The following is a 144179-nucleotide window of genomic DNA, read 5'->3' on the forward strand; positions in this document are numbered from 1 at the left end:
GCGGGAGAAATGCAAGGCATGCCGTGGCGAGTTCAGAACCACGGCAGTGGAGACTGGAGAGCGTCACTAACAACAAAAATGAAAACCACAAGATGATTTTTGCCTACTGTAAACATTGGCATTTCAAATCACGATATGAATCTGTGATTTTCAACCATCTGACCTACTACTGTCTGATTTAAATAGCCGGATATTTTATGTTTGTTCTTTATTATATCAACTGATTGCTTCTGTATGGGGTGCTTTGGCTGAAAGACCAAGATGTTTGATCTGGAGGTAAATAGACTATTAAACTTACAATAATATTTACTAAAGACAGTTCATTTGCATCTACTCCATAAGATAATCAGCTATGTGCATTGTGTTATAGAAATAGGCATAGACTAAAGGTAAAACATGTGAGAGAGTGAAATTAAATCTATATATTTAATAACAGTCCAATTAATCAATGCAAATATAAAAGACAAACACTCAACTTCTGATTACTTTAATACACATAAGTGAATTTATCACAATACTTTATGTCCCCTAAAATGGGGGGGGGGCGCTATGTACAAAACGTGGTGTAATTTCTAAACGGTTCACCAGATATGGATGAAAATACCCTGAAATTAAAGCTGACAGTCTGCACTTTAACCTCAGTCATTGTATTATTTCAAATACAAAGTTCTGTAGTACAGATCCAAAACAACAAAAAATGTGTCACTGTTGCAATACTTATGTAGCTCACTTTATAGGAAGAATATCTAAATGCACATTCTCATGAAACTGATTGAGATCAAATGGTTGGCATGCTGATGCTCCATGAATGTTTCAATGGTGAATTTGGCCAACCATTTATGATTGACAGGGATACATGTGAAGGGAGAGTGAGGAATACATTTGTGCATAAAGTAGGTTAAACTGGAGAAACCCGGTCCTCGGCCTTGATCCAGTCATCATCCCATTTCTTGCCACTAAAACAAGAAAGAAAACACAAAGAGGAAGGTCATGTTTTTAAGCAGAAATAGAAAACAAATCATTCAATACATAAATCGTGAGCAAGGGTTGCACCTATTCCTTTCAAAGGGTTTTATGATTTTTGGTTAAACCTAATCTCACGTTGGTCAAGCGCCTTCTTCTCCTCAAATATAATATTTAAACTACATAAAGTACCTTGCAAAGGTATTCATACTCCTTGGATTTCTTCACATTTTGTGTTGCAACGTTGGATTGAAATTGATTTAATTTAGATTTTTTTGTCAACAAGCAACTGAAAATGGTGTACTCTAATGTCAAAATGGAAGAACATTTTGATATTTTTTTATAAAGGCATGCCTAAATTAGTTCACGAGTTACAATTGGCTTAACAAATCACATAATATGTTATATGGACTCAATAGGGGTCGACATTATTTTTGAATAACCACCCATACCTCATACCGGTACATAGAATATCTGTAAGGTCCCTCAGTCAGGTATTGAAGTTCAAGCACAGATTCAACTACAAAGACCAGGGAGCTTTTCGAAAGCCTCATAACGAAGGGCAGTGATTGGTAGATGGGTAACAATAACAAATCAGGCATTGCATATCTCTTTTAGCATGATCAAGTTAATAATTATGGTGTGGATTATGTATTAAACCACCCAGACACATCAAAGATACAGTCATCCTTCTGAACTGAGCTGCAGGACATGAATGTAACTGCTCAGCGGTGTTACCATGAGGCCATTGGTGATTTTACAGTTACAGGCTGTCATGGTAGAAAAACTGAGGATGGATCATCATTGTAGTAACGCCACAATAATGACTTAAATTACAGTGAAAAGAAGAATACAAATATACAGAATAAAAAAAAAATCTCATGCATCTTGTATGCAACAAGGCACTGAAGTTATACTGAAAAAAACTGCAAAGGTAATATACTTTCTGGCCTAAATGCAAAGCCTGCTTTCCAAAAGACACTAGGAGAGGAATTCACCTTTCAGCAGGACATTTACCTACAACACAATGACAAATCTACACTGGAGTTGCTTACCAAGAAGACAGTGAATGTTCCTGAGTTGCCAAGTTCGAGCTTAAATCTGATTGGAAATCTATTGAAAGACTTTTAAATTGTTGTCTAGACATGATCCCCAACATATTGACAGAGCTTGAAGAATTATAAAAAGAATGGGCTAATTTTGCACAATCCTGGTGTGTTAAGCTCTAAAAGACTTACCCAAGAAGACTCACAGCTGTAATCACTGTCAAAGGCGTTTTCTAGGGGTATGACTACTTTTGCAATTTGTTAACCTGTAACGTCCAATACCAAGGTACAGCCAAAACCATTGTATTTGGAGAGTGAAGCTAAAATGTGAAATTTGGATCCATACTCCAGAATTTAGTATTTTAAATAAAAGGTTTCATGTACTTTAACTTTAATACACTTTAAGTGAATTTGTCCAAATACTTATGGCTTTTTCAATTTGGGGGGTACTATATACATAAAGTGATTTAATTTCTAAATTGTAAAAAGGTGACCTGTACTATCACCTTATATGAAACATTTGATCTCAAATCCAAAATGCTGGAGTTTAGAGTAAAATTGTACATTTTTAGCTTCACTGTCAAAATACATACAGTGTTGAGTATACAGTATATCCTCAATTCATTCTAGGAGATTAGTTGAATTAACATACCATCCAGAGCATGGCTTCCACCTCACTTTCTGCTCCTGACCCATTATTATGCAACAAATACAAATGTATGTTTTTTAAAGCCGCACTATGCTGAAATCGCTCCACAATGTCATGGTGGCTAATATCAGCTGTTTGTAGCTGTTGTACAAAACCAAAGTAAGAGACTAAATAGCAAAACTTAAGAACGGGAAGCATATAAATAATGCACACAGTAGAACAGATCTACCACTTCTTAGACTTGCTTTCAAGTAGAATGATGATCTGTAACTAACAATTCTATATGAATTTGGTCGGGCCACCCAAAAAGTTACATATTGCAACTTTAACTGCAAGGTCTATGCACTGCAAGTTAACTACAATTGGTGTTGCACTAGGATTAGCCTCCTTTGAAGTTCTATTGGCAAGAATCTTGAGAATAGGGAAAATCGTTTGCCCCGGATGCACTGGACACTCTGAAACAATAAATGCATGTATTTATTTAATCACCACCCAGCAGAACATTAATAAAGTTAGCGGGATATTCATTTGCATTATTCATTTTACATCTATGCCTAGCCTTAGACTACACTTTTAGAAATGGTTATTTGGCTGTCACCATAGGAGAACCCTTTTGGTTCCATGTAGAACCCTTAAGACAAAAGGTTCAACATGGAACCCAATATAGTTCTACCTGGAACCAAAAAGGGTTCTAACCTAGAATCAAAAAAAGGTTATTCTTTGGGGACAGCTGAAGAACCCTTTTGGAACCCTTTTCCTAAGAGCATACAGTATGCCTGCCTCCTGAAAAGTAGGGGACCATCAATCACTGGAATTGTTTTATAAATATAAGTTAGATACTGATTTACCTTTTTGCATGTAGTCATATTTCCTCTTCCTTGGTCGGGGTTGGATGGGGTTGACTGTGTCATGCTCAGCGGGTTGGAGGGTTCTTTGAGGGTGATAGGACTTTCTCCCCGTCTTCTTTGGTTTGGTTTGGGTGTAGCTGGTCTCCTGGGCGGTGGGGGTTATTGGGGGTTCAACCTGGCTGAGGATGGGGGTGTAGCTGGTCTCCTGGGCGGTGGGGGATATCGGGCTTTCAACCTGGGTGATGTTGAGGGTGTAGCTGGTCTCCTGAGGGGCAACTGTAACAGACAGTTCTTGGGCAGCAACAGGAGGAGGGTTAGGGGGTTGTAGTGTAGGGGTATGGGTGTTGATTGCCACTGTGAAATAGAACATGGAAAGGAAATGGGACAGACAAGTGGACAACAGTTTCCAATTAGCAGAGGTGAGCATGTATATTTAAGCAATAAGACCCGAGGAGGTGTGGCTGTTCTTATGCATGGCGGAGTGCCTGGACACAGCCCTTAGCCGTGGTATATTGGCCACATACCACAAACCCCCGAGGTGCCTTATTGCTATTATAAACTGGTTACTAACGTAATTAGAGTAGTAAAAATAATTTTTGGGTCATACGGTCTGATATACCAAGGCTTTCAGACAATCAGCATTCAGGGCTGGAACCACCCAGTTTATAAATAAACTTCTACACAGGATATGTGAAAGAATGTGTTGAAATGTTGCTTGCCTGAACTAACTCCTCTACTTTAATAATAACAATAATTAAACATGAAACAGGCATAGCTTTACAATTGTAGAAACAAACAATCAATAATCTAACTAAACAACAGCAGACTAAACAAAAGGAAGAAAAACAGTAAACAAAATACTTTGGCGCAACATACATCCTTTACCCTGATCTTGTCCACATTCTGATTGTGCCCACATTTTTTTAAATGCGTCTACACATGGTCTTATCCGTCCACTGTGTCCGCATTGTGAACAGATTTACTGGTCCCGCCTTGTATGCTAATTCTTTGACAGTTATTCTTTCAAGACACATATATATTCCATAAGTCAATGGTGCCACCTGTCAATGACTTTAGAAGGCAGGATGATTTAAAGGGTTTCACTGTCAACTCCAGACGTGGTCAGGAAGATCTGATCACAATGCTTCTTTTAATCGTCTACACCTTTGTGAAAATGTGGGCACAATCAGACTGTGGACAAGATCAGGAAATATAATGCATGTTAGAACCAGGTATAACGGGGCTAATTAGAGGTAAGAAGGGCTCAAGGAAAGGGTGTGATATGTGAGTGAGATAGCAGGTGAGTGAGAGAGCATATGTTGCGCATGTGCGAGTGTGTGAAAAGAAGGGGTGTGTGTGTTAATGCTGGAGGGGGAGGTAAGGGTAGGCCATGGTGAAGAGGTGGGTTTTTAGGTGGGACTGAAAGATGATGGACTCATAGTCACGGATGGCTGGGGGGAGTTCCAGAGCCTAGGAGCAACCCTGTCACTGAAACTCTGGAGCTTGGACCTGGGGATGACAAGGTGGCCAACTGTGGTTGAGCAGAGAGAGCATGAAGGCTGGTAGGAGAGAAGAAGGTCAGAGAGGTAAGGGGTAGCAAGGTGGGGGAGAGCTTTTTAGGTCAGGAGGATCTTGTAATTAATGCGGTGGGAGACAGGGAGCCAGCGGAGTTCACAGAGGATGGGGTGATATGCTGCCAGGATGATTTAGTGGGTTAGAAGATGGGCTGCTGAGTTTTGAACCATTTGGAGCTTATCGAGGGAGTTTGTGTTAGTTCCGGGGAGTAGTGAGTTGCAATAGTCTATTCGGGAGAATAAGAAAGCATGGATGAGTTTCGGCCGGCAGGACAGGAGAGGGAGGTGCTGTCTTTGGCGAATTTGCCGAAGTGGAATAATTTTTTTTTTACTGTCTGACGGATGTGGTGGTTGAGGGATACCTTTCACAATTGCCGCATACAACCTTTGGATTGCTGCCATTGAGGTCTGATTCCTCATACCACTGAGGACACAGTGCAGTTGATGACAAAATGTTATCTTTCTTCCTCTTGCTGAGGAGTAGCAGGGGGATACACTCCTACCTTGTGGAACCTATGTACCTGGAATTATTAATGACTAAATAACTTCCAGAAACACAACAAATATCAGTCAAATAATGACATTTAGATTTAGTCTTAAATGACACAATGAGACAACAACAAATAATAATATCCCTAACCTAGAAATGCAGAAATATTTTAGAGGAACACATAATAATGCTTACCAGCTTGTTTGCTGCATTGACCAAGGTTGCATATCTTCCATTTCTCATTGTCTTATTTGCCCATTCATCTGTTGCCTTCATTTTTTGGGCCTCTAACTTGACCTTTAGCTGGATTATTGCACCACAGAACTTGCACTTATTTGATGCTACTCCTATTGATGTGTTACAACTAGGACACAGCTTACGGGTGGAGCCAGGAGCCATTCTGCATGAAAGGTGGATACGAAAGTTTCAGAAAGAATAGCCCTATACACATAACTTTGACTGATGGAATGTACCAGGGAGGTCCACTCTGGCACGGGGCTTGAATTGACAAGGAGAACTAGAGATTATGAGATAAAAGCTATACTAACAATAGCAATTAATAATATACAGTTTGGCCAACTAAGGAGCTGACGTTGAGTTCACATTAAACATCAAGCCCTGACCCTTCTCAAACCCATTAAAGAAGTGCTGTGTGTGTGTGTGTTTGAAGGTGACATGGGTTTCAATGACTTAATCATATGGGTCAGATCTGATAATGGACCTCGCCTGGTACTAAAACTAAGCCTGAGGCTTTAACATGTCACACTGTAACGTAATGTGTCATACTAACTGTTGACTACTATTGTAACCTAGATGTAGGCTACCTGCCATAGCCTCAGGTGCATAGTGCAATGAGTGTCGTTAGTTGACAGATGAAACAATACCTGGGCCGGTGGGATTTGGTTACTTATTTTAAGATACAATTTTTGAATAATCTTCTCCAGTTGGTTTGCATTTTTAAACTACAACCTGATTTGTTTTTGAAAACACAAGAAATGGGAAGAAAGCTGAATTAAAAGAGAAAAAGTTTCCACTTACTTAAACTGCAGCCAGAGGATGTATCAAGAGGATGGAGAGACTAAAGGTGTCAGCCGTAGGTCTGAATAGAAGGGTGGTAGGTGTGAAGGGTCTTTATGTGGAGCTGCACAGTAAAGAGAATAGAACAAGTTGAACTAGCTCTATCAGGCAGGAGTGTCAAACTCATTCCACAGAAGGCCGAGTGTCTACAGGTTTTGGTTTTTCATTTCAGTGAACACCTGGAAAACCTAACCAGGTGAGGGGAGTTCCTTAGTCATTTGTGACCTTCATTTATCAATCAAGGGTGGAGCAAAAACCTGCAGACACTCGGACCTCCCATGGTTGGAGTTTGACACGTGGATTAAAGTAATTAACCGCTCAAACTAGTTTAATCAGGTGTGTAGATGTTGCCCAGAACAAAACCCTGCGCCCACCATGAAACTCAATAGACTGTAGCCTAGCTCGCTAGCTAGCTGAAACTGTTGAGTAGGCCTATAGTTAAGATTATGATTGAAAACCTTGACAGATCAGTGAAAATGCATGGTGGTTTGAGAAATGTCGTAAAAAGCAATAAATCAATCTCCATAACATTACATACTAGCGATTACAACCACATTGTTTAATTGCATACTTCACTTACCGGGAAAGAGAGTGGGAGCATGGGAGGAACGAGTACGTTCCAAGTTGCCTTTGTTGAAGTCATGATGCGCATTTGTGTTGTAGGTCAAACGACACAGATTCTGCACAGAATAAGAATATACATCCAAACTGCCTGGAAAAGCCTTTCTTAGATTCATTTAATTTGATATTCTTATATAAACTGAACAACGCAGAACGTAACCTCCTTACAGCCGATTGTGTTGAAGAGCTGGAACGCGCTCCGCATTACATTGGGTTGAAGTTGCCTATGTACAGTACTGATCTTGAGCAACATCACCCGCAACGGTTTTGATCGGCCAACATATGTTTTCTGATTGCAATGAGCTCAACACACCAAAATATTATGTGAAATCAAGCATAGAAAACAGTATTTGCCATTGATAATGTATTTAAATGTTCCCTGGCAAAGAACCCAAAGAGTGCCATTACTTGGAGTAATCTCTGAACGGTTTCAAAATGCCTACCTGTTGAATATCATCTTGTCCGAAGCAAATAAATGTATCGGAAGAGTGGAGTGGAAGAATAAATACATTTCTTTCAATGATTTATCCATCCGTAAAATAAATCTGAAAACAGATGTAGGCTATGTATGTAGGCTAAATATTGGATGTAGGCTAAACATTGGAACCGCTCCAATATTATTGTGGAGACATGGCTTATTAGTCTTAAAGCAACCAAACATTTATTAAGGCAATAAATGCAAAAAATAAAATATAACATTATTACTTTAGTTTCTTAATTCTATAGTTATATTGTTTGTTGTATAGCCTGTATCTCAGACGACCAGAACCTTAATAATAATCCCCATACATACGTCACAAACAATAATTATACTAGTTGACTGCACGGACACATAGTAGGATACTGACACTCACTCCGCGGTGGTCGTGAATGGGTATGAGGGCTGGACACGTCGCGACCCAGACCCTACTGTTGTCTATTACAGATACTAATGCCTCGTTCAGGTGCTATCGGAGTTCTCGGAAATTCAGAGTTCTGACTGGGAAGTTTCACTTGAATGACCCTCCCAATAGCAATTACAAGTGGGAAATCTTATTGGTTTAAGAATTGTTCGGACTTCAAAGCACTTGAAAACAATCATGTCGGAGTTACAACTTCCCATTTCCCACGAGAATGTGAAGCCAGCATAATACTGTATTCCAGTGTACTAGAAAACTAACATTTCTGACTTGCTAACTTGTTGAACGCGTTACAGTAGTCTAAGTATATAACATGATTGACATGCCCGTAATAATCATAATGGAAAGGCCTTGGAAGTGTCATAAGTGTAAGCCAACATAATTCATTATTTTATATTAACCTGTTTAACATGTAATAAATGCATTATGAAGAAAATTGTGTAATTTAGGCTCCACAAAATATGAAATGGGTTATGAATAAAATCGTGTACTGTTGCCTACATGACAAAAAGGCCTGATTACAACTGCACCAGTATTGGCATTAATAAAACAATTTTTCCCACGAATTAATTCGCATGTAAATGTGCGTCGTTTCTCATTCTGTTCAGCAAGTCTAAAACAGTACATACGACACATTTTAAAACATGGTTAAACAAAGACAACATTTCTGTATATTCATAACGTTCAATTAGCCATTAAGAAGAACAAAAACTGTAATATTTTTTTTTTATTAAATATAAATTTATATTTTTTTAATAAAATTGTTGCAAAGGCTTGTGTGTAGCCTACTGGTTGAATTTGTGTCTTTTCGCACAAATTAGGAAGCACATAAATTCATGTCATTTCTCACGAATTAAGCCACACAAAAACGCACGAAATTTGCTGAAATGCATTATGTACATATATGCACGAATTGAATGTGACACTGTGTTGCCTGGTTACACTAGTGACCATATTGTGGTCAGTAGTGTAGTGTGGTCACTTGTGGTTATTGTGGTCCCGTGTGGCTCAGTTGGTAGAGCATGGCGCTTGCAACGCCAGGGTTGTGGGTTCAATTCCCACGGGGGGACCAGAATGAATATGTATGAACTTTCCAATTTGTAAGTCGCTCTGGATAAGAGCGTCTGCTAAATGACTTAAATGTATATTCCCTGCACATCCCATGGAGGTGTTACTCACATCTACAATAGCAAATTTTATATATATATTTTTTAACTACATTTTAGTTTTTTTAGCTTCTAGTCATAATCTTTGCAGCCTACTCAATCAGTTTTTATAGCTACTGTTTACAGACCTCCTGGGCCGTATACAGCGTTCCTCAACGAGTACCCTGAATTCCTATCGGACCTTGTAGTCATGGTAGATAATATTCAAATTTTTGGTGACTAATATTCACATGGAAAAGTCCACAGACCCACTCCAAAAGGCTTTCGGAGACATCATCGACTCAGTGGGTTTTGTACAACATGTCTCCAGAACTACTCACTGCCACAGTCACACTCTGGAGCTAGTTTGCCCTGTGGAATAAATATTGTGGATCGTAATGGTTTTTCCTCATAATCCTGGACAATCGGCAGAGGCAGCCCCAGAATTTTTTTTTTGGGGGGGGGCACACGGGTAGATTGGCGGACTCAGGTAGGAGACCTGAGTCAACTCCCCGTGCTTACCGTGGCGAGAGAGTGACTGGGCAGGCACCGTGTTATGCGGAGAAGCGCAAGGTGTCCCCAGTATGCACGCATAGCCCGGTGCGCTGTATCACAGCTCCTCAAATCGGCCAGCCTAGAGTGGGCATCGAGCCAGGAGGGATGATGCCGGCTCAGCGCATCTGGTCTCCAGTGCGTCTCCTCGGCCCGAGGTATACTGCACCAGCCCTACGCACGGTGTCTCCAGTTCGACAGCACAGCCCAGTGCGGCCTATTCCAATTCCCCGCACTTGCCGGGCTACAGGGGGGATCCAGCCAGGATGAGTGGTGCTAGCCCTGCGCTCGAGACCGCCAGTGCGCCTCCACGGTCCAGTGCATCCGGTGCCTCGGCCAAGGACAAGGCCTCCTGCATGTCTCCCCAGCCTGGTGAGTTCTGTGTCTGTGCTAAGCACTAACCCTCCTGCATGCCTCCCCAGCCTGGTGAGTCCTGTGCCTTCTCCCAGAGCCAGGCCTCCTGTGTGTCTCTCCACTCCAGTGGTGATCCATGGCAAAAAGCCTCCTGTGATAATCCATGGCACGAAGCCTCCAGTGATAATCCATGGCACGAAGCCTCCAGTGATAATCCATGGCAAGAAGCCTCCAGTGATAATCCATGGAGAAGAAGCCTCCAGTGATAATCCATGGCAAGAAGCCTCCAGTGATAATCCATGGCAAGAAGCCTCCAGTGATAATCCATGGCAAGAAGCCTCCAGTGATAATCCATGGCACGAGCCTCCAGTGATAATCCATGGCACGAAGCCTCCAGTGATAATCCATGGCACGAAGCCTCCAGTGATGATCAATGGCACGAAGCCTCCAGTAATGATCAATGGCACAAAGCCTCCAGTGATGATCCATGGCACGAAGCCTCCAGTGATAATCCATGGCACGAGATCTCCAGTGATAATCCATGGCATGAAGCCTCCAGTGATGATCCATGGCACGAAGCCTCCAGTGAGGATCCAGGGCACGAAGCCTCCAACGAAGGAAACTAGTCCGGAGCCTCCAGCGACGCCCTCTAGTCCGGAGCCTCCAGCGACGCCCTCAAGTCCGGAGCCGTCTATTCGGGGCCCGCTGCAAGGGTCCCCAGTTCGGGGTCGGTGGTAAGGGTCCCCGCTTCAGAGGCGCCACCTAAGTGGGCCAAGACTGTGGTGGAGCGGGGTCCACGTCCCGCACCAGAGCCGCCACCGCGGTGAAATGCCCACCCAGACCCTCCCCTATAGGTTCAGGTTTTGCGGCCAGAGTCCGCACCTTTGGGGGGCGGGGGGTACTGTCACGTCTTGACCTTGGAGATCCTTTTTATGTCTCTGTTTTGGTTGGTCACGGCGCGAGTTTGGGTGGGCATTCTATATCTGGTGTTCTATGTTGTCCTTGTGTTGTATTTCTATGTCTGGCCTGATATGGTTCTCAATCAGAGGCAGCTGTCATTCGTTGTCTCTGATTGAGAATCATATTTAGGTAGCCTGTTCCCACCTGTGTTTGTGGGTGGTTGTTTCCTGTTTCAGTGTTTGCACCATACGGGACTGTTTCGGTTGTTTGTTCGTGTTTTGTCATTTTTGTTCTGTGTTCATTTTGATTTATTAAAAATTGCTTGCTATTCCTCAGACGGAGAGGACGAGAACCGTTACAAATTGACTGATATGAACCATAACTCAATCTTTAACATTGTTGCGTTTATTTTTGTTCTGTGATACAGTAATAAAGTGTTATATCTTCCTAAGTCGGAGGGTGGTTTTAACCATCCAGACTTATGTCACGTGCTGACCGTAGATTGCTTTGTATGTTTCTATTTTTAGTTTGGTCAGGGTGTGATGTGGGTGGGTATTCTATGTTGTAGGTCTAGGTTTTCCTTTTCTATGTGTTTGGCCTGGTATGGCAATCAGAGGCAGCTGTCTATCGTTGTCTCTGATTGAGAGCCATACTTAGGTAGCCTGTTTTCCCATTTTGAGTTGTGGGTGATTATTTTCTGTTTAGTGTTTTCGTCACCTTACAGGACTGTTTGTTTGTCGTTTTTGTTGTTTTGTTCAGTGTTCTGTTGTTTTATTAAAATAATTAACACTTACCATGCTGCACCTTGGTCCTCCTCTCCTTCTCCCGACGACAATCGTGACAACTTAATTGTATTAACTCGCTAACCAAGGCTTTTACTTGTGACATATGGTTAAATGCACTAAAGAGGAACAATGGGTACACATTGAAGATGCGCATGCTCATCCCCAGAATCTTTTCACTTGTCTATTTTCAAAGGATAAAGCTAAGAATATTAACAACGTCATAGTTAAGGACACTATAACAATATGGACGAAAGTGAAACCTATTCTAACAAGAACCAATATCACCAAAAACACAACCCTATGGAACAATCCTTGGATAGCTTTTCAGAATTCACAAATAAATTGGTCTACATAGAAAACTAAAGGCATAGAAGCATTAGAAAAAATATAAAAATGCTTTAATTATCTTAATGTTGAAAGTGTGTGGGTGACGTAGAGAAAAATGGTTTGAGGCCATGTGGCCATGTCTTGGCTGATTTTCCCATGATGTTAAGCAAAGAGGCACTGAGTTTGAAGGTAGGCCTTGAAATACAACCACAGGTACCCCCCATTTGACTCAAATTATGTCAATTAGCCTATCAGAAGCCTCTAAAGCCATGACATTTTATGGCATTTTCCAAGCTGTTTTAAACTTCTGACCCACTGGAATTGTGATACAGTGACGTATAAGTGAAATAATCTGGTCTGTAAACAATTGCTTCAGGCCAGATCCAGTTGATTTGATACAATGTTGCACTTCACTAGCGATAGCTCAAGTCAAGACAGATAGAAAAGGGAGGATGACAGGCTTAGATGTGATTGATAAAAACAGTATTTTCATTAGTATTATCTACCGTTTTTGTCAGCTTTATGTAGGCTATTTTTACTTAGTTGACAATGGAGTTATAGACCAAGTGCTCATTTAGGCAATTTAGCCGCCAATGATCCCGGTGTATCAATGTGTCTATACGGCAGAGGCTGGTGCTCTGCATTAGTTGAATTAACGTTTATCATTATGATTAACCACATGACAGTGATTGAGAAAATAAAATGCTATTATTTAAATGAAACTGTTCTACGAAAATGCACATATGAAAATCCTAACTGACATGCAGATCAGTAGAAATGGATCATAGAAGTAGATCTTTTGTATGCTTCCCCAAACTTGAAACTCGCGCACTGCCTATGAAGTCTATAAAATAATTGCCTCCACCTTTCTATGGTCAAATTTTCAAGTAAAGTAAGACATGCTTCACAATATGAAGTAAACCATTAAGTATGTTTCCAACATGCATACTGACTACAGATGAGAAAAAAGTCTGGTTGTATTCGATAAAAGATATTAAAACATATGTACACGACAAACGTAGGTAGAGGTAAGCTTTTTCAGAATTGACATTTTTACAAGTATTGACTGACAGTGACTCAATGTTGTTGCTCAAAAATCACGCGACCAGTTATCAAAACTCAACTCCACCTTGATATAAGCCACAGGTGTCAAACTCATTCCACGGAGGGCCGAGTGTCTGCGGGTTTTCGCTCCTCCCTTGTACTTGATTGATGAATTAACATCACTAATTAGTTAGGAACTCCCCACACCTGGTTGTCTAGGGCTTTATTGAAAGGAAAAACCAAAAACCTGCAGACACTAGGCCCTCCGTGGAATGAGTTTGACACCCCTGATATAAGCGAACAGAGTTGAGCGTTCCTCAGCAACAACTGTTTTAAAACTGGTTAAAACATTGTATTTTGCATTTGTGAAATAATTTTGATGTGATATGAAAGTAGAGGGCTTTGTTTCTAGAACCATACCGTAATTGAGAATCAATTCCCATTTAGATGGAATATTTGGCCATTTTGGCTACCAGTCACTTCGCCTCGAAACAGAACATGTAAGGTCCTTGGACAATAAGGAGTAAAGTAAGGCTCCTTTAGTCCATTATCTGTCGTTCTGCCCCCGAACAAGGCAGTTCTTAGGCCGTTCCTAGGCCGTCATTGAAAATAAGAATTTGTTCTTTAACTGACTTGGCTAGTTAAATAAAGGTCAAATAAATTTTCAAAATTGCGGAGTGAGTAGCTCTCTTTTTGTGACACTACAGTGACATTGAACTTGTGCTGAGGACAGACAGCCACTCAGACTAAAACATTATTTTCATTGGTGCTTCAAGGATTTTGAGTCAGACAGACCAAGGAGACTCGGGTGACAGGACAGAGTCTCTGACCCCTAACCTCTTAACCTAAACTACTGATTGCAGGGAACTTCAGAGCACGCATAGCTACATAAAGACATATGGGCTGCACTAGCTGGGTAAGTGGTGCCTTTTCTGTCCCTAGGTGTTAATCATCAACTTCCACAAGAAATAGAAGCCATAAAAGTAATAAAATATTCAAAGCATTTTGTAGTCCTAGTTAAATTCCCTCTCATCAATAAAATGTTTTCACAATTTTTGTATTGATTATTTATTTAAGATTTTCTGTGTGTCCGTGATAGCACTTTCCACCTTGCTAGTTTGTTGTAATTCTCCATTTAAAAAAACAACCCACTTCCTACAATGACACCACATTCAGGAAGTGACAATTTCTTTGGTGGAAAAAACTATGGTGCAAAGCTAAATAAATTGAAACACTCAAAGCTGTATGAATGTTTAATGTTATTAGTCTGTATGTCCCCCTCAAATGTCCACCCTATTGGCCTAAATTACAGAGATACAATTTTCCAAATGAAGGCTGCAGGAAATTGCCAAGAAACTGAAGATCTCGTACAAAGCTGTGTACTACTCCCTTCACAGAACAACGCAAACTGGCTCTAACCAGAATAGAAAGAGGAATGGGAGCCCCCAGTGCACAACTAAGCAAGAGGACAAGTACATCGGAGTGTCTAGTTTGAGAAACAGACGCCTCACAAGTCCTCAACTGGCAGCTTCATTAAAAGTATCCGCAAAACACCAGTCTCAATGTCAACAGTGAAGAGGCGACTCCGGGATGCTGGCCTTCTTGTGTGTCATTTAACAAAACCTATGGGAAAATTTAGTTTTTTTTTGGATAAATGCAGAAAATAAGGTCTGTGGTAAACACAGGCTTAAGAGATTTTAGCGTTACGTTTTGTTCTAACATCACTTTTTGTGAATATTTAAGTATTTATGTAATAAAAAAAACAAAGGCTTAATAATTCATAATGATTTCCGTGTGTAGCAGTGTGCACACATTTCCGAACTGAATTAGCCAGCTGGCAAGTTATATAATACTGTAACGAAATCGATTCTGCCGAACGAGCATAATTTTGCGGCACAGTCGATAGCGCGCCGGACCTTGGGCTCGAACGTCGAGGGTTCGAGACCTGCTCCCTGCTGTTTCATTACACTGGTGTCAGAAGTGATCGGACCTTGCATCCACAACAGTGGGTGTGCTTGGCCGGTGAGCGCGTTCCTGCAAGCTAGCGCGAGGACGCGCTCTTTGAAAGGAAGGGAGTAGTGTAACGACCCTGGGTTTATAACCGCGGAAATCGACCATATCGCATGTGCATGCTTTTGCGGCACAGTCGATAGCGCGCCGGACCTCGGGCTAGAACGTCGAGGGTTCGAGACCTGCTCCCTGCCTGTTTCATTACAATACATTCAGAGTTCACCGACTAGCCCCGCGCTTTGAGGTTTTGGCAAACAGACGTATACAGTAGCTGCAAGCTAGCTAAAACTCTTGAAGCCAGACTAGTGTGTACAGTCATTAGCCATGCCAAGCAGAGCTCCATTCAACTAGCTACTATAGCTATTAGCTACCTGGGTTCTCTCTGGAGTTTTCCTCTTTGAAACTTCCTCTGAAGTCTTTATTTTCTGATGTGTTATCCTTTTTCTCCTCGAACGGTCGGAGTTTCTTTGCACTAGTTTCGCCTGATGCCATGAATGATTACGCCGAGACCTCCTGAGTAAAGATGAGAATATCAAAAGGAATCTAAACAGGGGAAACGGCTTTAAAATAATCACTGACAATACAACGGCTACCACATCGACAGTAAAATTTTATGACACGTGTTTTTATTTTTGGACTTAATTTAAGGTTAGGTTTACAATCACACTTTGAAAAGATACGTTTTAGAAATGGGCGGGGTTTGTGACTTTGTGGCTATTGGAACTAGGGACGACCCCCAATACAACAGCTGGAGATTTATGGCGCGTTCAAGCCAACTTGGAATTCCGAATCATGACCCACCCGTTTAACCCAGCCGCACCAATGTGTCGGAGGAAACTTTACATAAAACCGCTAAAGCGTTTTAGCTTGTAGCATCCTACCCAAGAAGAAAAAAAACGCTAAAGCGTGATGAGCCAACCCGGATAACGCTGTGCCAATTATGGGACTTCCGATCACGGCCGGTTGTGACATTACACAACCCTGGTCTGTTGTGACGCCTCTAGCACTGCAGTGCCTTAGACTGCTGCGTAGTCGGAGATTTAAGAGTTCCCAGTTGTTTTGAACGCGGCATTAAGCTGCCTGCAGACGATTGTGCCTGACTAGAAATACAGGAACTTTGGTCAGAAGTTGATGTTGTGCTTTTCGGTCAGTGCATGTTACACACAGATATTCACAAATGTCAAGGCTGAATGTTTAAAGGTTTTATGTAAAGTTATATTGTGCTGATAAGAGTATAAATGTGCATATTAAATCAGGCTTCTGTGTATAGTGGTCAGACTACTCTCTGACAGTGCAACACAGTTTTATTCCTGCCACTAGCACTGGAACAAAGCAGGTAATTATACTTTTTGATACACTTTAACTAACTTAACCGCTATTTCAACCGATTTAACAAGACTCGACTTGCTGAATGTCACAAGCTAGAATAAGATTGCTGGCTACAATGTTGCAGACAGTTCGATCACTGTGTTCGAGGCTGTAAGGCTAGGCTAACTTTGTTGAGTCAATATCGGTGCAGACAGAGTTTATAACCAGATTGTACTGTTTAGCCAGTGGACTACTAGGCTTTGATTTTAACATCTGACAGTGGATGAGATTTATCATCATGGATAAACTTTATGTTGTACAGCTCTTCTAACATCTGGAGTTTGTCTGCATCTTGGATGCAACGTGGCACATACCAAACTAAAGTGAAAGACAGGGATGCCATTGTGCATTGTACACAACCCTGGTCTGTAGTACTGTCCTGAGCTGTCTATCCCACTGATCTGATCCATGGGGTAGATAATATATCTCTAGCCCTGTAATGTAGGACACATGTGTTACACCTTTGGCTTAGGGCTGGGGACCCGTGACGCACACAAACAAACCTTTATATTTATTTATTTTTACCCCTTTTTTTCTCCCCAATTGGTAGTTATTCTTGTCTCATTGCTGCAACTCCCGTATGGACTCGGGAGACGCGAAGGTCGAGAGCTGTGCGTACTCCAAAACACAATCAAACCAAGCCGCACTGCTTCTTGACACAATGCCCACTTCACACGGAAGCCAGCCGCACCAATGTGTAGGAGGAAACGAGTACACTGCTCCAGTGTCAGCGTGCACTGCACCGGCCCGCCACAGGAGTCGCTATTGCGCGATTGGACAAGGACATCCCTGCCGGCCAAACCCTCCCCTACCCCGGACAACGCTGGGCCAATTGTGTGCCACCCCATGGGTCTCCCGGTCCCGACAGAGCCTGGACTCGAATCCAAAATCTCTTTAGACCACTGCGCCACTCGGTAGGCCACACACAAACAAACCTACCTGTGTAACACCTGTCCCTCTCTACCAGCAGAGATGATCAACAGCCTGTTCTTGATCAACGCTTTGGGGGACATCTTCCTGGAGAAGCACTGGAAAAGTGTGGTCAGTCGGTCGGTGTGTGACTACTTCCTGGAAGCCAAAGAGAAGGCTCTGGAACCTGAGGACGTTCCACCTGTCATACACACCCCTCATCACTACCTCATCAGCATCTACAGGTCATGCATGTAACGTATTAGGAAAGTATTCAGACCCCTTGACTTTTCCCACATTTTGTTACGTTACAGGCTTATATATAAAAAAAAAGATTACATTTTTTTTCCCCCTTAATCAATCTACACACAATACCCCATAATGAACTAGTGAAAACTGTTTTTTAGATATGTTTGCAAATGTATAAAATAAAACAGAAATCACATTTACATAAGTATTCAGACCCTTTACTCAGTACTTTGTTGGTGCACCTTTGGCAGCAATTACAGCCTCAAGTCTTTTTGGGTAGGATGCTACAAGCTTGAAACACCTGTCTTTGGGGAGTTTCTCCCATTCTTCTCTACAGATCTTCTCAAGCTCTGTCAGGTTGATGGGGAGCGTCGCTACACAGCTATTTTCAGGTCTCTCCAGAAATGTTCAATCAGTTTCAAGTCCGGGTTCTGACTGGGCCACTCAAGGACATTCAGAGATGTGTCCCAAAGCCACTCCTGCGTTGCCTTCGCTGTGTGCTTAGGGTCCTGTTGGAAGGTGAATCTTCTCTCCAGTCTGATGTCCTGATCGCTCTGGAGCAGGTTTTCATCAAGGATCTCGCTGAAGATCTTTCCCTCGATCCTGACTAGTCTCCCAGTCCCTGCCGCTGAAAAACATCCCCACAGTATGCTTCACTGTAGGGATGGTGCCAGGGTTCCTCCAGACGTGACGCTTGGCAATTCAGGCCAAAGAGTTTAATCTTGGTTTCATCAGACCCGATAATCTTGTTTCTCATGGTCTGAGAGTCCTTTAGGTGCCTTTTTGCAAACTCTAAGCGGGCTGTTATGTGCCTTTTTCTGAGGAGTGGCTTCTGTCTGGCCACCCTACCATTTAAAGGCCTGATTGGTGGAGTGCTGCAGAGATGGTTGTCCTTCTGGAAGGTTCTCCCATCTCCACAGAAGAACTCTGGAGTTTTGTCAGTGACAATCATGTTCTTGGTCACCTCCCTGACCAAGGCCCTTCTCCCCCGAATACTCAGTTTGTACAGGCAACCAACTCTAGGAAGATATTTGGTCGTTCCAAACTTCTTCCATTTAAGAATGGCGAGGCCACTGTGTTCTTGCCAACCTTCAATGCTGCATGAATGTTTTCTACCCTTCCCCAGATCTATGCCTTGACACAATCCTGTCTCGGAGCTCTACGGACAATTCCTTCGACCTCATGGCTTGGTTTTTGCTCTGACATGTCAACTGTGGGATATAGACAGGTGTGTGGGATATAGACATGTGTGTGCCTTTCCAAATCATGTACAATCAATTGAATTTACCACAGGTGGACTCCAAGTTGTAGAAACATCTCAAGGATGATCAATGGAAACAGGATGCACCAGAGCTCAATTTTGAGTCTCATAGCTAAGGGTCTGAATACTTCCGTATATAAGGTATTTTTAATACAATTTCTAAAAACCTGTATTCGCTTTGTCATTGTGGGGTATTGTGTGTAGATTTGAGGGGAAACAAATCATTTAATCAATTTTAGAATAAGGCTAATAAAATGTGGGAAAAGTCAAGGGGTCTGAATACTTTCTGAATGCACTGTATGAATGCATAGAAAGACACACACACACACACTTCAACAGCTACAGGACGCACACTTACACCTCATCAGCATCTGCAAGTTATTTTATTGGATTTTATATCACTATTTAAGAAACCGCCATATATCCAAAACCAATGTAAAAACCTGCTCACTCATGACAGACAGTTTTATGGTCTGTCTTTTTTAGTGTGTTTTAAAAAAAACATTTGTTTTGTATACAATGTGTGAATGTTGCTTTACAAATATTGATTATTATTACTGTATTTATTATTACAGGGACAAGCTGTTCTTCCTCTCTGTCATCCAGACTGAGGTTCCTCCGCTATTTGTCATTGAGTTCCTGCACCGCGTCGCAGAGATGATCCAGGTCTGACTCAACTCTAAGCCTGACAAATTGCCAGGATTAGTTCAACCTGACTAGTTACCTGGATTAGTTAACTATTTTATAACCAGTAATGTTTAAGTGTGTGTGTGTACGTCTTTTTCTGCAGGACTACTTTGGGGAGTGTTCGGAGACAGTAGTCAAGGACAACATGGTGATGGTGTATGAGCTGTTGGAGGAGATGCTTGACAACGGGTTTCCCCTGGCAACCGAATCTAACGTCCTCAAAGAGATGATCAGACCACCCACCATCCTCCGATCTGTTGTCAACACACTGACAGGTACCCTACCCCTACATTCTAATCTCTACCCTACAGCCTCCTTGACCCCTACACCCTAACCCATAATGCCTACTTCCCTAAAAGTGTGTGTGTGTGTGTCAAAATCAAATAACATTTTATTCGTCACATGCTTCATAAGGTTCTCTCAGTGCTAGAGGTATCAAAACAGACCCTGGTTCGATTCCAGGCTTTATCACAACCGGCCGTGATTGGGAGTCCCATAGGGCGGCGCACAATTGGCCCAGCATCGTCCGGGTTAGGGAAGGGTTTGGCCGGGGTAGGCCGTCATAGTAAATAGGAATTTGTTGTTTAAAAAATAAAAGATTTATCAGACCGGGTGCATTTCCTTCACGGGGCGGGCCGTTTGGGAACTTTTTGGCAAAATTTGCTTATACCCACTTCTCCAGGCACCACTACACCACTGCATAGGGCCGATGGAAAGACAGCAGTTACACACTGCATTATGTTAAAGGATAAGCAGTCCATAAACTGGGACATAATAAGCCAGTAGGTCCCAATCATAACAATACAAAAATACAACCATTAAGCATTTCCCAATATAAATCTATTACTTCCCATTGCAAAAAACATTTCACATTTAGCACACAAAGTAACAGGGACCTAGAGTTTAAAGTGGAACTGACAGTGGAACTGACAGTACTATCTGTAATGATATACGTAAAAATATCAAATCCCCAGTTAATGCTACAAAACAAACTTTATAAGAGGTTTTAAAAATAGGTTCTATTTGACTCAACGTTCCATGATGTACACTATTTTTAAAAGATTTTTATTGAACCTTTATTTAACTACCGGTAGGCAAGTCAGCTAAGAACACGTTCTTATTTACAATGACGGCCGACTAGGGAAAAGGTTGCCTTGTTCAGGGGCAGAACGACAGATTTTTACCTTGTCAGCTCGGGGATGCGATCCAGCAACCTTTTGGTTACTGGCCCAACGCTCTAACCACTAGGCTACCTGCCACTACGAAGGCATTGTTAATTGCAGTTCAATGCAAGATTAATATAATTCACCAATACATTTCTTGGTAGTCCAAACAATATTGCTATCAGGTTGTAAATCACAGCTGGCCTGGTACATTGTTTGCTGCCTCAATTCAGAATGCACTGTTTCTGTTTCAATGACTCAATATTCTGGACAGAAACAGACGAATGTAACTAAGGCTGGGAATGTCAATACAATCAAACTAGCAAGGGCAATGATCACAAGTCAGTCATAACGTGGCTAATAGGCCAGTGTATCGGTCTTAGGCACTGCATCTCAGTGCTAGAGGCGTCACTACAGACCCTGGTTCGTCCCCAGGCTGTGATCAGGAGTCCCATAGGGCGGCGCACAATTGGTCCAGCGTCGTCCGGATTAGGGAAGGGTTTGGCCAGGCTAGGCCATCATTGTAAATAAGAATTTGTTCTTAACTGACTTGTCTAGTTAAATGTTAAATCAAATAAAAATACAATTATTTTGCAAGCTAAAAACCCGGAGTCTATTGTTAGCCAGCTAGGATAATTTCATGTCATGCCATTGGAGGAGTGGGTGAGTGACTGACTGACTTTTCTCCTCATATTGTCTTTTGGTGGCTATATACAGATGCAGGTTTCATTTCTTCCAGTTCTTGCAGGCTAACCAACTGTTATCCAGTTAGCGTGTCTCTTGCGTTTTCAAATTCACTCTGGTTATCTACTCAGATTTCAGAGCATTCACATCTGAATGTGGCAGAGCGCAGAACAACTGATACATTTACGAATGCTCAACAACCGCTGAATATGACCGGTGTCAGTAAACGTGGGCAAAAAAAGTAATAGTTAGTCAAGAACGCTTTAGATAACAACATGTAAACAGCCTAACCTCTGCTTCTGCGAGTAAAACGGTCAGAGTGAGGTGTTTTCTCATTTCTGTTTGGAAGTAGCAATCTAGCCAACTTTAGTCAGTTTGATTGGGTGCTTGGTAGTGACAAGCATGCATTGGCAGGCAAGTTGCAGAAGGGCGAGGAGACTACAATTCCCCGTCGCTTATCAGTGCAATTTTTACGGACAACCAGCTGAAAAAGTTAGTTGGCCGTAAAAATTGCACTGATAACCCTCAATCAATCTAATTTATTTATAAAGCCTTTCTTACATCAGCTGATGTCTCAAAGTGCTGTACAGAAACCCAGCCTAAAACCCCAAACAGCAAGCAATGCAGGTGTAGAAGCATGGTGGCTAGGAAAAACTCACTAGAAAGGCCAGAACCTAGGACGAAACCTAGAGAGGAACCAGGCAATGAGGGGTAGCCAGTCCTCTTCTGGCTATGCCGGGTGGAGATTATAACAGAACATGGCCAAGATGTTCAAATGTTCATAGATGACCAGCAGGGTCAAATAATAATAATCACAATGGTTGTCGAGGGTGCAACAGGTTATCACTGAGGCTGAGACAGGAGGGGTCGGGAGACACCGTGGCCCCATCCGACAATACACCCGGACAGGGCCAACCAGGCAGGATATAACCCCACCCACTTTGCCAAAGCACAGCCCCCACACCACTAGAGGGATAACTTCAACCACCAACTTACCATCCTGAGAAAAGGCCGAGTATAGCCCACAAAGATCTGCCCCACGGCACAACCCAAGGAGGGGCGCCAACCCGGACAGGAAGATCACGTCAGTGACTCAACCCACTCAAGTGACGCACCCCTCCTAGGGACGGCATGAAAGAGCACCAGTAAGCCAGTGACTCAGCCCCTGTAATAGGGTTAGAGGCAGAGAATCCCAGTGGAGAGAGGGGAACCGGCCAGGCAGAGACAGCAAGGGCGGTTCGTTGCTCCAGTGCCTTTTCGTTCACCTTCACACTCCTGGGCCAGACTACACTCAGTCATAGGACCTACTGAAGAGATGAGTCTTCAATAAAGACTTAACTTCTCTGGTTGTCTCACCTCACCAACAGCAAGTGAAATTGCAGGGCACCAAATGAAAGGGAATGCAGCTCGCTCTCACGGCCGCACGCGTGATTTAGCTCATGGCATTCTGCCAGACCCCTTAGTCAAACAGCCCCCTTCACAGTAGAAGCCTTAAACTTCAGTGTTTTCTTTCAAAATCTACTAATTATATGCATATTCTAGCTTTTGGGCCTGAGTAGCAGGCAGATTACTCTGGGCACCTTATTCATCCAAGCTACTCAATAATGCCCCCCAGTCCATGGATTCACTCTGTGTGCAATAATAGTGTTTAACATGATTTATTCACGACTACCACATCTCTGTACCCCACACATACAATTATCTGAATGGTCCCTCAGTTGAACAGTTCATTTTAAGCACATATTAAACTACAAAGACCAGGGAGATATTCCAATGGTTCACAAAGAAGGGCACCTACCTATTGGGTTAAAACAAAAAGCAGACATTGAGTATCCCCTTGAGCATGGTGCTGTTATTAATTATACTTTGGATGGTGTATCAATACACCCAGTCACACAAAGATACAGGCACCCTTCCTAACTCAGTTGCCGGAGAGGAAGGAAATCACTCAGGGATTTTACCATAAGGTCAATGGTGATTTTAAAAGAGTTTAATGGCTGGGATGGGATATAACTGTTACTCTACAATATTAACATAAATGACAGAGTGAAAAGAAGGAAGCCTGTACAGAATACAAATATTCCAAAACATGCATCCTGTTCGCAACAGGGCACTTATTAAGTACATATTGCAAAAAAAGAGACAAAGAAATGCACTTTTTGTCCTGAATACAAAGTGTTATGTTTGGGGCAAATCCAACACTTCACTGAGTACCACTCTTCATATTTTCAAGCATGGTGGTGGCTGCGTCATGTTATGGGTATGCTTGTCATCGGCAAGGACTAAGGAGTTTTTTAGGATAAAAAGAAACGGAAAAGAACAGGCAAAATTATAGAGGAAACTTGGTTTAGTCTGCTTTCCAACAGACACTGGGAGACACATTCACCTTTCAGCAGGACAATTACTGGAGTTGATTATCAAGGCAACATTGAATGTTCCTGAGTTACCGTTTTGAGTTACTGTTTTGACTTAAATCGGCTTCAAAATCTATGGCAAGACTTGAAAATGGCTGTTTTGCAATGATCAACATCCAACTTGACAGTGCTTGAATGTTTTTTTAAATATTGGGCAAATATCATACAATCCAGCTGTGCAAAAGCTCTTGGAGACTTACCCAGAAAGACTTACAGCTATAATCGCTGCTAAAGGTGACTCTAACATGTATTGACTCAGGGGGCTGAATACTTACCTAATCAAGAAATATTAGTGTTTTATTTTCCATTAATTGTTTTAAATTTTCTTCCACTTTGACATTAGAGTATTTTGTGTAGGTCGTTGACAAAAAATGACATTCATTTTAATCCCACTTTGTAACACAACAAAATGTGGAAAAAGTCAAGGGGTGTGAACTTTCTAAAGGCACTGTAGGTAGAGATAAAGTGACTAGGCAACAGGATCGATAATAAACTGTAGCAGCAGCGATGTTATGAGTTAGTGCAAAAAGTGTGTGTGTGTTCCAGGGACCAGTAACGTTGGAGACACGTTGCCAACTGGTCAGCTGTCGACCATCCCATGGAGGCGGGCCGGAGTGAAGTACACCAATAACGAAGCTTACTTTGACGTGGTGGAGGAGATTGACGCTATCCTGGACCAATCAGGTAGGAGCAGTACTGACTCGTCCACCGGCACCACGGTGCAGAGATCCAGGAAGTCAGATCCAGAGGTTAAAGGTCAGGCATCAGGAGTTTGTTTGTGTGTATGTGTAGTCTGTAAGCTGTGTTGTGATTGGTTAACAGGTACGACAGTGTTTGCAGAGATCCAGGGCGTGGTCGAGGCGTGTGTCAAGCTGTCTGGTATGCCCGACCTCACACTCTCCTTCATGGTGGGCCCCCACACACACACGATATCAGGGTTGGGTCCATTCGAATTGAAGGTAGTCAATTCAGGAAATGATTTGACTTTTTAATAAAAAAATGGAAATAATAAATAACTTTTGAAAGTTACTTCTTGAATTGATTTTCTTCCATTCAAATTGACCCCTAACCTACACACATGCACATACATGCGCGCACACACACACACGGTTGGCAGGTAGCCTAGCGGTTAAGAGCGCTAGGCCAGTAACCGAAAGGTTGCTGGTTCGAATCACCGAGCCAGGAAAGTGGAAAAATATTGCCGTTCTGCCCATGAGCAAGGCAGTAAACCCCCAACAACAACTGCTCCCCGGGTGTCGCGGACATCGATTAAGGCAGCCTGACACATTTCGGCTGAATGCATTCAGTTGTGCAACTAACTAGGCATTTCCCTTCCCACACACAGAGAGAGAGCCCCAGTGTATTGTTCTATTCATACTGCATTTTGTCGTTGCAGAATCCTCGTCTCCTTGACGATGTGAGTTTCCACCCATGTGTTCGCTATAAACGCTGGGAGTCTGAGCGCGTCCTCTCCTTCATTCCTCCCGATGGGAACTTCACCCTGATGACCTATCACGTCAATGCACAGAAGTAAGGCTTTAAACTCTGACCCCTAATCATAACACTACCATGTCTATTATTTTCAGTCTGGTAGCCATCCCAGTTTAATAATAATATTGGTAATATTCTATTTATTCTGTTATATTCTATGCAGTCTTGTAGCCATCCCAGTGTATGTGAAGCAGAGCATCAGTTTCTTTGAGAGTGGTTCTGGTGGCCGTCTGGACGTGACCGTTGGACCGAAGCAGACCATGGGGAAGACGGTCGAAGGGGTAGTGGTCACGGTCCACTTGCCCAAAACTATCCTCAGCATCAATCTGACTGCCACACAGGGCAGTTACACATATGACAATGGTACAAAGGTAACTACACGCCTACTACCTTGTAACCTCTAACCCCTGAGCCTAACCACTACACAGAGTAGCTATACCTACGACCCTATTTCCAAGTTAGACAAGGTAAACAGCCAATCAACAGACATTATTATTAACAAACTTCTCCATCTCACAAGGACCCCTGAACCTAACCCCCCCCGCCCCTTCTTTCTTTTTCTTTCTCTCTCTCTCTCCCTCGCTCTCTTCTCTCTAGTTGTTGGTGTGGGACATTGGAAAGTTGAACCCACAGAAGCTTCCTAACTTGCGAGGTAGTCTGAGTTTGCAGGCTGGAGCCCCCAAACCAGAGGAGAACCCCAGTCTGAACATCGACCTGAAGATACAGCAACTTGCCATATCAGGTACCCCTGACCTGTAACTTTTGTCCCTTTCACCCTCTCCCTTTCAATTGTTGAATTCCAAATCGGTTCCTACTACCTAGCCCCCTTGTAGATCTGAAGGAATTGGATAAGTAGAAGCCTTATGGTAAAAGTTTAGTCTTGCCTCCTTATTGACTGTTGAAATGTGACCATATTGCTTCCACCGATCCAATTTTCATAGATCTATGAGTGGCTCGGTAATAGGCGCTAGGGGTAAATTTGGAATTAAGCTAATCTTTCTCTGTGTCTTGGCAGTAAAGTTTATGGTGTTGGTGGTAGTAACCTGCTCTGTAAAAGGTTGTATTGCCATAGTAATACGGCATGCTAAATATCAATGTATACTCAGTTTATTAGGTACACCACCCCGTTCACGAAAATGGTCCACTCCTACAGACAGTGAGTTGTGGCTGTGGCTTGCTATATAAAGCAGGCAGACCGGCATCAAGGCATTCAGTTACTGTTCGATTGGACATTTAGAATGGGCAAAACCAGTGACCTAAGCAACTTTGAGCGTGGTATGATCGTCGGTGCCAGGCACGCCAGTTCCAGTATCTCAGAAACGGCCGACCTCTTGGACTTTTCATGCACGACAGTGTCTAGGGTTTACCGAGAATGGTAAGACAAAATAAAAACGTTAACAGCTCGTTGATGAGAGGTCAAAGGATAAATGCAAGCTAACATGCAAGTCACAAATAAGCAAATAACGGTGCAGTACAACAGTGGTGTGCAGAACGGCATCTCAGAATGCACAACTCGTCAGTCCTTGTCACAGATGGGCTATTGCAGCAGACAACCACACCGGGTTCCACTCCTACCAGCAAAAAACAAGAAGAAGCGGCTGCAGTGGGCACGCGATCACCAACACTGGACAATTGAAGAGTGGAAAAACATTGCCTCTTCCGACGAATCCCAGCTCCTGTTGAGTCATGCTGATGGCAGTCCGGATTTGGCGTAAGTAGCATGAGTCCATGGTCACATCCCGCCTTGTCAACGTTACAGGCTGGCCGTGTAATGGTGTGGGGAATATTTTCCTGGCACATGTTAGGTCCTCTTGATACCAATTGCGCAACAATTCCGCTCCCCGAAAAATTCAGGTTGTTCTGGAGACATAGGGGCGTCCTACGCTGCACCACACTGAACAAAAATATAAATGCAACATGCAACAATTTTAAAGATTTTATTGAGTTACAATGGTTCCTCCTTTAAATGTTGCTGCGCAGCTTGCATGGTGCCGCAGAATTCTATGGCACGTTATTTAAGTGTGAACCACTGGTACCATTAATGCTAGTTAGTGCTAATTTTTCCCCGTCGGCGAATTGAACCCCTGTCTCCTGCGTGCCCGCACTCTCTAGTACAGGCATTATTGAAGGCTACCAAATGATTCTCAAAGATGCCCTCTTGTGGTCAAACTAGCACTAACTAGCGTTGTAAATAAGAATTTGTTCTTAACTGATTTCATATGTGTTATTTCATAGTTGTGATGTCTTCACTTCTACATTGTAGAATAATAGTAAAAATAAAGAAAAACCCTGGAATGAGTAGGTTTGTCCAAACTTTTGACTGGTACTTGCTTAATTAATTAGATTAATATTATGCTGGTTCTAATCCAAGGAAAACGAAAAACCCTCGGGGATTCCGTTAAGATGGAACGGGAAATATGACGCTGTACAACGTGATGGTCGGGAGTACAGTACTGGTCTATTTAGCTAAAGAATGCAGTGTCCTGCGGGTGCGCAGGATTCCGGGGTTCAATTCTCCGACGAGGCGGAAGAAGTAGGCTGCTCTTGTAAATAAGAATTTGTTCTTAACTGACTTGCCTAGTTAAATAAATGCTATTGCCTCTAACTTCAATATGCTCTTTAAGTAAGACTTAACCCACTTTTAACAGTACATTACTCAATACTAGTGAGACTAATGTCGCCTACGTTAGGCCTACAGTATATCTAAAAATATGACGTGACTCTCCGCCAATAATTACATATAGAGAGAATTGGAGGATATTTCTGTTATCCAGTGATATTTATTCCCATAGTAATTCGTTATGGATCCATAACTAAATAAACATCAATATTTTGAAAGAGTATTTTTATTATTTTATGAATGAAAGCATGAAGATGCCATTTATTAGTTACATTGTTTTAGTTTGAACCTGCAGACTGGCACTAAGAACAGAACAGCGGGAACGTTTCCCTAGTAAGCGCCCTTATTAGTGCAATGCCCCTTAAAGTGTTGCCAGTGTGGCGGGGTGGGGGTCCACCCCCTTCCTCCTCCCTTCCCCATGGGCTAGGTCGGTCTTCTGTGCGCGGCTCTGCGGCCCATCCCGTGCCCCCTGCCCTTGTGCCTTGAACCTTGCGCGCTTTCAGTGGATACAGCTGGAAAACTGCAATGCAGTCCCATTGTGCGCCACTCGGGAGCTGTGACCAATATATATAGTCCTGCTAATAACGGGGTTAATAATATATATGTGAGAATATCCAACGGGCTTTTATATAATTCTAAAATAATAATAATAGTCGCTTTGTTTAAAAAATAACAATATTTTGGAGATTTTGTTTTTCAAATAACGTAAAATTAGCGAGGAAAAAGGACATTCTTGAACATGGGGTGAGACATTGTTACTAATTTGTAAATCAAGCCAGTTTGTTTTTTAGGATGATTTATTTCTGTTTTTAGAGGGAGAAAAACCAAAAACCTACAGTCATCTCATGGGTCTCCCAGTTGAGCCCACCACAGGTATTGAACCAGCATCTGTAACACAGCTATGCAGTGTCTTAGAGCGTTGCACCACTCAAGAACTGTACAACGTGATCGGTCGGGAGTGGCATGCAGTACTTCAGAAAGAGCAAAATAATCCTAAACAATAAAATAATAGAAACCTTAGTGTAACAACAGTTTTAGGAAGTAATACTGAAGTCGTGCACAATTATCAGTTTCTATTTAGGTTTGTCGCCCATTCATTGTCAGTTAGAGACACAGTAGGGCCCAAAGAGAACTGATTATGCTTAACTCCCCATTGCGCTGGTCTGGAGCAATGAAGTGGTGAAGCAGGGTACCGTACTAAACCACAAATTACCTCTAAGTCCCGCTGCGTCACAACTTTTAAAGGAGGAACCACTGTACAGTTCATATAAGTAAAGTAGGCCCCAATCTATGGATTGCACATGACTGGGAATACAGATATGCATCTGTTGGTTACAGATACCTTTTTAAAAAAGGGGTGTGGATCAGAAAACCAGTCAGTATCAAGTGTGACCACCATTTTCCTCATGCAACGGGACACATCTCATTTGCATAGAGTTGATCAGGCTGTTGATTGTTGCCTGTGGAATGTTCACTTCTCTTCAATGGCTGTGCTAAGTTTCTGGATATTGGCGGGAACTGGAACACGCTGTCGTACACATCGATCCAGAGCATCCCAAACATGCTCAATGGGTGACATGTCTGGTGAGTATGCAGGGCATGGAAGAACTGGGACATTTTCAGCTTCCAAGAATTGTGTACAGATCCTTGCTACATGGGGCCGTGCATTATCATGCTGAATCAAGGTGATGGCAGCGGATGTTTGGCACGACAATGAGCCTCAGGATCTCGCAATGGGATCTCTGTGCATTCCAATTGCCATCGAGAAAATGCAATTGTGTTTGTTGTCAGTAGCTTATGCCTGCCCATACCATAACACCACCGCCATCATGGGGCACTCTGTTCACATCTCCACGGTACAGTTGAAACCGGGATTAATTTGTGAAGAGCACACTTTTCCAGCTTCTTGATATGCTACAGCTGTCAGGTGGATGGATAATCTTGGCAAAGGAGAAATGCTCACTAACAGGGATTTTAACAAATTTGTGCACAAAATTTGAGAGAAGCTTTTTGTGCATTTGAGGAATTTCTATGATCTGTTATTTCAGCTCATGAAACATGGGACCAACACTTTACATATATTTTTGTTCAGTATAGATGTGTGTACCTAATAAACCTCAGACTCAATGGAGAATGTGTGTTGATAAATGGTACAGTATAGGCGTTTTGATAAATGTGTAAATATATGGTAACTGTACAGTTTATGGTAAATCCATGATATAGTTAACCCCAAAACAATCTTTTAGTATTTTGTTTGTTTGCCCACTGTTAATACATTCCCCAAAAATAGTGCATGTTTTCGGTCAAAATGTCAAGATAAAGAAAATTCAGTACAGAGCAAAACAAATGGTGATGCGTTTATGCTAACTGTGTTTTAGGACTGAAGGTGAACAGGCTGGATATGTTTGGGGAGAAGTACAAGCCTTTTAAAGGGGTTAAATACATCACCAAGGCCGGGAAGTTCCAGGTGCGGACATGAAGATTGAAACCTAAAGGTCATAGGTCAACTAGCCAACGTGCCTAATGCTCTGGGTCAAAGGTCAACTCTTAGACACGCCAGCTGTCAACTATTATGCTCTCTATTTGTAGTTCAGAGCCGTGATCGGTCCATTATGACAAATGTCTGAAACTTGTAAAAAGGTTCACATCACTGCAGACTGTTGTGGCTCTGCAACAGCAAACTATGAATTGAGCTTTCTACATGCCAAGTGTCAACTCTTCTACCTTATGCCTTTTATACCCCTATACTCCCTCTGTATTAGGGACAGAGCCTGTATTAATAACTTGGTTGTTTATTTAAATGTTTATTATTTGGATGGAATGGAGTTGTTGGTCTGCGAAGGGAATTGTTTTGGACAATCAACCTATTATTTCTCCTGTATCTGGAATTAAATAACTGTGTTCCAGCACAGCCCACCTCTCGCTCTCTGTCTGTCTGTCTCGCTCACTCATCTCCCCTCTTTTTAAAATTCTATTTCTCTGCTTTAGCAGGTAAAGATTTAATATCTAGTTTTATATAAAGCATATTTTTTGACCATTTTATGACTAATAACCCTCTAATTTTTTATTTATTTTTTTAATTTTTTATTTCACCTTTATTTACCCAGGTAGGCTAGTTGAGAACAAGTTCTCATTTGCAACTGCGACCTGGCCAAGATAAAGCATAGCAGTGTGAACAGACAACAACACAGAGTTACACATGGAGTAAACAATAAACAAGTCAATAACATGGTAGAAAAAAGAGAATCTATATACAATGTGTGCAAAAGGCATGAGGTAGGCAATAAATCAAATAATTACAATTTAGCAGATTAACACTGGAGTGGTAAATCATCAGATGATCATGTGCAAGAAGAGATACTGGTGTGCAAAAGAGCAGAAAAGTAAATAAATAAAAGCAGTATGGGGGTGAGGTAGGTAAATTGGGTGGGTAGTTTACAGATGGACTATGTACAGCTGCAGCGATCGGTTAGCTGCTCGGATAGCAGATTTTTAAAGTTGTTGAGGGAGATAAAAGTCTCCAACTTCAGAGATTTTTGCAATTCGTTCCAGTCGCAGGCAGCAGAGAACTGGAAGGAAAGGCGTCCAAATGAGGTATTGGCTTTAGGGATGATCAGTGAGATACACCTGCTGGAGCGCGTGCTACGGGTGGGTGTAGCCATCGTGACCAGTGAACTGAGATAAGGCGGCACTTTACCTAGCATAGCCTTGTAGATGACCTGGAGCCAGTGGGTCTGACGACGAACATGTAGCGAGGGCCAGCCGACTAGGGCATACAGGTCGCAGTGGTGGGTCGTATAAGGTGCTTTAGTAACAAAACGGATGGCACTGTGATAAACTGCATCCAGTTTGCTGAGTAGAGTATTGGAAGCTATTTTGTAGATGACATCGCCGAAGTCGAGGATCGGTAGGATAGTCAGTTTTACTAGGGTAAGTTTGGCGGCGTGAGTGAAGGAGGCTTTGTTCCGGAATAGAAAGCCGACTCTAGATTTGATTTTGGATTGGAGATGTTTGATATGAGTCTGGAAGGAGAGTTTGCAGTCTAGCCAGACACCTAGGTACTTATAGATGTCCACATATTCTAGGTCGGAACCGTCCAGGGTGGTGATGCTAGTCGGGCGTGCGGGTGCAGGCAGCGAACGGTTGAAAAGCATGCATTTGGTTTTACTAGCGTTTAAGAGCAGTTGGAGGCCACGGAAGGAGTGTTGTATGGCATTGAAGCTCGTTTGGAGGTTAGATAGCACAGTGTCCAGGGAAGGGCCGGAAGTATACAGAATGGTGTCGTCTGCGTAGAGGTGGATCAGGGAATCGCCCGCAGCAAGAGCAACATCATTGATGTATACAGAGAAAAGAGTCGGCCCGAGAATTGAACCCTGTGGTACCCCCATAGAGACTGCCAGAGGACCGGACAACATGCCCTCCGATTTGACACACTGAACTCTGTCTGCAAAGTAGTTGGTGAACCAGGCAAGGCAGTCATTAGAAAAACCGAGGCTATTGAGTCTGCCGATAAGAATATGGTGATTGACAGAGTCGAAAGCCTTGGCCAGGTCGATGAAGACGGCTGCACAGTAATGTCTTTTATCGATGGCGGTTATGATATCGTTTAGTACCTTGAGCGTGGCTGAGGTGCACCCGTGACCGGCTCGGAAACCGGATTGCACAGCGGAGAAGGTACGGTGGGATTCGAGATGGTCAGTGATCTGTTTGTTGACTTGGCTTTCGAAGACCTTAGCTAGGCAGGGCAGGATGGATATAGGTCTGTAACAGTTTCGGTCCAGGGTGTCTCCCCCTTTGAAGAGGGGAATGACAGCGGCAGCTTTCCAATCCTTGGGGATCTCAGATGATACGAAGGAGAGGTTGAACAGGCTGGTAATAGGGGGTGCGACAATGGCGGCGGACAGTTTCAGAAATAGGGGGTCCAGATTGTCAAGCCCAGCTGATTTGTATGGGTCCAGGTTTTCCAGCTCTTTCAGAACATCTGCTATCTGGATATGGGTAAAGGAGAAGCTGGGGAGGCTTGGGCGAGTAGCAGCGGGGGGGGGCGGGGCTGTTGGCCAAGGTTGGAGTCGCCAGGTGGAAGGCATGGCCAGCCATTGAGAAATGTTTGTTGAAGTTTTCGATTATCACGGACTTAACACGGTCACCACTGATATCTAGCCTCAGTGCAGTGGGCAGCTGGGAGGAGGTGCTCTTGTTTTCCATGGACTTTACAGTATCCCAGAACTTTTTGGAGTTAGAGCTACAGGATGCAAATTTCTGCTTGAAAAAGCTGGCCTTTGCTTTCCTGACTGACTGCGTGTATTGGTTCCTGACTTCCCTGAACAGTTGCATATCACAGGGGCTCTTCGATGCTATTGCAGTTCGCCACAGGATGTTTTTGTGCTGGTCGAGGGCAGTCAGGTCTGGAGTGAACCAAGGGCTATATCTGTTCTTGGTTCTGCATTTTTTGAACGGAGCATGCTTGTCTAATATGGTGAGGAAGTAACTTTTAAAGAATGACCAGGCATCCTCAACTGACGGGATGAGGTCAATATCCTTCCAGGGTACCCGGGCCAGGTCGATTAGAAAGGCCTGCTCGCAGAAGTGTTTCAGGGAGCGTTTGACAGTGATGAGTGGTGGTCGTTTGACCGTGGACCCGTGGCGGATACAGGCAATGAGGCAGTGATCGCTGAGATCTTGATTGAAGACAGCAGAGGTGTATTTGGAGGGCAAGTTGGTCAGGATAATGTCTATTAGGGTGCCCTTGTTTACGGATTTAGGGTTGTACATGGTGGGTTCCTTGATGATTTGTGTGAGATTGAGGGCATCAAGCTTAGATTTGTAGGACTGCCGGGGTGTTAAGCATATCCCAGTTTAGGTCACCTAACAGAACAAACTCTGAAGCTAGATGGGGAGCGATCAATTCACAGATGGTGTCCAGGGCACAGCTGGGAGCTGAGGGGGGTCGGTAGCAGGCGGCAACAGTGAGAGACTTATTTCTGGAGAGATTAATTTTTAAAATTAGAAGTTCGAACTGTTTGGGCATAGACTTGGAAAGTATGACAGAACTTTGCAGGCTATCTCTGCAGTAGATTGCAACTCCTCCCCCTTTGGCAGTTCTATCTTGACGGAAAGTGTTATAGTTGGCTATGGAAATCTCAGAGTTTTTGGTGGCCTTCCTAAGCCAGGATTCAGACACGGCAAGGACATCAGGGTTGGCAGAGTGTGCTAAAGCGGTGAGTAAGGCAAACTTAGGGAGGAGGCTTCTGATGTTGACATGCATGAGGCCAAGGCTTTTTCGATCACAGAAGTCAACAAATGAGGGTGACTGGGGACATGCAGGGCCTGGGTTTACCTCCACATCACCCGAGGAACAGAGGAGTAGTAGGATGAGGGTGCGGCTAAAGGCTATCAAAACTGGTCGCCTAGAGCGTTGGGGACAAGGAATAAAAGGAGCAGATTTATGGGCGTGGTAGAATAGATTCTGGGCATAATGTGCAGACCAGGGTATGGTGGGGCACGGGTACAGCGGAGGCAAGCCCAGGCACTGGGTGATGATAAGAGAGGTTGTATCTCTGGACATGCTGGTCTCAATGGGTGAGGTCACCGCATGTGTGGGGGGTGGGACAAAGGAGGTATCAGAGGAACGGAGAGTGGAACTACGGGGTCCATTGCAAACCAAAACAATGATAACTAGCCTGAACAACAGTATGCAAGGCATATTGATATTTGAGAGAGACATACAATAAGGCATAAAGTGATTGCAGGTCATGATTGGGAGAGCTAGCTAAAACAACAGGTGAGATAACAGCAGCTAGTCAGCTAACACAGCAACAGAAGGTAAAAATGGCGACGACTAGGCAGAGAGGGTCGGATTAACTACACACAGATCCTGAGTTAAGGCACAGAGCCGACAGATAAAACACAAATAAACAGAATGGAGTACCATGAATTAATGGACAGTCAAGCAGGCGTCAGCTATGTAGCCAAGTGATCATAGTGTCCAGGGGGCAGCCGTAGATGGAGCAGTGAGGCCTCCACTAAGCTAGCACGCGTTTAAAGTTAGTAGCCCGGCGGGTGGTCTGCTCAGACGGAGGGGGTCTGCTCAGACGGAGGCCGGTTGAGGGCACGTCTGCAGACCAGACGTGGTCGTGTCGACAGAGAATCCAAGCCGGATAGCGATGGCGAAAGAGAGGTTGTGAATTGTAGAATTGTGTTTGCTAACTGGTGCTAGCTTCCTGGCTGCGCTAGCTGCAAGATAAGCTAGCAGTTAGCAGACCGGGGCAGGCAAGTTAGCCTTTGGGGGACGTTGCGATGGGGGGGGAAGTCTGTTTTTGCCTCTTCGTGCGGTGACGTCGATAGACCAGTCGTGGAATTAGCAGGGTTCCAGGTAGCTCTAGGTAGCTAACAGGCCTAGTAGGTTAGCAGGATGGGCCTTCAGCGGGCGACACGCCTGAGGGGCCTGTTGGAGTCCTCGGGCAGATTATGTCGGTATTCCAGTCGTAGAGGATCGGCGGGGTTCCGTGCTCCGTACCGGCAGTAAAGGGGTCCGGATATTGTAGCCCAGGAGTGGGCTTCAGTGGTAGCACAGGAGCCCTAGCTGGGCTAGCTTCAGGCTAATTGGTGCTTGCTCCGGGATGTAAACGCTAGCCAGGAGTGGTCACCCGGGATTGTGGTTAGCTAGTTGCGAAGATCCAGATGAAAATGTTCAGTTTGCGGTAGGAATCCGGGGATATGGAGAGAAATAGGTCCGTTATGCTCTGGTTTTAGTCACGTTGTTCGAACTAGCGAGAGCTTTCCGAGCTAAAGGTTAGCTGATGACCGCTAGCAATGGTTTGCTAACTAATAGCTGGTAGGCAGTTAGCTGGCTATCTTCAGTAGATGGATTCCAGATCAGAAGTAAATAGAAATACTTTAGAAAAAAGCAGATCCACGCCACATTGGGTGAGGCGGGTTGCAGGAGAGTATTTAGAAGTTGAGGTTTAAGAAAGTATTTTTAAAAGATATGCGAAGAAAAAGATGTAAAAAGATATATACAAGGGACACGGGACACGACAGGACAAAGACGTCTACACTGCTACGCCAGCTTGGATGCTGAGTAACTGCAACCAAGAGTGGAATCTCATTTGGTCATACATGGTGTTAATTAATATACAGGCTAACAATTACTGCAAGTATTAATAAAAATACATAAAGTCACTACTGCATGTTATTTGCCACTCTCACCAGGGCCTTTTGGGTAGCCATTGAAACTGTTGTCATCCCAGCTAGCACATATAGAGCTTGGTGAGAGCGTGGTTGTCCTATGGTTATTTTGCATACAACCTTCCCACAACCTTCTGAGAATGGTGCAGGATAGTTGTTTGGCTTTGGAACATTTGTCAGCACAGTTAAAGAACTTGACAAACATTATTTTCTTTGTATTTCATGATTTTAACACACCATTTCCTAAAAGTTCAAACATGGTTACATTTCATTTAAATTCTGGTAATGGTCTAGGAACGTTCTCCAACTTGTTTGACATGTTCTCAAAGTTCAGAGAACATTAAGAAATTTCAGTACTTCAGCATAATGTTTTCTGCAGGTTTCCTCGTGGTTCTATTTAAAGTCATGTTCTCAGAACATTAAGAAAACTTTCCATAAAAACCAAAAGCAAATATTTTGTAACGTTCTAAGAATGTTATTTAAAAACATATCCATTCTCAGCGTCAACAAAACTCTCTATCCTCTATCTTAAGTGTGTTCAGGTGTGTTGGCCTGAGCTTGTTTTCTTTGAAATGGGGTCTGTTTGAATAGACTAAAAGGAACAGCTTTGTATGAGTTAGCTCCTTCCTGGTGGTACAGTGGACTAAATGCATGGATGGAATCAAGAAGATCATAGGTTAGAATGTCACTGACGGGACGGCATGTCACAGTAAAAAATGTCACGAACGTTGTAAGAATCGGACCAAAATGCAGAGTGGTTTGGGTTCATCTTTATTTAACCTGCAAAAAAACAATAAAGAAGAAAGAAATGAACGTGAAGCTATGCAGTGCTCAAGGCAACTATACACAAACAAGATCCCACAAAAATCCAGTGGGAAAAGGCTGCCTAAATATGATCCCCAATCAGAGACAACGCTAAACAGCTGCCCCTTATTGGGAACCATACCAGGCCAACATAGAAATAAAAAAAACTAGAGTACCCACCCTAGTCACACCCCGACCTAACCAAATTAGAGAATAAAAGGCTCTCTAAGGTCAGGGTGTGACACTAAATTAATTTCCATGAGCCGTGTGCTTGGAGGTCAGAACAGTTATCACCAACTTTAAGCTAGCAGTGTAATTAAAAGTCTTTGTGAAAGTTAAGTTTGGGGTTACAACATTTAGAATGTTCTCAAACTTATTTTATTACCAAATTATTTTATTATTCAAATAATGTTTATAAAACATCCCAGGAGAACTTTCAGATTCTCAAAACCTCCCTGCAACCTAAAATGTACATTCACAGAACAGGCTAAATGTTCAATTCTGAACCAATGGGAAACCAAATGCTTACGTTCCCACGTAAGTTCCAAGGAACGAAATGTGCCATCTGGAATTTGTCATGCCTGATACACAATAGACAACATTTTCCCCATAGAGGGTTAGAGTAGAGGTTGGGGTTAATGTGGATGCTATCATGATTATGCATAATCATGAGTTAATCGTGAATACTGATGAGTGAGAAAGTTAGAGGCACAATGATCATCATGGCATTTTTCAGAATTAATTTAGAAGTGTTCAGAAACATCTTATCTACACTGAACAAAAATATAAATATAAGCACAACATCTCCTTCGCATAGAGTTGATCAGGCTGTTGACTGTGGAATGTTGTCCCACTCCTCTTCAATGGCTGTGCGAAGTTGCTGGATATTGGCGGGAACTGGAACACGCTGTTGTACACATCGATCCAGAGCATCCCAAACATCCTCAATGGGTGATATGTCTGGTGAGTATGCAAGCCATGAAAGAACTGGGACATTTTCAGCTTCCAGGAATTGTGTACCAATCCTTGCTACATGGGGCCGTGCATTATCATGCTGAATCAAGGTGATGGCAGCGAATGTTTGGCACGACAATGAGCCTCAGGATCGCATCACGGTATTTGTATTTATTTATTATGGATCCCCATTAGCTGCTGAATCTCTTCCTGGGGTCCAGCAAAATGTAATGCAGTTTATACCATTTTTTAAAACATTACAATACATTCACAGATTTCACAACACACTGTGCCTTCAGGCCCCTACTCCACCACTACCACATATCTACAATACTAAATCCATGTGTATGTATAGTGCGTATGTTATCGTGTGTCTGTGCCAATGTCTGTGCCAATCAAATTGCTATCGATAAAATGCAAGCTTATGCCTGCCCATACCATAACCTCACCGCCACCATGGGACACTCTGTTCACAACGTTGACATCAGCAAACCGCTGACCCACATGTGGCTATCTGGCCGGTACAGTTGAAACCGGGATTAATCAGTGAAGAGCACACTTTTACAGCAATCAATCAGGTCAAGACCCTGGTGAGGACAACGAGCACACAGATTAGTTTAGCTGAGACAGTTTGTAGAAATTATTCGGTTGTGCAAACCCACAGTTTCATCAGGTGTCTGGCTGGCTGGTCTCAGACAATTCCGCAAGTGAAGAAGCTGGATGTGGAGGTCGTGGACTGGCGTGGTTACACGTGGTCTGCAGCTGTGAGGCCGGTTGGACGTACTGCCAAATTCTCTAAAACAATGTTGGAGGTGGCTTATGGTAGAGAACTGTATATTAAATTATCTGGCAACAGCTCTGTTGGACATTCCTGCACTCAGAATGTATATTGCGCTCTCCCCTTGAGACATCTTTGACATTGTATTGTGACAAAACTGCCCATTTTAGAGTGGCCTTTTATTGTCCCCAGCACAAGGTCCACCTGTGTAATGATCATGTTTAATCACGAACAGGGATGTAAACAAATTTGTGCACAACATTTAAGAGAAATATGCACTTTATGCGTATCAAACATTTCTGGGATCTTTTGTTTCAGCTCATGAAATATGGGACCAACACTTTACATGTTGCGTTTTATATTTTTGTTCAGTGTACTCACTTAGAAAGAAAATTACTCCAGTCAGTTCATATTGGGCAAAACACAACCTGAAGCAAATGCATCCAAATAAAATTGTATTGGTCACATACACGTGTTTAGCAGATGTTATATTGGGTGTAGCGAAATGCTTCTTTCTAGCTCCGACAGTGCAGTAATAGCTAAAAATGTCACAACATATACCCAATACACACAAATCTAAGTAAAGGAATGGAATTAAAAATATATGGACAAGCAATGTCAGAGCGGCATCGACTAAGATACAGTAGAATAGAATACAGTATATACATATGAGATGAGTAATGGAAAATATGTAAACATTATTAAAGTGACTAGTGTTCCATTTATTAAAGTGTCCAGTGATTTCAAGTCTATGTACACTACTGTTCAAAAGCTTGGGGTCACTTAGAAATGTCCTTGTTTTTGAAGATCCACAGATGATGGAATCTCTATTGCACTCCACATTCTCCTTTCCCACCTGGAGAAAAGGAACACCTATGTGAGAATGCTATTCATTGACTACAGCTCAGTGTTCACCATAGTGCCCTCAAAGCTCATCACTAAGCTAAGGACCCTGAGACTAAGCACCTCCCTCTGCAACTGGATCCTGGACTTCCTGACAGGCCGCCCCCAGGTGGTAAGGGCAACAACACATCCGCCACACTGATCCTCAACACGGGGGCCCCTTAGGAGGGACTTGAGCACGCACCCCTGTACTACCTGTTCCCTCATGACTGCATAGCCAGGCACGACTCAAACACCATCATTAAGTTTGCCGACAACTGTCATCAGTAGGCCTGATCACCGACGAGACAGCCTTTAGGGAGGAGGTCAGAGCCCTGGCCATGATCAAGACAAAGGAAATTATTGTGGACTACAGGAAAAGAAGGACCTGAGCATGCCCCCATTCTCATTGACCAGGCTGTAGTGGAGCAGGTTGAGAGCTTCAAATTCCTTGGTGTCCACATCACCAACAAACTCATGGTGCAAACACACCAGACAGTCAAGAAGAGGGCATGACAAAGCCTATTCCCCCTCAGGAGACCCAAAAGATTTGGCATGGGTCCTCAGATCCTCAAAGTTCTACAGCTGCACCATCGAGAGCATCTTGACTGGTTGTATCACTGCCTGGTATGGCAACTGCTTGGCGTCCGACCGCAAGGCACTATAGAGGGTAGTTCGTACGGCCCAGTACATCACTGGGGCCAAGCTTCCTGCCAACCAGGACCTCTATACCAGGCGGTTTCAGAGAAAGGCCATAAAAATTGTCAAAGACTTCAGCCACCCTAGTCATAGACTGTTCTCTCTGCTACCGCACGGCAAGCGGTATCGGAGCTAGTCTAGGTCCAAAAGGCTTCTTAACAGCTTCTACCCCCAAACTATAAGACTCCTGAACAGCTAATCAAATGTCCCCCCGTACGTTGCTGCTACTCTGTTTATTATCTATGCATAGTCACTTTTTTCTACCTACATGTACAAGCATTTCACTAAGGTGTTGTTGTATTCGGCACATGTGACAAATACAATGTGATTTGATTTATAAGGAAGTCAGTCAATTGAAATAAATTCATTAGGCCATAATCTATGGATTTCACGACTGGGAATACAGATACAGTGAGGGGGGAAAGTATTTGATCCTCTGCTGAATTTGTACGTTTGCTCACTGACAAAGAAATGATCAGTCTATAATTTTAATGGTAGGTTTATTTCAACAGTGAGAGACAGAATAACAACAAAAAAATCCAGAAAAACACATGTCAAAAATGTTATAAATTGATTTGCATTTTAATGAGGGAAATAAGTATTTGACCCCCTCTCAATCAGAATGATTTCTGGCTCCCAGGTGTCTTTTTATACAGGTAACGAGCTGAGATTAGGAGCACACTCTTAAAGGGAGTGCTCCTAATCTAATTTTGTTACCTGTATAAAAGACACCTGTCCACAGAAGCAATCAATCAATCAAAGATTCCAAACTCTCCACCATGGCCAAGACCAAAGAGCTCTCCAAGGATGTCAGGGACAAGATTGCAGACCTACACAAGGCTGGAATGGGCTACAAGACCATCGCCAAGCAGCTTGGTGAGAAGGTGACAACAGTTGGTGCGATTATTCGCAAATGGAAGAAACACAAAAGAACTGTCAATCTCCCTCGGCCTGGGGCTCCATGCAAGATCTCACCTCGTGGAGTTGCAATGATCATGAGAACAGTGAGGAATCAGCCCAGAACTACACGGGAGGATCTTGTCAATGATCTCAAGGCAGCTGGGACCATAGTCACCAAGAAAACAATTGGTAACACACTACGCCGTGAAGGACTGAAATCCTGCAGCGCCCGCAAGGTCCCCCTGCTCAAGAAAGCACATATACATACCTGTCTGAAGTTTGCCAATGAACATCTGAATGATTCAGAGGACAACTGGGTGAAAGTGTTGTGGTCAGATGAGACTAAAAAGGAGCTCTTTGGCATCAACTCAACTCGCCCTGTTTGGAGGAGGAGGAATGCTGCCTATGACCCCAAGAACACCATCCCCGCCGTCAAACATGGAGGTGGAAACATTATGCTTTGGGTGTGTTTTTCTGCTAAGGGGACAGGACAACTTCACCGCATCAAAGGGACGATGGACGGGGCCATATACCGTCAAATCTTGGGTGAGAACCTCCTTCCCTCAGCCAGGGCATTGAAAATGGGTTGAGGATGGGTATTCTAGCATGACAATGACCCAAAACACACGGCCAAGGCAACAAAGGAGTGGCTCAAGAAGAAGCACATTAAGGTCCTGGAGTAGCCTAGCCAGTCTCCAGACCTTAATCCCATAGAAAATCTGTGGAGGGAGATTTGAGTTGCCAAACATCAGCCTCGAAACCTTAATGACTTGGAGAAGATCTGCAAAGAGGAGTGGGACAAAATCCCTCCTGAGATGTGTGCAAACCTGGTGGCCAACTACAAGAAACGTCTGACCTCTGATTGCCAACAAGGGTTTTGCCACCAAGTACCAAGTCATGTTTTGCAGAGGGGTCAAATACTTATTTCCCTCATTAAAATGCAAATCAATTTATAACATTTTTGACATGCGTTTTTCTGGATTCTTTTGTTGTTATTCTGTCTCTCAAAGTTCAAATAAACCTACCATTAAAATTATAGACTGATAATTTCTTTGTCAGTGGGCAAACGTACAAAATCAGCAGGGGATCAAATACTTTTTCCCCCTCACTCTTGGTCACAGAAACCTTAAAAAAATAGTTGGATCAGAAAACCAGTCAGTATCTGTTGTGATCCCCATTTGTCTCATGCAGCGTGACAAATCTCCTTCGCATAGAGTTGATCAGACTGTTAATTGTGGCCTGTGGAATGTTTTTCCACTCCTCTTCAATGGCTGTGCGAAGTTGCTGGATATTGGCGGGACTGGCACACACGTCAATCCAGAGCATCTCAAACATGCTCAATGGGTGACATGTCTAGTGAGTGTGCAGGCCATGGAAGAACTGGGACTTGGATTTTCAGCTTCCAGGAATTGTGTACAGATCCTTGCTACATGGGGCTGTGCATTATCATGCTGAAACGAGGTGATTGCGGTGGCTGAATGGCACATTTTAGTGTCCCCCAGCACAAGGTGCACCTGTGTAATGATCATGCCGTTTAATCAGTTTCTTGATATGCCACACCTCTCAGGTGCATGGATTATCCTGGTTTAGGTGAAATGCTCACTAACAGGGAAATAAACTAATTTGTGCACACAATGAGAGAAATAAGTTTTTTGTGTGTATGGAAAATTTCACTACATGTTGCATTTATATTTTGTTCAATATACTTAGCTTTTTACTACTTTAATACATAATTGAATTTGTTCCAATACTTTTGGTCCCCTAAAATTAGGGGACAATGTACAGAAGTGCTGTATTTTGTAAGCGGTTCACCTGATATGGATGAAAATACCCTCAAATTAAAGGGTCTGCACCTTAACCTCCTTAGTCATTGTATCATTTCAAATCCAAAGTACTGGAGTACAGCGCCAAAAAAATAAATAAAATTGTCACTGTATCAATACTTTGATCTCACTAATTCCATTTTGACATTATGCGATATTGTGTCTAGGCCAGTATGTATTTTAGCAATTTTAAATTCAGGCTGTAACGACAAAATGTGGAAAAAGTCAAGGGATGTGAATACTTTCAGAAGGCACTGTAGATGTAATATATAAATGAAAGACGAAATATATTTTAATGTTTTCTTTATTATTCCAAGGCACAATGTATTTGTTGGCAGGCTGTCTGACAGTGTTTTATACGTACATTCACAGAATACACACCCTAACCCTGTGCACACACCTTAACACTGCACCTAAACATGGACAGGGGGCTCAGTGACTACATGCTCAATATGTAACCATAATAACATAAATAAAGTTTGTTAACAAGTGGGGTATTCCAGAAAGCGGGACTATCAAGTTAGCCACCAAACTTTAATAAACAGTCACCAAACTTTAATAAACAGTCACATTTCTCAAAAACATGAAGTTATTTCAAGCAATTTTGGAAAGTTAGCTGGCTAAAAATAAAATTCGAGATTTTTAGAACTGCCACCTGGACTGTATCAGCATAAACCACAGTATTGACAGCCTTAAACCCAACTAGTAGGCTGCTTTACCCTAAGCAGTACTGTGGTGCTTTACCGGCCTTAACCATTACAGCTTAATACCAATACTCGCATGCGCACACACACACACACATAAACATATATCACAGACAAACACACTCACACTGATAGAGCAGGTGGACGGGATGTGTAACTGTAAAGATTGGCTTTAAAAAAAAGTACCAAACTAACAGTTCAACTGTTACATGGAACACAAAGAAAATAATAATCTAATCAGCGTCACAATCACACTGCAAAACAATCTTATTTCATTGTCTTTTTGAACTCCAGAAAACAAGGTTCTAATAAACTTGAGTACATTCAGTGTTTTCTAACCTGATCTTTACATCTGCATTAATTGTGCTTTTAAGGTTGTCAGAAAGTCCTATCATACACTACATGACCAAAAGTATATGGACACCTGCTCATCAAACATCTCATTCCAAAATCATGGGCATTAATATGGAGTTGGTCCCCCTTTGCTGCTAAAACAGCCACCACTCTTCTGGGAAGGCTTTCCTCTAGATGTTGGAACATTGCTGCGGAGATTTGCTTCCATTCAGCCGCAAGAGCATGAGTGAGGTCGGGCACTGATGTTGGGTGATTAGGCCTGGCTCGCAGTTGGCGTTCCAATTCAACCCAAAGGTGTCCGATGGGGTCAAGTTCTTCCACACCGATCTCGACAAACCATTTCTGTATTTCTCGCTTTGTCCATGGGAGCATTGTCATGCTGAAACAGGAAAGGGCCTTCAAACTGTTGCCACAAAGTTGAAAGCACAGAATCGTCTAGAATGTCATTGAATACTGTAGCGTTAAGACTTCCCTTCACTGGAATTAAGGGGCCTAGCCTGAACCTTGAAAAACTTCCCCAGACCATTATTCCTCCTCCACCAATCTTTACAGTTGATACTATACATTGGGGCATGTAGCTTTTTCTTGGGAAACACCAAACCCAGATTTGGCCATCAGACTGCCAGATAGTGAAGCGTGATTCATCACTCCAGAGAACGCGTTTCCACTGCTCCAGAGTCCAATGGCGGAACGCTTTACACCAGTCCAGCCGACACTTGGCATTGCACATGGTGATCTTAGGCTTGTGTGCGGCTGCTCGGCCATGGAGACCCATTTCATGAAACTCCCGACGAACAGTTCTTGTGCTGACGATGCTTCCAGAGGAAGTTTAGAACTCGGTAGGAAGTGTTGCAACCGAGGACAGACAATCTTTACGCGCTTCTGCACTCTGTGTTAACGTTCTGTGAGTTTGTACCACTTCACCATTGAGCCTTTGTTGCTCGTAGACGTTTCCACTTCACAATAGCAGCACTTACTGTTGACCGTGGCAGCTCTAGCAGGGCAGAAGTTTGATTAACTGACTTGTTGGAAAGGTGGCATCCTATGACGGTGCCACGTTTAAAATCACCAATCTCTTCAGTAAGGCCATTCTACTGCCATTGTTTGTCACCAGAGATTGCATGATTGTGTGCTCGATTTTATACACCTGCCAGCAATGGATGTGGCTGAAATAACCGAACCCACTAATTGGAAAGGGTGTCCACATACTTTTATATATACACTATTGTTCAAAAGTTTGGAGTCACTTAGAAATGGCCTCGTTTTTTAAAGAAAAGCAAAAATTGGCCATTATTGTTATTTTTAACATCAAATGGATCAGAAATAGTGTAGACACTTAATGTTGTAAATGACTATTGTAGCTGGAAACGGCAGATTTTTTTATGGAATATCTACATAGGCGTACAGAGACCCATTATAAGCAACCATCACTCCCGTGTTCCAATGGCACGTTGTGTTAGCTAATCCAAGTTTATAATTTGAAAAAGGCTAATTGATTATTAGAAAACCCTTTTGCAATTATGTTAGCACAGCTGAAAACTTGTGCTGATTAAGGAAGCACTAAAACTGTCCTTAAGTCTGGCCTTAAGCAATAAGACTGACGAGTTTCAGAAGAAAGTTTTGTTTTTAGCCATTTTGATCCTGTAATCAAACCCACACATGCTGATGCTCCAGATACTCAACTAGTCTAATGAAGTCCAGTTTTTATTGCTTCTTTAAATCAGCACAAAAGTTCAGCTGTGCTTACATAATTGCAAAGGGGTTTTCTAATGATCAATTAGCCTTTTTAAAATGATAAACTTGGATTAGCTAACAACGTGCCATTGGAACACAGGAGTGATGGTTTCTGATAATGGGCCTATGTAGATATTCCATTAAAAAATCTGCTGTTTTTTTAACTACAATAGTCATTTAAAACATTAACAATGTTTACACTGTATTTCTGATCAATTTCATGTTATTTTAATGGACAAAAATGAGCTTTTCTTTCAAAATAAGGACATTTCTAAGTGACCCCAAACTTTCCAACGGTAGTGTATAGTGTATGTTCATATACAGTGGTGTAAAACAAAGTCTTTGGTGGTGTTTGTGACATGTCAAATAAAATTCTGTAAAAACACAGGAAGCATCCCTTGAGCACCAACCAACACGCCAGCCTGGCAGCTTCCAGAAGTCAATAAATAGCATATCGCTCACTTCATATCAGATTAACATCATACATCATACAAACAAAGCTGTCACTGTACGTCACATGCTAATCCCTATGTAGTGCTCTACTTTTGATCAGGGCCCATAGGGCTGTAGTCAAAAGTAGTGCGCTATATAGGGAATAGGATGCCATTTAGGACCCACTCATTGTGTACCAGTGGTTGAAGTGGGCCGGTGACATTCATTTAGAATGGGACAGGTAAAAAAAGAAGTCACCACGGTTAGAAAATATAAAAACTCTTCATGCTAAAAAACTCTTGAAACCCAACATACTAAAAATATATATTAAAGCTGTTGTCCTACATAATAACATGGTAACGGATAAATTGAACTTTGGAGCTAACAACTCAAACTTATTTCAACAGGGATGTCGTTAGGTGTACTCTACTAACTACACATACAGAGTATGCCGTAAAACTACACCTGTTTGTTTGTGTGTGTGTGTGTGTGTTGGCACCCGTGTCTGTTACTGGTACCAGGGGGTCTTGCGGACCCAGCGCAGGGTGAAGCCTGCATCGGTGCGGATCTTGATTGAAGCAGCCTCGGCCTCTCTCACGGTCTCCTTAACTGACTGCATCAGGTTCTGGGCATTATGGACCAGCATCTCTGTAGCCTGGATGTTGGAGGGAGAGATAGGTTAACCTCTTAACGCTAGGGGTCAGATTATTATAATTTTTTTTAAATAACGTTCCCAAGGTAAACGGACTATTTCTCAGGTCTAGATCGTAGAATATGCATATAATTTACAGATTAGGATAGAAAACACTCTAAAGTTTCCAAAACTGTCAAAATATTGTCTGTGAGGATAACAAAACTGATTCTGCAGGCGAAAACCTGCGGAAATCTAACCAGGAAGTGATTTTATTTTAATCTGTGTTTCATCAATTTAAAGGGGTATCAACCAGATTCATTTTCCAATGGCTTCCTCAGGCTGTGACCAGGCTTTAGACATAGTTTCAGGCTTTTATTTTGAAAAATGAGCGAGATATTTCAAAAGTAGTCAGGTGTCCTCTGATTAGTTCCTGCACGCGAGAGGGGTTGCTCTCCATTTTCTTTCTTTCTTTTATTGAATAGGTTACGGTCCGGTTGAAATATTATCGATTATGTTTGTTAAAAACAGCTGCTAGCTGTTGTAGCATTGATTGATACACTCACAAAAGCTTTGATTGCTTTCGCTGCAAAAGCATATTTTCCAAATCTGACACGATAGGTGGATTAACAACAAGCTAAGCTGTGTTTTGGTATATTTCACTTGGGATTGCATGATTATAAATATTTTTAGTAATATTTTGCGCCCTGTAATTCAGCGGTTGTTCAGGAAAATGATCCCGTAAAAGGGATCCGTAGCGCAGAGAAGTTAAACTGTAGCCTTTGGGGGAGCAAAGGAGTTGAAACAGGTTTGAAAATATATACAGTGCCTTCGGAAAGTATTCAGACCCCTTGACTTTTTCCACATTTTGTTAGGTTACAGCCTTATTCTAATATTGATTAAATTGTTTTTATCCTCTACACACAATACCATAATTACATAGCAAAAATAGTTTTTTTAGAAATGTTTGCTCATTTATATATATATATATATTTTTAATATCACATTTATTTAAGTATTCACACCCTTTACTCAATACTTTGTTGAAGCAGCAATTACAGCCTCGAGTCTTGGGTATGTATTTGGGGAGTTAGTACTTTGCTCTGTTCATATTTCCTTCGATCCTGACTAGTCTCCCAGTCCCTGCCGTTGAAAAACATCCCCACAGCATGATGCTGCCACCACCATGCTTTACCGTAGGGATGGTGCCAGGTTTCTTCCAGACATAATGCTTGGCATTCAGGCCAATGATTGAATCTTGGTTACATCAGACCAGATAATCTTGTTTCTCATGGTCTGAGAGTCTTTAGGTTCCATTTGTCAAACTCCAAGCGGGCTGTTATTTGCCTTTTACTGAGTGGCTTCCGGCCTGATTGGTGGAGTGCTGCAGAGATAGTTGTCCTTCTGGAAGGTTCTCCCATCTCCACAGAGGAACTGTAGAGCTCTGTCAGAGTGACCATCGGGTTCTTGGTCATCTCCCTGGTCACCTCCCTCCCTTGGTCACCTCCCTGACCAAGGTCCTTCTCTCATTTTTTTGCTACTCTTCCCCAGATCTGTGCCTCGATACAATCCTGTCTTGGAGCTCTACGGACAATTCCTTCATGGCTTGGTTTTTGCTCTGACATGCACTGTCAACTGTGGAACCTTGCATAGACAGTGTGTGTGCCTTTCCAAATCATATCCAATCAATTGAATATTCCACAGGTGGACTCCAATCAAGTTGTAGAAACATCAAAGGATGATCAATGGAAACAGGATGCACCTGAGCTCAATTTCAAGTTTCATAGCAAACGGTCTGAAAACTTATGTAAATAAGGTATTTCTGTTTTTTACTTTTAATACATTTGAAAAACCTGTTTTCGTTTTGTCAGTATGAGGTATTGTGTGTAGATTGCTGAGGATTTTTTTTCTTAATTTTCTCTCTCACCTGTTCAGACTCCTCCTCGCTGATGTTGGTTCGTCCCAGCATGGTGGCTTTGACTGTTGACAGGATCTTCAGCTGAGTACTGATGGTGGGGATACGCTCACACACCTGGACACATAAACAGAATGTTACAGTACACCCCCTGAGTGAGTGTGCGTGCAGGTGTGTGTTTGTATGTGCGTGCTTGTGTATGTGTACCTGCAGCAGGTTGGTTCTGATGCGTCGGTCAGTACACTGCTTGGCCACCTCTTTGGCCAGCCTGGTGACCTCATCCGAGGCTTTGGCAATATCTTTAGCACACTGGATCATAGCCCGCTTATTACCGCTGCCGCCGCGTACCAACCGGGACATCTCAGCCATCAGCAATGCCATCCTCTTGGCTGCCGCAATGATGTCATTTCCCTGTGGAGGAAGGGGGAAGGGGAGAGGGGTTAGTGTGATGGGGGGAAATTGGGGGGAGGGACAATGGGAAAGATGGAGTTAGTATTGTGGATGGGTGGGGTCCTCCTGAATGCATCTGACGTGTTTCACGTTCCACTTCTCCATGCCTCTGTGTTAATAGTCTTTCATACATTTATGTTCTCAGACATTGATCTTCAATGGTTGACGATCATGTGTAATGGAAATGTGTAGTCCAAAAGTTAGTTTTCTTGAGCTTGATTTAGAATGTTTTACAACACTCGGGCACGCACGCACGCACACACACACTCACATACAGCGCCGATAGGTTATACCATGTGATGATGGTCAGGTGGAGGTTAATATTTATCATCAGGCAAAGCAGGAAGTGTCATCCTACCAGCAGCAGGCAGCTAGGAACACTACATCACCCAGAAAGTAGTGAGAAGCTGTCATCCTTGGCTTCACAGGTTGGACAAAGGCAGAGTCCGAGCAACTGGCTCCTCCTCTAAACCACTTAGTTACCCAAGGGAGGGACTTGAGAAGCCAGTATCAGTTTATCCAGCAGGTGCAACAAAGGTGCCATTCCAACAACAATCCTCACAGGCAACCTTAACATAACCCCAACAACACAATGTAAACACAACTGTGTGTCAACTAAGTGTCCAGGAGTAATGCAGCAGCCATAGCTGATTGGATGTCCCCATGGTTACAGCAGGATGCAGAGCCGAGAGTTTCCATAGTAGCGGTGCAGATGGGATGCAGTCAGGATGTAGTCTACACCTTTCTGAAAACGTAATCCTAGTAAATTACAAGTTCCCATAGTACCAGTAAATGACTTGTTCCCATAGTAACAGTAAGTTACTTTTTCAACAGCAGGATGCAGAGGGGATGCAGTGGCCAGTACCTTGCTGGACCACTTGCGCGCCTCCTGATGAAGCGATTGTGCGGCGGCTAGGATGGGTTGATTTACGGCATTGCCGTTAGACGGCATCATCAACAGCTCTGGCTCATAGTCATCCTCACCATCAGTAAACTCGTCTTCATCATCTACCTCTACACCCTCCTCTTCCTCAGGCTGGGGGTGGGTGAGGAGAGGAGGGGAGTGATGTAGGAGTGATAGGGGTGAGGAGAGAGGCAGAGGGACGAGGAGATAGATAAGAGGGGAGGCAGAATGTAGAAAGTAGAGCGTTAGTATGACAGGCACTGAATGGACAGAAGGACAAGAGGAAGTCTACAGTCGGGAGGAGGAGGAATGAGAGGATGGAGGGAAAAAAGCGATACTACCACTGGGGGAGAACGGAAAGAAGAGAGGAGAAGAGGCAGACAGTTCTATCAGGGAGGAGAGAGGAGGGGAAGGAAGAGTTGGGCTAGGCAGGTAGCAATGAGGAGAGCTGTGGTAGGGGGAGAGGAAGTCAGCCTGGGCTACAGTGTTAATTTAGATACAGGTACAGACAGGTACAAAAGTATTCTATAATTGTTTCAATGTTGTGTAGTAGACAGAAACCAAACCAATATTGACTCTGACTGAGAGAGAATTGTGTTTTTGTCCAGACTCTGTAAGACTGTTCTGTTCTAGTCCTTCTGTTTAGGGTTAAACAATTCCCGTAACTTTCCCAAAATTCCCAGGTTTTCCAGAAATCCTGGTTGGAAGATTCCCGGAATCAGAAAGGAATAAGCAAGAATTCCGGAATCCTACAATTTCTGGAAAATCTGAGAATTTGTGGTAAAGTTAAGGGAATTTTGCAACCCTACTCATGTTTGAAGGTTAGATTAGAGACACAGCATGCAGACACCTTTCTCAGATGACAGTTTCCAGTTTTCGTCTGAAATTGGAATCAGCTCCCAGATCTTCATATTTCAGCAACACAGTCGTGTTGGAGAAATCCCTTTATTGTACAACTCAGAGTAGAGACACACAGGACATCAGAGAACCGCGTCTGTCATACCCAACCACTCCACATATCTCCTCTATCATAACCATAACCCCTCCATAACTCTCCTATTTGTCATAACCAATCCTTCCTCTGTAGATATTAATACAGTAGCCGCAGTAAAACTCTGTACTAAACCCTGTACAATCACATTACCACTGGTAATAAGATTACATTACCACTGGAACTAAGACTGCATTACCACAGTAATACCACTGGTAGGGCCTACTAGCACAGCTAAACCGTATACAGTAGGTCTACTCCTGTCTGGGAAATGCATGAACACCTGCACTAACACACATACACACTAGCACATACTTACAGCTGCACTAAAGCTAATGGCTAGCACCCTAACACCAGAGCAGCGTATGTACGTGTATATGTACGTGTGTGTGTGTGTGCTAACCTTGCTGGACCACTTGCGTGCCTCGTCGTGTAGTTGCCTAGCAGCCACCATCATGGGCTCACTGAGCAGCTCTCCTGCCTTCTGCTCTGGAAAGTCTTCATCTTTGTCTCTCTCTTTCTCCTCTGGAGGTGGGGGGCGAGGAGGGGGCACCTCTCCCTCTGGTAGGGGGGGCTTAGGGGGGGGCTGCTCCTGATCACTCACCTGGAGGGGACAGACAGACAGACAGAAAGACGGTCAGACGGACGGAGAGATGTAGGCCCCACCTAAGCCCCAGATTGAAAGAATTGTTTTTCTTGTTTTATTTAACAATGCCTGACGCTGAAACAGTTCAAGAGTTTGTGTAACACTGTGTGTGTGTGTTTGTACTCACGTGTAGCTTGTCTAGGTCTGGGGGTGGAGGGGGGAAGTCTGGTTCCGGGAGGCTGAAGGCTTCTCTGACCTTCCCAACAGCAGCCAGAATTCTGAGGCAAGAATCTAAAAATGCCTTCTGAAGGGCTGAGTGGGAGAGGTATGGGCATGAATTACAGTCAAATTCTGGTGGCAGAAGCAAGGCATATATGTGTGCGTGCGTGTAAGTACCTGGGTACTGTATATTTCCGGCCACAGCCTTAGCGTCTATAACCATAGGTGATATAGTGTGGCTGAGTATATCTGATGCACGTTTCACTGCTTCTCTGAACCATGGGTCCTCTGAGTTCTCCACCTCTCTCTTCGCTACCAGTAGTACGCGATTTGCTCGCCGAGCTATGCTGGTCGCCCCGGCAACTAGCATCTGCGGCTGTACATTTGCTATGGCGACACGACACTTATCGATGTCCTTCTTTATCGCCTCCTCAGACGCATCCAGCAGAGACTTGGTGTCTATGGCTTCATCCACCAGACCTGCACACACACGCATGCAAGCACACAGACAGACACGTACACAGACACACACACACACACACACACACAAAGAGACATGAGGAAGAGTGAAACATACAGTACACAGATTTCAGAAATCTTTTGGTGTGTGTCCACGTGTGTGTGTGTGTGTGTGTGTGTGTTTGCATATGCATGCATGCGAGTGTGTGTGTGTGTGTGTTACCAGTGAGTTTCTCTACATTGTCGATCCACTGGTTCTTCATGGTGTCAAAGTGTTCGTAGGCCGCCTGGTTACCTGGATTCTTCAACAGGATACGAGCTGCGGAGGTCACCTGAACACACACTCATAATCAACATCATTGTTGTGTCTATCTAAAGACTAAGTCTGTGGACACACATACACACACACACACACACACACACACACACACACACGTACCTGTGGAGTGAGTTCTCTGGTGTGTTTAACGGTAGCCTGTATTCCCTCAACTGTGTTCTTATTGGCTGATCCCACGGCCGCCGCCTTCTCCGCTGTTGCGCCCAGGCGACCCGCATGGGCCTCAAAGTTACCAGCACGCTCATCAAACACCTGCAACATACACACACACACACAAATTAGCCTCTAATTTCTACACAACGTTATAGAAAGGAAATATACAAATATAGACATACACACAGACAAGGAGACAGACAGTATATATAACAGAAAGACAGACAGTACCTCCTCTCTGTGTGGGGCCTCTGGGGGGGCAGTCGCAGACACGGCCAGTAGTTTAATGGGGGTGGTGGTGTCACTGAACACATCGGATACTTCCTGGGTCATGACTTCCTGCATACGACCCTTCAAGTCCTGACAGACATACAGCATGGATATTTATATCAGTACATGTTTTATATGTCTAATGTACAGTCGTGGCCAAAAGTTTTGAGAATGACACAATTATACATTTTCACAAAGTTTGCTGCTTCAGTGTCTTTAGATATTTTTGTCAGATGTTACTATGGAATACTGAAGTATAATTACAAGCATTTCATAAGTGTCAAAGGCTTAAATTGACAATTACATGAAGAGTCATTACAAAGAATTACAAAGAGTCAATATTTACAGTGTTGACCCTTCTTTTTCAAGACCTCTGCAATCTGCCCTGGCATGCTGTCAATTAACTTTTGGGCCACATCCTGACTCATGGCAGCCCATTATTGCATAATCAATGCTCGGAGTTCGGCAGAATTAGTGGATTTTTGTTTGTCCACCCGCCTCTTGAGGATTGACCACAAGTTCTCAATGGGATTATGGTCTGGGGAGTTTCCTGGCCATGGACCCAAAATATCGATGTTTTGTTCCCCGAGCCACTTGGTTATCACTTTTGCCTTATGGCAAGGTGCTCCACCATGCTGGAAAAGGCATTGTTCATCAGCAAACTGTTCCTGGATGGTTGGGAGAAGTTGCTCTCAGAGGATGTGTTGGTACCATTCTTTATTCATGGCTGTGTTCTTAGGCAAAATTGTGAGTGAGCCCTCTCCCTTGGCTGAGAAGCAACCCCACACATGAATGTCTCAGGATGCTTTACTGTTGGCATGACACAGGACTGATGGTAGCGCTCACCTTGTCTTCTCCGGACAAGCTTTTTTCCGGATAAACTAAACAATCGGAAAGGGGATTCATCAGAGAAAACGACTTTACCCCAGTCCTCAGCAGTCCAATCCCTGTACCTTTTGCAGAATATCAGTCTGTCCCTGATGTTTTTCCTGGAGAGAAGTGGCTTCTTTGCTGCCCTTCTTGACACCAGGCCATCCTCCAAAAGTCATCGCCTCACTGTGCATGCAGATGCACTCACACCTGCCTGCTTCCATTCCTGAGCAAGCTCTGTACTGGTGGTGCCCCGATCCCGCATCTGAATCAACTTTAGGAGACGGTCCTGGCGCTTGCTGGACTTTTTTGGGCGCCCTGAAGCCTTCTTCACAATAATTGAACCGCTCTCCTTGAAGTTCTTGGGGATCCGATAAATGGTTGATTTAGGTTCAATCTTACTGGCAGCAATATCCTTGCCTGTGAAGCCCTTTTTGTGCAAAGCAATAATGACGGCACGGGTTTCCTTGCAGGTAACCATGGCTGACAGAGGAAGAACAATGATTCCAAACACCACCCTCCTTTTGAAGCTTCCAGTCTGTTCTTCCAACTCAATCAGCATGACAGAGTGATCTCCAGCCTTGTCCTCGTCAACACTCACACCTGTGTTAACGAGAGAATCACTGACATGATGTCAGCTGGTCCTTTTGTGGCAGGGCTGAAACGCAGTGGAAATGTTTTTGGGGATTCAGTTAATTTGCATGGCAAAGAGGGACTTTGCAATTAATTGCAATTCATCTGATCACTCTTCATAACATTCTGGAGTATATGCAAATTGCCATCATACAAACTGAGGCAGCAGACTGTGAAAAATAATATTTGTGTCATTCTCAAAACTTTTGGCCAAGACTAGAAATAGAGAATGATGACAGAAAAATAAATGTCATTTTTGATGAGCGATATGTCTGTGTGTGTAATTTCAGAGATGGACAGTATTTTTGTTACATGTATTTAAAAAACATATTTCAATTACTATTTTGTCATTTGTATTTGAATGGCCTGAAAAAAAAAATCACCATGTCATTTGTAAATGACATGGTGATTTTTTTTTGTTACAACAAGAGACTTCAGAGAATGGTAGCCTATTTTAATATTTTCAAAATGCTCAAAATACTTAAAAAATAATATCAAAAGCGGTTCAAAATTTTGTGGCCCCCTATCACCCCAAATTTGCTGAATTGGTATCAAAAGTCTTATGGCGTTATTGTGTGAGGCCATGAGAGGGGTCAGTGGAGGAGTGGAGGAGCTTGAAAGAAAGTTGAAGCACAAGGATGCACTTCCTGAGCGAGAATAATGCAGTGACGTTGGTCCAAAAGGGGAAAGTGAATTCGACGTTGAAAGCAAAAACACTATGTTATTGCCTATGCCATCAGTTACACTCCCTCTCATTCGGGGAGTGAGTTCCATTCCTTGACTTTCTTCCAAACCCATTTTCTCCTCCTCCTCCACTTGCACCTCTGACTGCGAGCTCATGTTGAGGCACAGTATCTAATTTCTGACACCAATGATGCAAATTTGGAGTAATAGGGGGCCACAAATCTCTGAAGACTAAAAACTCTATGAACTGTGCCAATTGTCTGGGCTATTGGTACTGTTCAGCGTATTAGCCTAGGGTCATAATTAATGTAAATGTTTTATAATTCATTTAAGGAGGCTACCCGCAAATGTATATTCTATATTTTGAAAATACAAAATACACATTTTAATTAAATAAATATTTTGGCACCAGTGTTGTTGTAACGGCAGTCTACGTCGTCCTCCTCCTCAGACGAGTAGAGGCGAGAAGGATCAGAGGACCAATGTACAGCGTGGTAATTAGACATAATGAATTTAATCAAACAAAAAACAAGACACTATACAAACTGACAAAACACACTAACCGTCACCGTCCCGTGTAGCACCAACACTGACACAGGAACAATCACCCACAAACAAACAGTGAGAACAGCCTACCTTAATATGGTTCTCAATCAGAGGAAATGTCAAACACTTGCCTCTAATTGAGAACCATATCAGGCAACACATTTAACCCAACATAGAAACAGACAAACTAGACACACAACATAGAATTCCCACCCAGCTCACGTCCTGACCAACACTAAACAAGCAAAACACATACGAACTCTGGTCAGGACGTTACAGTTGTAGTTTATTTTGATACATCAGGGTATTTTGTAACAAGATGCATGTTGATGTACAGGTAACTGCCAAAATATAGGAAACACCAACATTAAGTGTCTTACGTGCTGACCACACCGCTCACGCGCATGTTGATTTTGCCCACCCACACCAGATGCGATCAGGACACGCAGGTTGAAATATCATAACAAACTCTTAATCAACTATAATAATTTGGGGACAGGTCGAAAGGCATTAAACATTTATGGCAATTTACCTAGCTGGCTTGCTGTTGTTAGCTAATTTGTCCTGGGATAGAAAATGTTGGTTTTTATTTTACCTGAAATGCACAAGGTCTTCTACTCCGACAATTAATCCACAGATAAAAGGGTGAACCGAGTTCGTAATCTCTCCATCAAGCTTCTTCTTCTTTGGACTTTATATGGCGGTGCATTTAAGGTGCATTACCACCAACAACTGGACTGGAGTGTGGACCTCAATTCATCGTTCAATCCCCCACGTGGGTATATGCAGGAGATTGGAGAGGTGGGACTTGCAGCGTGTCAAGCGTCACAAATAGAACCAAGTTCTGTTTTAGTTGATGCGGGCGAGCAGTGTGGGTGCAATGATGGAATAACATGTATGTGTACATTTATTTTGCAACGCTTGCGCACATGATGCGGGTGGTGTGGTTAGCACATTTATAGGGCTTTGGGCTGCAACAGCTTCAATGTGCCTTGGAATAGATTCTGCAAGTGTTTGGACCTCTATTGGAGGAATGCAACACCATTCTTTCACAAGAAACTCCATGATTTGGTGTTTTGTTGATTGTGGTGGAAAAAGCGGTCTCAAGTGTCGCTCCAGAATCTCCCAGAAGTGTTCAATTGGGTTGGGATCTGGTGACTGAGACACACACCCACACTTTAATTAAACACCCTATGCTCCTTTGAGACACCTCTTTCAAAGTCACTGAAATCTCTTATTCTAGGCATGGTAGCCAAAATAATGGGCAACTGAGCATTTTATACATGACCCTAAGCATGATGGGATGTTAATTGCGAAGAAGAATTATCTATCCAAAATGGAGATGTATGGGTAAACCACTTCTCCAATCTTTTTGGCTCTATAACAAAGAATAAAGAGCAAAAACATATACATGACCAAATACAAATCCTAGAATCAACTATTAAAGACTGCCAGAACCCACTTGATTCTCCAATTACGTTGAATGAGTTACAGGACAAAATAAAAACCCTCCAACCCAAAAAGGCCTGTGGTGTTGATGGTATCCTTAATGAAATGATCAAATATACAGACAACAAATTCCAATTGGCTATACTAAAACTCTTTAATTAACTCAGGAACCACACCTGTGTGGAAGCACCTGCTTTCAATATACTTTGTATCCCTCATTTACTCAAGTGTTTCCTTTATTTTGGAAGTTACCTGTATCTTTGCCCATCACTGCGTGTGTGTTACCTTCAGACTTTCCTGTAGTTGTGAAGCAGTAGCTTTAGCCTGCGGGGCTTCGGCCTCTCCCCTCCCCGCTATGTCTGCCAGTGATGTCATCAGCGCCTCATTGCGATCGCAGCGGACAATCATGTCCTGCCGGTACGGCCCCCCCAGCCCTCCAGCCAACCGGCGGCCCTCCGATACCAAGCCCCGGATTGCTGCCTGACCTTGAGGGTAGAGTAATGCATGTGTAACACACTGGATTTGAAAGACTTTGTTGCAAAACATTTCCCATTGCAAAATGTTTCATCCACTCAATATGGATGAAATTACCTTCAAATTAAAGCTGACAGTCTGCATGTTAACCTCATAGTCATTGTATCATTTCAAATCCAAAGTGCTGGAGTACAGAGCCAAAACACAAAAAAATGTGTCACTGTCCCAAAACTTTTGGAGCTCACTGTACAGCATAACAGCTTTATGGTTCAGTTCTCTGTAAAAGTAGTTACCTGAGTTGTGCTGTGGCCGCTCACACACTGCACTCAGACGGCAGCATGGCAGAAACAGAGTACAACATAAACACACATGCACATAGGGGTGTGCAAAATAAAGATGGACACTGTACTGTATTATCCTCTCCTTTCCTCTCCCCTGCCTTCTCCACTCTCCACTCCCCACATCCCCTTCTCCCTCCCTCACTCACCCACACCCCTGTCATCCTGTCCAGGGTTGTTGACCCAGCGTAGGGCCTGCTCCATCTTGCCTTGCAGAGTGATGGCTGGTTTGGCAGGTCTCATGTTGGCCACCGCTCTGTTGGTCTTAGCCTGCAGGGTCAGGAGAGCTGCTCCAATGAGTTTACATAGCGCACGCGCCTCTGGACTGTCCCCTTTACCCCTGAGATACAGGGAGAGATAGAAGGGAAGGAGAGAGAGGAGAGAAACCGAGACAAAGTGAAAGAGTGAGGGGGGAGAAGAGAGAGGATGAGGGCAAGAAAGAGATATCAACCAATCATATTTATTTATTAAGCCTTTGTCACAAAGTGCTTTACAGTAGTCTGTCCAAGACCACAAAGAGCTAGCAGAAGCAGAAGCACAGTGGCAAGGAAAAACTACATAGAGGGAAAAAAACATATAGCTGTACCAGGCTCATCGGCCCCCTGGGAAGAATTTTGTCAGGACTTCAAGCGGAGGGATGAAGATGGTGCCGACAGAGATGGCAGCTTCGCGACTAGCTCTTAGGAAACTCTGCAGTATTTTGTTTGTTTATCTGCTCTTATTTACGTTATTAGCTCAGGAATTGTTTTGTGTCATTACATACAGCCGGGAAGAACTATTGGATATTAGAGCGGCGGTAACAAAACTTCCAGCATTACAACCAGGATTACGACTTCGCTGGAGCAGATCCTTTGTTTGCTCTCCCCAGAGCAATTTAACTTATTCCAGAGGCTGACCCAAAACAAAGCTGGCGGAGGAGAGATACCCGTCTTCTGGTCCGACTTAGGAAGCGTGCACACCATCCACCGCTCCCGAGTATTTTACTCGCTAATGTCCAATCTCTGGATAATAAAGTTGATGAGCTCAAGGCGAGAGTTGCTTTTCAGAGAGACACCAGGGATTGTAACTTACTCTGCTTCACGGAAACATGGCTCTCTCAAGATCTACTGTCTGACTCTGTAAACCAGGTTCTCAGTACATCGCGCCGACAGGAACAAACATCTCTCCGGGAAGCAGAAGGGTGGAGGTATATGTTTTATGATTAACGACTTATGGTGTAACTGTGATAATATACAGGAACTCAAGTCCTTCTGTTCACCCAACCTAGAATATCTCACAATCAAATGCCGACCGTACTATCTCCCGAGATCATTTTCGTCAATAATAGCCACAGCGGTCTATATCCCCCCAAAAACCTATGCCACAACGGCCCTCAAAGAACTTCACTGGACTTTATGCAAACGGGAAACCACATATCCTGAGGCTGCATTTATGGTAGCTGGGGATTTTAATGAAGCAAATTTGAGGAAAAGGCTCATGAAATTCTATCAATATATTGATTGTTGTACTGGCGCTGCTAAAACTCTTGAGCATTGTTATACTACCTTCCAGAATGCATACAAGGCCCTCCCCCGTCCTCCATTCGGCAAATCGGCCCACGATTCCATCTTGCTGCTTCCCTCCTATAGGCAGAAGCTCAACCAGGAAGCACCCGTGGTAAGGACTATTCAATGCTGGTCTGACCAATCGGAATCCACGCTTCAAGATTGTTTTGATCATATGGACTGCCGCATTTAACCAGGGAAAGACTGGGAATATAAAAGAATACAAACAGTGTAGTTATTCCCTCCGCAAAGCAATCAAGCAGGCTAAATGTCGGTATAGGGACAAAGTTAAGTCCCAGTTCAACGGCTCAGACACGAGGCGCATGTGGCAGGGTCTACAGACAATCACGGATTATAAAAGGAAAACCAGCCACATCGCAGACACCGACGTCTTGCTTCCGGACAGGCTGAACAACTTCGCTCGCTTTGAGGATAATACACTGCCACCGACGCTGCCCACTATCAGGGACTGTGGGCTCTCCTTCTCCGTGGCCAACGTGAGAAAGACATTTAAGCACATCAACCCTCGCAAGGCTGCCGGCCCAGATGGTATCCCTAGCTGTGTCCTCAGAGCATGTGCAGACCAGCTGGCTGGTGTGTTTACAGATATATTCAATCTCTCCCTATCCCAGTCTGTTGTCCCCACATGCTTCAAGAAGGCCACCATTGTCCCCGTACCTAAGAAAGCAAAGGTAATTGAACTAAATTACTATCACCCCGTAGCACTCACTTCTGTCATCATGAAGTGCTTTGAGAGACTAGTCAAGGATCATATCACCTCTACCTTTCCTGTCACCCTAGACCCACTTCAAATTCTTTAACCTGTTTGGGCTGCAGGGGCAGTATTGAGTAGCCAGATAAAAGGTGCCCATTTCAAACGGCCTCGTACTCAATTCTTGCTCGTACAATATGCATATTATTATTACTATTGGATAGAAAACACTCTCTAGTTTCTAAAACCGTTTGAATTATATCTGTGAGAAAAACAGAACTCATTTGGCACAAACTTCCTGACCAGGAAGTGGAAAATCTGAAATCGATGCTCTCTTCTAGGTCCTGCCGATTGTTCTTGACAAAGGACATCTTGTACAATATTCTGATGGAAGATCAGCAAAAGTAGGACCCATTTTATGATGCTATTTCATATATCTGTCGAACTGTGTACTATTAGTTTTGCGCCCAGGTTTTGGGCACTTGCTCGCCATAACGTAAGCCTTATGTCGTAATGAAGTTATTTTTAGAATTCTAACACGGCGATTGCATTAAGAACTAGTGTATCTATCATTTCCTATACAACATGTATTTTTTAGTTATGTTTATGAATAGCTATTTGGTCAGAATATGTGTCAGAAAAAGTGTCAGAAAAATATCCGGACGTTGTGGGAAAAAGTAGCTACGTTAGCACAATGTATAACCACTGATTTCAGCTCTAAATATGCACATTTTCGAACAAAACATAAGTGTATGTATAACCTGATGTTATAGGACTGTCATCTGATGAAGTATATCAAAGTTAGTCAAAAATTATATATCTTTTGCTTGTTTGTTACGATCGCTAACTTTTGCTGCTGGGAAATGGCTTGTGTTTCTGGCTATTGTGGTAAGCTAATATAACGCTATGTTGTGTTTTCGCTGTAGAACACTTAATAAATCGGAAATATTGGCTGGAATCACAAGATGCCTGTCTTTCATTTGCTGTACACTATGTATTTTTCAGAAATGTTTTATGATGAGTAATTAGGTATTTGACGTTGGTGTCTGTAATTATTATGGCTGCTTTCGGTGCAATTTCTGATTGTAGCTGCAATGTAAACTATGATTTATACCTGAAATATGCACATTTTTCGAACAAAACATAGATTTATTGTATAACATGTTATAAGACTGTCATCTGATGAAGTTGTTTGTTGGTTAGTTTGGTTGGTTCTTGGTTAGTTAGGTTGGCTTTGTGCATGCTACCTGTGCTGTGAAAAATGTCTGTCCTTTTTTGTATTTGGTGGTGAGCTAACATAAATATACGTGCTGTTTTCGCTGTAAAACATTTTAAAAATCGGACATGTTGGCTGGATTCACAAGATGTGTACCTTTCATTTGCTGTATTGGACTTGTTAATGTGTGAAAGTTAAATATTTCTAAAAAATATATTTAGAATTTCGCGCCCTGCACTTGAAGTGGCTGTTGTCATATTGTGCCCGGCTTCGGGCTTGCAGCCCAAAGAAGTTAACAGTGGGCGCTTAATATAATAGTGTTGTTTGACATGACAACGAATGAAAATGTCAGGGAGGAGATAGTGTGACAGGGTAGGAACCAAAGTGTGGACAAGCTGGCTAAAAGACTACTCTAGCTCTGATGGAGTCACTTTTATTGATAACTTTGACACCTTCTGGAAACAGAAGATACTCTATAGGAATGACAAAGTCCATCTAGACAATCTGGACCCTCTCTTTCTAAAATTATCCACCGCAATTGTTGCAACCCCTATTACTAGCCTGTTAAAACTCTCTTTCGTATCGTCTGAGATCCCTAAAGATTGGAAAGCTGCCGTGGTCATCCCCCTCTTCAAAGGGGGTGACACTCTAGACCCAAGCTATGACAGACCTATATCTGTCCTAGCCTGCCTTTCTAAAGTCTTCGAAAGCCAAGTTAACAAACAGATCACCGACCATTTCAAATTCCATCGTACCTTCTCCGCTATGCAATCTGGTTTCCGAGCTGGTCATGTGTGCACCTCAGCCACGCTCAAGGTCCTAAACGATATCATAGCTACCATCGATAAAAGACAATACTGTGCAGCCATATTCATCGACATGGCCAAGGCTTTCGACTCTGTCAATCACCGCATTCTTATCGGAAGACTCAACAGCCTTGGTTTCTGAAATGACTGCCTCGCCTGGTTCACCAACTACTTCTCAGATAGAGTTCAGTGTGTTAAATCGGAGGGCCTGTTGTCCGGGCCTCTGGCAGTCTATGGGGGTGTCACAGGGTTACATTTACGGGCCGACTCTTTTCTCTGTATACATCAATGATGTCACTCTTGCTGCTGGTGATTCTCTGATCCACCTCTACGCAGACGACACCATTCTGTATACTTCTGGCCCTTCTTTGGACACTGTGTTAACAAACCTCCAGACGAGCTTCAATGCCATACAACACTCCTTCCGTGGCCTCCAACTACTCTTAAATGCAAGCAAAACTAAATGCATACTCTTCAACCGATCGCTGCCCGCACCCGCCCGCCCATCTAGCATCACTACTCTGGACGGATCTGACTTAGAATATGTGGACAACTACAAATACCTAGGTGTCTGGTTAGACTGTAAACTCTCCTTCCAGACTCACATTAAGCATCTCCAATCCCAAATTAAATCTAGAATCGGCTTCCGATTTCGCAACAAAGCATTCTTCACTCATGCTGCCAAACACACCCTCGTAAAACTGACTATCCTACCGATCCTTGACTTCGGCGATGTCATTTACAAAATAGCCTCAAACACTTTACACTTTACCAAATTGGATGTAGTCTAAAACAGTTCCATCTGTTTTGTCACCAAAGCCCCATATACTACCCACCACTGCGACCTGTATGCTCTCGTTGGCTGGCCCTCGCTTCATATTTGTTGCCAAACCCACTGGCTCCAAGTCATCTATACATCTTTGCGAGGTAAAGCCCTGCCTTATCTCAGCTCACTGGTCACCATAGCAGCAAACACCCGTAGCACGCGCTCCAGCAGGTATATTTCACTGGTCACCCCCAAAGCCAACTCCTCTTTGGCCGCCTTTCCATCCAGTTCTCTGCTGCCAATGACTGGAACGAATTGTAAAAATCACTGAAGCTGGAGACTTAAAGTGGGGAGAACAAGTATTTGAGACACTGCCGATTTTGCAGGTTTTACTACTTACAAAGCATGTAGAGGTCTGTAATTTTTTATCATAGGTACACTTCAACTGTGGGAGACGGACGGCAGGGTAGCCTAGTGATTAGAGCGTTGGACTAGTAACCGAAAGGTTGCAAGTTCAAATCCCCGAGCTGACAAGGTACAAATCTGTCGTTCTGCCCCTGGACAGGCAGTTAACCCACTGTTCCTAGGCCGTCATTGAAAATAAGAATTTGTTCTTAACTGACTTGCCTAGTTAAATAAAGGTAAAAAAAAATAAAAAAAATATCTTAAACAAAAATCCAGAAAACCACATTGTATGATTTTTAAGTAATTAATTAGCATTTTATTATATGACATAAGTATTTGAACACCTACCAACCAGTAAGAATTCCGGCTCTCACAGACCTGTTAGTTTTTCTTCAAGAAGCCCTCCTGTTCTCCACTCATTACCTGTATTAACTGCACCTGTTTGAACTCGTTACCTGTATAAAAGACACCTGTCCACACACTCAATCAAGCAGACCCCAACCTCTCCACAATGGCCAAGACCAGAGAGCTGTGTAAGGACATCAGGGTTAAAATTGTAGACCTGCACAAGGCTGGGATGGGCTACAGGACAATAGGCAAGCAGCTTGGTGAGAAGGCAACAACTGTTGGCGCAATTATTAGAAAATGGAAGAAGTTCAAGATGACGGTCAATCACCCTCGGTCTGGGGCTCCATGCAAGATCTCACCTCGTGGGATCCAGACCTGAACCCAATAGAAAATGTTTGGAGGGAGCTGAAAATCTGTATTGCCCAGCGACAGCCCCGAAACCTGAAGGATCTGGAGAAGGTCTGTATGGAGCAGTGGGCCAAAATCCCTGCTGCAGTGTGTGCAAACTTGGTCAAGAACTACAGGAAACGTATGATCTCTGTAATTGCAAACAAAGGTTTCTGTACCAAATATTAAGTTCTGCTTTTCTGATGTATCAAATACTTATGTCATGCAATAAAATGCAAATGAATTACTTAAAAATCATACAATGTGATTTTCTGGATTTTTGTTTTAGATTCCGTTTCTCACAGTTAAAGTGTACCTATGATCAAAATTTACAGACCTCTACATGCTTTGTAAGTAGGAAAACCTGCAAAATTGGCAGTGTATCAAATACTTGTTCTCCCCACTGTATATCTCCCTCACTAACTTTAAGCATCAGCTGTCATAGCAGCTTACCGATCATTGCACCTGTACATAGCCCATCTGTAAATAGCCCACCCAACTACCACATCTCCATATTGTTATTTATTTTTTGCTCCTTTGCAGCCCAGTATCTCTACTTGCACAACCATCTTCTGCATATCTATCACTCCAGTGTTTAATTGCTAAATTGTAATTATTTAGCCACTATGGCCTATTTATTGCCTTACCTCCCTAATCTTACTATATTTGCACACACTGTATATAGATTTTTCTATTGTGTTATTGACTGTATGTTTGTTTATCCCATGTGTAACTCTGTGTTGTTGTTTTTGCCGCACTGCTTTGCTTTATCTTGGCCATATCACAGTTGTAAATGAGAACTTGTTCTCAACTGGCCTACCTGGTTAAATAAAGGTTAAATAAAAAAATACAAATCATCTTGGCTCCTGGACTCTGTCAAGGCTGCGTTGAAACAATGACTGGTAAATGATCCAAGACCAGCTCAGTTAACCACTACCATTGTGACAGTGAGTCGTCATAATGCTGCATCAAATGTACATGATCTTAGGGGCATTGGCAAACACAATGTAAATAATTAAATTTATGTACCCCTAATTGCACCGAATACATCTGTTTATCCTACAGCTATCGTAAGCCGTAATCATGAGCCTATGAACCAGAGTTACACTGTTAGCACTGAGGCGGTGTGCAATAGTAGGAAGACCACTTTATGCAGCGCACCCTGCACTATCAGCTCCAATGTAAATAACATGAGTAAGTATACCTCTGATAAGCTTCCCAGTAAAGCATTAAAAACAATCAAGCAACCCAGAAAAGTGCGAAAAATAGCCCATATTAACATATGTAGCCTAATAAACAAGATCCATGAAGTCAATAACTTGATTGTAACAGAAGATATTCATATTCTGACTATCTCTGAAACTCACTTAGATAATACCTTTGATGATACAGTGGTAGCAATACATGGTTATAACATCTACCAAAAAGACAGAAATGCCAACTGAGGTCGTGTTGCGGTCTATACTCAGAACCACATTCCTGTAAAGCTTAGAGACGATCTAATGTTAAATACTGTTTAAGTAATATGGCTACATGTTCATCTGCCTCACCTAAAGCACATTATTGTGGGAAACTGCTAAAGACCACCAAGTGCTAACAGTCAGTATCTGGATAATATGTGTGAAATGCTTGATAATGTTTGTGATATCAACAGAGAAGTATATTTTCTGGGTGATTTAAATATTGTCTAGCTATCACCAAGCTGCCCACTCAGAATTTTTTTTTAAACTGTAACCAGTGCCTGCAACCTGGATCAGGTTGTCAGTCAACCTACCAGGCTAGTTACAAACAGCACATTAATTAAATCATCACATCTTTACTAACGCTGCATATATTTGCTTTAAAGCAGTATCCAAATCCATAGGATGTAGTGAGCATTTCACTGTAAGGTCTACCTGTTGTATTCGGCGCACATGACAAATACACTTTTATTTGATCACAATATAATAGCCATATCTAGGAAAACCAAGGTTCCAAAGGCTGGGCCTAATATAGTGTATAAGAGGTCATACAATATGTTTTGTTGTGATTCATATGTTGATGATGTAAAGAATATTTGCTGGTCTGTGGTGTGTAATGAGGAGCAAGCAGATGCTGCACTTGATGCATTTATGAAACTACTTATTCCAGTTACTAATAAGCATGCACCCATTAAGAAAATGACTGTAAAAACTGTTTAAATCCCCTTGGATTGATGAGGAATTTAAAAATGGTATGGTTGAGAGGGCCCAGTGATATTGCAAACTACTTTAATTGCTTTTTCATTGGCAAGATAAGCAAACTTAGGGATGACATGCCAGCAACAAACGCTGACACTACACATCCAAGTATATCGGACCAAATTATGAAAGACAAGAATTGTACTTTTGAATTCTGTAAAGTCAGTGTGGAAGAGGTGAAAAAATTATTGTTGTCTATCAACAATAACAAGCCACCGGGGTCTGCAATCTGGATGGAAAATTACTGAGGATATAGCAGACGATTTTGCCACTCCTATTTGCCACATCTTCAATTTAAGCCTACTAGAGAGTGTGTGCCCTCAGGCCTGGAGGGAAGCTAAAGTCATTCCGCTACCCAAGAATAGTAAAGCCCCCTTTACTGGCTCAAATAGCCGACCAATCAGCCTGTTACCAACCCTTAGTAAACTTCTGGAAAAAAATGGTAGATACAATGCTATTTCACAGTAAACAAACTGATAACAGAAATTCAGCATGCTTATAGGGAAGGACACTCAAAAAGCACAGCACTTACACAAATGACTGATGATTGGCTGAGAAAAAAATTATGATAAAATGATTGTGGGGGCTGTCTTGTTCGACTATAGTGCAGCTTTTGACATTATCGAGCATAGTCTGCTGCTGGAAAAACATATGTGTTATGGCTTTACACCCCTGCTATAATTTGGATAGAGAGTTACTTGTCTAACAGAACACAGAGAGTGTTCTTTAATGGAAGCCTCTCAAATATAATCCAGTTAGAATCAGGAAATCCCCAGGGTAGCTGTTTAGGCCTCTTGCTTTTTAACATTTTTACTAACGACATGCCACTGACTTTGAGTAAAGCCAGAGTATATCTGTATGCGGATGACTCAACACTATACACGTCAGCTACTACAGCGACGACTGAAATGACTGCAACACTCAACAAAGAGCTGCAGTTAGTTTCAGAGTGGGTGCTAATGAATAAGTTAGCCCTAAATATTTCTAAAACTAAAAGCATTGTGTTTGGAACAAAACATTTACTAAACCTCAACTAAATATTGTAGTAAATAATGTGGAAATTGAGCAAGTTGAGATGACTAAACTGCTTGGAGTAACCCTAGATTGTAAACTGTCATGGTCAAAACATATTGATGCAATTGTATCTAAGATGGGGAGAAGTCTGTCTATAATAAAGCGATGTTCTGCCTTCTTAACAACACTATCAACAAGGCAAGCCCTTCAGGCCCTAGTTTTGTCACACCTTGACTACTGTTCAGACGTTTGTGTGCCACAAAATAGGATTTAGGACATTTGCAATTGGCTCAGAACAGGGCAGCACAGCTGGCTAATATGCATGTCAATCTCTCCTGACTTCATCACTACTTTTATTTATGAGAGGTATTGACATGTTGAATGCACCGAGCTGTCTGGCTAAACTACTGGCACACAGCTCGGACACCCATGCATACCCCACAAGACATGCCACAAGAGGACTCTTCACAGTCCTCAAGTCCAGAACAGACTATGAGAGGCACACAGTACTACATAGAGCCATGGCTACATGGAACTCTATTCCACATCAAGTAACTGACGCAAGCAGTAAAATTTGATTTAAAAAAAACACCTTATGGAACAGCGGGGACTGTGAAGCAACACAAACATTGGCACAGACACATGCATACACACACACACACGATAACATACGCACTATACATAAACATGGATTTAGTACTGTAGATATGTGGTAGTGGTGGAGTAGGGGCCTGAGGGCACACAGTGTGTTGTGAAATCTGTGAACGTATTGAAATGTTAAAAAATAATTATTATTAACTGCCTTCATTTTGCTGGACCCCAGGAAGAGTAGCTGCTAATGTGGATCTATAATAAACACATAAAATACAAATACAAAGTGTTTCCTAGGGGACCCTATAATCTTTGTCTACATTGAATGTTTTTTTTTGTTACTTCTAATTCACACTAATTCACTTTTGATACTGAAGTATATTTAAAACCAAATACTTTTAGACTTTTACTCAATTACGATTTTACTGGGTGACTTTCACTTTTACTTGAGTCCTTTTCTATTAAGGTGTCTTTACTTTTACTCAAGTATGACATTTGGGTACTTTTTCTACCACTGACATTTATTAGGTAGCTAGCGTGTTTACTTGCGATTAGCATTAGTGGCTAATAAAGTTTAGGCCCAACTTGTTAAGAAAAGACAAACTAGCTGTTTGCAGATGTAAGAAACACAAAGTTATAGCGTAATTATAGAATGCAAGTGGATTTATATTATGAAGCAAAGTGAAAACAGCATCATTGTCTTCAACATTGTTACATGTCCTGCATTGACCATGCAGACTGAACGCAACTGTTTCGTGGTCGAGGAACAATAAATGCGCTCCTTGTGTGACATAAGGCGGGTCTAGGTCTATGTGGAAAGCAGCATGGAGAAAGAGAGTGCAGACTCAAGTAGAGAAGTAAACTATAAAAATGGACGTTACACACGACGTATACCATTTAACAAATCAAACATTCAAATAGGGTTATAGAAGGTAAAGAAAGAAATAAAACTGGTCAGTGCTTCAATACCGGTATATCGTAAAATACGGTATACCGACCAGCCCTATTAAAATGTACATATTATTGGTAACAGAAAACATAGTGAAGAATAACTGTAGATTAAATAATGTTGTAATTGAAAATTGCACACCCCATGTAGGCTACTGCCCCTTTAAGAGCTAGAATTGATTTTTCTGTTGGGATTCTCACCAAATATGTTGGTGTCTTCTCACACTATTCAAACCCCACAAATAAACAGCTTATGAAGCTCTCTTTGCCTAAAGATCACATATTGAAAACAAATGAATTGAACTAAAAACTCCACACATATTTTGGAATTTCTGTGCCTCGCTAATCAATAGGCCTATCCAAAAACAGCACATGTTTTTTCAGTGAACCTGCATATCATCATCTTCACTCTTTTGTGACACCAATGTGAAGGGTTTATGGCAGGGAAATGGTATTTCAGTAGTCTAGTGTGTGGTATGGGAATAATTACAAGCGAACCTGGGGAGCTTTGTGTTCACATTGCCCCAAAAAAATGGAACCGGACTGTAGAATTCAAGCGAACCGAACTCAGACCACCTCAGACCTCTGAGATAGTCTCAGTTTGATTCCTTTCGGGGGCTCTTTTGAGGGGTCTGAGTTCCTTTGGAGTGTTCACACATCACAAAAAAAGCGAACTGCACTGAGTTCACAAAAATTTGTGTGAAAACACCCCGAGATGTCAATAGCCGTCAGCAGGCGCTTTAAAACTAGGCAATTCAGATCAATCAAATTGTTCTTAAACTCTGTTGTCTTATCTACTGTTGACTTTGTCATCTGGACTGTCTCCAAACCATCCCAAAGAAAAGATGGTTTGTGTGTGCACGTGTCCACTCCACATGTGTTGAACCTGCTAGTGGGCAGACAGACCCAGCCAGACAGGGCTCACTAGGTAGGCAGAACATGCTGGTGGCATGAGGTTGCAGCATGTGCCTAAAACTGACAAACTGACAATCACACAGATGACAAACAGACAACAGTAGTTACCCATAGTATGGCCTGCAAACAGACAAAAGATACACACAATACAAAATAGACAACAACAGTTACACGCTTGAAAAAACAGGCAACAACAAAGACACAAAAAAATTTACCGCTTGCGTAGCTCCACTAGTCGTGCGGTGAGCCCCGCAATCTCATTGATGGATCTCTGGATGTCGTCTCTCTCGAAGAGGTCTTCGCACAGGTCAGCAATTTTTTGGGCATTGGCCAGCAAGGCTCTGATGTTTTCTGCACCCTCTGGACCCCCATTAGGATCTGCCAGCCATGCCTATGAGGCACACACACATACTTGACATTTTAGGTTTTGTCCTTTTAATATTTAATCTGATATTTCGAACAACCCAGAAAGAAAACATCAAATATTGGTATGTGTGTGCTGACCTGGGAAGCATCCAGTCTCCTAGCGAATGCCAGTTTAGCTTTAGTTAAAGCCTCGAGCCTGCGGGTGGCGCTGTCCACTTTCCCAAGTAGCAGGTCCAGACCCTGAGAACACTGACCGGCCCGCTGAACACATGGTGGAGACGGACCATGTCCTCTACAGAAGGAGATTATACACACACACACACACACACACACACACACACACACACACACACACACACACACACACACACACACACACACACACACACACACACACACACACACACACACACACACACACACACACACACACACACTTTAACACTTAGCAGGTTTAATGTATTGTAAGATTGTCATGACCATATACGACACCCTTAGAATGTGTGACAATCAACTCAACATGATCCCGACTAAATACCAGCAATTAGACAGTTGAAATGTTGATACATATAGACATAACATTAGGGAAGCATGATATATCGGTAAGTATATCGGAATCGGCCGATATTAGCTAAAAATGCCAACATCGGCCTCAGGCCGATGTCTAGTTTAATGCCAATGTGCAAAACCGATGTCAAAGCTGATGTGCATACCTATATAACGTAGGTAGATTACGTAATGATGCCAAGAAAAATACAGCCTTCCTAACCTAGCCCACAATGTCTGCTATGTGGATCTATTTTGAAGTTTCAAAGGAAGATAACAAAAAGGCCATATGCAACGTTTGTGCTACTATTATTTCCCAAGAAGGGGAGAAAGTGAAATCTTTCAATACCACAAACTTAATTACTCATTACTCATTAGTTTTTCCCTCAACTTTTTTTTTTCATTCAACTTTTTCTCTCCGGACGCTTTATCTGGACATGGTTCGTCAGCACCTTCAACAGCCGAAGCTAAGTAGTAACATTAACATGATGCCTTCTAATTGCAGTCGCTGTACTCATAATATACAGGAGAACGATCGCCTTACGGCGATGATAGCTGTGCTGCAAGCCCAGCTTCAGACGCAATCGTTAGGCAAGGGTCATTTCAGTGTAGGAAAGGATGAAACAGCGTCTGTGCCACCAGTAAGTACAGATAGTAGTATAAATCCCCTCGCACAGTCCCCGCAGCCGGACAACTTTCTCATTGTTTCTGGAGGGAAATGATGTATGAATGCTCAACCGGTGTCGCTCATTCAGCCGACAGAAACTTTCAACCGGTTTTCCCCATTAAGTAGCGAGTCGGAGTCTGAGGCCGAGTCTTCTCTTGTCTCTACTCCTCCTGTTACGGGGTCTGAGACGCCGAAGGCTCCCAGCATTAGCTCTGACAAATTGAAAACCCTAGTCATTGGCGACTCCATTACCCGCAGTATTAGACTTAAAATGAATCACCCAGCAATCATACACTGTTTACCAGGGGGCAGGCTAATCTGAAGATGGTGCTGGCTAAAGCTAAAACTGGCGAGTGTAGAGAGTATGGAGATATTGTTATCCACGTCGGCACCAACGATGTTAGGATGAAATAGTCAGAGGTCACCAAGCGCAACATAGCTTCAGAGTGTAAATCAGCTAGAAAGATGTGTTCGGCATCGAGTAATTGTCTCTGGCCCCCTCCCAGTTAGGGGGAGTGATGAGCTCTACAGCAGAGTCTCACAACTCAATCGCTGGTTGAAAACTGTTTTCTGCCCCTCCCAAAAGATAGAATTTGTAGATAATTGGCCCTCTTTCTGGGACTCACCCACAAACAGGACCAAGCCTGGCCTGCGGAGGAGTGACGGACTCCATCCTAGCTGGAGGGGTGCTCTCATCTTATCTACCAACATAGAAAGGGCTCTAACTCCTCTAGCTCCACAATGAAATAGGGTGCAGGCCAGGCAGCAGGCTGTTAGCCAGCCTGCCAGTTTAGTGGAGTCTGCCACTAGCATAGTCAGTGTAGTCAGCTCAGCTATCCCCATTGAGACTGTGTCTGTGCCTCGACCTAGGTTGGGCAAAACTAAACATGGTGGTGTTTGCCTTAGCAATCTCACTAGGATAAAGACCTCCTCCATTCCTGCCATTATTGAAAGAGATCGTGATACCTCACATCTCAAAATAGGGCTACTTAATGTTAGATCCCTCACTTCAAAGGCAGTTATAGTCAATGAACTAATCACTGATCATAAACTTGATGTGATTGACCTGACTGAAACATGGCTTAAGCCTGATGAATTTACTGTGTTAAATGAGGCCTCACCTCCTGGTTATACTAGTGACCATATCCCCCGTGCATCCCGCAAAGGCGGAGGTGTTGCTAACATTTACGATAGCAAATTTCAATTTACAAAAAAAAAAGGCGTTTTCGTCTTTTGAGCTTCTAGTCAGGAAATCTATGCAGCCTACTCAATCACTTTTTATAGCTACTGTTTACAGGCCTCCTGGGCCATACACAGCGTTCCTCACTGAGTTCCCTGAATTCTTATCGGACCTTGTAGTCATAGTAGATAATATTCTAATTTTTGGTGATTTTAATATTCACATGGAAAAGTCCACAGACCCACTCCAAAAGGCTTTCAGAGCCATCATCGACTCAGTGGGTTTTGTCCAACATGTCTCTGGACCTACTCACTACCACAGTTATACTCTGGACCTAGTTTTGTCCCATGGAATAAATGTTGTTGATCTTAATGTTTTTCCTCATAATCCTGGACTATCGGACCACCATTTTATTACGTTTGCAATCGCAACAAATAATCTGCTCAGACCCCAACCAAGGAGCATCAAAAGTCGTGCTATAAATTCTCAGACAACACAAAGATTCCTTGATGCCCTTCCAGACTCCTTCTGCCTACCCAAGGACGTCAGAGGACAAAAATCAGTTAACTTCTTCTCAATAGGTGGTGCTATTTGCACTTTGTAATAATTTCGTTCCCAAATTAAACTGCCTCGTACTCAATTCTTGCTCGTACAATATGCATATTATTATTACTATTGGATAGAAAACACTCTCTAGTTTCTAAAACCGTTTGAATTATATCTGTGAGTTAAACAGAACTCATTTGGCACAAACTTCCTGACCAGGAAGTGGAAAATCTGAAATCGATGCTCTCTTCTGGGTCCTGCCTATAAATGGGCATGATACCTATTAGTATACATGCACGCCATACACCTTCCCCTGGATGTCAAGATGCAGTGAGAGAAGAAATGGAGTGTTTATCTTGGTCTGAGATGGAATACGTCCTCTTGGAATGACGTGTCACCCATTTCATGTTTTCAGAAAGGCGTGAAGTTGGACCTGGATTTGCCTTCTGAGGAGCTGTCGTTATACGCGACTACTATCTCCGGCTTTGATTTTATTTGATACGTGACAATATCATCGTAAAGTATGTTTTTTCAATATAGTTTTATTCGATTTTTGAAATTTATTCGGGACGTGTTGCATGTTGCGTGCCTTTGTTCAGGAAGGAGAGCTTCACGCCACTTGGCTAGTGCGCTTGCTAATTCAAGAGGGAAAATGGACATTCTAAATCCAAACAACAATTGTTCTTGACAAAGGACACCTTGTACAACACTCTGATGGAAGATCAGCAAAAGTATGACCCATTTTATGATGTTATTTCATATATCTGTCAAACTGTGTACTATTAGTTTTGCGCCCAGGTTTTGGGCACTCGGTCGACATAACGTAAGCCTTATGTGGTAATGAAGTTATTTTTAGAATTCTAACACGGCGATTGCATTAAGAACTAGTGTATCTATCATTTCCTATACAACATGTATTTTTTAGTTATGTTTATGAATAGCTATTTGGTCAGAATAAGTGTGTCAGAAAAAGTGTCAGAAAAAAATCTGGACGTTGTGGGACAAAATAGCTGCGCTAGCACAATGTATAACCACTGATTTCAGCTCTAAATATGCACATTTTCGAACAAAACATAAGTGTATGTATAACCTGATGTTATAGGGCTGTCATCTGATGAACCTTATCAAGGTTAGTCAAAAATTATATATCTTTTGCTGGTGTGTCACGATCGCTAACTTTTACTGCTGGGAAATGGCTTGTGTTTCTGGCTATTGTGGTAAGCTAATATAACGCTATATTGTGTTTTCGCTGTAAAACACTTAAGAAATCAGAAATATTTGCTGGATTCACAAGATGCTTGTCTTTCATTTGCTGTACACTATGTATTTTTCAGAAATGTTTTATGATGAGTATTTAGGTATTTGACGTTGGTGTCTGTAATTATTCTGGCTGCTTTCGGTGCAATTTCTGATTGTAGCCGCAATGTAAACTATGATTTATACCTGAAATATGCACATTTTTCGAACAAAACATAGATTTATTGAATAACATGTTATAAGACTGTCATCTGATGAAGTTGTTTGTTGGTTAGTTTGGTTGGTTCTTGGTTAGTTAGGTTGGCTTTGTGCATGCTACCTGTGCTGTGAAAAATGTCTGTCCTTCTTTGTATTTGGTGGTGAGCTAACATAAATATTTCGCTGTAAAACTGAAGTTGTTTTCGCTGTAAAACACTTTAAAAATCAAACATGTTGGCTGGATTCACAAGATGTGTACCTTTCATTTGCTGTATTGGACTTGTTAATGTGTGAAAGTTGAATATTTCCAAAAAATATATTTTTAATTTCGAGCTCTGCCTTTTCAGTGGAATGTGGGAGGAGTTCAACTGGCGGAACGCCGGAGCAGTAAAGGTTAAGTGTTTTAGTACTATATCTCTTGACACAATGATGAAAATAATCATGGCCTCTAAACCTTCAAGCTGCATACTGGACCCTATTCCAACTAAACTACTGAAAGAGCTGCTCCCTGTGCTCGGCCCTCCTATGTTGAACATAATAAACGGCTCTCTATCCACCGGATGTGTACCAAACTCACTAAAAGTGGCAGTAATAAAGCCTCTCTTGAAAAAGCCAAACCTTGACCTAGAAAATATAAAAAACTATCGGCCTATATCGAATCTTCCATTCCTATCAAAATTTTTAGAAAAAGCTGTTGCCTTCCTGAAGACAAACAATCTATACGAAATGCTTCAGTCTGGTTTTAGACCCGATCATAGCACTGAGACTGCACTTGTGAAGGTAGTAAATGACCTTTTAATGGCGTCAGACCGAGGCTCTGCATCTGTCCTCGTGCTACTAGACCTTAGTGCTGCCTTTGATACCATCGATCACCACATTCTTTTGGAGAGATTGGAAACCCAAATTGGTCTATACGGACAAGCTCTGGCCTGGTTTAGATCTTATCTGTTGGAAAGATATCAGTTTGTCTCTGTGAATGGTTTATCCTCTGACAAATCAACTGTACATTTCGGTGTTCCTCAAGGTTCCGTTTTAGGACCACTATTGTTTTCACTATATATTTTACCTCTTGGGGATGTTATTCGAGAACATAATGTTAACTTTCACTGCTATGCTAAGCTGTACATTTCAATGAAACATGGTGAAGCCCCAAAATTGCCCTCGCTAGAAGGCTGTATTTCAGACATAAGGAAGTGGATGGCTGAAAACTTTCTACTTTTAAACTCGGACAAAACAGAGATGCTTGTTCTAGGTCCCAAGAAACAAAGAGATCTTCTGTTGAATCTGACAATTAATCTTGATGGTTGTAAAGTCGTCTCAAATAAAACTGTGAAGGACCTCGGCGTTACTCTGGACCCTGATCTCTCTTTTGACGAACATATCAAGACTGTTTCAAGGACAGCTTTTTTCCATCTACGTAACATTGCAAAAATCAGAACTGTTCTGTCCAAAAATGATGCAAAAAAATTAATCCATGCTTTTGTTACTTCTAGGTTAGACTACTGCAATGCTCTACTTTCCGGCTACCCGGATAAAGCACTAAATAAACTTCAGTTAGTGCGGCTGCTAGAAGTACGGCTGCTAGAATCCTGACTAGAACCCCAAAATATGATCAAATTACTCCAGTGCTAGCTTCCCTACACTGGCTTCCTGTTAAGGCAAGGGCTGATTTCAAGGTTTTACTGTTAACCTACAAAGCGTTACATGGGCTTGCTCCTACCTATCTTTCCGAGTTGGTCCTGCCGTACATACCTACACGTACGCTACGGTCACAAGATGCAGGCCTCCTAATTGTCCCTAGAATTTCTAAGCAAACAGCTGGAGGCAGGGCTTTCTCCTATAGATCTCCATTTTTATGGAATGGTCTGCCTACCCATGTGAGAGACACAGACTCGGTCTCAACCTTTAAGTCTTTACTGAAGACTCATCTCTTCAGTAGGTCATATGATTGAGTGTAGTCTGGCCCAGGAGTGTGAAGTTGAACGGAAAGGCTCTGGAGCAACGAACCGCCCTTGCTGTCTCCGCCTGGCCGGTTCCCCTCTTTCCACTGCGATTCTCTGCCTCTAACCCTATTACAGGGGCTGAGTCACTGGCTTACTGGTGCTCTTTCATGCCGTCCCTAGGAGGGGTGCGTCACTTGAGTGGGTTGAGTCACTGACGTGATCTTCCTGTCTGGGTTGGCGCCCCCCCTTGGTTTGTGCCGTGGCGGAGATCTTTGTGGGCTATACTCGGCCTTGTCTTAGGATGGTAAGTTGGTGGTTGAAGATTTCCCTCTAGTGGTGTGGGGGCTGTGCTTTGGCAAAGTGGGTGGGGTTATATCATTCCTGTTTGGCCCTGTCCGGGGTTATCATCGGATATGGGCCACAGTGTCTCCTGACCCCTCCTGTCTCAGCCTCCAGTATTTATGCTGCAGTAGTTAATGTGTCGGGGGGCTAGGGTCAGTTTGTTATATCTGGTGGATTTCTCCTGTCTTATCCGGTGTCCTGTGTGAATTTAAGTATGCTCTCTCTAATTCTCTCCTTCTCTCTTTCTTTCTCTCTCTCGGAGGACCTGAGCCCTAGGACCATGCGCCAGGACTACCTGGCATGATGACTCCTTGCTGTCCCCAGTCCACCTGGCCTTGCTGCTGCTCCAGTTTCAACTGTTCTGCCTGCGGCTATGGAACCCTGACCTGTTCACCGGACTTGCTAAAAAAGCCAACTGACATTTACTCCTGAGATGCTGACTTGCTGCACCCTCAATAACTACTATGAGTATTATTATTTGACCATGCTGGTCATTTATGAACATTTGAACATCTTGGCCATGTTCTGTTATAATCTCCACCAGGGACAGCCAGAAGAGGACTGGCCACCCCTCATAGCCTGGTTCCTCTCTAGGTTTCTTCCTAGGTTTTGGCCTTTCTAGGGAGTATTTCCTAGCCACCATGCTTCTACACCTGCATTGCTTGCTGTTTGGGGTTTTAGGCTGGGTTTCTGTACAGCACTTTGAGATATCAGCTGATGTACGAAGGGCTATATAAATAAATTTGATTTGATTGGATGTTGATTTGATTTGAAAGTACATCACCCCCAGATGTTCAGCGACTACTTAGAACAAAAGCCCTTGACAATCAACCATTCTCTGTCGTGGATGATGTTGGCTTTCACCAACTGGTCGAGCACCTCGAGCCTTGGTACACATTATCAAGTTGGCACTATTTTTCAGATGTTGCGCTACCGGATTTAATCAAATCAAAGTTTATTTGTCACATAGACCTTACAGTGAAATGCTTACTTACAGGCTCTAACCAACAGTGCAAAAAATGTATTAGGTGAACAATAGGTAAGTAAAGAAATAAAACAACAGTAAAAAGTCAGTGAAAAATAACAGTAGCGAGGCTATATACAGTAGCGAGGCTATATACAGGTACCGGTTAGTCGGGCTGATTGAGGTAGTATGTACATGAAGATATGGTTAAAGTGACTATGCATATATGATAAACAGAGAGTAGCAGTAGCGTAAAAGAGGGGTTGTCGGGTGGTGGGTGGTGGGTGGATGGGACAAAATGCAGATAGCCCAGGGGCACTGGTTGGTCGGGCCAATTGAGGTAGTATGTACATGAATGTATAGTTAAAGTGACTATGCATAGTAGCAGCAGCAGCGTAAAAGAAGGGTTGGGTGGGGTCTTGTGGCTTGGGGGTAAAAACTGTTGAGAAGCCTTTTTGTCCTAGTTACACAGTATTGTTGAAACGCACATCCATGCTATGGGTGTCACTGCTATTAGCTTCACGACTGACATTTGAACCAGCGATGTCAACCCCATGAGCATGCTGAGTCTGACAGCACAGTGGGTCGGTGAGCATTTCGTACTGAGAAAATGCTCAAGAAGGTGCTGGTTCTCATACCGCTGCTGCCATTTCAATGGCATTTGAGAACATGTTTGAAACATGAACACACTCTTAGCTCCATTCGAACAACTGACTCGAGAAATAAGCTCATCAACTGCGTCTGCAGCAGACGTGATACTCTCTGTCATGGCATTGAAACGCCTGCTCAACAAAACTGCTGACAGACCGTGGGGTTAAAACTTGCAAAAGTAGTCTACTAGAGGCTGTGAACAAGCGATTCAGTGGCATTCTCTCTGAATCTCTTTACTGTGTCACCACCATGCTTGATGCTAGGTACAAGGACAGCTACTTCGATGCAGACAAGAAACAGGGTTTATGTGAAATGTTACAGACATAGCTGGACAAGATGGAAACGGATACAGTGACAGTGCGCACCGAAGAAGAGGACCCATGACAGAAGAGGCCATGGACAGACAGAGCTGAGACTTCACTGCTTGACATGTATGATAAAATCCTGGTTGAGAATGAGACGACTGAACAACTGAAACAGCACAGCAAGTACGTGAAAGAAATAGGTTTTGATTATGTTTTACTGGTAATGGGGTCATATGTAAATGCCAACAAAATAATTTTTTTGTCAGTGTGTGTGCGTGTGTTTCAACTATTTAACTACTAGAATGCTTAAAGGGCCGCACATTTTCTTTATTTCGGTATCGGGTTTTTTGGCAAGGAAAATATCTGATATCAGTATCGGCCAAAAATGTCATATCGGTGCATCCCTACATAACATAATGTAAGCCTTATCATGCGAGATTGGAAAGGCTTATACATTGTTATTATAACAATTATTATAATGTGGACATCTATAAGTACCTAGGTGTCTGGCTAGACTGCAAACTCTCCTTCCAGACTCATATCAAACATCTCCAATCCAAAATCAAATCTAGAGTCGGCTTTCTATTCCGGATCAAAGCCTCCTTCACTCACGCCACCAAACTTACCCTAGTAAAACTGACTATCCTACCGATCCTCGACTTCGGCGATGTCATCTACAAAATAGCTTCCAATACTCTACTCAGCAAACTGGATGCAGTTTATCACAGTGCCATCCGTTTTGTTACTAAAGCACCTTATACGACCCACCACTGCGACCTGTATGCCCTAGTCGGCTGGCCCTCGCTACATGTTCGTCGTCAGACCCACTGGCTCCAGGTCATCTACAAGGCTATGCTAGGTAAAGTGCCGCCTTATCTCAGTTCACTGGTCACGATGGCTACACCCACCCGTAGCACGCGCTCCAGCAGGTGTATCTCACTGATCATCCCTAAAGCCAAAACCTCATTTGGACGCCTTTCCTTCCAGTTCTCTGCTGCCTGCGACTGGAACGAATTGCAAAAATCTCTGAAGTTGGAGACTTTTATCTCCCTCAACAATTTTAAAAATCTGCTATCCGAGCAGCTAACCGATCGCTGCAGCTGTACATAGTCCATCTGTAAACTACCCACCCAATTTACCTACCTCACCCCCATACTGCTTTTATTTATTTACTTTTCTGCTCTTTTGCACACCAGTATCTCTTCTTGCACATGATCATCTGATGATTTATCACTCCAGTGTTAATCTGCTAAATTGTAATTATTCGATTTATTGCCTACCTCATGCCTTTTGCACACATTGTATATAGATTCTCTTTTTTCTACCATGTTATTGACTTGTTTATTGTTTACTCCATGTGTAACTCTGTGTTGTTGTCTGTTCACACTGCTATGCTTTATCTTGGCCAGGTCGCAGTTGCAAATGAGAACTTGTTCTCAACTAGCCTACCTGGTTAAATAAAGGTGAAATAAAAAAAAATAAAAAAAAATAACAACGAACAAGCACACACACAGTACCTGACACGTAGCTCTGTGACCTGGTCGGTCATCTGTCCCAGAGTCTTTGCTGTTCCCAGTGCGTCTCTGCGTTCCTTTCCAGCACACAGTTCTCCTACCTTCCCTGCCTCATCCAATATCACACGCACCGCTACATCCCCGGGCTCGCCTACACACACACACACACACACACACACACACACACACACACACACACACACACACACACACACACACACACACACACACACACACACACACACACACACACACACACACACACACACACACACACACACACACACACAATGAATTAATCATAAGGAGTGCAGTGCTAGTATTGTGAGGATGTCACTCTAAGGATGATGGGGCAGGCAGGTATTTGGGTAGACTGTATCACTAGACCATGGCGGATAGGATTATGGATAGGATATGTGTGTGTGTACCTGGTTGTCCATGGGAGTCTTTGAGCCAGGCTTTCGCCAGGGCCATCTTAGCCTCTATCACAGCCAGAGAACGTTTCATACACTCCATGTCCTAAAGAGACACAAAGAGAGCAGTTATACACTCATACACACACACGCACACACACACACACACACACACACATGCAATTATGCTCCCACTCTCCTCACACAGCATTTACAGACGTACACTCGCAAACACATGTATACACACGCGTACACACTCACGCTCTCACTCTCTCTCACACACACACTGCAGCATGGCAGAGGGGAAAGAGACAGGCTTACCTTCTACAGGGAGGAAAAGAACGAAGGGAGTAAAAAGAAAAGAAAAAGAAAATAGTTATAACAGAAGCCCAACAGAGGAAAAGAGTGGAAACTAAAGAGAGAAAGTGAAGTATGCATTAAGACAGGGTTATTCCAATCCAGTTCCGAAGGTCAATAGTACTGCTGATGTTCACCCTACCCCTATTCAGGGACTAATTCAGATTTGGAAAACCAGGCGAGTGGACTCTCTGGTCAATCAAATAATTACCAGGGAGAAAAAAACAGCAGACCACCACAGACCTGGATAGGAACACCCCTGGTTTAGGAAATGCTGCCTCTAGTGTAGAGGAACATGGGAAGGGAGGGACTATCAGAGACTAGTGTGTGTCTGGAGGGGGGGTCAGGGGGTGAAGTGTGTGTGTTTACCTGTGTGTGTGTGTGTGTGTGTGTACCTTGTTGGCCCATGTGTCTTCATCCCAGGTGGTAAGCTGTAGGACTCTGATGATCTCACTAATCTCAGCACTCATCTTCTCAAACGTAAAGCATCTGTTTCTCTCTGCCTCATCCACCCCAGCACTATGTGTGCTCTTAGTCGCTACAAAGATCTTTATGGCTGGTGAGAGAGAGATGGGAATTACTGCAGAGTACATGGACTAGTGGGTGTGTGTGCGTGAGTGTGTATCTTTGAGCGAATGAGAGCCTGAGTGAGTGTGTATAGAGAAATGGTGGGCTGGGAGTCATTCTGCCAGAGCCAAGTTCTAATTACCACTGCAATTATCAGTGCTGCTATGACACATCTGGTATCTGCTGGGCGGCTGTGTGTGTGAGGAGTGTGCAGAGAAGACAGACAGACACACACAAATAAACACAGAGAGACAGAGCTCATATGAGAAGAGGCAATAGCTGTTTGACAGTGTTCATGGAGGTGAGCAAATTCACACACACACACACACACACACACACACACACACACACACACACACACACACACACACACACACACACACACACACACACACACACACACACACACACACACACAAACACCAACAGAGAGAGAGGGAGAGAGAAAGAGAGAGACAGACAGTCTGACAGACCGACCGACCTGATATGAGTACAGGCAGTAGTTGTTTGACAGTGTTCAGGGAGTTGAATAGCATCTGTCTGTGTTCCTGATGGGTCAACTCCTGCTGTCGCTCCTCAATCATCTTAGACATCTTAGTCATACCTGTAGCCAATCACAACACGGAGTGAAAAATATCCTGAACCAATTATCTTCATGGTCAAAGGTTACCTTGTGTTCTTAGTGTAGGTGATCAGGGTTAGAGGTCAGGTTAGAGTTTCAACCTGTGGTTTGGTGGTCCGCATTTTTTAAGAGATTTTATTTTATTTTGTCAATATTTTTTTTCTTCCAAAATTAATAACAGTATTAAAGTTATTCTAAGCAATTTAACGTTACTTTTACGTTACTTTTCACAACTGAAATTGTTAATAATAATAGGGCTCTAATCTATTACCTTCACTGAGAAAAAATACTCTACCCCGGATTTGACCTACCCCGGATTTGTTCTTAACTGACTTGCCTAGTTAAATAAAGGCTAAATAAAATAAATAAAAAGACTCCACGAATGGTGGTCCTCATGAACTTTTGATGGTGATTTGGTGGTTCCCAGAACGGAAACGTTTGGAAACCGCTGGGTTAGAGGTCAGAGGTTATGGGACAGAGGCTTAAGGTGAGGTCACCTGGTCCCAGTTTCTTTGTATAGGTGATCAGGGTTAGAGGTTAGTTCAGAGGTTAAGGGTCAGAGCCTACAGGTGAGGTTACCTGGTCCTAGGTTCTTGGTGTAGGTGATCAGGTCCTCCATGGTCTCCACCACCTCAGCTACAGTCAAATACTCCAGGATCCCCTTACACACACGAATGATCTTACGCACCTAAAAAAAAAAGTAAAACACACATGCACACACACACACACAAATACACACACTTGGATGAGCTTTCATGTACACAACAGATAGCATCTAGTTAAGCTACAGCAACTCTTAACCATAACCTTAACATAACATAGCAGGCGTAAAATAAACGCCTGAAACTAGATCCCCTACATACTGGTCTTGACGCGATGAAAAAAAACTGTTGTGGGAGGTTCTCTTCTGCATTGGAGGAGATAAGATGGAGTGTCGCCTTGTTAACGTCCAAAAGCGTCCAGTTGTTGGGGTATCGGCAGAGGCTACCATAACCCTGACCTTATCTCTGACCCCCTGGCTCTAACCCTTAACCCATCTAGCTGTGTGACACCACAGCACACCCAACAGGACTGACCAACAAAAATATAAACGCAACTTGCAGCAATTTCAAAGATTTTACCGAGTTACAGTTCACATAAAGAAATCAGTCAATTTAAATAAATTCATTAGACCCTAATCTATGGATTTCACATGACTGGGAATATAGATATGCATCTGTTGGTCACAGATACCTCTTAAAAAAAGATAGGGTCGTGGATCAGAAAACCAGTCAGTATCTGGTGTGATCACCATTTGTCTCATGCAGCGCGACAATCTCCTTTGCATAGAGTTAACCCAAATGCTGATTGTGGCCTGTGGAATGTTGTCCAATTCCTCTTCAATGGCTGTGCAAAGTTGCTGTATATTGGCGTAAACTGGAACATGCTGTCGTACTCGTCAGTCCAGAGCATCCCAAACATGCTCAATGGATGGTGACATGTCTGGTGAGTATGCAGACCATGGAAGACCTGGGACATTTTTAGCTTCCAGGAATTGTGTACAGACCCTTGCGACATGGGGCTGTTCATTATCAGGCATGCATCACATTATCATGTGATGGCGGCGGATTAATGGTACGACAATGGGCCTCGGGATTGCTTCACGGTATCTCTGTGCATTCACATGGCCATTGATAAATGCAATTGTGTTTATTGTCCGTAGCTTATGCCACTCTGTTCACAACGTTGACATCAGAAAAAGCATGCCCCGTACAGTTGAAAACAGGATTCATCCGTGAAGAGCACACTTCTCCAGCATGTCAGTGGCCATCAAAAGTGAGCATTTGCCTACCGAAGTCAGTTATGATGCCGAACTGCAGTCAGGTCAGGACCCTGGTGAGAACAATAAGTACACAGATGAGCTTGCCTGAGACGATCTCTGACAGTTTGTGCAGAAATTCTTTGGCTGTGCAAACACACAGTTTCATCAACTGTCCGGGTGGCTTGTCTCAGACAATCCAAACGTGAAGAAGCTGGATGTGGAGGTCCTGGGCTGGTGTGGTCACACGTGGCCTGTGGTTGTGAGGCCAGTTGGACGTACTTCCAAATTCCCTAAAACAACGTTGGAGGGATCTGTTTCACCTGTCTTCGTGATTGTCTCCACCACCCTCCAGGTGTCGCCCATCTTCCCCATTATTCTCTATGTATTTATACCTGTGTTCTCTGTTTGTCTGTTGCCAGTTCGTCTTGTTTGTCAAGTCAACCAGTGCTTTGGTGTCTCAGCGCCTGCTTTTTCCAGTCTCTCTTTTTCTCGCCCTCCTGGTTTTGACCCTTGCCAGTCCTGACTCTGACCCCGCCTGCCTGACCACTCTGCCTACCCCTGACCCTGAGCCTGCCTGCCGACCTGTAACTTTGCCACACCTCTGGACTATTGACCTCTGCCTACCCTGACCCTGCCTGCCGTCCGGTACCGTTGCCCCACCTCTGGTTTTCTGACCCTTGCCTGCCTTGACCTGTCTATTGCCTGCCCCTGTTGGATTATTAAATCATTGTTAATTCGACGTTGTCTGCATCTGGGTCTTACCTTCATACCTGATATATGGTAGAGAAATTAATATTACATTCCCTGTCAACAGCTCTGGTGGACATTTCTGCAGTCAGCATGCTAATTGCACACTCCATCAAAACTTAAGATATATGTGTTGTGTGACAAAACTGCACATTTTAGAGTGGTCTTTTATTGTCCCCCAGCACAAGGTGCATCTGTGTAATTATCATGCTGTTTAATCAGCTTCTTGATATGCCACACCTGTCAGGTGGATGGATTATCTTGGCAAAGGAGAAGTGCTCACTAACAGGGATGTAAACAGATTTGTGGACAAGATTTGAGAGAAATAAGCTTTTTGTACGTATGGAAAATTTCGGGGATCTTTTACTTCAGCTCATGAAACATGGGACCAACACTTTACATGTTGCGTTTATATTTTTGCTCAGTATAATAGGACCTATTCACTTTGACCGATTCTCCATGTATTTCTTCATTGATTTAAGTGGAGAAAACTCCCTGCAGCCAATGCTTGCAAGTGCACACTGGGAGAAGGGTTGAGAATCAGGACACAGTTTGACTTAAAGGATGTTGTTGCTTGTGATTGTAAATACAGTTTCACAACAGAAGTACCGTTTTAAGTACATACATCTGTCCTTTTGAACCCTGCATGTGTGTGTGTGTGTGTGTGTCTTGTGATGTAAGTCTTGTGATCAAGGGGAGTTGTGGTCATTCAGTACGAGGGCAGCTGGTGATGAAACAGTGTGATGCCTATTACACTGCTGCCGACACACACACACACACACACACACACACACACACACACACACACACACACACACACACACACACACACACACACACACACACACACACACACACACACACACACACACACACACACACACACACACACACACACACACACACCCCACTCCCACCTCAGCTTCGTCGAAAGTGAGCAGCAGGTCTGAGGTTCCAGACAGGATTCCTCTAGAACCGTCAATGAGGAAGTCTCTGGCAGGAACCGAGTAGGGATCCGCCTTCAACATCTGAGCAGCCTGCACGAGCTTAGAACACGCATTCTCCACCCTGTTAGAACACAGACCATAGAACCAGCTTAGAACACACACATTTTCTATCCTGTTAGAATATAGACCATAGAACCAGCTTACAACATGTGTTCTCTACCCTGTTAGAACATAGATCAAGCTTAGAACAGGTGTTCTCCACCCTGTTAGAACACAGACCATAGAACCCTCTTATAACAGACATTTTCCACTGTTAGACCATAGATACAACGTAGAAAAATTTAGCTACAGTACTGGATATATAACACTAATTATTATTGACAGCCCAAAGAAGGAAGGATGGAAGGAAGGAAGCAATGAAAGACGGAAAGATGAAATAAAGTACGGATTGAAGAAAGGTAAGGAGGGAGAATTTTAAGACTATAGGAATAGGGCCTTCCTGTTACCTCATTGGTTAGAGTATCAATGGGTTGAGCCCTCATTGGCCAGAGTATCAATTTTCTGCAAAGAGAACTAAATATAGCAGGGTTCACATTCCCTCATAACCCCTGCTGAGCACTGAGAATTATATTTATGATGCAGTGCCAGTTTGTGTGTGTGTGTGTGTGTCTGCATGGGACTGCGCTGTGGAATTCTCATGTGAAGAGATCTAACTTTACTCCTACAGCAGTCACCAGGAGCGAGAAGAGACAGAGAGTGAAAAAGAGAGAGAGGTAGCAGCAGGACTGCTGAGTAACAGAGTAAGAGTCTAATCTACGCTCACTCTCCTCTAGACACTGAGCATAGCAGATCAGATCAGACAGTCAGTAGAACCCCACAGCAGAGTTCTGGACAGACAGACAGAACCACACAGCAGAACTAACATACTGATAGACAGACTCTGACCTCTGGGCAGAGCATTCTCAGGCAAAACAGACAGTCCAGTCAGGCCTGTTGTTATTAAATTACATCACCAACAGACAGACAGAGTTCACATCCTGCTAAGCAAACCTAAAACGAATTATAATTACTATTTCCTCCACCGATGAGAGAGAGAAACAGACGCAGAGACAAAAAGACCAGATGGGCGGAGAAGAGAGCAACATCACTCACTGACACAAGAGAAGGGCATCATTACTAAACCATTTAGAAACTATAAAGACGAAGGCCTCTGAAACTGAAGGCTACCAAGGCTAAAAGGGATGGTATAAAATATGTATAATTAGGCTTTGTAAGAATGAATCAAGTTTGATTTGACATGGGGTGTAAACCTCAACCCTCCAGTCCCCTTGTCCTGTTGGTTTTTGTGTTTCTCTCTGGTACTTTACTGATCAATGAATACTGCTGTTTGGCTGAACAGTACACACTGCAAACCCCTAGAAATCCATCCCAATAGTTAGTGTTAGAGGTTAGGGGGTCAGGAGTAGATCAGAGGTCAATGTAAGAGGCGTGACTCACTTTATGAAGGCGGGAGGCATGTCTCTCTTCATCACCTGGTCCTCTGTGGTCTGAACAGTCTCCTTTCCCACCTACACACACACCACACACGCACACATGCATGCACCACACACACGCATACACGCACACATGCAAGAATGCACGCACACACACACACACGCATACACATATAAGAACAGGAAGAGGGGTTGACAGTTTACAGTAGATTGGTGTGTCAGTATCAAAAACATCAACAGCAGGGATACATGAGTAATGTAGTGCAGCATATACATCACTAGAACTACACTGAGTATTCGGTGCAACTCAATATTAGGAAGGTGTTCCTAATGTTTGGTATACTCAGTGTACAGATATAAAGACAGGTTGGCAATCGATGTTTCAACTACTAAACATCATGAACCCTTGAGAATTACATCACATAGCTTGATGGCTGCCATGTAAGCACCTCCTGGGCTATACTTAAGCAATAAGGCATGAGGTTGTGTGGTATATGGCCAAGGGCTGTTCTTAGGCACAACGTGAAGGCGCCTTTGTAGGGGAGAGAGGATGGCCATCCTGGAATGTGATGAAGACAACGTTGGTGACTTGCTGGCGTGGGAGACCAGCGTGTGGTCAATCACAACTCATGGAATTATCTAGATCATTTATTGTGTTTTAACACTTAAAAGAGCAAGGCACAGCTGTGTTTGCACCTTCTCCACATGGCGGGACTTTCCCACGAAGTACAGGAGACTTCATATGCCTCCTTGTGCCCTCAAGGCTGAAATGTATTAAAACTGGACCTGACATTGTCAATGTATTTCGATGAATTTTATTGTCATGTTTGGATTTGTTTAATAGCTCATAAAGAGCTGAATATTTTGACATGACTTGCATTGTATGTTGTCTGGTTGATATCTTTTCAGAGAGACCGGGTTGAATTCGTCTGTTGGGCTAACAGCTTATCAGACAGGAGCATTCATGTGTCCTGTCGTAACATTGTAGGAATTTAATTAGATTACAATCCGTGTGTGATGTTTCTTCCTTTTGTTTTCGCCAGCAAAGTGTAAAGTAATGTTAGTTAATAGGGGGGTGAGTTCCGTTTTTCATAGTTAAAAGGATTGTGTCTCCTTTAGTTAATTGAGACCTTATTTGCAAGCCCCTTGTGTGTACAGACACACATAGATCTTATCTCTTAGAGATTAATCTCTGAAGTCTTATTAGTTGATAGTAATTTACTCTGTTTTATGCTGTATAATGTCTTCCATGTACACTGTTATTGTTTGAGAGTTCGTTTATTCTTGACTAATACATCTATTAGTTGATTTGAGTGAATGCATTCCTCGTTCATAGAGTACCTCTTTGATTGACTACTTTCATAAATTAGAATTGGCAAATTCTTATTTATTAAAGTTAATTACACACACATTGTATTCTTGAGGTACCAACTTGACACCTCTGCTTAAAACTGACTCAATTAATTAATTAATTAATGCTCTTTGTGTCTAGCCTCTTGTTAATTGCATAAAGGTTCATTTTAAAAACGTGTTAATTTTTTTTCTGTCAAGTCTGGTGATGCCCAAGCTTGCTGCATGGCTAGACCCGTTAGTCACGAAAAGGGTCTCTTGCTAAAATAGTATGTCTATAAACCTTTATATTAAATTGGAGTCAGACTGATAAATGTAGATAATTAAACATATTGTAACGGTCCTGACCAGTTTTATGTTGTTTTTGTGTGTAATTGGTCAGGGCGTTAGTTTTGGGTGGGCAGTCTATGTTATCTGTTTCTATGTTGGTTTTGGTTGCCTGGTATGGCTCTTAATTAGAGGCAGGTGTTTTGCGTTCTCCTCTAATTAAGAGTCATATTTAGGTAGGGTGTTTGTCTCCTGTCTTCTGTGTCTATGTTACACCATACGGGATTGTTTCGGTTTATTCGTGAGTGTTTGTAGTAAGTACTTGTTCGTTCGTTCTGCGTGTATTAGTTCAGTTCGTCGTGCTAAGTCTGTCTACTTTCGTTTTGTTATTTTGTTAGTTTAATCAAGTATAGTTTGTTTCGTCTTGTAAATAAAATTCATCATGTATTCACAACCCGCTGCGCCTTGGCTCGATCACTACTCCTTCTCTTCTTATGAAGAGAGAGAGGAACGCAGTTACAGAATCACCCACCACTCCAGAGCCAAGCAGCGGAGTCAACGGAAAAAGGGACAGGAAAAGAAGGAGCAATGGACATGGGACGATGTATTGGACGGAAAGGGCTGCTACACTTGGGAGGAGATCCTGGCTGGTAGGGATCGCCTCCCATGGGAACAGCTGGAGGCACTGAGGAGAGCAGAGGCTACCGGAGAGAGGAACCGGAGCTATGAGGGAACGCGTCTGGCACGGAAGCCCAAAAAGCCCGTAAGTAATTCCCAAAAATTTCTTGGGGGGGGGCTAGGAGGTAGTGGGCCTAGGGCAGGTAGGAGACCTGCGCCCACTTCCCAGGCTTACCGTGGAGAGCGGGAGTACGGGCAGGCGCCGTGTTACGCAGTAGAGCGCACGGTGTCTCCTGTACGAGTGCATAGCCCAGTGCGGGTTATTCCACCTCCCCGCACTGGTAGGGCTAGATTGAGTATTGAGCCAGGTGTCATGAGGCCGGCTCAACGCGTCTGGTCTCCAGTGCGTCTCCTCGGCTGGCATACATAGCACCGGCCTTACGCATGGTTTCCCCGGTTCGCCTACATAGGCCGGTGCGGGTTATTCCACCTCCCCGCACTGGTCGGGCGACCGGGAGCATTCAACCAGGTAAGGTTGGGTGGGTTCAATGCTCAAGAGTGCCAGTACGCCTCCACGGTCCGGTATTTCCGGCACCACCTCCCCGCCCCAGCCTAGTACCTACAGTGCCTACACTACGCGCTAGGCTATCAGTGCGTCTCCTGAGCCCAGTTCCTCCTCCACGCACTCTCTCTGTAGTGCGTGTATCCAGTTCGGTGCCTCCAGTTCCGGCACCACGCACAAAGCCTCCTGTGCATCTCCAGAGCCCTGAACACACTGTATATTCTCCCCCTACTAATCCTGATGTGCTTGTCCTCAGCCCGGTGTCACCAGTGCCGGTACCTCGCATCAGGTATAGAGTGGGCTTTGAGAATGCAGTGTGCCCTGTCCCTGCTCCCCGCACTAGTAGGAAGGTGCTTATCCTTAGCACGGTGCCTCCAGTTCCGGCACCACGCACCAGGTCTACAGTGCGCCGTATCCGGCCAGAGCCATCCGTCTCCCCAGCGCCATCTGAGCCATCCGTCTCCCCAGCGCCATCTGAGCCATCCGTCTCCCCAGCGCCATCTGAGCCATCCGTCTCCCCAGCGCCATCTGAGCCATCCGTCTCCCCAGCGCCGTCTGAGCCATCCGTCTCCCCAGCGCCGTCTGAGCCATCCGTCTCCCCAGCGCCGTCTGAGCCATCCGTCTGCCATGAGCCTGCAAAGCCGCCCGTCTGCCATGAGCCTGCAAAGCCGCCCGTCTGCCATGAGCCTACAGAGCCGTCCGCCAGACAGGAGCCGCTAGAGCCGTCCGCCAGACAGGAGCCGCTAGAGCCGTCCGCCAGACAGGAGCCGCTAGAGCCGTCCGCCAGACAGGATCTGCCAGAGCCGCCAACCAGACAGGATCTGCCAGAGCCGCCAACCAGACAGGATCTGCCAGAGCCGCCAACCAGACAGGATCTGCCAGAGCCGCCAACCAGACAGGATCTGCCAGAGCCGCCAACCAGACAGGATCTGCCAGAGCCGCCAACTAGACTGGATCTGCCAGAGCCGCCAGCGAGCCATGAGCAGCCAGAGCCGTCAGAGAGCCATGAGCAGCCAGAGCCGTCAGCCCGCCATGAGCGTCGAGAGCCGTCAGCCCGCCATGAGCGTCGAGAGCCGTCGGCCCGCCATGAGCGTCGAGAGCCGTCGGCCCGCCATGAGCGTCGAGAGCCGTCGGCCCGCCATGAGCGTCGAGAGCCGTCGGCCCGCCATGAGCGTCGAGAGCCGTCGGCCCGCCATGAGCGTCGAGAGCCGTCGGCCCGCCATGAGCGTCGAGAGCCGTCGGCCCGCCATGAGCGTCGAGAGCCGTCGGCCCGCCATGAGCGTCGAGAGCCGTCGGCCCGCCATGAGCGTCGAGAGCCGTCGGCCCGCCATGAGCGTCGAGAGCCGTCGGCCCGCCATGAGCGTCGAGAGCCGTCGGCCCGCCATGAGCGTCGAGAGCCGTCGGCCCGCCATGAGCGTCGAGAGCCGTCGGCCTGCCATGAGCGTCGAGAGCCGTCAGCCTGCATAGACCTGCCAGAGTCCCTCAGCCAGGATCTGCCAGAGTTTATCAGCCGGGACCTGCCCCTTGTCCCGGTGTTGCCCCTTGTCCCGGTGTTGCCCCTTGTCCCGGTGTTGCCCCTTGTCCCGGTGCTGCCCCTTGTCCCGGTGCTGCCCCTTGTCCCGGTGCTGCCCCTTATCCCGGTGCTGCCCCTTATCCCGGTGCTGCCCCTTGTCCCGGTGCTGCCCCTTGTCCCGGTGCTGCCCCTTGTCCCGGTGCTGCCCCTTGTCCCGGTGCTGCCCCTTGTCCCGGTGCTGCCCTTTGTCCCGGTGCTGCCCTTTGTCCCGGTGCTGCCCCTTCTCCTGGTGCTGGCTGTTTATTTAGGGGATGTGAGTTTTAGGGTGGGCATTGGGAGGGGAAGACAAAAACGGGGAGTGACTATGGTGGTGTGGGGACAGCGTCCAGAGCCGGAGCCACCACCGTGGTCAACTGCCCACCCAGACCCTCCCCTGGACTTTGTGCTGGTGCGCCCGGAGTTCGCACCTTGAGGGGGGGGGTTATGTAACGGTCCTGACCAGTTTTATGTTGTTTTTGTATGTGTAATTGGTCAGGGCGTTAGTTTTGGGTGGGCAGTCTATGTTATCTGTTTCTATGTTGGTTTTGGTTGCCTGGTATGGCTCTTAATTAGAGGCAGGTGTTTTGCGTTCTCCTCTAATTAAGAGTCATATTTAGGTAGGGTGTTTGTCTCCTGTCTTCTGTGTCTATGTTACACCATACGGGATTGTTTCGGTTTATTCGTGAGTGTTTGTAGTAAGTACTTGTTCGTTCGTTCTGCGTGTATTAGTTCAGTTCGTCGTGCTAAGTCTGTCTACTTTCGTTTTGTTATTTTGTTAGTTTAATCAAGTATAGTTTGTTTCGTCTTGTAAATAAAATTCATCATGTATTCACAACCCGGTGCGCCTTGGCTCGATCACTACTCCTTCTCTTCTTATGAAGAGAGAGAGGAACGCAGTTACACATATTTTAACCAACTACGGCTTATAGCTTTTATAAACCGGCTACCAACATATTAAAACAATGACTGACATATTTTAATTAAAAACGTTATTTTGATAAGTACATTTCAAAAGTACCCTTTTTGAGTTTGCTTATTCTTAGACATTGTTTGAAGCAATATGCTCTACAAGTACAGCAACTTTTCAGAATGGGCTTTCTACTAATGAGCACCACCAAAAAAGTGAATGGAAAAATTAATTCAAACTTCCTCTGTTGGTGATTTGCTGAATGGTTAATGACCTATATTGTCAATGTCTATGTATGAAATGGGTTATATCTTCAAAAGTACCAGAGAGCCCACTTTGGGAAATTTGACGTGTTTGAAGAATATATTGTTCCGAACACTATGCAAAAAAAATTAAATCAACATCAAAAAGGCTGCCTTTGGGATATTAATATTATTATTTATATTGTTGTATCGCGAAATACTCAATATTTGAGAGCACACTGTAAAAAAATATAATAACACTAAGATTATGTCTGTATCATGTATGGTTTACGGATCACAGGAGGCAAATATAGGTCTTAAAAGGGCCTAAAATATTGTAAAAGTGGCATGTAAAAAGCATGTCAAACATCCTTCCTCCCAATAATGTTTCCATGTGAGAATTTCCAGAACAATCTCATACCCAAAATATTGTTGGCCTGTCCTTGTGTGGCACTATAAAGAGAAAACATTACCCTATTAGGGTGTGGTGTATGGCCTTAGCCTATGCGGTATTCAGGCTACCTGTAATTATATCGTCCTAAGGTACTATGACTTCTGCTGACATTTTAGAAACATTCCAGATGACAACAAATGTGTTATGATAGAATTGAATCAAAACATCTTTAAGATTTGAATGTCCATTTTAGACTATAACATCCATACATCCATAATGGTAATTTTTCTTTTCTAATGTAATAATGGAAATGACAACTTTTAAAAATGATCGTTTTAGAAAAGACTGTATCCCCCCACACACACTGCACATACATATGCTATTTTACAGTAAAAAACATGTTCAATTTAAGCCTACTAGAGAGCGTGTGCCCTCAGGCCTGGAGGGAAGCTAAAGTCATTCCGCTACCCAAGAATAGTAAAGCACCCTTTACTGGCTCAAATAGCCGACCAATCAGCCTGTTACCATCCCTTAGTAAACTTCTGGGAAAAAAAATGGTTTGACCAGATACAATGCTATTTCACAGTAAACAAACTCATAACAGAAATTCAGCATGCTTATAGGGAAAGACACTCAACAAGCACAGCACTTACACAAATGACTGATGATTGGCTGAGAGAAATTGATGATAAAATTATTGTGGGGACTGTCTTGTACGACTTCAGTGCAGCTTTTGACATTATTGATCATAGTCTGCTGCTGGAAAAACACATGTGTTATGGCTTAACACTCCCTGCTATAATGTGGATGAAGACTTACTTGTCTAACATATTTCAGTTAGAATCAGGAAATCCCCAGGGTAGCTGTTTAGGCCCCTTGCTTTTTTAAATTTTTACTAACGACATGCCATTGACTTTGAGTAAAGCCAGAGTTTCTATGTATGTGGATGACTCAACACTATACACATCAGCTACTACAGCAACTGAAATGACTGCAACACTCAATAAAGAGCTGCAGTTCATTTCAGAGCAGGTGGCAAGGCATAAGATTGACCTAAATATTTATAAAACTAAAAGCATTGTATTTGGAACAAAACACTCACTAAAGCCTAAACCTCAACTAAATATTGTAGTAAATAATGTGGAAATTGAGCAAGTTGAGATGACTAAACTGCTTGGAGTAACCCTAGATTTTAAACTGTCATGGTCAAACATGTCAGTCAATTGGCACATTGATTGACATGTTGAGTAGTAGCTAAGATGGGGAGAAGTCTGTCTATAATAAAGTGAGGCTCTGCCTTCTTAACAACACTATAAACAAGGTAGGTCCTATAGGCCCTAGTTTTGTCACACCTTGACTACTGTTCAGTCGTATGGTCAGGTGCCACAAAATAGGACTCAGGAAAATTGCAATTGGCTCAGAACAGGGCAGCACGGATGGCCCTTGGATGTATACAGAGAGCTAATATTAATAATATGCATGTCAATCTCTTCTTGCTGAAAATTGAGGAGAGATTGACGTCATCACTACTTTTATTTATGAGAGGTATTGATTGACGTGTTGAATGCACCGAGCTGTCTGTCTAAACTACTGGCACACAGCTCGGACACGCAAGCATACCCCACGACATGCCAAAAGAAGTCTCTTCACAGTCCCCAAGTCCAGAACAGACTATGGGAGGCACACAGTACTACATAGAGCCATGACTACATGGAACTCTATTCCACATCAAGAAACTGAAGCAACACAAACATTGGCACAGACACATGCACACACACACACACACACACACACACACACACACACACACACACACACACACACACACACACACACACACACACACACACACACACACACACACACACACACACACACACACACACACACACACACACACACACACACACACACGATAACATACACACTGTACATACACATGGATTTAGTAATGTAGTTATGTGGTAGTGGTGGAGAAGGGACCTGACGGCACAGTGTGTTGTGAAATCTATGAATGTATTGTAACGTTTTAAAATTGTATAAATTGTCTTAATTTTGCTGGACCCCAGGACCACAGGAACACACTTACACAAACACACTGAGTGCTTTTAGTATCGATTAGCCATTTTAATATATAATTAATGTTGAGTGGTTTCTGGATTTAGCATTAGCCTGCTCTGTACTGCGGGAGAAGGCGTTTACCACAGGATCAATAAACACTGAGCAACCCTCAGATCGGAAAGGAAACTCAATATAATTTAACTTAGTCAGTGGTGTATATGTGTGTGTACTGTGTGTGTCGCAAAAAAAAAATCTAAACCTATCAAACCCCTTCGACATGTCGCATAATACACGTTTCTCGTTAGGGTAATGAACCATCTGTTGCCAAGATCGTGTAAACCAGGGATGGAGAACTGCGGGTCAACTCCCCCCCCAAATCAGTCCGTGTCTCAACTTACTGTTAAGAGTTAGAATAGTTGATCACACAACGTGCAATTTCGGAATTTGTTTGTGCATCAGCAGTTTTTTTCTTACAGTCACTCAATTATCTCATGTCAGCTAAACGTTTTTAGATTGTTAAATTAGTCTAGCCAGCTATCCAAACTTGTAGTAATCATGGTCAATGTTTTTTTTTTAAATCATACAATTATGTGAATTCACAATGCAGATATGGTCCTGCGTTTGACCACAAGGGGGCAATGCAGTTCAATCTACTGCACTCATGACTACCTACCAGACACGGCTCCCCACCCACTACCTCCCCACCCACTCAGAAATGATGTTATTAATGCCATTTTAGGTTATTTTATTTTTCAAATTCCCTTTTTCTCCCTAATTTCGTGGTATCCAATTGGTCGTTACAGTCCATCGCTGCAACTCCAGTACGGAGTCGGGAGAGGCGAAGGTCGAGAACCGTGTGTCCCCCGAAACACAATCCAGCCAAGCCGCACTGCTTCTTGACACAATGCCCACTTAACCCGGAAGCCAGCTGCACCAATGTGTCGGAGGAAACACCGTACACCTGGCGACCATGTCAGCGTGCATTGTGCCTGGCCCACCACAGGAGTCACTAGTGCGCGATGGGACAAGAACATCCCTGCGACACTAGGCCAATTGTTCGCCACCCCATGTGTCTTCCCGGTCGTGGCCAGCTGCGACAGAGCCTGGACTTGAACCAGGATCTCTAGTAGACCACTCCGCCACTCGGGAGGCCGTTTTAGATTCTGTTGTGTGGCTCTCCTCCATGTTCTCAGTTGTCAATACATGGGACTTCATGTCCCACTTCTCATCAATGTGATGGCTCGTTGCAGTGATGCCATACAGGACTTTACTGCTGACTCCTCCCTGTCTCACTCGCTGAAATGTTTTCAACTGTTAATGGCGATGACGTGCAGAGAGCTTTATATTCGTGGCAAATAATTTGAAAGATGCATATCTCCTCCTACTTACAGCATTGTTGTGTTAGGTATTTGTTTAATTTATATTTAGCCTTTATGATGATGATCGGAACCTGTTAGTGGTAGTTTTGTGATAACTGCACTATGATTTAAATTTGGTTAGGGATTTGTTAGCATTGTTGCGTTAGGTATTTAAATGTCACACCCCTAGTGTAATGTATCACTAATTCCACAAAGTAATAACAGTCCAATTAGGTTCATTGCAGTATCTAGCTGACCTTGGATCTGTGTAATGTATTGAGCCCTCACTCCACAGTAGTAACAGTGCATAAAGAGTAGAAGCTGACCTAAAAACGGTGTACTATTATTCCACTGTAAAAACAGTCCATGAACCATAGAATAGTCTGGATCTGACCTAGGATCAGTTGAGTGTATTGATCACTCCACTTTAGCCTAATAACTGTCAATTAAGCAAAGAGCAGTATCTATCTGGCCTGGATCTCCACTGTCAACATTGACTGTGACAGTGACAACAGGTTACACAGCCTCTGGGAGCTACACTCAATGAGGCACTAGAATATGTTCTGATATTACTGTAACCATAACAAACCACATTTATAAATGATTCACTCTCAACCCTAGATAGCCATAAACCTCAACCCTGGGGACACCCTGCTGAGGAGGAAAGTTCTCTGGTGTCAGTGTCTCCAACTGAGACTTTTCTTGGAACCACCATAAAGGGATTACAACAGTTTTGGGGTTTGCCGACTTCTACCGCTGTTTCATCAGGAACTTCAGCTCCGTCCCCGCTTCTCTCAACTCTCTCCTCAAGGGTGGTCCTCATAGGTTGGTGTGGAGCCGTCTCTTACTATGCCAACTCCTGTTCCGTATGTGCCCAAACCAAATCCCCCCTTAACGCTCCAGCAGGGAAACTACTTCCACTTCCCGTGCCTCAGCTTCCCTGGTCTCATCTATCTATGACTTTGTTACTGATCTCCCCTCCTCTGACGATTTCGCCACCCTTTTGGTGGTTGTGGATAATTCTATCACATCAAATTCTATCACATCGGTCACATCTACAGCTCCTCCCTCCGGCGTTCGACGTTGCCAGTAAACTAACCAGCGGTCCTGGCATCCATCATTACACACACCTGGCACCAATCATTACGCGTACCTGCACTTCATCATGAGGAACACCTGGACTCCTTACCTCACTTATTACCTACCCTATATGTGGCACTCCCTTAGGTTCTTTCCCCATGTCAGTATTGTTTATGTGAAGACGCCACTGCTATGTTGTTTTGTTCCATGTTTGTTGTTTTATTAAACGTACCACCTGCACCTGCTTCTCCACCCTCAGCGTCTTAATTACACTATCCCAGCCTGCTCTCTGCCAGTCTCTGTGTTGCTGTCCAGTGGTGTAGTGGAGGGTACACGCAGGTATATGCCGTAAGCCCATTTATTTTTCAGTGGGTATTGCATATATTCACTACTTAATCCCCATGGTGTCTATCAAAGTAGTGTTGTGGAGGTAAACGCCATACCAATTAAAAAGGCTGATGGAACAGATCAGAATGTTTAGCTTAAAATGTAAACTATTACTTCTTTTAAAAAAGCATGACCCGGATGCACACGCAGATAAAATTATTTTGTGTAGAGGTGCTGACTAACGGCGAATAAATTGTAAGCTATAAAAATACATTAATTACTGGGAGAGTGTGCCACTCGCTTGATTTATTTTTATAAACTATTATTTCTTCACATTTTAGGTGCAGAAATGTGCACATAGCGGTAGGTATATGCACAAATGTTTCCAAATGAGGGAAAACACTGTTCTAAAATGCGCACTGCACATGCAAGCGGATTCATGGTAGAGATGGAAATATCTGTTTGAAATTTAGAAAGAGGGAAGATCTAAATATCCTGTCTAGGACACATGTTCCGCTAGCGGAACCCCGCCCACATTCCACTGAATGTGAAACAATAATATATAAACAAAAATATATAACGTCAAGGAGGGGTGTAAACAAAACTCCTTAAAAATTTGTCAAGATAAGAGGGGTATGGGGGAGTATGTGTATGGGGGAGACAAAATACTGATACCTACATATAAAAACAACAACAAAAATATTGACAGGAAATCTGAGAACTCATGTACATGAACTATCTCCTATTACATCCCTTTACTGACTGTTTATACCTGCCTCAGAAATATTTAACTTTCACACATTAACAAGTCCAATACAGCAAATTAAAGATAAACATCTTGTGAATCCAGCCAACATGTCCGGTTTTTGTAATGTTTTACAGCAAAAACACCACGTATATTTATGTTAGCTCACCACCAAATACAACAAAGCACAGACATTTCTTTCACAGCACAGGTAGCTTGCACAAAACCGACCAAATAGAGATAGAATTAGTCACTAACCAAGAAACAATTTCATCAGATGACAGTCTTATAATATGTTATACAATAAGTCTATGTTTTGTTCGAAAAATGTGCATATTTCAGGTATAAATCATAGTTTTACATTGCAGCTACAATCACAAATAGCACCGAAGCAGCTAGAACAATTACAGAGACCAACGTGAAATAACTAAATACTCATCATAAAACATTTATGAAAAATATGGTGTACAGCAAATGAAAGACAAACATGTTGTGAAGCCAGCCAATATTTCAGATTTTTTAACCTGTTTGGGGTGCAAGCCCGACCTCGGACCGAAAATGACACCCCTGCAGGGCGCGAAATTCAAAATCTATTTTTTAAAAATATTTAACTTTTACACATTAACAAGTCCAATACAGCATTTGAAAGATAAACATCTTGTCAATCCAGCCAACATGTCCGATTTTTTAAATGTTTTACAGAGAAAACACCACATATATTTATGTTAGCTCACCACCAAATACAAAAGTGGACAGACACGTATGAATTATGATTATGAAGTATGAATTATGATTGAAGTAGCATGCACAACCAACCGAAATAAACTAAAACCAACCTAAAGAGCCCAGAAAAAACGACCTCAGATGACAGTCATATAACATGTTACACAATAAATCTATGTTTTGTTCATAAAAAGTGCATATTTTAGCTATAAATCAGTTTTACATTGATGCTACCCAAAAATGCTAATACATAGCTTGAGTCTGAATCCAGCCGGGAGTAGCCAGAGAAAATACATACACCAACGTCGGCTACTAATTACACCTCATAAAACATTTCAGAAAAACATATGGTGGATAACTAATGAAAGACAGATATCGTGTGAATAAAGCCAACATTTCCGATTTTTGAAGTGTTTTACAGCGAAAACACAATATATCGTTATATTAGCTAACAACAGAAGCTAGCATAAGGCAGCATTGATTCTAGTCAAGCGCTAGCCTAGCACAGTTAGCAGAGTTAGCATTCAACAGTTCGACATATATATGAAAAAGCATCCCAAATTGGGTCTTATCTTTCTTGATACTCCATCAGAATGTTGTAACGGGGTCCAATGTCCAGTAGAGTCTTTAGTTGGGTTCCAGAACGAATTATTTCCCTCTTTGGTTAGCTAGCACGATAGCATTGCTGCGCCAGAAAGCGTTTCTTCAAAAAATTCTTCCGTCGTTTCACATCTAAAGTCCAGAATAAATTGCAATAATATAATTAAAGTATATTGAAAAAACATACTTTAGGATGATTTTGTGACATGTATCAAATAATATCGTAGTCAGGCATCATATTCAACGTTATCTACCTTGTTCCAGAAGCTGAGACCAAATTATCCTTCGCGCCCGGATTTTTTTTTTAACTGCGCAGGTCTCACAAGAAGTTGTGTTATTCAGTCCAGGGACGAGATATTCGACTCCTTTCAATTCTCACTTCCGCATTACAGTCTGACGAACGCCTGTGACGTGTCTCTATCGTCCCAAGTCAAATGGCCTTTTATAGAGAAGGTCTTAAAGAGACACATCGCATTTTGGAAAACTCAATTCGGCTGGGAAAATGGCTGTAAAAATATTTCTGTTCGACTTAGAGAAACAATTCAAACCTTTTTAGAAACTACAGACTGTTATCTATCCAACAGTAGTAAATATATGCATATTGGAAAATAAAAAGTTTCTTAGGAGGCCGTTTGAAAATGTGCACACATTTTCCAGTTTTTTCAATATTCAGCGTGCAGCCATAACAGGTTTTAAGTGTTTTACAGCGAAAACACAATATAGCATTATATTAGCTTACTACAACAGCCAACCACACAACCGCATTCATTCAACGCAAAGGTAGCGATAGCGAAAAAAACAGCAAAAGATATACATTTATTCACTAACCTTCACAATCTTCATCAGATGACAGTCCTATAACATCATATTACACAATACAATGGTATGTTCGAAAATTTGCATATTTAGAGCTGAAATCCGTGGTTATACATTGTGAAAATGTAGCAACTTTTTCCCAGAATGTCCGGATATATTTCTGACACTCACCTAATCTGACCAAATAACTTATCATAAACTTTACTAAAAAATACATGTTGGACAGCAAATGAAAGATACACTAGTTCTTAATGCAACCGCTGTGTTAGATTTTTTAAAATAACTTTAGTACGACATACAGCTTAGGTTATAGCGAGACAGCGGCCAAAATCAGGGCGGAAAATATTACTAAACATTTTCAACAGAAATACGAAATAACATCATAAATGGTTCCTACTTTTGTTGAGCTTCCATCGGAATCTTGTACAAGGGGTCCTTTGTCCAGAACAATCGTTGTTTGGTTTTAGAATGTCCTCTTATCCTGTCGAATTAGCAACCAAAGCTAGCCAAGTGGCGCGAAGCTGTCCATCGTCACCAAACGCAGAGAACGGAAAAAGCCAAAACTCCCAATAAACTTTCAATAATCTGATAAAACTATATTGAAAAAACATACTTTACGATGATATTATCACATTTATCAAATAAAATCAAAGCCGGAGATATTAGCCGTCTATAACGAAAGCTTTTCAGAAGCCAATGCTGATGTCCTTCCCGTGCCTTGCTGAACAAAGGAAATTGGGGTCATGTCATTCCAAGAGCTCTCATTTGACCTCAGATCAAGCTATACACCCCATTTCACCTCTCACTGCCTGTTGACATCTAGTGCAAGGCGTATGAAGTGCATGTATATCCATAGATTTCGAGCAAATGATTTGGAAGGCCCTGGAACAGAGCCTCGATTTCAGATTTTTCACTTCCTGACAGGAAGTTTGCTGCAAAATGAGTTCTGTTTTACTCACAGATATAATTCAAACGGTTTTAGAAACTTGAGAGTGTTTTCTATCCAATAGTAATAATAATATGCATATTGTACGAGCAAGAATTGAGTACGAGGCAGTTTAATTTGGGCACGATTTTTTACAAAGTGAAAACAGTGCCCCCATATCCCAAAGAGGATATGCAATAACTATCATGGGTTGTTAATATGACTAGGATAATGCTTTTTGGTGCTACACAATGAACATAAGTTGTAAGAAAACCAATAGAACAGGAGAACGCATATGAGGAAGTGCTTATAAAATAATTGCCTTTACATTTCCATGGTGGGATTTTGGCTATAGGCTACATTGAAGCAAGGTAAGACATGCCTCATAATATGAAGTAAAAAGTCCAGATTTCAAACAATTAATGAACAGGTCAAATATAGTGATGCTAATGATAGGCCTAACCATCTTCTAGTAGATGGAGAGGCTTTCCCAAAACCTTCTAAATGACATGTAAACTAGCCACAGAGTAGCCTATTCCTACCAGGCAGAATGATATGATTATTTGCATCAATCCAGTGGCCATTTGTTTTGCAAACTCCCTCTCATGTGCTACAGAAACACCACCATACAAACAACAGAGCTAGGTGCCTGCACACTTGAATTAAAGGGTAACTACACAAAAACACAAGAGTTCAAAATTGGTCTCCTGATGTGGTTTAAGCATGTTATGGACTTACAACATCCAATTTGTTGTTTTCTATTAAAAAGTGTGACTTTGAGAGCAAAAAAATCTGTGAAAAAATGTACAAATCTGAAACCCGATGTATTTCTGACTCAGTTCACAGCCTCATTTATCTGTTTCAATAATATACCTACAATTAGCCTACTTGCACAGTACACCTTGGGTTGGTGTGACTGTGAATTACCAATGTGGAATTTCTTATTTTTGGTAATTCAGAGTGTATGACACGGTTTCTCATATAACTTTTTTCACAGAGCATTTTTCCTTTGGAGGGCCGTTTGGGGAATCATTTTGCAAAATTAGAGTATATGCACTTCTCCAGGCAACACTACACCCCTGTTGCTGTCTCACTGAAAACAACTCGACATGACTCTGTTTATTACAGAGGAGTGAGAGCGAGAGTGAGGGGGAAGGAAAAAGGGAGAGAGCGAGCGAACGAGAGACAGAGAGAGAGAAAGGGGGCAAGAGGGAAAGAGGGAGCATTCTCAATGCTGGTTCCTGTGAGGGAAACCAGCAGAATCCTCAAGTCTAATGGACTCACTCGAAGAGGGGACACACACACGCACGCACGCACACACACACACACACACACACACACACACACACACACACACACACACACACACACACACACACACACACACACACACACACACACACACACACACACACACACACACACACACACACACACACACACACACACACCACAGTGTACACTGCCATTCACATGTGCTGAAAGGGTAGGCTATTCTGCTGCTAGCTCAGTTTTCCAGCGATAAGATTCTTCTAATGTACATTACTGTATGCCATGGTATTTATTATGACAATACTATCACACTGTTTTACACTGCCTTCTTTCTGCTACAGATGTAGGTTAATTCAACATGAGTTGATACTGCCCTAACCCTATTTGACCAGTCCACAGTGACAGCAATGCCTGTCTAGATTGTCACTGTAAAAAGGTGTTTACCACTACAATAAACAATAACAACTCTCCCGTTTCATTCTGCCACACAAACTCCTCTCGGTTCATTACCATCCAGTACAATACAAAATCACTACACCAAACTGAGTGGTGAGGTGAGAGAGAGAGAGAGAGAGAGAGAGAGAGAGAGAGAGAGAGAGAGAGAGAGAGAGAGAGAGAGAGAGAGAGAGAGAGAGAGAGAGAGAGAGAGAGAGAGAGAGAGAGAGAGAGAGAGAGATGCACTTACCCTGACAAGGTTACTGACCGCTGCCTGTACCGCGGCCACCGGAACGGTCAGATCCGGGATGGCCTTCCCGTCCACCTCCCCGTCCTCGTGCATGATGACCAGGTGGGAGATCTGCTGGGCCACCGGCTCAAGGATGCCCTCGATGGTCTTCGTGTGGAACACCGGCATGGTTGCAGCTGTTAGCCCGCTCAAAGAGATCTGAAACACGGCTGCTGCAGCTCCAACACCCCGCTGGTAAAATCCGCCGTCTTTACCCGACAAGACGTCTCCGCCGTCTTTACCCGACAATAAAAATTGACAGACAAAATGCCTTTTTCTTCTTTAGTTCCACTCCTGGAGTGCGTATTCCAGCGAGGACTTTCTGCAATGCGCGGTGTCAGCACCTTGTCCGGGATTGTGAGACGAACACCGAACACCGAAAATCGTGACAGGAGAAATCACAGTTCGAGATCTCAGACAATAACTGACTGCACGAGATACATCTGTTAATAGGATTGGTGCGCACAGACGGCTTCTCATCGTGCACACGCAGGCACACCGTTACCCCACTGCAAGTGAAAGCTGTTCCCAAATGACGTCATGCATTCTGGTTGCCAAAAAAGGGAGTGCTGGAGTGAGGTGGTGGGGGGTCGGGGAACGGGGGTGGGAGGGAGAGTGAGAGAGACCTGGTATTAGTATGGAGTTATTGCAACATTTCATACCAGAGCTGGATCGTAACAAAGTAACTTTCGGGACATTCCATCATATACCTTCAACCAGACCATAAGTAAACCACAAGTAGACCACAACTTAAACCCCACCCACTCCAAGCCACTGGGGAAACAAACCACTCTCTCTGGTCTATGAGTCTGAGTGTTATGCTGCTTTAGAGCTGGTGTCAATCCCAAATGGCACTCTATACCCTAATGCACCACTTTTGACCAGAGCCCTATTGGCCCTGGTTAAAAATAGTGCACTATGTACGAATAGGGTGCCAATTGGGACTTCTCCTGGTCTGTCACCTGATCTGGGTTAGCTAAAAGGAGGGTCAGGAGTTACCGTTAACGTGTCTCCAGCCTGTAGTTTTTGGCCACCAGCTCTATAATAAGACCAAGGGCTCCTTCTGCAGCTCCTAGCTGCCCCAGCTCAAGCAGCTCAGCTATCTGCAGCCCACAGGAGCTGGGAGGAGGAATGGAAATGTAACACTGAGCTACTACTCCACCCAGTTACCCCAGCCTAACTTTCCTTACGGCATGCTGGGTTAATAAGGACATTGGAGGCTTGTTCTCGCAATGGCAAATGGACTGCCTGGGTTTAGACTTGGCCAGAATTGATTGTCTGTTTGGTTAAAACCTTGTTCCTCTGTAGAGCCTGCCTGACTGTCTAGTATGCTGAAAATGAAGGAGATGGAGTAGGTAGATGATTTCTGGTTCTAAGGTGAACTACCAGGAGGACATTGACATTGGTATAACTCCAGCTCTCCCCCTCTCCAGGAGGTCTGTAGGGTCTGGTCAGTGCATTTGATTTCTGGGCAGGCTTATACGTTTGTTGAGTGTATGGGAAATGGGTTGGGGTTAGATGTATGGTGTGTACACTGTACATGTTTAAGTTTGGGTGGTCTGTGTGTATAAGCAGTGGCCCATAGAGGTTCATCTGAATCTAGGGTTGGAAACCAGAAACTGTAGCAGGAGCTGAGGGACTTGACTCTCTAGTGTGACCAGCTGCGCAAAGAGATGGGCTCCTCCTGATTTGAAAACGAACCAGTAGTACTTGGTAGCTCAGTAGCCTTGTGGTTAAGAGTGTCTGCCCTAAGATTGGAAGGTTAGGGGTTAGAATTATCCCAGTCGAATCAACCCCGGCCGAGTCATATTATATACTTTAAAAAATTGGACCCCACTGCCTCTCTGCTTGGCACTCAGCATTAAGGAGATGGATTGAGGGTAAGGCCCTGTCCAGGGGGTGTACTTGTACATCAAGCTGCCTCACGCTACAGAAACAGGAGATAGACTCCTGCCCTATGGGCCATTCAGGTTACTTACCTACAGTAGTATTTTGGTATTAAGGCAGTAAGGGTTTTATAGCAAGGGCTGCTAAGTGAATAGCCCTGATCTTGATGTTCTGTCTCCCTGTTACGTTCCTGTCCTTACAGAGCTCAGAGAAAGAGTTCTATACCTCAAGCCTCGCAGAGGGTAGTTCTCTCAGAGAAACTAACATAAATTTCATCATTTACTGATGAAACTACATTAGCTACTGTAAACGATATTACTCTGTTGCAAACTGTGTGCATGCGTATGTATGTGTGTGTGAGTGTTGTGTGTGTGTGTGACACAAACAGCACTTGTTAAATTTTTTCAGGTGGGGAGGTTGTTCGACGTATGGGGCATTAGACATGGAATTGTGAGGGGGGTGCTATAACAGAAAGAGGGACACACACACCAAGGATGAAACATTGCACCATGCACAGCTGTGTAACAACACAAAAGAATCCTTCTTTTGTAAATTACATGTAGTTCTGTCAAGTGTTTTGTAGCAAAAGAGACACACTTGGATTTAACAGACCTGTTATCAAATATTATTTGTTTTCTTCGCACGTTTGTTTGAGCTTGTCAGGTGGACAGGGTTTGTACAGTACTTTTGGGACTCTCCCACTGACAGACGAGCTCAATCAAGCTAAGCTTTAGTATTTGAAAGAAGATAAATTCTAACACAGATGTGTCTCATAGAGCAGGACCACGCCTCTGTGCACTGACAGGAACAACAGCAGTTTACAGAGAGGCGTGGTAAAGCGAAAGAGAGAAGATTTGATTGGGTGGTGGTTCAAAAATAAAAAAAGAGGTTGGAGAAGGGGGACAAAGTGAGTGAGAGAAAGAGAGATAAAGAGAGAATGTGTGTGTGTGTGTGTGTGCATGCGTGCGAGTGAGGGAGTGAGTGAATGAATGAATAATTGAGTGATTGCTTTTAGATTACATGTCTTGTCTGGTGTTCCTAGAGGTCTAGAGGTGGGTCTGTATCTGTAACTGTCCTTGGGATGAACGGGCTGTTAGAACTTATCTCTCATCTCTCAATCATCCTTACCAACCTGACCACTGCTTAACACCTATTCCGGATTTACCATGTGTGTATGTGCGTGTGTGTGTGTTCATTGTCAGTGTCAGTCTGTCCTTAAACCGCTGGTAACAGGAAAGTCGTCCCCTCTCGACCCCTGACTTCAGCTCTCCCTCATATACCCTATAGATACAGTATGTCATAATCATGAAATATCTAGAAGAAAAAGAAACACACACCTATTTAGGCGAGGTGCTGGCTAGCGGAGTAGAAAACTTAAAAATAAAGGAGAGCCGCACACTCTAGGAGCTCAGATGAAAAATATTTAATTTACCAACGTTTCGACAGGCAAGCTGTCTTCATCAGGGTACAATCACAGACACTGCGGGATGACTCGTTTATATATAGTGTCAAGACACACAGGTGTCTGTAATCATGGCCAAGAGTGGCCTAATATCATTGGTTAATTTCTCAAATATTAAAATGGCATCGAAAGAGCAGCATACAATAAATACAAATGGATAGCATACGATCATTGACTCACTTAAGACCACACAAGCCTACAAACAACCACAATGGCAAAGTCACAACAATCACAACAATCACAAGAATGGCTTCAGATCAAAGTCCACGTTGAGACCGAAGGGAGCAAGGGTCTTTAAATTAAAGATCCAAGCAGCTTCTCGTTTCAACAATAAATTATCACGATCACCCCCTCTGCTAGGGAGGGTGACATGTTCGATGCCAATATAATGCAGAGACGAAATCGAGTGGCCTACCTCCAAAAAGTGGGCCGCAACTGGGTAGGTCAAGTTTTGGCACCTAATGGTGCTACAATGCTCTGAGATACGTACTTTTAATTCACGCTTTGTTTTACCCAAATAATCTTTACCACAAGGACAAGTTACAAGATAAATAACTGCCATAGTGGAGCACGTAATAATACCTTTGATTGGGATCGATTTCCCTGTTTGTGGGTGTTTGAAGGATCTGCATTTATAAGTGCCATTGCATTGAGCACAGCCATTACACTTATAATTTCCATCCAGTAGGGGCGCAAATAGACGTTGTTCAGGAACATCTTGGGGTGGCAAATCAGAGTGTACCAATTGGTCTCTGAGATTTCTGCCCCGCGAAAACACGACCAAGGGAAGGTCTGAAAACACATTACCGAGACTATCATCGGATTTTAGAATGTGCCAATGTTTGTGAACGATTCCCTTAATTTGTTCAGAGCGCTTTGAATAGCGGGTAGTTAGAATACAAGAATGCGTCTTTTTGCGAGACTGCCCTTGAAAAAGGTCATGTCTCATTTTATTTTGAATTTTCTCAATGGCAATATTCATCTGATCATTTTTGTACCCCCTCTCCTTGAACTTTCTTTTGCGACTATTTCTGTCAAAATCTGATTGTTTTTTGCAAATTCTTTTGATTCGACAGAATTGGCTGTAGGGCAAGCTATTTTTCAAGGGAAGTGGGTGACAGCTATCAGCCCTCAACAAACTGTTACGATCAGTAGGTTTCCTGTAAAGATCAGTGTATAGAACATTATTTTCACATAAGATCAGAAGATCAAGAAAACTGATTTGACGTGTATCAGATTGCATAGTAAATCTCAGGTGCTCAGAACAGGAGTTAAGAAAAGCATGGAACGCCTCGAGCTGTTTTGCATCACCCCTCCATAGAACAAAAATATCATCAATATACCGTTTCCAAATAATGATGTTAGGCAAGAAAACTATTTTGAGAGGATTGAAAATAGACTGTTTCTCCATGTAACCCACATACAAATTAGCATAGTTAGGAGCCATGGGGGATCCCATAGCAGTACCCTTCGTCTGAATAAAGAAATCATTTAGAAACATGAAATAGTTGTGTGTAAGTACTATTTCAGCTATTTTATGTTATAATGCATTCACTGGAAGGTAGTTTATTAGGGTCACGTTGCAGAAGAAAATGTTCCATAGCTTCAATACCGCCCTCGTGAGGAATATTTGTGTATAACGACTCAACATCAAAAGTAACTGACAAGGTATTCTCAGGGAGAGGATCAAGAGATTCTATGATAGAGATCATACTGCTGGTGTCCTTTACAAATGAGGGGAGCTGTTCTGCGAGTGGTCTAATAAAAAAGTCAACAAAAGTAGATAGAGGGGCCGTTACTGCATCAATGCCCGCTACAATAGGGCGCCCTGGAGGTTTTTAACATTCTTGTGTAATTTCGGCAAAGTATAGAAAGTGGCAATTTTAGGGTATTGAATAGCCAAAAAGTCATGCTCTTTTTTGGTTATCTGACCACAACCTAAATACCCATCTAGGACAGTTAAGATAGTATTCTGAAATTGAGAAGTGGGGTCACTTCTGAGTTTCTTGTAAAAGGTGTTGTCAAGCAGCTGTCTATGACACTCATTTACATAAGCTGTCCTATCCATAAGTACAACCGACCCACCCTTGTCAGCAGGACGAATAAGGACTAAGGTATCGGATTGTAAATCAAGCAAAGCTTGTTTTTCATCCTTAGGTAAATTGTGGAAAGATTTGGACTCCTGTTTGTTCTTAAGGAGTTGCGCAACATATTTTTCAACAAGTCTACAATATGTCTCGATAGAGGGATTGCGATTGGTTGGAGGTATAAAATAACTCTTGCTTCTAAAAGGAGTCGGAGTATGTGCAGGTGAGCAACATACTGGTTCAATAGAAATGTCAGGGTTAGGGGAGCTAAAGTATTCCCTTAAACGGATGTTTCTAAAAAACTTAAACGTGTCTACCTTTACATCAAAGTCGTTGCACTGGGTTGTAGGCACAAAAGATAACCCTTTATTAAGCAAAGAGACATGGGCAGGGCTCAATATCTTGCTTGATAAATTAAAAACACTCAGTCCCGTGGGTTCTGGGACCGTGTGAACGGTCTCCTCTGCCTCTGATAGTTGTTTCTTCTTATCACGTCGGGTGCGGCCACCTCCGCCCTTGCGTCCGTCCAGTCTCTCGTTGAATAAAAAACTACCACTGGAAGCCGATGAGGCGCTGGTTGTAGAGTGTTGATCAGACGGGGGTGGATCGAAGTAAGCGGCATCCCTCCTGCGCCTGCCATGGAGAGGAGGAGCAGGATCTCCCTTTTCAGGGTTTCTCCAGAAGTAGACTTTATCCTCGGCCTTGTCTTTTTTGTCTTGGTTGAATTTCTTGATTTTAAGTTCCTTTATTTCTGTAGACAACTTGTCCTGGAGCGCTTGGTTAGTTTTCATCAGTTCATTGAATATGCCATCATCATTAACAGCTATTTGTAGAGCTGTGCGTTTGTCTTTAATCGTGTTATACATTTCACTAAAATCCTTTTTCAACTGGTCAACAATTATGTCATTAAATCAATAGAGTATTTGTTCAGGATGGCACACCAGCGCTCACAGAAATCATCTGTGCGCTGTCCCAATGATGGTTCTTTTTGCCACCTGAGTCCCCGTGGAATAATGCCTTGACCCACATAATCACTAAGAGTGACTATATGTAGAAGTGTTCTCGTCTGGCGCTTAGATAAATGTAACAGTTCTTTCGAGAGGTCAGAATTACCTCCCGGCATGTCAAAAAGGGACTCAGAAGCAATGATCTTATCACGCTCCCTTTGGCTATATTCAAAGTGTTCTTGTTTGGGTCTTTGACCAGTGTCAGGAGAAGAATTATCATTCGGCATCGTTTTAGAGCTTTTTTTGTCGTAGGGTGCTGTTTACTGGGTAACAGAACAATCTAGAAGAAAAAGAAACGCACACCTAATCATGAAATAACTTGAAATACCCCTGACATATAGAGACTTCAAACTTGACTCTGCTGTCTGACTATGTGCCACGCCCTAACCATAGAGAGCCCTCGGGGTTCTCTATGGTGTTTTAGGTCAGGGCGTGACTAAGAGGGTTCTAGGCATTGTGTTTATATGTTGCTGTATGTGTATGGTTCCCAATTGGAGGCAGCTGATAATCGTTGCCTCTAATTGGGGATCATACTTATTGTGTTCCTTTTCCCACCTGCGATGTGGGATATTGTTTTTGTATGTGCGCTACGTATTTTCACGTTCGTTATTTCTTTGTTGTTTTTTTGAAGTTTCACGATCAATAAAATGTGGAACTGCGCCTTGGTCCGATTATTTATATAACGATCGTGACACTATATTGTCATACACCTTGTAACATTCTATTCGATTAAAGAGTTTTTACTCAGCAAAGTAACAACACAGTGTTGTCAAAGACTACGTTTTTACATTTTTTTTATTTAACCTTTATTTAACTAGGCAACTGAGTTAAGAACAAATTCTTATTTTCCAATGACGGCCTACCCCAGCCTAACCCGGACTACGCTAGGCCAACTGTGCACCGCCCTATTGGACTCCTGATCACGTCCGGTTGGGATACAGCCCGGGATCGAACCGGTCTCTGTAGTGATGCCTCTAGCACTGAGATGCATTGCCTTAGACTGCTGCGCAACTCGGGAGCCCTCGGAAGTAACTTAGTTGTAGTCACGATCTATTTACCTATAACTATATCCAAACATAGTTATGTTTGTGTTTTTACATATTTATTAACTTCTCTTAAAAACTACCCACAATACACTCTTTCTCAATGTCATATGGAGAATCTATTCTGAGTTAGATGCTGGCTAACATTAGCCACTAGCCATGCAGACCAAGTGTTGGCCGTGGTGAGCTACAATCCACCAATCACAAGGAGGTGTGTTGTAAACAACCAATCAGATTCCCCACACGTGGGGGCCACATAATCTCTGTGAACATGGCCGGCCTGCCCATTGGTCAGGAATAGTCTGCTGCCTATGGCGGCAGATTGACAAGCTAAACTGACCAAGACGCACCTCCAACAACACATAAAACCTCACATAATTCTGCCCAAAAACAATGACAATTTATCTCAAAAAGTGGCATTTGGGCTTTTAAGGTGAGCGCTGAATCCGCCCTGTGATAAGCAGTGATGACTGGCGCAAATGCTTTGCTTGTCCATTCCCAGCGCGCCTCTCCAAGGTGCTGTTGGAAAGATTCATCGCTGGTGCGCTACACCAACGTTCCGTAAAAAAATTATCTTACATAAATCATGTAGCAGATATAGCCTATTATATTGCCTTTTCTGTAGCCTACAGGCCGGAGATGACATGTACAATGTAATGAGATGGACACTTTTTACATCATGCACGTTTCTCAAATCATATAGCCTAACCTAAATGGTTCCCAATGAAATAAATAATGCAATGACATGTTAACAAACACTATATCCTAAAAACAGGACAGGTCAAGGTAAAATGGACAAAATGGAATGGACAATCAGGTGGCATGAATCTCCTGTGAGGATCCAAAAGATCAGCAAGATCAACTCCACAGAGCTCTCTCTCTACCGCAGAGGGGGAGAGGTATGGATGTGGGGTTTTATGACACCTCACGTCGATCGTAAACCATAGGCAGCAGACTATTTATTTTGAGGCCTGGTTTGGGTGATTGGAATGTCTTTGTGTCTTATGAAGAATTTGCCGCCCAAAACTACAACATCAAACCATGGACACTGGGACAATATATTTCAACACCCAAATATTGGGAATGATGAGAGATGGAATATGGAAAATGAATGTCTATTTTGTGATGCCATTAAAAGTTTCATGAAGACGTTATAACAAAAACACTGTAACTTGAAGAGTATTCATACTGTGTACAGTGGTCCCTCGCCACTTCGCGGTTCACTTATCGCGGATTCGCTATTTCGCGGATTTTCATAATGCATTTTTTATTTTTTTTGGTGCATTGTGCTCTGCATTCTGATTCGCTAAAAACTCACTCCCGCTTCTTGTATCAAAACATGCTACGAATTGTGCTATCATTTTGTCGTCTCGTGCAGTTATGTGTACGTACATAAAACAGCTTGGCAAATTTACATTAAGTTGGCCAAATTATCTTGTAATTTCGAACATCTCCTAAACCCATAATGTCGACGAAACGCTCTGAAGAGCAGTGAAACGGCCTACACGTGAGTCACTGTATTTGTATACATGTAATAGTTGCTAATTGTAAAAAAAAAAAAAGTTTTCTATTTCGCGGATTTCACTTATCGCGGGTCATTTTCGGAACGTAACCCCCGCGATAAACGAGGGATACCTGTATATCATGTTACATGCTTTACGTTGTGTGGAAAATATCCAGGATAAAGAGAACGTTATTGTGACAATAAGATTGTGATTTTAGTTCCCTAACAAGATCATAGTAAGTTGTGATACCTTGCCTCGTACCTAGCCACGCCCCAGGGAACCCAGACAGTGTCAGCCTGATGTAAAGGCCCCCTTTTTACCCGAGGGTATAAAGCATTTGAGTTAAGAATTAACATATCAGACTAAAACGGACCACAGGTGCAGTGTGGGATAAGATAGTCGGGACCTCGAAAATGCAACACGAGGTTGAAGAAGACAAAATAACCTCTTAACAATCAATGCTATGGTTGAGTAGTACTGTACTGTATCTAAGAAGGTGAATTTAAGTAGGACAATCCAGTTAATCTTTTCAAATCATCGTGTCCTACACTGCTTTCATCACCACTCTGGGATCATTGACACGGCTGATTAGCCGTCCTCAGTAGGCCACTTGTCCAGAACAAGTGCAAGTAAACAGACAACTAAGGACATTGTGACCTCTTGTGTACAATCAGAGACTTACACCTGAGAATGAAAGACAAGGCCATCCGAAGAGGGCCCAACAGAGATACACGACAAAGACCTTCAACACGTAAATACATCCTTACATTACTTCTTACCCAAAGGAACGGCTGTTCAGGGCAAGGTATTAGGGCTAAACTAAGCGTTGTTTACAAATGTATCCAAGTGTTGCTTCTTTTTCTCTCGCTCTCTTTTTAAATCTCCATCTTGTGTTAATACGACGACAACAAATCCCTAGCAGACTAAGTTTCCAATCAATAACCTATATTGTGTGTGTTGTGTGTGTGCTATCTTATGTTATCATTTAACCTGTTGAGGATGGGGGCGCTGTTGTCACTATTTATGCTAATCGTGTAATTTTTGAAACGGCTTCCCACAAAATTCGTGATCGTACAATATGCATATTATTATTATTATTGGATAGAAAACAGTCTATAGTTTCTATAGGAGTTGAAATTTTGTCTAAGTGGAACAGAACCCATTCTACAGCAATTTCCCTGACATGGAGTCAGATTTCAGAAATGTTGGCCCCTGATCTGGAGTCAGTTAAAAGGGCACTGTTATTGCTATGAGTATACGGACACTGCTTACGTCTTCCCCTGGATGCCTTTACGTGATGACGATTTGAATGGGGTCGATTGCGCGTTCACAGGCACTATAAATTAAAAAACCCTGTAGCTAGCAAGTCTTTTCTTGCTGCGTAATGCGCCTGGAGGACATCGACCCGCACTTGTTCCAAGCATTAGTGGAGGGAGTAATATTACTCTTGTCATGTTTCTACTCGTTATGGGAGTTAAAAACATCATAAGGTAGTTAATTTAAAGCGTTTTATAGCAATTTATATCCGTTTAGTGCGATTTTGGGACATTTATTTCTGAAACGCTGTGAATTGCTGGGCACGCTTCCAGTTCATCCCGAACACAGCTTAGGACGCCATGTTTTTTGACGTAGCTTCGCTTGGCGCAAACTGTATTGAAAAGTAAGGATAATTTAAAAAATGTAATTCCGCGATTGTATTAAGAATTAAATTGTCTATCAATCCCTGTCCACCCTATATTTTTTAGTCACGTTTATGAGTATTTATGTATAAGAGTAGATCACTGTCTAATATGGCGCACGGACATTTTCTCACCAGCTGGGCTACATTTCACATTGTCTAACTATGATTTTGGTGGCTAAATATAAACATTTTCGATCAAACTCTATATGGATTGTGTAATATGATGTTACAGGAGTGTCATCTGAAGAATTCTGAGAAGGTTAGTGAAAAAATTAATATATTTTGGCGATGTTGACGTTATCGCTCACTTTGGCTAGAATCAATGCTGGGCTGCTATGTGCTATGTGCTATGCTAATATAACGATTTATTGTGTTTTCGCTGTAAGACACTTAGAAAATCTGAAATATTGTCTGTATTCACAGGATCTGTGTCTTTCGATTAGTGTATGCTGTGTATTTTTACGAAATGTTTGATGATTAGTAAGTAGGTAAACACGTTGCTCTATGTAGTTATTCTAGTCCATTTGTGACGGTGGGTGCAATTGTAACCTATGCCATCTACCTGAAATATGCACTTTTTTCTAACAAAACCTATCCCATACCATAAATATGTTATCAGACTGTCATCTGATGAGTTTTTTTCTTGGTTAGGGGCTATAAATATCTTAGTTTAGCCAAATTGGTGATAGCTACTGGTGTTGGTGGACAAATAAAAGATGGTGGATTATGCTAATGTGTTTTTAGGTAATAGATGTACATCTTTACATATTGTGTCTTCCCTGTAAAACATTTTAAAAATTGGACATGTTGGCTGGATTCACAAGATCTGTGTCTTTCATTAGCTGTATTGGACTTTAATGCGTGAAAGTTAAATATTTAAAAAAATATTTTTTTTGAATTTCGCGGCACTGGTTTTTCAGTGGGGGTGGGGGGGGAGTACCGCTAGCGGCACCCTCATCCTAGACAGGTTAACTTGTTAGTAAATAAATAATAAAATCAATTTGTGTGGTACAGAATGATTAGTATGATTGTGCAGATTTACGAAGTCAACAACGTTCAGAATGAGACTGATATGAGTAAATTATTATTTAGTGACTGGTATGTTATCTATATATTCTTGAGTTAATTTGGGAGTTGTTAACTCGTTTAACCTGTTGGGGATGGGGGCGCTGTTTAGACTATTTATGCTAATTGGGTAATTTTTGAAACGGCTTCCCACAAAATCCTTGATCGTACAATATGCATATTATTATTATTATTGGATAGAAAACAGTCTATAGTTTCTATAGGAGTTGAAATTTTGTCTCTAAGTGGAACAGAGCCCATTCTACAGCAATTTCCCTGACATGGAGTCAGATTTGAGAAATGTTGGCCACTTTTCTGAAGTCAGTTAAAAGGGCACTGTCGTTGCTATGACTATACGGACACTTCTTACGTCTTCCCCTGGATGCCTTTACGTGATGACGATTCCAACGGGGTCGATTGCGCGTTCACAGGCCCTACAAATGAAAAAGCCCTGAAGCTAGTCATTCTTTGGGAGCTGCGTCATGAGCCTAGAGGACACCGGCGCGCACCTGTTCCAAGCGTTAGTTTAGCCTGTTATATTTCTCCGGTCATCTTTTCACTCGTTATAGGAGTTAAAAACATCATAAAGTAGTTAATTTAAAGCGTTTTATAGCAATTTATATCCGTTTAGTGCGATTTTGGGACATTTATTTTTGCAACGATGTGAAAAGTTGGGCACGCTTTTCAGTTCATCCCGAACGCAGTTGACATTTCCACATGGCAAGAGGACAGCTTTCCACCAAAAGACGATTTCTCCCAAGAAAGGATCCTTTGCCCAAGATACTGATGGAAGAACAGCTCAAGGTAGGACATTTTTATTATGATAAATCGTGTTTCTGTCGAAACATTTTAGTGGCTTAGGACGCCATGTTTTTTGACGTAGCTTCGCTTGGCGCAAACTGTATTGAAAAGTAAGGATAAATTAAAAAATGTAATAACGCAATTGTATTAAGAATTAAATTGTCTATCAATCCCTGTCCACCCTATATTTTTTAGTCACGTTTATGAGTATTTATGTATAAGAGTAGATCACTGTCTAAGTGGCGCAAGGACTTTTTCTTTACCAGCTTGTCTACATTTCACATTGTCTAACCATGATTTTGGTGGCTAAATATAAACATTTTCGATCAAACTGTATATGCATGTTGTAATGTGATGTTACAGGAGTGTCATCGGAAGAATTCTGAGAAGGTTAGTGAAAAAATTAATATCTTTTGGCGATGTTGACTTTTATCGCTCACTTTGGCTAGAATCAATGCTGGGCTGCTAATTGCTATGTGCTAAGCTAATATAACGATTTATTGTGTTTTCGCTGTAAGACACTTAGAAAATCTGAAATATTGTCTGTATTCACAGGATCTGTGTCTTTCGATTCGTGTATGCTGTGTATTTTTACGAAATGTTTGATGATTAGTAGTTAGGTAAACACGTTGCTCATTGTAATTATTCTAGTCCATTTGTGATGGTGGGTGCAATTGTAAACTATGCCATCTACCTGAAATATGCACTTTTTTCTAACAAAACCTATCCCATACCATAAATATGTTATCAGACTGTCATCTAATGAGTTTTTTTGTTGGTTAGGGGCTATAAATATCTTAGTTTAGCCGAATTGGTGATGGCTACTGGTGTTGGTGGACAAATAAAAGATGGTGGATTATGCTAATGTGTTTTTAGGTAATAGATGTACATCTTTACATATTGTGTCTTCCCTGTAAAACATTTTAAAAATCGGAAATGTTGACTGGATTCACAAGATCTGTGTCTTTCATTAGCTGTATTGGACTTTAATGTGTGAAAGTTAAATATTTAAAAAAAAATTTTTTTTTGAATTTCGCGGCACTGGTTTTTCAGTGGGGGGGGGGGGGGTGTGCCGCTAGCGCCACGCTGATCCTAGACAGGTTAACAAACTTTTCATGTGGTGCCCCAAATTCCTAATGAGTTCATTCTTAAATGATTAATTGAATCGAGTAATAATTAAACGTAGTAGGTAATTATTCGATAAGTAGCAGTCATCACATTAATGATAGTCATGTCACAACACAGGCTACTCAAAACTACTGTCCAGGAGTTTCACCCCGTGGGCTAAATTGTCATGATCAATTGTTTCAAGTTTGTATCTATAAATGTTTTTTTACGAGCAGATGATGGCGAAAAAGAAAATAAACTATTGATTCTCATTACAAATAGGCTCAGGATAACTCCCTATAAAGTTGGGTAGCTGATATTAAATAGCCAAATTGATTAGTCACAGGAATCAGGACTAATAATGCAACTGCCTGGGAGGTTCTGAGGTACCTGGAATGGAGGAATATCATGCACAGAGCATTAGAGTAGAGGCACTTACAGAAGTTATACACACACAGTGGCGTGTATTCATGGATGCCAAGGGAAGCCAAGCTTCCAAGCACCTAGCAGTTCCAGCTGTCAGAGAAGGGATAGTAGTGTCATGACGTTGGCCTGGGGGTAGGTTTATGACAGTCATAAATACCTCTTTCCCCCCTCCCCCATTCCTCTTCCCTACTGATGTGACATAAGAAAACCCCTTGGTTAATATAGAGATTCTGGGAACATCAGAAGTTGGGGGGAAATTAACTATATTCTGGTAATCCGACCAACTGAACATATGCGGTGGTACTTAAGGTATATTATGTCAGTTCGGTTGCCCTCTGACACATTCTCATCAATGATAGAATGACATAAACTGGAAAGTGGAAAGTCTAAACATCAGAGGTATCTGATTCACATGGAATTGTTGTTTAATTGAAATGTTTGAATATGAAACTATTTGTGAAGAGATTAAATGTAATTTTAGCTTCCAAATGAGAGATTTGGGTTTTCATAAGTTTTGGGCTCCGCTCAACCAGTGGCCCGCCCCTGTGAAGAGACATGGGTTACAAACTTTTCAGACACACCCCTCTCCCTCCAGTATATAAAGCCATTGACAGAAATATAACTTCCTGTTCTGGGTACATTAGGATGACGATCCGATGTCAGAATGGTTCAGATAATAACTACAGAACTAAGCCAACATCAGCATGAACTTTGGTTGTAAATGGTATGAACTTTGAACTCATATTCACTACAGGAGTGATACCTCCTAGCCGTTGAGTTAGCAACAGCTGCTACAAACGCAGGTTAGGAAGGACAGTCCGAGTATCCCGTCTACTACACAACGACGTTACTCCAACGTATCCAGTGACCACCAGAGACATTCTTCAAAGGACAGAGGACTCGGGTTGGCGATACGGTCTTCCATCTACCACCAACCTACTGAAGCGCAGCTCAGAGTAAATATTTATTGCATTTTCCTTTTCCAAATGAGCGGTAATTTAGAATTCATAAGATACTGTATTTACGATAGCACAGCTTCGCCTATGTTCCAGTCTCCCGCTCTTTCACTAAAATCCCGCCCCTTTTCTTTGTGTAACAAGCTGTCATATCTGTTCCGCCCGCTAGGGACGTTTTCCTTTATGACGGCAATTTGTAATCAAGTTATGATTTCATTGGGTATGTGTGATTCTGTGTGATTAGTTAGGTATTTAGTAAATAAATAATTAAACCCAATTTTGTATTGCTGATTCAACTTGTTAGCCAGGATTTTTGCAGATTACCAAGAATTTACAACTTTCAGAATATGAGACAGAATGAGATGACGATTAATTTTGACTGCTATTGACGAGTTTATTCGGAAGATAACAGCTCTATAAATATTCTTTTGTGGTGTCCCTCTCTAGTTAATTACATTTACATGAATAGTTCAATCAGGTAATATTAATTACGGAGAAATTATTTTATAGAATAGTATGTCATAGCAATTAATCTGGCATAGCCAAAGACACGAGAGTAGGCTACTCTGGATAGGGCAGGTACCTTTTGTGGGAGGACATTATGAAAAGGTTCTTATTAGTTCCAGTTCCTAGCAAGACAAACATAGGACAGAGGGATATAGCAACATAATATTCAGTGCTGTCTAATTTGAGTATAATGCTTCTTATAATGTTTCTTTTGTGATGTTTTCTGTCCTCAGATACAGAGAGCCGTAAAACCCTATCTGCAGATGAAGAGGTCCCAACGAACGACTCAAGAAACTAAAGGTACATCATTGTAAACCATAGATTATATGTGTACCTATATTAGCACATTTTGTGAACAAAAATACAGTTCTAAAGTCACACTCAATGTATGAACCTTTTACAACTGGAGTAGGCCAACCTTGATGGGTGTGCAGGCTTCTGTTCCAGACCAGCACTAACACACCTGATTTAATGTATCAAACCTAATTAGTTAATAATCCAGTGTGCTATTGCTGGGCTGGAACAGAAGTCTGCTCACCCAGTAGATCAGGGATCAGTGGAGCGAGGTTGGCCAACTCTGGAATTGCACTTTTACATACATGAGTTAGCTTACTTGTGCACTTTGAAAATGTATGAAATAGTGTTTATTCTTTGATGTTCGGTATTTAAACTTGTTTTAATTTTTAACTTAACTATTATTCAAGATGAACAAGTGTCGATGTTGATTAATCACAGATCACAATCCTGCAATAAAGAGGGGAAGGGAATGTTTCTAATTTGTCTGTTTTTGTGTTATATTCTCAAATGAACATTACATTTTTGTTCAGTCATAAGCTCCTCAATTAGTTTTGAATTGAGTTTGTTTTGGGTAAGAGACATATGCAACAATTTACAATGTGGACCCAGAGGATTTCACTTGAAAGTATTCATCAAAACGCTTGTTTCCAAAGTGGTCCTCAATGGTAAAAACAATAACACATATAATGATGACAAAATTGCTAACAACCATAAATACATTCATTTATATTGACATCCTAAAAAGTGGCTATATTCACTGCACTTTATCCTAACCTTAAAAATCAACCATATCAATTTCACATTAAAACAATCTATTCATTGCACATCATATCTATCAAGTGGTAGTGGAGTGGTTTCTCTTACTTATACAACCTTGTCCAAATTTAAACCTTTGACTGCTTTTTAGAGCTATTTCTACTTTTTCTTTGTATGATCACCTGGGGGAGGCTCAAGAAACTAAAGGTACGAGTAAAATGCCAGTAAGGTACCAGTACAAATGCCAGTAAAAAACGTACTCCTCGCAGTACTGTTTACTCTTGGGATTTTACAAGACCACTATACCAAGCAGAGCAGATAGCCAACTATACCAAGCAGTGCAGGCATAATAAAATTGACACTGAATCAAGGTTGAGACAAGCAGTTCCTTTTACTTATTTAACCTCTTTGGGCTGCAGGGGCAGTATTGAGTAGCCTGGATAAAAGGTGCCCATTTCAAACGGCCTCGTACTCAATTCGTGCTCGTACAATATGCATATTATTATTACTATTGGATAGAAAACACTCTCTAGTTTCTAAAACCGTTTGAATTATATCTGTGAGTAAAACAGAACTCCTTTTGCAACAAACTTCCTGACAGGAAGTTGAAAATCTGAAATCGATGCTCTGGTCTAGGGCCTGCCTATAAATGTCCTTGATATTTATTAGTATACATGCACTTCATGCGTCTTCCACTAGATGTCGACAGGCAGTGAGAGAAGAAATGGAGTGTATAACTTGATCTGGGGTCGAATAAAAGCTCTTTGTATGACGTGTCACCAGTTTCCTGTTTTCTGGAGAGCGCGAGAAGGGACCTGGTATTGCCTTCTGAAAAGCTGTCGTTATAGACGACTAATATCTCCGGCTTTGATTTCATTTGATACATGTGACAATATCATCGTAAAGTATGTTTTGTCAATATAGTTTTATTAGATTATTGAATTTTTTTGGGGACGTTAGGCGTGTTGCTTTGTCTGCGTATGTTCAGGAAGGAGAGCTTCGCGCCACTTTGCTAGCTTTCCGTGCTAATTGACTGGAGAAGAGGACATTCTAAATCTGGGAACTTATATTAGACGTGGAACCGGAAGTACCGTTCTTTTCAGCAGTGCGCTTTGCGCATGAAGACATCAGAATGGCGTCCTGCAAACGCTTTCGTTATAGTATTTCTATATCTCCGGTTATGTTTCTATTCGTTATAGATGTTAAAGACATCATAAGGTAGTTCATTTAAACCGACTTATAGCAGTTTATAGCAGTTAATTGCGAATTTCTGGGATTTCTTTGACATGCGCTTCACGAGTTTGGACACCACTCCAGTTGGCGGCTAACGTTTAGCGGCTAATTCGACCGGACAAGAGGACATCTTTCAACCCAAAGACGATTGTTTTGAAGAAATGACACCTTGCCCAAGATTCTGATGGAAGGTCAGCTAATAGTAAGCAGTCTTTATGCTGATAATTCATTGTTCTGTTGAAAAATGTCAAATGCATGAAACGCCATTTCCTGCAGGGTAGCCTAGCGTTATCGCAGCCTGTATTGCGCAGTAAGGTTAATTTTAAAAATGTAATTCGGCGATTGCATTAAGAACTAATTTGTCTTTCAATTGCTGTCCAACCTTTATTTTTTAGTCAAGTTTTGGAATAGTTTTCGATAAGAATAGGTGTCTTTCCAAGATGGCGCCGGACATATTGCTTGACATTATGGACACTGTTTGCATTGTCTAAGTACGATTTGTGCTGCTAAATATGCACATTTTCGAACAAACTCTATATGCGTTGTGTAATATGATGTTATAGGACTGTCATCTGAAGAATTCTGAGAAGGTTAGTAAAAAAATTATTATCTTTTGGTGGTTTATACGTAATGGCTGTTTTTGGCTTGAATCAATGCTATTGTGAGCTATTGTGATGTTTGCTATTGTGCTAAGCTAATATAACGTTATATTGTGTTTTCGCTGTAAAACACTTAGAACATCTGAAATATTGTCTGGATTCACAAGATCTGTGTCTTTCAATAGCTGTACGCTGTGTATTTTTAAGAAATGTTTTATGATGAGTAATTAGGTAATACACGTTGGTCTCTATAATTGCTCTGGCTGCTTCGGTGCTATTTTTGACGTTAGCTCTGATGGTAGCTGCAATGTAAAACTGATTTATACCTCAAATATGCTAATTTTTCGAACAAAACATAGATTTATTGTGTAACATGTTATAAGACTGCCATCGGATGAATTTGTTTCTTGGTTAGTTTGGTTGGTTCTTGGTTAGGTAGGTTGGCTTTGTGCATGCTACCAGTGCTGTGAAAAATGTCTGTCCTTCTTTGTATTTGGTGGTGAGCTAACATAAATATATGTGCTGTTTTCGCTGTAAAACATTTAAAAAATCGGACATGTTGGCTGGATTCACACGATGTGTATCTTTCATTAGCTGTATTGGACTTGTTAATGTGTGAAAGTTAAATATTTCTAAAAAATATTTTTTGAATTTCGCGCTCTGCCTTTTCAGTGGAATGTGGGAGGAGTTCCGCTAGCGGAACCCTGGGGCTAGACAGGTTAAGAACAAATTCTTATTTACAATGACAGCCTAGGAACAGTGGGTTAACTGCCTTGTTTAGGGGCAGAATGACAGTCTTTTTGTGAGTTCAGGGATTCGATCTAGAAATCTTGATTTCTCTAACCACTAGGCTACCTGCCGCCCAGTCTTAACTTTGATGTTAAAATAGTTAGTGTTACGATGTAAACATTTCAATTTGTTCGCCATTTTAGAAATAATTTTAGCAGTAATCGTGTCTCAAGAAAGGGATTGATCAAGGGACACACCAAGATAAGTAACACTTGTTTTAGATTCAATCTCCTTGCCTGCACAGTTTGCCTTTATCTTGTCAGCCCTAAGCAATCAACGTTTGGTTCCAAACAAAATCGATTAAGTTTTTCCAAAATGTATCAACAATTTGTTGTCAGTTAACCAATCACTAACAAAATATGCAATTCCTTACTCAGGGTCTCCTCTACGTAGAGTTTGCACTTTATTGTATCTGGCAAATCATTAACATATACAAGAGAGACCCTTAACAGCGTCTATGTAATGTTGGGATTTGGCCTTATCCATTTTGTATCTTGAGTGGTTTCTAAAGTTAATATAACCATCATAATCTTGTTGTAGTTTGTGCTTTCAAGACAAGGTTGTTTTTATTGACCTGTTGTCAATGTCAGTAGAGTAGGCTTAAGATACTATCGCATTAAAAAAATATTTTGCTATCCTTTGTTATAAAGATGTTTTTTAATGGTGAAAAAAATACCTTTCCCAAACTTGAATCTCACGAGACACATGCTAATAGCTAGACTGACGACATGCTATCTAGTGAGCTAATTTTGTCTGACAGCTGTTTGCGTTCAGGATGACGGGCAAAAAGGTCTCTTCACTTTTCTCTGCTACTCAAATCTGGAGTTTGGAGAGAAAAATGATATTCGCATCAAAAGTTACAGTAGTTTAAGTAACAGCACCAACATCATTTTCTGTAACATTTTGCAAACAGTGTCCATTTTGACCAATACTGCAACAAGTTAGACAAAAAGTTAGAGTGTATGGAATATTCATTTACTTCTCTGCTATTCATAGGTGTGTGCAGAATCAAAATATTCCATACGGAACCTATGGTACAGCTGTTTTTGTAACTGCATTACCACGTGTTTTTCAAACTTTCACAAACAACGGTCGTTTTGACCACTTTCGGAGCATTTTTGAGGAAAAAAGTCCAGCAAACTAGAATCTTCACCTGCTTCTCTGCTCTTCATAGACAAAGTCAGATTTCAAATCGGGGCTACCAATCTGTAACTGTAGCCGTTTTCGTAACACATCGCCTCTCTTTCAAGTGTCTGTAAATCATGTCAGCAGCAACGCAATTCATTACTTTCCAAACAACTATCGTTTTGACCACTAAACAGTTAGACAAACATAGTTTGGCTTAAAATCTTCCTCTACTTCTCTGCTTCTCAAAGGCGGAAACGCTTTTTAAATTGGGTCTACCGTTCTCGAGGGAGAGCGATTTAATTAACCCATCACCTGCTCTTCACTTACAGCTTTCTGTGTCAATACTGATATTCCAAAACGGAACCGTTGGCTAGGATACTCGCAGACGCTGCAGGGCCAAAATCATGAGGAGACACTCCTCCTACACCGTTGAAGCTAGAAATGCCGTTACAATATCAACAATTCAGCAACGGTCTCGATCGAGTTGTTTGTATAGAATTTTTGATATCTGTTATACTTTTTCCGTTATTCACTTTCTTGTCCTCTTTTTGTCCTCCTTCCGCTTTCATTGGATTTCTCAAGATACTAAAGTGCCCCATTGTGACATCATCCCTTCCAACTGACATTCTCTGTAATTGAAATCAAGCAACTTTTGACACAAATCAGCTAATAACTCCACTTTGCAGCCACTTAGACAAAATATGTCACGTTTTCCAGCTTTGTCTACTTCTCTGCTACTCAAATCTGGAGTTTGGAGAGAAGAATTATATTTCCATCAAAAGTTACAGTAGTATAAGTAACAGCACCAACATCATTTTCTGTAACATTTTGCAAACAGTGTCCATTTTGACCAATACTGCAACAAGTTAGACAAAATGTTAGAGTGTATGGAATATTCGTCTACTTCTCTGCTATTCATAGCTGTGTGCAGAATTAAAATATTCCATACGGAACTTACGGTACAGCTGTTTTTGTAACTGCATTACCACGTGTTTTTCAAACTTTCACAAACATCGGTGGTTTTGACAACTTTCGGAGCATTTTTGAGGAAAAAAATTCAAGCTAAAATCTTCCCCTGCTTCTCTGCTCTTCATAGACGAAGTCAGATTTCAAATCGGGAAAACCAATCTGTAACTATAGCCGTTTTCGTAACACATCGCCTCTCTTTCAAGTGTCTGTAAATCATGTCAGCAGCAAGGCAATTCATTACTTTCCAAACAACTATCGTTTTGACCACTAAACAGTTAGACAAACATAGTTTGACTTAAAATCTTCCTCTACTTCTCTGCTTCTCAAAGGCGGAAACGCTTTTTAAATTGGGTCTACCGTTCTCGAGGGAGAGCGATTTAATTAACCCCTCACCTGCTCTTCACTTACAGCTTTCTGTGTCAATACTGATATTCCAAAACGGAACCGTTGGCTAGGATACTCGCAGACGCTGCAGGGCCAAAATCATGAGGAGACACTCCTCCTACACCGTTGAAGCTAGAAATGCCGTTACAATATCAACAATTCAGCAACGGCCTCGATCGAGTTGTTTGTATAGAATTTTTGATATCTGTTATACTTTTTCCGTTATTCACTTTCTTGTCCTCTTTTTGTCCTCCTTCCGCTTTCATTGGATTTCTCAAGATACTAAAGTGCCCCATTGTGACATCATCACTTCCAACTGACATTCTCTGTAATTGAAATCAAGCAACTTTTGACACAAATCAGCTAATAACTCCACTTTGCAGCCACTTAGACAAAATATGTCAAGTTTTCCAGCTTTGTCTACTTCTCTGCTACTCAAATCTGGAGTTTGGAGAGAAAAATGATATTCGCATCAAAAGTTACAGTAGTTTTAAGTAACAGCACCAACATCGTTTTCTGTAACATTTTGCAAACAGTGTCCATTTTGACCAATATTGCAACAAGTTAGACAAAAAGTTAGACTGTATGGAATATTCGTCTACTTCTCTGCTATTCATAGCTGTGTGCAGAATCAAAATATTCCATACGGAACTTACAGTACAGCTGTTTTTGTAACTGCATTACCACGTGTTTTTCAAACTTTCACAAACAACCGTCGTTTTGACCACTTTCGGAGCATTTTTGAGGAAAAAAGTCCCGCAAGCTAGAATCTTCACCTGCTTCTCTGCTCTTCATAGACGAAGTCGGATTTCAAATCGGGGCTACCAATCTGTAACTATAGCCGTTTTCGTAACTCATTGCCTCTCCTTCAAGTGTCTGTAAATCATGTCAGCAGCAAGGCAATTCATTACTTTCCAAACAACTATCGTTTTGACCACTAAACAAACAGTTAGACAAACATAGTTTAACTTAAAATCTTCCTCTACTTCACTGCTTCTCAAAGGCAGAAACGCTTTTTAAATTGGGTCTACCATTCTCGAGTGAGTGATTTAATTAACCCCTCACCAGCTCTTCACTAACAGCTCTCTGTGTCAATACTGATATTCCAAAACGGAACCGTTGGATAGCATACTCGCAGATGCTGCAGGGCCAAAATCATGAGGAGACACTCCTCCTCACACCGTTTTTGCTAGAAATGCCGTTCCAATATCAACAATTCCGCAACATTCTCGACCGAGTTGTCAGTATAGAATTTTGGATATCTGTTATACTTTTTCCATTATTCACTTTCTTGTCCTCTTTTTGTCCTCCATCCGCTTTCATTGGATTTCTCAAGATACAAAGTTCCCCATTGTGACATCATCACTTCCACCTGACATTCTCTGTAAGTGAAATCAAGCAACTTTTGACACAAATCAGCCAATTACTCCACTCTGCAACCACTTAGACAAAAAATGTCAAGGTTTCCAGCTTCGTCTACTTCTCTGCTACTCAAATCTGGAGTTTGGAGAAAAACTTATATTCACATCAAAAGTTACAGCAGTTTAAGTAACAGCACCAACATCATTTTCTGTAACATTTTGGCAAACAGTGTCCATTTTGACCAATACTGCAACAAGTTAGACAAAAAGTTAGAGTGTATGGGATATTCGTCTACTTCTCTGATATTGTCACGTTCCTGACCTGTTTTCTGTTAGTTTTATGTGTTAGTTGGTCAGGACGTGAGTTTGGGTGGGCATTCTATGTTTTCTGTTTCTGTGTTGGTTTATTGGGTTGCCTGGTATGGCTCTTAATTAGAGGCAGGTGTTTGGCGTTCCTCTAATTAAGAGTCATATTTAGGTAGGCGTTTTCACAGTGTTCGTTGTGGGTGGTTGTCTCCTGTGTCTGTGTATATGTTTGCACCATACGGGACTGTTTGCGGTTTGTTCGTTTTATGTAGTCTGTTCCTGTTCATTGCGTTCTTCACTTTATATGTAAGTTCGTCGTTCAGGTCTGTCTGCATCGTTTATTTGTTTTGTTTGTTTATGCAAGTTTAGTTTGTTTTTCCGTCGTGTTCAATAAATTATGTCATTTCACTACGCTGCGCCTTGGTTCGATCACTACTCCTCCTCGTCGGATGAAGAGGAGGAGGATTACCGTTACAGATATTCATAGCTGTGTGAGGAATTATAATATTCCATACGGAATTTACAGTACAGCTGTTTTTGTAACTGCATTACCACTTGTTTTTCAAACTTTCACAAACATCGGTCGTTTTGAACACTTTTGGAGCTTTTTTGAGGAAAGAACATGCTAAAATCTTCCCCTGCTTCTCTGCTCTTCATAGACGAAGTCGTTTTTCAAATCGGGGCTACCAATCTGTAACTATAGCCGTATTCGTAACCCATTGCCTCTCCTTCAAGTGTCTTAAAATCATGTCAGCAGCAAGGCAATTCATTACTTTCCAAACAACTATCGTTTTGACCACTAAACAGTTAGACAAACATAGTTTGGCTTAAAATCTTCCTCTACTTCTCTGCTTCTCAAAGGCGGAAACGCTTTTTAAATTGGGTCTTCCGTTCTCGAGGGAGAGTGATTTAACCTGTTTTGGCTGCAGGGTAGCCGGATAAAAGGTGCCCATTTCAAACGGCCTCGTACTCAATTCTTGCTCGTACAATATGCATAATATTATTACTATTGGATAGAAAACACTCTCTAGTTTCTAAAACCGTTTGAATTATATCTGTGAGTAAAACAGAACTCCTTTTGCAGCAAACTTTCTGACAGGAAGTGGAAAATCTGAAATCGATGCACTCTTCTAGGGGCTGCCTATTAAAGTCCTTGATATTTATTAGTTTAGATGCACTTCATACGTCTTCCACTAGATGTCGACAAGCAGTGAGAGAAGAAATTTAGTGTGTAACTTGACCTGGGGTCGCATAATAGCTCTTGGCATGACGTGTCACCAGTTTCCTGTTTTCTGGAGAGCGCGAGAAGTTACCTGGATTTGCCTTCTGATAAGCTGTCGTTATGGACGACTAATATCTCCGGCTTTGATTTTATTTGATACATGTGACAATATCATCGTAAAGTATGTTTTTTCAATATAGTTTAATCAGATTATAGAATTTTTTTCGGGAGTTTTGCCGTGTTCCGTTCTCTGAGTTTGTTGACGATGGAGAGATTCGCGCCACTTGGCAAGTGTGCTTGCTAAATCGAGAGGGAAAAAGGCCGTTCTAAAACCAAACAACGATTGTTCTGGACAAAGGACCCCTTGTACAACATTCTGATGGAAGATCAGCAAAAGTAGGAACCATTATATGATGTTATTTCATATATCTGTCGTACATGTGAACTAGTAGTTTGCGGCCAGGTTTTGGGCACGCTCTCGCCATAACGTAAACTGCATATCGTAATGAAGTTATTTTTAGAATTCTAACACGGCGATTGCATTAAGAACTAGTGTATCTATCATTTCCTATACAACATGTATTTTTTAGTTATGTTAATGAATAGTTATTTGGTCAGAATATGTGTGTCAGAAAAAGTGTCAGAAAAATATCCGGACGTTGTGGGAAAAAGATGCTACGTTAGCACAATGTATAACCACTGATTTCAGCTCTAAATATGAACATTTTCGAACAAAACATAAGTGTATATATAACCTGATGTTATAGGACTGTCATCTGATCAAGCTTATCAAGGTTAGTCAAAAATCATATCTTTTGCTGGTTTGTTACGATCGCTAACATTTGCTGCTGGTAAATGGCTTGTGTTTCTGGCTATTGTGGTAAGCTAATATAATGCTATATTGTGTTTTCGCTGTAAAACACTTCAGAAATCGGAAATATTGGCTGGAATCACAAGATGCCTGTCTTTCATTTGTTGTACACCATGTATTTTTCAGAAATGTTTTATGATGAGTATTTAGGTATTTGACGTTGCTGTCTGTAATTACTCTGGCTGCTTCGGTGCCATTTCTGACGGTAGCTGTGATGGTAGCTGCAATGTAAAACTGATTTATAGCTCAAATATGAAATTTTTTCGAACAAAACATAGATTTATTGAATAACATGTTATAAGACTGTCATCTGATGAAGTTGTTTCTTGGTTAGTTTGGTTGGTTCTTGGTTAGTAAGGTTGGCTTTGTGCATGCTACCTGTACTGTGAAAAATATCTGTCCTTTTTTGTATTTGGTGGTGAGCTAACATAAATATATGTGGTGTTTTCGCTGTAAAACATTTTAAAAATCGGACATGTTGGCTGGGTTCACAAGATGTTTATCTTTCATATGCTGTATTGGACTTGTTAATGTGTGAAAGTTAAATATTTCAAAAATATATTTTTTTGAATTTCACGCTCTGCTTTTTCAGTGGAATGTGGGAAGAGTTCCGCTAGCCGAACCCCGGGGCTAGACGGGTTAATCTAGATGATAGGAACACTGTGGACAGTTTTCAGCAAGTTGCAACATTGAAATACAGAAATAAACACTTTTCCATAAACAAGCTCTAAATCATGTTGAAATACAGAAATAAACACTTTTCCATAAACAAGCTCTAATTCATGTTTGATGCACTCTGTAAGTACATTTTTTTTCAGTACTGTTAAAATGGATGATAGGAACACTGTGGACAGTTTTCAGCAAGTTGCAACATTGAAATACAGAAAAAAACACTTTTCCAAAACAAGCTCCAAATCATGTTGAAATACAGAAATAACCACTTTTCCAAAAACAAGCTCCAAATCATGTTGAAATAAAGAAATAAACACTTTTCCATATACAAGCTCTAAATCATGTTTTAAGGACCCTGTAGTTGAATTGTTTTCTAGTACTGTTTACTCTAGAAGATAGGAACACTGTGGACAGTTTTCAGCAAGTTACAATATTGAAATACAGAAATAAACACTTTTCCATAAACAAGCTCTAAAGCTCTAAATCATGTTTAATGCATTCTGGAAGTGCATTTTTTGCAGTACTGTTTAATCTAGATGATAGGAAGACTGTGGACAGTTTTCAGCAAGTTGCAACATTGAAATACAGAAATAAACACTTTTCCATAAACAAGCTCTAAATCATGTTGAAATGCAGAAATAAACACTTTTCCATAAACAAGCTCTAAATCATGTTGAAATACAGAAATAAACAATTTTCCATAAACAAGTTCCAAATCATGTTGAAATACAGAAATAACCACTTTTCCAAAAACAAGCTACAAATCATGTTGAAATACAGAAATAACCACTTTTCCAAAAACAAGCTCCGAATCATGTTGAAATAAAGAAATAAACACTTTTCCATAAACAAGCTCTAATTCATGTTTGATGCACTTTGTAATTGAATTTCTTTTCAGTACTGTTAAAAATGGATGATAGGAACACTGTGGACAGTTTTCAGCAAGTTGCAACATTGAAATACAGAAATAAACACTTTTCCATAAACAAGCTCTAAATCATGTTGAAATACAGAAATAAACACTTTTCCATAAACAAGCTCTAAATCATGTTGAAATACAAAAATAAACACTTTTCCATAAACAGGCTCTAAATCATGTTTTAGGCACTCTGTAATTGAATTGTTTTCTAGTACTGTTTACTCTAGAAGATAGGAACACTGTGGACAGATTTCAGCAAGTTGCAACATTGAAATACAGAAATAAACACTTTTCCATAAACAAGCTCTAAAGCTCTAAATCATGTTTAATGCATTCTGGAAGTGCATTTTTTGCAGTACTGTTTAATCTAGATGATAGGAACACTGTGGACAGTTTTCAGCAAGTTGCAACATTGAAATACAGAAATAAACACTTTTCCATAAACAAGCTCTAAATCATGTTGAAATGCAGAAATAAACACTTTTCCATAAACAAGCTCTAAATCATGTTGAAATACAGAAATAAACAATTTTCCATAAACAAGTTCCAAATCATGTTGAAATACAGAAATAACCACTTTTCCAAAAACAAGCTACAAATCATGTTGAAATACAGAAATAACCACTTTTCCAAAAACAAGCTCCGAATCATGTTGAAATAAAGAAATAAACACTTTTCCATAAACAAGCTCTAATTCATGTTTGATGCACTTTGTAATTGAATTTCTTTTCAGTACTGTTAAAAATGGATGATAGGAACACTGTGGACAGTTTTCAGCAAGTTGCAACATTTAAATACAGAAATAAACACTTTTCCATAAACAAGCTCTAAATCATGTTGAAATACAGAAATAAACACTTTTCCATAAACAAGCTCTAAATCATGTTGAAATACAGAAATAAACACTTTTCCATAAACAAGCTCCAAATCATGTTGAAATACAGAAATAACCACTTTTCCAAAAACAAGCTCCAAATCATGTTGAAATACAGAAATAACCACTTTTCCAAAAACAAGCTCCAAATCATGTTGAAATACAGAAATAACCACTTTTCCAAAAACAAGCTCCAAATCATGCTGAAATAAAGAAATGAACACTTTTCCATAAACAAGCTCTAATTCATGTTTGATGCACTTTGTAAGTGAATTTCTTTTCAGTACTGTTAAAAATGGATGATAGGAACACTGTGGACAGTTTTCAGCAAGTTGCACCATTGAAATACAGAAATAAACACTTTTCCAAAAACAAGCTCCAAATCATGTTGAAATACAGAAATAAACACTTTTCCATAAACAAGCTCTAATTCATGTTTGATGCACTTTGTAAGTGAATTTCTTTTCAGTACTGTTAAAAATGGATGATAGGAACACTGTGGACAGTTTTCAGCAAGTTGCAACATTGAAATACAGAAATACTTTTCCAAAAACAAGCTCCAAATCATGTTGAAATACAGAAATTAACACTTTTCCAAAAACAAGCTCCAAATCATGTTGAAATACAGAAATAAACACTTTTCCATAAACATGCTCTAAACCATGTTTTAACCTGTTGGGGATGGGGGCGCTGTTTAGACTATTTATGCTAATGTGGCTAATTTTTTAAACGGCTTCCCACAAAATCCTTGATCGTACAATATGCATATTATTATTATTATTGGATAGAAAACAGTCTATAGTTTCTATAGGAGTTGAAATTTTGTCTCTAAGTGGAACAGAGCCCATTCTACAGCAATTTCCCTGACATGGAGTCAGATTTGAGAAACGTTGGCCACTTTTCTGAAGTCATTTAAACGGGCACTGTCGTTGCTATGACTATACGGACACTTCTTACGTCTTCCCCTGGATGCCTTTACGTGATGACGATTCCAACGGGCTCGATTGCTCGTTCACAGGCCCTACAAATGAAAAAAACCTTTAGCTAGCAAGTCTTTTCTTGCTGCGTAACGCGCGTGGAAGACACCGACCCTCTCCTGTTCCAAGCATTAGTTTAGCCTGTTATATTTCTCCGGTCATCTTTTCACTCGTTATAGGAGTTACAAACATCACAAAGTAGTTAATTTAAAGCGTTTTATAGCAATTTATATCCGTTTAGTGCGATTTTGGGACATTTATTTTTGCAACGATGTGAAAAGTTGGTCACGCTTTTCAGTTCATCCCGAACGTAGTTGACATTTCCACATGGCAAGAGGACAGCTTTCCACCAAAAGACGATTTCTCCCAAGAAAGGATCCTTTGCCCAAGATACTGATGGAAGAACAGCTCAAGGTAGGACATTTTTATTATGATAAATCGTGTTTCTGTCGAAACATTTTAGTGGCTTAGGACGCCATGTTTTTTGACGTAGCTTCGCTTGGCGCAAACTGTATTGAAAAGTAAGGATAAATTAAAAAATGTAATAACGCAATTGTATTAAGAATTAAATTGTCTATCAATCCCTGTCCACCCTATATTTTTTAGTCACGTTTATGAGTATTTATGTATAAGAGTAGATCACTGTCTAAGTGGCGCAAGGACGTTTTCTTTACCAGCTTGTCTACATTTCACATTGTCTAACCATGATTTTGGTGGCTAAATATAAACATTTTCGATCAAACTGTATATGCATGTTGTAATGTGATGTTACAGGAGTGTCATCGGAAGAATTCTGAGAAGGTTAGTGAAAAAATTAATATCTTTTGGCGATGTTGACTTTTATCGCTCACTTTGGCTAGAATCAATGCTGGGCTGCTAATTGCTATGTGCTAAGCTAATATAACGATTTATTGTGTTTTCGCTGTAAGACACTTAGAAAATCTGAAATATTGTCTGTATTCACAGGATCTGTGTCTTTCGATTCGTGTATGCTGTGTATTTTTACGAAATGTTTGATGATTAGTAGTTAGGTAAACACGTTGCTCATTGTAATTATTCTAGTCCATTTGTGATGGTGGGTGCAATTGTAAACTATGCCATCTACCTGAAATATGCACTTTTTTCTAACAAAACCTATCCCATACCATAAATATGTTATCAGACTGTCATCTAATGAGTTTTTTTGTTGGTTAGGGGCTATAAATATCTTAGTTTAGCCGAATTGGTGATGGCTACTGGTGTTGGTGGACAAATAAAAGATGGTGGAATATGCTAATGTGTTTTTAGGTAATAGATGTACATCTTTACATATTGTGTCTTCCCTGTAAAACATTTTAAAAATCGGAAATGTTGACTGGATTCATAAGATCTGTGTCTTTCATTAGCTGTATTGGACTTTAATGTGTGAAAGTTAAATATTTTAAAAAAATATTTTTTTTGAATTTCGCGGCACTGGTTTTTCAGTGGGGGGGGGGGGGGAGTGCCGCTAGCGGCACGCTGATCCTAGACAGGTTAAGTACTTTGTAATTGAATTTTTTTCTCCAGAACTGTTAAAACTGGATGATATGAACACTTGGGACAGTTTTCAGCAAGTTGCAACATTGAAATACATAAATAAACACTTTTCCAAAAACAAGCTCCAAATCATGTTGAAATACAGAAATAAACACTTTTCCATAAACAAGCTCTAAATCATGTTTGATGCACTCTGTAAGAATTGTTTTTTTCAGTACTGTTAAAACTGGATGATAGGAACACTGTGGACAGTTTTCAGCAAGTTGCAACATTGAAATACAGAAATAAACACTTTTCCAAAAACAAGCTCCAAATCATGTTGAAATACAGAAATAACCACTTTTCCAAAAACAAGCTCCAAATCATGTTGAAATAAAGAAATAAACACTTTTCCATATACAAGCTCTAAATCATGTTTTAAGGACCCTGTAGTTGAATTGTTTTCTAGTACTGTTTACTCTAGAAGATAGGAACACTGTGGACAGTTTTCAGCAAGTTACAATATTGAAATACAGAAATAAACACTTTTCCATAAACAAGCTCTAAAGCTCTAAATCATGTTTAATGCATTCTGGAAGTGCATTTTTTTGCAGTACTGTTTAATCTAGATGATAGGAACACTGTGGACAGTTTTCAGCAAGTTGCAACATTGAAATAAAGAAATAAACACTTTTCCATAAACAAGCTCTAAATCATGTTGAAATGCAGAAATAAACACTTTTCCATAAACAAGCTCTAAATCATGTTGAAATACAGAAATAAACAATTTTCCATAAACAAGTTCCAAATCATGTTGAAATACAGAAATAACCACTTTTCCAAAAACAAGCTACAAATCATGTTGAAATACAGAAATAACCACTTTTCCAAAAACAAGCTCCGAATCATGTTGAAATAAAGAAATAAACACTTTTCCATAAACAAGCTCTAATTCATGTTTGATGCACTTTGTAATTGAATTTCTTTTCAGTACTGTTAAAATTGGATGATAGGAACACTGTGGACAGTTTTCAGCAAGTTGCAACATTGAAATACAGAAATAAACACTTTTCCATAAACAAGCTCTAAATCATGTTGAAATACAGAAATAAACACTTTTCCATAAACAAGCTCTAAATCATGTTGAAATACAGAAATAAACACTTTTCCATAAACAAGCTCCAAATCATGTTGAAATACAGAAATAACCACTTTTCCAAAAACAAGCTCCAAATCATGTTGAAATACAGAAATAACCACTTTTCCAAAAACAAGCTACAAATCATGTTGAAATACAGAAATAACCACTTTTCCAAAAACAAGCTCCGAATCATGTTGAAATAAAGAAATAAACACTTTTCCATAAACAAGCTCTAATTCATGTTTGATGCACTTTGTAATTGAATTTCTTTTCAGTACTGTTAAAAATGGATGATAGGAACACTGTGGACAGTTTTCAGCAAGTTGCAACATTGAAATACAGAAATAAACACTTTTCCATAAACAAGCTCTAAATCATGTTGAAATACAGAAATAAACACTTTTCCATAAACAAGCTCTAAATCATGTTGAAATACAGAAATAAACACTTTTCCATAAACAAGCTCCAAATCATGTTGAAATACAGAAATAACCACTTTTCCAAAAACAAGCTCCAAATCATGTTGAAATACAGAAATAACCAATTTTCCAAAAACAAGCTCCAAATCATGTTGAAATACAGAAATAACCACTTTTCCAAAAACAAGCGCCAAATCATGTTGAAATAAAGAAATGAACACTTTTCCATAAACAAGCTCTAATTCATGTTTGATGCACTTTGTAAGTGAATTTCTTTTCAGTACTGTTAAAAATGGATGATAGGAACACTGTGGACAGTTTTCAGCAAGTTGCACCATTGAAATACAGAAATAAACACTTTTCCAAAAACAAGCTCCAAATCATGTTGAAATACAGAAATAAACACTTTTCCATAAACAAGCTCTAATTCATGTTTGATGCACTTTGTAAGTGAATTTCTTTTCAGTACTGTTAAAAATGGATGATAGGAACACTGTGGACAGTTTTCAGCAAGTTGCAACATTGAAATACAGAAATACTTTTCCAAAAACAAGCTCCAAATCATGTTGAAATACAGAAATAAACACTTTTCCATAAACATGCTCTAAACCATGTTTTAAGTACTTTGTAATTGAATTTTTTTCTCCAGAACTGTTAAAACTGGATGATATGAACACTTGGGACAGTTTTCAGCAAGTTGCAACATTGAAATACATAAATAAACACTTTTCCAAAAACAAGCTCCAAATCATGTTGAAATACAGAAATAAACACTTTTCCATAAACAAGCTCTAAATCATGTTTGATGCACTCTGTAAGAATTGTTTTTTTCAGTACTGTTAAAACTGGATGATAGGAACACTGTGGACAGTTTTCAGCAAGTTGCAACATTGAAATACAGAAATAAACACTTTTCCAAAAACAAGCTCCAAATCATGTTGAAATACAGAAATAACCACTTTTCCAAAAACAAGCTCCAAATCATGTTGAAATAAAGAAATAAACACTTTTCCATATACAAGCTCTAAATCATGTTTTAAGGACCCTGTAGTTGAATTGTTTTCTAGTACTGTTTACTCTAGAAGATAGGAACACTGTGGACAGTTTTCAGCAAGTTACAATATTGAAATACAGAAATAAACACTTTTCCATAAACAAGCTCTAAAGCTCTAAATCATGTTTAATGCATTCTGGAAGTGCATTTTTTTGCAGTACTGTTTAATCTAGATGATAGGAACACTGTGGACAGTTTTCAGCAAGTTGCAACATTGAAATAAAGAAATAAACACTTTTCCATAAACAAGCTCTAAATCATGTTGAAATGCAGAAATAAACACTTTTCCATAAACAAGCTCTAGATCATGTTGAAATACAGAAATAAACAATTTTCCATAAACAAGTTCCAAATCATGTTGAAATACAGAAATAACCACTTTTCCAAAAACAAGCTACAAATCATGTTGAAATACAGAAATAACCACTTTTCCAAAAACAAGCTCCGAATCATGTTGAAATAAAGAAATAAACACTTTTCCATAAACAAGCTCTAATTCATGTTTGATGCACTTTGTAAGTTGAATTTCTTTTCAGTACTGTTTAAATCTGGATGATAGGAACACTGTGGACAGTTTTCAGCAAGTTGCAACATTGAAATACAGAAATAAACACTTTTCCATAAACAAGCTCTAAATCATGTTGAAATACAGAAATAAACACTTTTCCATAAACAAGCTCTAAATCATGTTGAAATACAGAAATAAACACTTTTCCATAAACAAGCTCCAAATCATGTTGAAATACAGAAATAACCACTTTTCCAAAAACAAGCTCCAAATCATGTTGAAATACAGAAATAACCACTTTTCCAAAAACAAGCTACAAATCATGTTGAAATACAGAAATAACCACTTTTCCAAAAACAAGCTCCGAATCATGTTGAAATAAAGAAATAAACACTTTTCCATAAACAAGCTCTAATTCATGTTTGATGCACTTTGTAATTGAATTTCTTTTCAGTACTGTTAAATAATGGATGATAGGAACACTGTGGACAGTTTTCAGCAAGTTGCAACATTGAAATACAGAAATAAACACTTTTCCATAAACAAGCTCTAAATCATGTTGAAATACAGAAATAAACACTTTTCCATAAACAAGCTCTAAATCATGTTGAAATACAGAAATAAACACTTTTCCATAAACAAGCTCCAAATCATGTTGAAATACAGAAATAACCACTTTTCCAAAAACAAGCTCCAAATCATGTTGAAATACAGAAATAACCAATTTTCCAAAAACAAGCTCCAAATCATGTTGAAATACAGAAATAACCACTTTTCCAAAAACAAGCGCCAAATCATGTTGAAATAAAGAAATGAACACTTTTCCATAAACAAGCTCTAATTCATGTTTGATGCACTCTGGAAGTGAATTTCTTTTCAGTACTGTTTAATCATGGATGTTAGGAACACTGTGGACAGTTTTCAGCAAGTTGCACCATTGAAATACAGAAATAAACACTTTTCCAAAAACAAGCTCCAAATCATGTTGAAATACAGAAATAAACACTTTTCCATAAACAAGCTCTAATTCATGTTTGATGCACTCTGGAAGTGAATTTCTTTTCAGTACTGTTTAATCATGGATGTTAGGAACACTGTGGACAGTTTTCAGCAAGTTGCAACATTGAAATACAGAAATACACTTTTCCAAAAACAAGCTCCAAATCATGTTGAAATACAGAAATAAACACTTTTCCATAAACATGCTCTAAACCATGTTTTAAGTACTTTGTAATTGAATTTTTTTCTCCAGAACTGTTAAAACTGGATGATATGAACACTTGGGACAGTTTTCAGCAAGTTGCAACATTGAAATACATAAATAAACACTTTTCCAAAAACAAGCTCCAAATCATGTTGAAATACAGAAATAAACACTTTTCCATAAACAAGCTCTAAATCATGTTTGATGCACTCTGGAAGTAATTGTTTTTTTCAGTACTGTTTAATCTGGATGTTAGGAACACTGTGGACAGTTTTCAGCAAGTTGCAACATTGAAATACAGAAATAAACACTTTTCCAAAAACAAGCTCCAAATCATGTTGAAATACAGAAATAACCACTTTTCCAAAAACAAGCTCCAAATCATGTTGAAATAAAGAAATAAACACTTTTCCATAAACAAGCTCTAAATCATGTTTGATGCACTCTGGAAGTTGAATTGTTTTCTCAGTACTGTTTACTCTAGGATGTTAGGAACACTGTGGACAGTTTTCAGCAAGTTGCAACATTGAAATACAGAAATAAACACTTTTACATAAACAAGCTCTAAAGCTCTAAATCATGTTTAATGCATTCTGGAAGTGCATTTTTTGCAGTACTGTTTAATCAGGATGTTAGGAACACTGTGGACAGTTTTCAGCAAGTTGCAACATTGAAATACAGAAATAAACACTTTTCCATAAACAAGCTCTAAATCATGTTGAAATACAGAAATAACCACTTTTCCAAAAACAAGCTTCAAATCATGTTGAAATACAGAAATAGACCACTTTTCCAAAAACAAGCTTCGAATCATGTTGAAATAAAGAAATAAACACTTTTCCATAAACAAGCTCTAATTCATGTTTGATGCACTCTGGAAGTTGAATTTTTTTTCAGTACTGTTTAATCAGGATGTTAGGAACACTGTGGACAGTTTTCAGCAAGTTGCAACATTGAAATACAGAAATAAACACTTTTCCATAAACAAGCTCTAAATCATGTTGAAATACAGAAATAAACACTTTTCCATAAACAAGCTCTAAATCATGTTGAAATACAAAAATAAACACTTTTCCATAAACAGGCTCTAAATCATGTTTTAGGCACTCTGTAAGTTGAATTGTTTTCTCAGTACTGTTTACTCTAGGATGTTAGGAACACTGTGGACAGTTTTCAGCAAGTTGCAACATTGAAATACAGAAATAAACACTTTTCCATAAACAAGCTCTAAATCATGTTGAAATACAGAAATAAACACTTTTCCATAAACAAGCTCTAAATCATGTTGAAATACAAAAATAAACACTTTTCCATAAACAGGCTCTAAATCATGTTTTAGGCACTCTGTAATTGAATTGTTTTCTAGTACTGTTTACTCTAGAAGATAGGAACACTGTGGACAGTTATCAGCAAGTTGCAACATTGAAATACAGAAATAAACACTTTTCCATAAACAAGCTCTAAAGCTCTAAATCATGTTTAATGCATTCTGGAAGTGCATTTTTTGCAGTACTGTTAAATCTAGATGATAGGAACACTGTGGACAGTTTTCAGCAAGTTGCAACATTGAAATACAGAAATAAACACTTTTCCAAAAACAAGCTCCAAATCATGTTGAAATACAGAAATAACCACTTTTCCAAAAACAAGCTCCAAATCATGTTGAAATAAAGAAATAAACACTTTTCCATATACAAGCTCTAAATCATGTTTTAAGGACCCTGGTAGTTGAATTGTTTTCTAGTACTGTTTACTCTAGAAGATAGGAACACTGTGGACAGTTTTCAGCAAGTTACAATATTGAAATACAGAAATAAACACTTTTCCATAAACAAGCTCTAAATCATGTTGAAATGCAGAAATAAACACTTTTCCATAAACAAGCTCTAAATCATGTTGAAATACAGAAATAAACAATTTTCCATAAACAAGTTCCAAATCATGTTGAAATACAGAAATAACCACTTTTCCAAAAACAAGCTACAAATCATGTTGAAATACAGAAATAACCACTTTTCCAAAAACAAGCTCCGAATCATGTTGAAATAAAGAAATAAACACTTTTCCATAAACAAGCTCTAATTCATGTTTGATGCACTTTGTAAGTTGAATTTCTTTTCAGTACTGTTTAATCATGGATGACAGGAACACTGTGGACAGTTTTCAGCAAGTTGCAACATTGAAATACAGAAATAAACACTTTTCCATAAACAAGCTCTAAATCATGTTGAAATACAGAAATAAACACTTTTCCATAAACAAGCTCTAAATCATGTTGAAATACAGAAATAAACACTTTTCCATAAACAAGCTCCAAATCATGTTGAAATACAGAAATAACCACTTTTCCAAAAACAAGCTCCAAATCATGTTGAAATACAGAAATAACCACTTTTCCAAAAACAAGCTCCAAATCATGTTGAAATAAAGAAATGAACACTTTTCCATAAACAAGCTCTAATTCATGTTTGATGCACTTTGTAAGTGAATTTCTTTTCAGTACTGTTAAAAATGGATGATAGGAACACTGTGGACAGTTTTCAGCAAGTTGCAACATTGAAATACAGAAATAAACACTTTTCCAAAAACAAGCTCCAAATCATGTTGAAATACAGAAATAAACACTTTTCCATAAACAAGCTCTAAATCATGTTTGATGCACTCTGTAAGAATTGTTTTTTTCAGTACTGTTAAAACTGGATGATAGGAACACTGTGGACAGTTTTCAGCAAGTTGCAACATTGAAATACAGAAATAACCACTTTTCCAAAAACAAGCTACAAATCATGTTGAAATACAGAAATAACCACTTTTCCAAAAACAAGCTCCAAATCATGTTGAAATAAAGAAATAAACACTTTTCCATAAACAAGCTCTAATTCATGTTTGATGCATTTTGTAAGTGAATTTCTTTTCAGTACTGTTAAAAATGGATGATAGGAACACTGTGGACAGTTTTCAGCAAGTTGCACCATTGAAATACAGAAATAAACACTTTTCCAAAAACAAGCTCCAAATCATGTTGAAATACAGAAATAAACACTTTTCCATAAACAAGCTCTAATTCATGTTTGATGCACTTTGTAAGTGAATTTCTTTTCAGTACTGTTAAAAATGGATGATAGGAACACTGTGGACAGTTTTCAGCAAGTTGCAACATCGAAATACAGAAATACTTTTCCAAAAACAAGCTCCAAATCATGTTGAAATACAGAAATAAACACTTTTCCATAAACAAGCTCTAAATCATGTTTGATGCACTCTGTAAGAATTGTTTTTTTCAGTCCTGTTAAAACTGGATGATAGGAACACTGTGGACAGTTTTCAGCAAGTTGCAACATTGAAATACAGAAATAAACACTTTTCCAAAAACAAGCTCCAAATCATGTTGAAATACAGAAATAACCACTTTTCCAAAAACAAGCTCCAAATCATGTTGAAATAAAGAAATAAACACTTTTCCATATACAAGCTCTAAATCATGTTTTAAGGACCCTGTAGTTGAATTGTTTTCTAGTACTGTTTACTCTAGAAGATAGGAACACTGTGGACAGTTTTCAGCAAGTTACAATATTGAAATACAGAAATAAACACTTTTACATAAACAAGCTCTAAAGCTCTAAATCATGTTTAATGCATTCTGGAAGTGCATTTTTTGCAGTACTGTTTAATCTAGATGATAGGAACACTGTGGACAGTTTTCAGCAAGTTGCAACATTGAAATACAGAAATAAACAATTTTCCATAAACAAGTTCCAAATCATGTTGAAATACAGAAATAACCACTTTTCCAAAAACAAGCTACAAATCATGTTGAAATACAGAAATAACCACTTTTCCAAAAACAAGCTTCGAATCATGTTGAAATAAAGAAATAAACACTTTTCCATAAACAAGCTCTAATTCATGTTTGATGCACTTTGTAATTGAATTTCTTTTCAGTACTGTTAAAAATGGATGATAGGAACACTGTGGACAGTTTTCAGCAAGTTGCAACATTGAAAAACAGAAATAAACACTTTTCCATAAACAAGCTCTAAATCATGTTTGATGCACTCTGTAAGAATTGTTTTTTTCAGTACTGTTAAAACTGGATGATAGGAACACTGTGGACAGTTTTCAGCAAGTTGCAACATTGAAATACAGAAATAAACACTTTTCCAAAAACAAGCTCCAAATCATGTTGAAATACAGAAATAACCACTTTTCCAAAAACAAGCTCCAAATCATGTTGAAATAAAGAAATAAACACTTTTCCATATACAAGCTCTAAATCATGTTTTAAGGACCCTGTAGTTGAATTGTTTTCTAGTACTGTTTACTCTAGAAGATAGGAACACTGTGGACAGTTTTCAGCAAGTTACAATATTGAAATACAGAAATAAACACTTTTACATAAACAAGCTCTAAAGCTCTAAATCATGTTTAATGCATTCTGGAAGTGCATTTTTTGCAGTACTGTTTAATCTAGATGATAGGAACACTGTGGACAGTTTTCAGCAAGTTGCAACATTGAAATACAGAAATAAACAATTTTCCATAAACAAGTTCCAAATCATGTTGAAATACAGAAATAACCACTTTTCCAAAAACAAGCTACAAATCATGTTGAAATACAGAAATAACCACTTTTCCAAAAACAAGCTTCGAATCATGTTGAAATAAAGAAATAAACACTTTTCCATAAACAAGCTCTAATTCATGTTTGATGCACTTTGTAATTGAATTTCTTTTCAGTACTGTTAAAAATGGATGATAGGAACACTGTGGACAGTTTTCAGCAAGTTGCAACATTGAAATACAGAAATAAACACTTTTCCATAAACAAGCTCTAAATCATGTTGAAATACAGAAATAAACACTTTTCCATAAACAAGCTCTAAATCATGTTGAAATACAAAAATAAACACTTTTCCATAAACAGGCTCTAAATCATGTTTGAGGCACTCTGTAAGTTGAATTGTTTTCTCAGTACTGTTTACTCTAGGATGTTAGGAACACTGTGGACAGTTTTCAGCAAGTTGCAACATTGAAATACAGAAATAAACACTTTTCCATAAACAAGCTCTAAATCATGTTGAAATACAGAAATAAACACTTTTCCATAAACAAGCTCTAAATCATGTTGAAATACAAAAATAAACACTTTTCCATAAACAGGCTCTAAATCATGTTTTAGGCACTCTGTAATTGAATTGTTTTCTAGTACTGTTTACTCTAGAAGATAGGAACACTGTGGACAGATATCAGCAAGTTGCAACATTGAAATACAGAAATAAACACTTTTCCATAAACAAGCTCTAAAGCTCTAAATCATGTTTAATGCATTCTGGAAGTGCATTTTTTTGCAGTACTGTT

The 144179-nt window shown here is 41.4% G+C and overlaps 2 protein-coding genes across 13 annotated transcripts; one reads left to right on the forward strand and one right to left on the reverse strand.

The window, feature by feature from the left end:
* Positions 1-15841: 15841 nt before the first annotated feature.
* On the forward strand, positions 15842-31052 carry LOC129860793 (AP-3 complex subunit mu-1). Of its 6 annotated transcripts, none has more exons than XM_055931556.1 (10): positions 15842-15932; positions 17623-17806; positions 19647-19737; positions 19862-20033; positions 24566-24703; positions 24842-24927; positions 25416-25549; positions 25674-25881; positions 26108-26252; positions 30509-31052. In XM_055931556.1, exons 2-10 carry the CDS (start codon positions 17625-17627, stop codon positions 30607-30609), a joined length of 1257 nt encoding a protein of 418 aa, XP_055787531.1. In that variant the 5' UTR covers positions 15842-15932; positions 17623-17624; the 3' UTR covers positions 30610-31052. The 6 variants fall into 6 exon arrangements, with proteins under 6 accessions (XP_055787531.1, XP_055787534.1, XP_055787526.1 ...); XM_055931559.1 differs by lacking the exon at positions 15842-15932 and adding an exon at positions 15949-16430; XM_055931551.1 differs by lacking the exon at positions 15842-15932 and adding an exon at positions 16437-16620 and having other exon boundaries at positions 17620-17806.
* Positions 31053-43445: 12393 nt separating this feature from the next.
* LOC129860820 (vinculin-like) lies at positions 43446-104647 on the reverse strand. 7 transcript variants are annotated; one of them, XM_055931638.1, is made up of 23 exons: positions 104072-104647; positions 87592-87662; positions 86065-86215; positions 83179-83287; positions 82459-82581; positions 81806-81966; positions 81069-81159; positions 80644-80791; positions 70666-70819; positions 70377-70552; positions 58440-58630; positions 58246-58272; positions 57764-57963; positions 53258-53386; positions 52976-53125; positions 52760-52868; positions 52255-52557; positions 52046-52170; positions 51676-51876; positions 50243-50413; positions 49135-49338; positions 48940-49044; positions 43446-47036 (listed from the first exon to the last, which is right to left on the reverse strand). In XM_055931638.1, the coding sequence occupies exons 1-23, from the start codon at positions 104237-104239 to the stop codon at positions 46890-46892; spliced, it is 3414 nt and encodes a 1137-aa protein (XP_055787613.1). In that variant the 5' UTR covers positions 104240-104647; the 3' UTR covers positions 43446-46889. The 7 variants fall into 7 exon arrangements, with proteins under 7 accessions (XP_055787613.1, XP_055787622.1, XP_055787639.1 ...); XM_055931647.1 differs by lacking the exon at positions 58246-58272; XM_055931664.1 differs by lacking the exon at positions 50243-50413.
* Positions 104648-144179: the final 39532 nt, after the last annotated feature.

This window comes from Salvelinus fontinalis, chromosome 1 (assembly GCF_029448725.1).
Source record: "Salvelinus fontinalis isolate EN_2023a chromosome 1, ASM2944872v1, whole genome shotgun sequence".
Lineage (NCBI taxonomy): Eukaryota > Metazoa > Chordata > Actinopteri > Salmoniformes > Salmonidae > Salvelinus > Salvelinus fontinalis.

What these genes read in the sequence shown, in the direction of transcription:
- LOC129860793 (XM_055931556.1), top strand. Translation starts at nt 17,625, where the DNA reads ATGATCAACAGCCTGTTCTTGATCAACGCTTTGGGGGACATCTTCCTG. An exon ending in CGCTATCCTGGACCAATCAG is followed by an intron (nt 24,704 to 24,841) that starts GTAGGAGCAGTA and finishes ATTGGTTAACAG; the next exon opens with GTACGACAGTGTTTGCAGAG. An exon ending in ACAGCAACTTGCCATATCAG is followed by an intron (nt 26,253 to 30,508) that starts GTACCCCTGACC and finishes ACTGTGTTTTAG; the next exon opens with GACTGAAGGTGAACAGGCTG.
- LOC129860820 (XM_055931619.1), bottom strand. Translation starts at nt 104,239, where the DNA reads ATGCCGGTGTTCCACACGAAGACCATCGAGGGCATCCTTGAGCCGGTG. An exon ending in AAGACACATGGGCCAACAAG is followed by an intron (nt 81,160 to 81,805) that starts GTACACACACAC and finishes GTGTCTCTTTAG; the next exon opens with GACATGGAGTGTATGAAACG. An exon ending in TCAGAACCAACCTGCTGCAG is followed by an intron (nt 49,045 to 49,134) that starts GTACACATACAC and finishes TTATGTGTCCAG; the next exon opens with GTGTGTGAGCGTATCCCCAC.